The sequence below is a fragment of the Musca vetustissima genome, unplaced genomic scaffold, assembly GCF_032173495.1.
Source record: "Musca vetustissima isolate MV318-11 ecotype Yass unplaced genomic scaffold, APGP_CSIRO_Mvet_v1 utg3141, whole genome shotgun sequence".
Classification (NCBI taxonomy): domain Eukaryota; kingdom Metazoa; phylum Arthropoda; class Insecta; order Diptera; family Muscidae; genus Musca; species Musca vetustissima.
The window spans coordinates 29,597-173,775 of record NW_026886665.1 but is presented as its reverse complement, the minus strand read 5'-3'; the positions used below and the strand labels follow the sequence as shown (position 1 = coordinate 173,775).

Genomic DNA, 144,179 nt, shown 5'->3' with positions numbered 1-144,179 from the left:
CATCGTTTATAGTGTTATGAAGATAGTGTTATGTTTTACAACTTTGTTCTTAAGCACCTTCCCCCAAAATTATTTTTTCGCTAAATAAATTTAGTTTTACAACAGAAAACTTTTAATTCCATTAGAATTCTCCAAATTTCTAAAAAAAAGAATTCACAGCTTATGATCACATACCCCTAATTTTTTATAGAACTACGTTATTTGTCCTATTTTTGGACGAACTAATTGTAAATTTGAAAAGCAGATTTCAGGATAATGAAAAATAATTAAAACATTATCAAATGGCACTACATTTGAGTGCCATTATAAAATTGTTGTATTAAGATTTTAAAGAAAACATTCAATTTTATGAAAAAGATGTTCGAAATTGTAAACACGAAGTAGAAACTGCATCGGATCTTTGTATCACTATGTGGAAAGCGAAAGTACCACGACCAACTTCTTCGTTAGCTCGTATGTCAATGCATAAATCTGAAGTGAATACTAACAACATGATACACCTAATTCTGTTTTTACACGATAGAATGGTTCCCGAGAAATTCGTGTAAAAAAAATCGTGTAAAAAAAGATACTGGCCAAGTACAAAAATAAAAGATTTGTTCTAGATCTCAAAAAATAAGTTAAAATTAGACTAAATAATATACAAAAAAATATTGTTGTAGTTATTTTAAGAATTTATTTTCGTTTTAATTTATTAAATAAACTAAATTATAATAAAATAAATTAAAATTTAGATTTCATAAAAAAAAATAATACCAGAATTCATTGCCAAAAACTTAAATAGCATAAAGAAAAATTTAAATAGCATAAAAAAAAATTTAGAAAAATTTAAACATTAAACAATTTTATTTATTGTCACTGTCTGATAATAAACGTAAACGTTTGCGAAAGACTACAATATCACTGCCATCACTGGAATGATTTTGTTGATCATTATCATTTCTAGCCGACTGTGTTGGGACATCAGTAGATTTTTGAACGAAATCAGTTATCTTAGATTGAGTTTTATTTCGCGTTAACCCATTATTTCCCGTAAAACAGAAATTACGCATACATAGACATAACTCAGAACACACACCAGAATTATATAAAATGTTGCCATATCAGAAATTCATGCCATGCAGGGTTGTTACTCTAATTAAGGCAGGGATGTTTGAGCAAAAGCATTCCAGAATTTTCTTCAATAAATAAATAGTTCATGTAAAAAAAGTAATTTAGTTTTTTTTTTTTGTATTCGTGTTATTTCAAATTATGTCGTATTTACTCGTGTTATTTCAAATTCGTGTAAAAACAGAATTAGGTGTATACATATTTTTTCTAAAGATAGAAGACTTGATTTGTAATACAGATTATTTTTTTAACCCTTTCAGTGCTTTTGTCAAATATATTCGACATTTAAAAGTACTCTCTTTCTTTGCGATTTTTCGGTTATCCTATGTACCGTTACTATTGATGTTTTTGTCTTTGCTGAAAGACAGTCGAACCAGCCCGAGGGTTAAAATGAAAATTGCTATTTTTTGTTAAAAATGAAATGAGTGTTAAAATGAAAATTGCTATTTTTATAAACTCTGTGCTTTTATATGATTTTAAATACAAAATTTTAAATTTTTATTCCGACAAAATTTGTTTTGACACTGAAAGGGTTAGTATAAAATAAATTTAATATATACCCAATACATTACCCTTTCAGTGTCAAAAATTTTTTTGTTGGAATAAAAATCTAAAATTTTGTATTTAAAATCATATAAAGGGACATAGTTTAGAAAAAATAGCAATTGTCATTTTAACCCTCGGTCAGTTTCGTCTGTCTTTCAGCAAAAACAAATACATCAATAGTAACGGCATAGGATAACCGAAAAATCGCAAAGAAAGAGAGTACTTTTAAATGTCGAATATATTCGACAAAAACACTGAAAGGGTTAAAGGTAATGAATGTATAAATTTTGATTTTGATCCCAAATAATATGAAGTATTGTCTTCAGCTTAAATTGTTTTTTTACGATTAATATTGCCTTTCCATAGAAATATTATTTATATTTTCAAACAAACGTATACGAATTTAACATTTTTACAAACTATATTAAATAAAATTAAAATAAAACACTGTTTTATAACTTAATTAGTATATGATTATGTATATTATATTTAAGGAATGAAAAAATTTAAATTTTTCATTTCGAACCACCGGACCACCCCCGAAATTCGATACTGCGTACGTCCCTGATGCCAACATCTGAACAACAAACAATTACTGCGATTTTTGAACCTGTACTTTAGTGATTGACTGTACGTATGCATGTGTGACTGGATGTTGAGATATGCAAATCCAGTCTCAACATAATTTCTCCTATCGTATGTTATTAACATACACGCTTATATAAATAATGTGTTATATGTATGCAGATCAATTCGGTCACAGACAAATGAACAGAGCCCTATCATTTGCATTTGTAAACCTCGCAACCGTGCCCGCATTTTTATGTTGAAATGCAAAGCGTCGGGCCTATGGCTGACCCTGCGATGCAATTAATCACAGATGCGTCTGGCTACGAGTTAATATTCGTTGAGTAGTTGGCTGAAATGTTTTCTGCTACCTGACCTCAATCGGCGAAATGATTTATAATCAAATGACCACATTGAAGTCAACTGGGTTATCATACATTCAAACCGGTTTGTGGTCTGATTGAGAAATGTTTTCGAATGTTCAAATTAACACCACAAAAACAGCAGTATGCGTTGATAAGTTAAATAGTCTAAATGGTGTTAAGTCTAGATATACGGATGTTAAGTACGAGGGCAGTTCGGAAAGTTCTTAGCCTAGCACAAAAAGCGCGTATTGCAACTCTTTCGTATAGAAAGAGATGTTCAAAAATGACGCTTCCGCAATTTTTGTTGCAATGAAAGCACGCATTTCTTATTTTTCAATTGTAAAAATGGTGGATGGGTCCTTTTTGAACATCTGTTTCAATATGAAGGAGTTGCCAGATCGAAACAAAATTTAACATGTGTTCATATAAGAGATGGAAGTTTCCAAAACACTTAACTATTTTCTGTTTATACAGCGCTTTATGTGCTAGCCTAAGAACTTTCCGAACTGCCTTCGTATATACCTACTTTTACTAAAGCGTTTCAAACCAATTGAAATAAAATACCCATTATTAGAGAACCCATAACACATGTTTATACACATAAACTCTTTTTTATACTCGCAGTCTTAAGGAGTTACCGATGTTATCCAAACTTTGTCTGTAAATCTAGTATTGACTGACTGAACTCTCGAAGACTATGCCAAAACAAAGAAGAGTATTTAGTTGACGTTGCTACTTACCATCGGCTGAGGGATTCTCGCAGAGCCACATTTTACAACAGTGCCCCGGCACTTCCACTAGTCGCGGAGATCTGCATGATATGGTGTCCTCGGGAGCTGGAAGCTGTTCTTTCGGACACAACGATGAGCAGGCATGTCTACCGTTCTGCAAGATACGAAATACCGCAAAGAATAATAAGGCCTGTGTATTGGGATTTGTCAGAAATACGATCGACTTACCTCGCAAACGCATTGCGTTCTACAGTCCAATTTGAACGTTTCCCCATGAGCATAGGTCGTATTGGCCACAACACAATTTGCTGTTTTTTATGCCAGTCAAGTATATTTGAAAATGGAGAACGTGTATATGCATTATTATTTTTATTGCTTCTACGTATATTATGCGATAATTAACTAACAGAAGCTGTGGCTGAGAATTATAACCTAAGTCCATAAAGACATGTACATCGGTTAAAGAAACCTTGCATTCATGAAGCCATAAAAGTTTTAATATCGTAATTTGCTGTAGAACTAAAATACAATATGACTTAAAATTGACCTAGGTGTTATGAGGAAACCTCTAGGATTCCAGATAAGAGAACTCAATTTCGTAATGAAAACAAACTGGAAACATGTGACACTCTTGAAAATCCCGTATGACCAACTCTACTACATACTGTCGAGTATAGTTCGGGAATATGTGTCCATATAATGTACGTATTAGAAACTAAAAGTAAAATTTCTGAATAGTGGCTTCGACGACTGAAATATGTGTTTGTGTCTGAGCGATATAGAGAAAAGTGTACATTTTGTTTATAGTTCTATAACTTTATATTCTGAATGTGAAAAACAACATAATAGGTGGTCTTATTTTATCGACTATCGACTAGATGAGACAATTGAATGTATTATTATTTAGCATCTACCATTATCGGCTAATATTCCATTTCTATTTCTCAGTAATGGGTATGCTCACCTGGACTCGCAGATATCTGAAAGAAATTAAAGGAAATCAGACATGTCTGAACTATTTTAAAGTCTGCACCACCAGAACTTACCTTGGTAACCTTGAAGTCTAAGGAGAGATTTGCAACAGCTATGGGTACAGCTGTTGTGAGAACTATACCCACGAGAGGCACTAGATAAATATGCATTTTTCTATATACTAAAAATAAAGTAAGAAAGAATTACAATAATTATATATTTTTAATAACACTTAATTTGAAATGGATAGATACAGAGTGATCATTAATTATTATTTTCAAATTGGTGGTCTGCCCACACAGCCACCTTTTGTTCACAGAGTCGCCAAGTCGAAGAAGTAATTACGAAAAAATATATTTGTCACCGTCGAAATAATGCTGTCACCTCATTCCCAGCGTTCAGTCAGTTTTAATTACAAAAAACAAACTCTGACTATTTTGCAAATACAAATGGTATCCCAAATAAACCGCCAACACTATTGAAAAAAAAAAACAAAAACAAAAACAAAACAATAATACTTTTGAGGGTTCGCATTGCTGAAATGTTGGAATAAATAATAGCACAATTATTCCACTTGCCCCAATTTTAATTGTCAGCACCGAACGATTCGCTCTTCACCTGGTTGTGCTATTCCCTTCTAATGACAACCATTTCCTATTAAAGTTTCCAATTGAAAAGGCACCTCCGGAGAACACTGCTGTACAATATGGAGAAGAAATGATTAAAAATAAAATTACGTGCTGTAATAGGAGATGTAAATAAGTGTGTTTTGCATCTTTGTATTTTGCATTTGCACCGATTCGGTTGGGCGACAGTGACAGGAAACAGACATGGTATGCCAAAAATAAAAAATAAATGACAACCAGGCGACTTGAATATTTCAAAAGTCCGACAGACAGAACAAAACCAGAATGTCACAATAGTCCACAATTTGATTCAAACCAGTGTTTGGAAAAGACCGGTATGTTTCTGTAAAATTCGAAACGAAAGAATTCAATCGAATTCATTCATATTTCAATAAATCGCTAGGAGAGGTTTAGTTTTAGAGAAACGCTACGATTTTTGGTGTTCTGACAAGTGAAATACTTCGATTTTTAGTACTCATACCTCTGTGTATTGGTACAGTACGCCATCGTCGTGTACCCATCCGTTTATGGTACGGCACGGAACACTATGGTGCGGTACCATATTGCTTATTTTCGAGCACTGGTTAAAACCACAAAATATATCACATATATAATCAAACTAATTGTACAATGAACATGTTAATTGAGTTTCCATTGCCATATGACTCCCTAAGACAACAGTGTTTTTTTTTCTAAATTATTTAGTTGTTGTAATTCGCAAATATATCATATAGACGCGGGTTGGAACACAAATATTTTTTTGTGCTCCTCCAGTAGTTTGTGCTCCACTAATGGGATATTATAAAGATATAGTGGTTGGAATGCTCTGTCAGCCCAAAAGCTACATTTTACCAGTCCTGGCAAATTCAAATCGTTCGGGTTGAATGTAAAACTTATGTGGATTCTCCTTTCTTCATTTTCCCGACTTCCTCTTAGAATATAATTTTAACACTGAAAATATACCCAGGACAGACAATTCGTCAAGTTCTTCTTCTTTTTACGATAGAATAATTATAAATCAGAACTTTGATACATTCGCAACTATAACTAAGTATTCCCATGTACACGGATCATCTCTCTTGGAAACAACAATGCAACATAGTCGCTGGTGAGAACTTCAACTGTTTCACGACAAATCCAGCTCAACCAAGATGTCTCATTAAAATTCAAATTTCTTTGTTGCTGAAGCACGGTGAATGTTCGATCTGTTGGCGGATGTTATGGTACTAGATACCCTACCACCCATTGCAGGGGGAAAAGTTACATTTGCAGGTGTGATTGTGAGAGCGCAGTTTATTTTGCCACTGTTGTGGTGGAGGGCTGCTGCTCATTAAAATTAATGACTTTACAAAACATTGGTGACATGCTCTGCTCAGCTTCATGCTGTTTGTAAAGACTGTAACCGCCCGCAAAGTTGTATATTATGCATACATAAATGAGCCTGTCTTCAATACATGCTCGGTGGCAAATCTATTGTGTGCAAATTGTCTTCTACTTACTATTCATTGTTCACAGCCATTCTAATATACTTTCACCTGCCGTAAAATAGGCAGCAATACATGTGATTAAGATTTCAACAAAACAAAGTGCAATTTCGAATGCATGCGTCTTTTATTTTTCAGATTAGTTTTAACAGCAAAGAATTGCAAATATTTCTCATTTGTCAATCACACACCTGGAAATTAAATTAAATCCTGTATACGTTCCTGCCAAGGGCCAACTAGCAACCTACTGACAATGTCTCAAAGTTTAGTGGTTCCGATTAATTAAGGCAACGTTCCGCTGTCAGGACTTGTCGCTTAAGAAATACAGGATGTTTTACAATTTTAAATAATTATTATTTTTTGCACATAAATCCTTGTCTGAATCCTTAATTGCAAAATACTGAAACTTACTTTGTGTTCAGAATGGTGACTTTGTAAAGATGACGTTCTTCCATTGTCCGTTCTATTGTGACAAGACGAAGGTGTTATTGGAAACATGAAGTGGAGTTCAAATGATCAATACTATCTTTCGCAGCGTTTGCAAATATCTTACTCGATTCGTTAATGTTGTCTGCAAGACACATTCTACATTGAAATGGTATGATATTGTATGTATATATACATAAATTTTGAGTTCTTGTTTATACGCAATATGGACACAAGGGTAATGTTTTAAAAAATGTTTTAAAGTATCAGAAATAAATGGGGTTTTGACTATTCATGACTAAATAAGGTTTATTCCATTCAATTATTTGAAAATGTGAGGCAAAATCGATTTCATGTTTAAAATAATCGTATTTTTGTTTTACATTATAAAATTCATTTATTTTTATAAATAAATACAGCCAACGCTCTGCATAACGAACTTTTATTTGTTAAAAAAATGATACTTAAAATAATAACAACTTTGCGATATAACGAATATTTCGCTATAGCGAATGAGCATGGCAGTATGTCATTCGTTAAATCAGGGATTTGGCGTGTAATTTTGTTATACCCTAATATTGTTCAACACAAACTTATATTCCTTCTTCCCCTTGATTAAGAGTGTGGACGTCTATTTCTTCTTCCCATTGACAGGCCGAAACACTTTCTTCCTTAAATATTCTATAACTTTATGGTCTTCTCAATATTTTCAATATTTCCTCGGCGGGATCTTATATTTTTAATTTATATATTTATATAATTTTTTTAACTTTTCAAAATTTTTCAAATTGTCCCTTCGACTTCTTGGCAACAATTAAGAATAAGCAAACCACTCCCCCTCTATTACGATACCTCAGCGTTAGCATTATTCCTTTGTGTGTGAGCGACTTTCAGCAAAGCCTACACAAATAATCATATCTAAGTTTACTTTATCTTAATTCAAATGTGTGTCAGAGGCGACAATGACGCCACAGATGGTCCGTCAGAAGCAGTGACGTAAATGACATATATTTTCGACGTATAATACATACATTAGAAATGTATTAAACCCATGCAAAACCATTAGGTTTTTGTATATGATTTCATTTGATAATTTCAAATTTAATTATACCCATATCAGTCTTCAATTTTTTTCAATTAGTGCGAAACATGTTCAAATTTTAAATATTCTTGAAAATGACAGTACGTGGTGTAAATGTTGAAATAATGTTTTCTTACGTTTACAAATTTTTGACAGTTGAAACCCTACAAATTCGTCGCACATTGGCATGGATTGCGGAAAGCAGCAGGAAGCACTAATAAAAATCCACTCACAGAGGCAATAACAATTTCTGTCCCATCTTCTGTGTTCTGTGTGTGAGCTCACTACTAACCGTATCCTTACACATACGAACATGTTCACTTCGTGTAAAACAATTGTTAAGATAAACGCAACAAAGAAGATATTTGCGAATTTCGAAAGAAAGTCCTAAATTTAAATTAAGATTTTGTCTACCTTCTCGCACACACGCTTGCTAAGCATGAATTCGAATATACATAAGGGTGGTGTATGAGTGGAATTGCCACTATATGAATATGTGGCAATTCAGAAACCTATGTGCCCAATGACAGGTTTCTGAGGCAACACGAAAATTTTCCAACTTATATACAGTCGAGTACGCTTATAGCGAACTACAGATATAGCGAACTTTTTTAACAAACTATTTATTCGGTCCCATCTTTCAGTTTTCATTTATTGTATTTCGGTTATAACGAACATACTATAAATATACAAAATTCTTAAGGATGCCAAATTTGCGTACAAATTAATTTATAGCAAACGCTTGGCAAACTTCACAAAAAATCTCAGGTTCATTAAAGTAAAAGAGAAGCAGTTAAAGTATTGCCAAAAAGGACATAACAATTACACATTTTGAACTTAATATCCTTTTTCCTGCTATTCCTTGGTTTTGCCTTACCTTGGATATAACCAACTTCGTCTATAACGAACTAATTTGTTTGGTCCCTACTAGTTCGCTATAACCGTACTTTACCGTATTTGCATAAAAAAGTAACCGACTTATATTCATAACTCTTTGGACCACTTAAATGTCCAAAGAGTTATGTAGTTTGTATCGTCTTAAAAAAAATGAAGGTATCTGGATGGGATTTTTCAAATTTTAAATATTGGAAATCTAACTCAATACACGAACAGCGCATACAAATAATTGAATTTTATTATAAAAATGCGTGCTCTGTTCGCGCGCTTCTTCGTTTTTTTGACCAGTTTAATGAAGGCACTGAAGGTACGTAAATAAGCATTACAAAAGCTACCAATGCAACCAGAAAAGTCCCAATTTGGAGCGGCTTATGAGCTGGTGGCGTCATTGGGCCGTACTTCTTCATAGATGCTGCGAATGGTAATGTAACTTGGTGAGCGCTACCGTGGGACGATATACCCAAAATGCAATGGTTTGACTTGCATGACATGCGGATGCCACTGCCACATTGCACACATAACAGTGGACGTATAAAGAGGCGAGTTCGGTGAACATTTTATTTTTTATCACGTTCGGGCTGGTCACTTTACAGCTTTGATCGTGCGATTTAACACTTTAGGCTATTTTTTTGTGGGACTAAGTAAAACGTCATGTCTATACAAAAAAGTTAAAGCTCATGTCTATACAGAAAGGTTACTTTGACGAATTAGAATTCGAATGACAAAATCTATTTATTCTTGCCAATGAAACAATGTGATTGCGTGGGTTGTATGTCTCCATGCAATGCAACACCAATGTTTATTACTTTTTAAAGTATGACCTCGTGCTATCTAAATTAGCTATTTTGGTGTCCTCAATATCTTTAGGTGTACTTAAGAACGGCTGGATTGTACGGTTCTGTACAATGTTCGTTAACGGAATGAGTGGCTTCTTACAATTTTATCTCCCCTTTTATACACTCTATTGATCGGAACAAATCAGTATATGGTCATATTAGCAGTAGTATTATGTTTAGATCGTCTGACCCATTATTGGCTAATCAAAATGCATTGATCAATTAGTTGTCCCTATTTTCGGGACAACTAATTGATTTACAGTTGAAATATTCCTATATACATATGTAATGTAATTTGTTGCATGTGACTGAGGTATGCCTATAGTTCTATTTTTGACATTAATTGTGAAACGGCAAATTTTTAGGGATGATGTTATATCGTAAATGTCATAAACATTTGCAATTTTATATAATTCAAAGTTCTTCGAAGACGATTTTGTTATGGTCTCTTCTCAAACTGAGACCTTTGCCTAATTCCTAACTCAAGGATATGTTTGTCCGCCATGTCGATTGGAATGGTGGCATACCAAACCGCAATCAGAAAACAAGAATGACAACTGGAAACGATGATATTTCACAAATGTCGAAGCCATTTCGTTGCCCATTTCAAGTTGAGCCGATTCTGTAGCCAAGATGTTGGCAGTGATACTAAATGTAATTGTATCATGTACACATTAGTGAGCATCTATAGGCAGGAAGATATCATCTTTGCTTTGAAACGTTCATTTCATTTGTAAAGGGCAAAGTAGCCAACAACTGTTGCTACACGAATGGCATTGCGAATGGCCGGAGGGGAAGAAATAACACAAAAACCATCTCACGTAAAGTATACGAATGCAAATACGATGATAATTTAGAATCATGTATACCCTCGTACCACTCTTCCCTTGTGCTCTCATTCATCCTGAGAATACAGACGTATTGTAGATTGGGGTTGGGGTCATGGGTGGGTGGTGTATGTCAATAAATGCCACATGCTTGTTCATTTCTTTCCATTTTTTCATTTGGTTGTCATAGAAACTCGGTGGTAGTACGGTCCTCCGTGGTGTGCGCAAGGTCTTTATTTGGTTTAAGTTTTCAAAAGAAAATGAATGGAAGAGAAGTTCTGTGCCGATTTGCTTTTTACGACGTGATTTCTAGTCTCAATTGGGCATTGGGAGGGAGAAATGCCATTACCATGTGTTGACTTGTACCCTGTTTTACATGTTGTGATCTGTGGTGCGGGCTTTGACAGCGTGGCGAACTGCAGAAATGAAACATCAATAAACTTTATGCCAAATTTTACTTTATGTGACATCTACATGTAAAAATATGCATGCATGTGTGTTGGAAAGAGTACAGTAGACCACGGATATAAGAACGTCTTATATAAGAAAAACACGGACATAAGAAAATGTTTCACCCATATAAGAAAACAGATTATTATGTAAAATGCATTCATATAAGAAAAACAAAAAAAATCTTGATATTTTTTGGATGTTCTTATATCTGTGTTCCACTGCACTCCGCAAGCATTTAAAAAAATTTGGAAACAACTTTATGAAATATCTTAAGAGTAGTCATACATTTAACAGTATTACATTTGTTCGATAATAGGTTTATGTAAGTAAGTTTCTAGAAATAGGCTATTTAAACCTAACAAACCTCTCCAATCCAAAATATTTCCATTTATAAGCTTGTCTTTGGATTAATCAAGGAGTCGAGATTAAGAATGTGATGTAACTATGATACTAACGACTTAACAATTCCCTTCTCCACATTTGGCAATACCATTGTAAGGAGATTTCTGCCTGGTTTCCTGCCCGGTGATGGCCTGCTGGACTGCGAGTTCGCACTGATTGGACTTTGGTTGTGAATCTAAATCCCACCGCTTGCACTTATTGTTGTACAACACTGACTTTGCCCCGTTCAAACTTAACTCTACCTACCTCTACCGGCGTTTATATCAAAGACATAAAAGCATAAAGATAGAACAATCGATACGTTAACAATTTCCAATAGATGGCTTTTCCTCTGTTGTTATGATATCATAACAACAGAGAGAACAATATGAAACGTTTTATGCGCTATATCGAGCTTATAAAATAAAAATATATATTTTATGTGCAGACCTCTGATTTTATTTACATTTTATACAAACATTTTCGCCTATTGGCGTTTTTATTCTTAACATGCCTCTCTTATGCCTGATTTTTTATTCTTAACCTGCCTCTGTTATATATATGGGTGCTATATCTAAATCTGAATCGATTTTCACAAAACTTAGCACACATCATTCTAGACTTAATTAAGTAAGCTATACACACATCATTCTAGACTTAATTCAGTACGCTATACCAAATTTCATGGAAATCGAAAGATATATGGGGACTTTGGTGCATCGTTTACATTAAATCGGATGAATATATTTATGGGAGCTATATCTAAATCTGAACCGATTTTCCCAATTTCAATAGGGTTTGTCCTTGGACCAAATAAGTGACCCATGCCAAATTTCATCCAATTCGGAACAGAAACTTTTCCTTTGTTTACAATCGACAATCGACTTAGAAAGTGATTCTATACATATTCTCAAAAAGAATCCTTTACCACATTGTCGCAAAGGATATAAAAATGCATTATTGTTAATAAAAATAAAAAGAATTCAGGTACTTAAAAATACATCTTTTTTAATTTTTACCATAATAGTTTCGTACGACATTAATAAACTAAAGTTAGTATTGAGTGACATCACCGTCTCCCTTTTTTCGAATTACTTAATGTTTTGCAGTAGTTAAACTATTGTCGGGTATGTTTTTGTCCATGAGAACATGAAATTTTTTGAAAACATACCGAATAGTGGTGTTGTCGTTATGTGGGGCTATACCAAAACGGGAACCAATAGTGAGAACTTTTGTCACCCAAAGGAAATTCAAATATAAAAATACAGCAAATTTGTCCAAAAACTCTATGTACGGGGGCTACTTTTAAAAATTGGCAGACAGATTTGAGAGAAATCAACTACCCCGACAATGCTGAGGGCCGACAACATGTTTACCATGAATGATAAATTTGAAATTTAAAAAGGCCAATTCTTGTGACTTTTCTTTTACGCATTAACGGTAATCCAATTCTGTTAAATGGTTCTGTTCGTGCTCCTGTCACTGTTTTACCCTTGGGACATCATTAATGCCCCAATAAGAAGGAAAACGCACATACACACTGACTCCGTGGATTGTCACACGGTTCCTTTTGGTGTTGTTATTTCTTTATTTTATTTTCTCAGACATTATTTGTTTTTATTCTTGCGGACAGGCTGTCCCATTTAAATAAAAATATTTTTTGGCCACATTTACATAAATGGCACTGTAGCCTTATAAGCTGTCCCTTTTTCAGAAATTTACTACATATTACAGGGTTTCACTGCCTATTCCTATTTGTTTTTGAATAACTTCGTATTAGTGATTTATTTTATGGCCCAACCCACATGCACACGAACGCACAACAGACAAACTTAATTTCCGAATGAAAATAGTCTAAACAAATAGACGACATCCATTGTCGGTGGGGTTGGTTTGCAGGCACAGACAAACGTCTAGTCAATTCTGTTGAATAGGAGGGGCGAAATGTTGTTTATACAGGGAAGGACTTGAACTCAGCGGGACTTGTCGGGACTTATCTATTCACGGTTTTATATAGCATCCATAGATGTCATTATAAATCGATCGATCTTATTTTGCAGGCTTTAGCCACAACTTCTTCGAAGAAAACATTTACTATAAATTAATGTGTCGCCATAGGTTACATGTATTATGTGACCTACCTTGCCTAGGATTAAAAACAACCTGGTGGACAACTTACAAAGTGTTGACATAGTGATATAAGGGTTTCCAAACGAGTTTTGGCATTTATGGCACGAAGAATACATTTTTTTTTTCATTCGAAAGATGTTCGCCACTCTCGATAGTGGCTTTGGTTTGACCATAAGTCCGCACGACGCGTGCTTCAATTCAATTTCAATTTCAATTTTGAAAAAAGTTGTCCGATTTACAGCAAGCAATAAAGGAGCAATTGTTATCGTAGTAGAAATTGGTACATTATTGCATTGGTTTGGTTTGTCAATTTACCAATTTATGTATGAACTGAATGTCGGTCGCTTTTATAGACGCAGGCGATTAAAACAAGTGTATTATCCCAAATTCGAACGCAATTGGAACGTGATAATTAGAAAAGTCTTTCGATCAGCCGTTAATGAACAACGACATATTAACGGACAAGGAAAGTGACTAGCAATGTAGGGGTGCTTGGCCAAAAACCAATACATATTCATTCATTTTCCATTCGCAAAGGTGTGTGAGTATGTAAGTCTTTTTGTTTGTGTTTGCTAGTCGAATGTTTCAATTGGCTGTCTTCATTGGATCTGAACAGAATCTCGGAGACTTGAAAGTACCTCAGTGCGGGAAGGGAATCCTGATGAAAGCTTCATCTGTAGATTTGTCGCAAATCATTAACACAGTTTCTTCGAGGTGTGAACATTTTTATGGTGCGATCATCATGTGGTGTGTCATATTTGGTATATCACAAGCACACGCCAGTGTATTGAAGCATCAGCAAAATGTCATAAATTTATAATTCTGATACGGAGGTGTGTGTGTGTGCAATCCAATTGAAGGAGTACTGAAGAGGAATGTGCTATTTCAATTGTTTTGATGGCATCCCTAATGAATGCAGTTTACTTCTCGCATAGCGATCTAATGCAATCATATTTCACCTTAGTTATTTTGACCTTTGTTGTCCTTCCAAGGCGATTAAATTGCCTTCGTCTTGTCGCAGTTCCGCTGTTACGAAGACTCAACATACCTAATCTTGTTTATGGATGTCTAACTCATGTTGCAGCTCAGACTCCATTATTGTCTAGGCTTGCCACTCTGGGGAGGCGTACTGTGGTGGGTTCGTTTTGTCGGTTACTTGACTGCCAAGTTCATTAGAAGAATTATATAAACAGCAGGGCAGCATACGGCAAAGTGGCAGCAGCGTTACGCCACATAGCAACCCGTAGCTGTGCTACAATTGAACTGTGAACTTTGGTGTAAACTCTGCTGTGTTAGATAGGCGGCGCAGCGGGGAGCGGCTATGAACTTGTATTGAGGTTTTGATGGGCTCGCTTTTTTCATGAATTTTCAAAAAATGAATGGCGGCGGTTGCGGCTGTTGGGTTCGATGGTTGATTGGGTTCGTGTATATTATCCTCCGCACTCCATCCAGTTAATTCAGGCATTACCGCGTGGTGGGGACTCAGGACAATGGAGGAAGCAACTAAGTGCGACGAGGGGCAATCACATAAACAGCATATTAAACTGCGATAAACAAAAGTAACACGGATTATAGCCTCTATTATGTTTTTTTTTTTTAATGAATTTGTGTTTAACGTTTTCCACTCGAAGAGGGTATTGGCGGCGTTTGGTTCAGAGAACACCAAGTAAATATTAGCGAATTTAGAGCCTGTGTGCGACTGGTGCGACGTGGATGCTTTAATTTGCATGAAAGTCAAATATTTGGATGATTGATTGCACAACTGAATTGTAATTGAATTCCACAGCGTTGGCCGTGGTTCTGATTTTCTCGTTGGCATGCATGTTCAGATGGTTTGCAGCAATTGGCTGTTGCTAAAGCTGTTAGAGAAAGTGTATTGCGGTATCGTTGTGGCATTCAGACAAGCAGTGGCGGACGGATGGAATGGGCCATTGATTGGATTAGCATTGCAATGATTGTTCAAACCATTCCTTTTTCAGTAGCAGTAGTATTTCTTCTTCTTCACAAGAGCAGAATATATGTTCAACACTTGTTCGCATGATGAATGCTTATTTTCTTTTATGATTTTACGTAGACAATGTATATTCAGAAATCTGCGAAGTGCTCGCTTTGCAGCTCACGTCTGAACACTGAGTAGAAAATTAGCCTTTTCCATTCAGATTGCTGATGTATGCATGGAAATATCCTATCTCTCAGTTTGTCTCTCCTGCCTATTTTACTACGTACGTTGATATAAGTACTTCACAGTCGTCGGGACACAATATTTCCCGGGGAATTCTTATGCATCTGCCACCATATTTTCTCACCTTCAGTGGGAATACTTGTAGATGGCGCAAAAGGAACTACGTGAACGAAGGATCCGAATCTATACCAATCTACAGTGGGTCAAATTCATATATACCGAGGAAAAATTAATAACTTTAAAACGTATATATATATGGTGTATATGGGTATATAGACCATACTTAAATGCTAAATTTTCATGATTTTCAGTTCAATATAAATTTTAGAGAAATTAAAGTCTGGAATGATTGAAAAGAAAATCCACTGGTACTAATGCAAATGCTCTGTTTCAGAACCGCCAAAAATATTCTTAATCGTTTTAGATTTTCTCTTTATAATTTAATTTATAATAATATAATTTATTAAACTGTCCCGGGAATTCCCGTGTCCAAAAATAGGTAAATCCCGGAAATGATTGGAACAGGAATTTCCGACCCCGAACCCTAACTTCGAAGATTTTAACCAACCGCACGACCAGCACCTCCTCGTAAGTAAAATATTTTTCGTAGGCCAATTTGCTAGCAATCATTCGCAACCAAGCACCGCCACATTCAACGCCTTAACAGAAACAACCATTGTGGCATTTTCATTATTAACATTTTCATCTTCGTTGCCCAATATGAAATCAATCAGAATATTCCAAAGCCTTTATGAATTCCAATCACATTTCCTTTAACATATGAATACCAAATATTTGTATTTGTACAGGAACACTACGAATCGAAGGAGAATATATTGTCTTCCCAATATTTTTGTGTTCGTTTCTACTGCGAGATGCGAAATTTTAACAGCAAATATTGTCTTTGTGAGGTTGCAAAGTCAATTCATAAATACTCCCATATTGGTATTTACAATTCTCTCAGTGAAGATATGGCAGCTGGGTAAAGGAATTTGCCTTCGAGGGGCTGACTAAAAAAACAGATTCAATCTTAATGGTAACTGAATTCCATTATCTCGATTTTCAATTCATCCGCTCAGGCGATGTGTGCTCTTAGCTGCTATACAGTCGAACTGCCGGTAAATGCGCGTGTTTATATTAGCTGACATCATAGAGGATGTGGTTGCCATACCTAAATGCACTCTAATGTCGGGGTTTTTTAAAATGGCAAAACGTCGGCAGTCACACAGGCGTTGGAAATCTGGGTAATAATTTAAATTCTGTTAGCATTTCCCGGAATTGGCGGGCGATTGCTTCTTGTTCGGTGAATTTCCCCATGAATAATGTACTATGAACTATTTAATCTAAATGGGTGTCGCCCTTGCTTCATATTGCAGTGACGCCATTCATGGCATAATGAGGAGGAGCACAACGAAATGTGCTTTTGTTAAAAATCAGCGAAGCCTTCAAATGCTTAGCGAGCACAAACAAGAAAGGCAAATACCGAAATGAATTGATGCTCAGAAAGTATAAAAAACGACTAGCAGCTCTTTGGCCAGAAAAAAAAAAAAAAACATCTCTGAAAAAGTTCAAGAATGCCGACGGTGAGATAATGTCGGTATTGAAATTAAAAAAAAAATATTACAATATGTTAAATACAATATTATAATTATAAAATATTTAAAATTCATATGTGCAGCATTCTATTCGGCAGCTTTCTGTTCTATTCGGGTGACGGAGGATCAATTTATAAAGCGACGATTTATAATTTAGACGAGTAAGCTGATACAGATATACACAAGTTAAGATAATATTACAATTGTAAGCTTATTCTACAATTACAAGAATACGCGTTTAGTAATATTAGGGGAGAGGGGGCACCTTTGAACACTTTTTGCTTTCAATCCTTATACAATTTTTTATTATATAATTTTTGGTTTCTTATACATTTTAACTAATAGGTACACATGTAACCTTTAAAATGAATATACATATGACATACTTTAAGCTTGATAATTATATTTTATTACAGTTTTAATGGACGAAGTCAGAGTGTTCAAAACTGCCCCCCTGGGGGGGGTGCAGTTTTGGCATTTTTGAACGACATGGTTTTTTACAGTGTTTATGTTCAAATATGTACGTATTTTATTCATACATATCAGAAATGCATTTATTTGTTAAAAAATATATACAAAAAGTTTCGAAAATTAAAAAATTCAAATCAAAATTTATTAAAATATAAAATGATTTAAAAACAAAAATTAATATGGTGAAAAATATAGTCAATATCGTAATCTTATTAGTCCATTTGAAATTTTGAGAAATTGAAGCCAAAAGATAAAAACTCCGTTTTTTACTAGAGTTTATTGGGCATGTTCAAAGGTGCCCCACCTGTGGCATTTTACAGAAATTTATAATACATTTTATTGTAGGAAATATATGTATATGAAAGAAAACACATTAGTTATGTTTAAAATGATTGTTGGAATGCAAAAAAATTGTTTATCGAAAGCAAACGATCACCGAATTCTTCCTGCACCCTTACAATTAAAAGTTTACAATTGCACTGCGAAAACATGTTCACCCATGCACAATTTGTCGACAACTGAAAAAGATTGTCATATACAAAAATGTGGCTGCGGGTCGGAAAAATTGTATACCGAGATTTTAAAAGCGCTGTTCAAAGGTGCCCCACCTTCAAAGGTGCCCCCCTACACAAATAATGTTATCACGAGGGTTACGTTTGGATTGTTACGATAACCTTTTTCAATATTTTCGGGCGTCTTTTTCAAGCATAAGGCTTGTGTTGATAAGCTTAATATAATATTTTTCTCAATACTTTTGGTTTGTTGGGAGTTTATTGGTGTGAGAAAAAGTCATCCACTACTTCACCGGTTATATTAATGATCAGTGGTAATTTGTAAATTAGTGTCTCGAACCCTTAGATTTTAATAGTCTAATTACGTGATTACGTGAACTAAGTCATAAAATTTGATTTTTTAAATCTACTTTTAATATTTGTAACTTTTGTTTAGAAATAATACCACCTACATTAGAATTCAAATTAAAAAAACTGAATGACTGAACTGAATGCGGGCGAAGAGGTGTGTACACATCCAGTCGCAATACTTCGAAAATGAAAACACATATTGTAATATGAAACGTTTACATGGAACAGGATATAATTCAACATAAATGTTGTATTGTGTTTCCGACTGAACACAGCTCAAGGAATTGACGCGTGTTGTCTCCCAATTGTAGGTTTCCAACCTACAATTCCAAAAAAGAGCAACGGTAATAATTCGTGCAGGCGACTTGATTTTTTTTTCAGAAGATGAAGAGAAACACCCCTAGCAATTAGTTATGCATGCATATTTTCTTGTACGCTTCAACTTTGCTAACTGTTAATATTCTCCAGCCAGAATCCTTTGTGAGCACAACACATTTAAGTACGTTTTCCAATATCCGCCTACTACCGATAATTGCAATGTCTATAGCAAAATGCAGGCCATAAGTTATATGAATATATTTTGCTTCTATTATTTTTTCCATGTAAAAGTGAAACCTTTATCACTAAAAGCGCCGTATAAAATAATTCTTTTAGAGAAACTGAGATAAATTGGGTACTTCTCTCTTTTGGCTGAAGTTTCTAAAGTTCTGTTATTGCAAAAGTTCAAAATCCGTATCAGGTCATTTATTGAAGCTGAAATTTTCCAACAGAAAAGCGCAATTAAATTAGCGATATTTTCAAAAATATTTTTTTTTTCAAGTTTCTTGTTTATATGGCAGGTCAGTTCCCGCTGTTTCAGTGGATGGATTTTCACGAAGAAGATTTGATTTTACCCGCACCGTAAAAAGCTTACTGATCGCGTATACCCATATGAATCAAATGACAGATGCAAAAATAGAAAAAATAGGTTATTTTAGAAATTTAATCGCATACAATTTTTAACTTTGGATGGATATTACTGCGAAGCTGAGCATATTATTTACCCAAAGTATATCAAATTACTCAGTACAACAATCCTATAATTGATTTGTGGAAATTTCTGTTTGCGCATTAAAACTAGAAAACTTAAAAAAAGTAAGGATAGTCGGTCAGGGCCGACTATATAATACCCATCACCACGTTGGGTATATTCTACATATGTATCCTAACAGACGTCGCCTTTTCGAAGGAACATTGACATGGAATTTAATGAACTTAAATATGCGAATTTTATCTATAAGTGAACCGACTAGCATCAACCTATGCTACATTTTATTTCGTTCGGTCAGTCGTTTGCGTACAATGGGACAAATTTATATAAATCGATTTAAAGCAAAATGTATGCTGTATAAAATATGGAGCTATGTCTCACAAATTTCAACAAAACACAATAACGTCATTCACGTCTCTATTTAATACGTTGTGCAAAATTTCGTATCAATCGGACAAACATTAGGGCTTTGGTACACCATTTACATCAAATCGGACGAAACTATATATGGGAGCTATATGTAATTCTGAACCGATTTTCACGAAACATAGCACACAACATTCTAGACTCAATACAGTACGCTATGCCAAATTTCGTGAAAGTCGAAAGATATATAGGGACTTTGGTACACCACTTAAATTAAATCGGACGAAAATATATATGGGAGCTATATCTAAATCTGAACCGATTTTCACGAAAATTAACACGCATCATTCTATACTTGCCAAATTTCGTGTAAATCGAAAGATATATAGCTACTTTGGTGCACAATTTACATTAAATCGGACGAAAATATATATGGGAGCTATATATAAATCTGAACCGATTATTCCCAATTTCAATAGCGTTCGTCCTTGGGTCTAATAAATGAGCTGTGTCTAATTTCATTTCATTCGGATCATAAATGCGACCAGTACTTTGTTTACAATTTAACATCAACATGCGGACAGGCAGTATAAAGGGATGAACCGCATCTTCTGCTATGTTGAAAAATTGACAAGATATTCATAGGAATCTATGCTACATGATCATTCTAACAAGAACCCCCTAACCCTATCCTGGTCATTGACAAGTTTGAATAACGAAAATTGTTATTGTTGAAGACTAAGGAGAGACTTTCATGTGGATGTTCATAGATTTATAGGCACAGCAATTGACACTGGTCTGCTGATGGTTGCACGAGTCACAAGGACATGATTTTCTATCTTTACTCCCATCGTTGGTGTGGCATATATAATAGACAGCCATTCTTGTAGCAATACACCTCTTTATGTGACGTTGAGTGTTTCTATACGCTCCACTTGTGCCACACTCACTGGAGTGAAGCATTCATAATAACCACTCCAGTGCTATCATGAATAGCCTTTGCGCCAGATATGAGGGAGAGGCAGCCGGAGTTCAGAACAAGGTCGGGCGCAAAAGTCCTTATCTTTGATATTGAAAATGTTATGCAAATTAATGAGACCAGCCACATCCGCCAGCAATAGAATGTGCACCTGCTGAATGGGTGGTGTTTAGAACTGCAACGAGTCAGGGTCAGGCCTTTTGTTAGCGTGAACAACTCATCGCTCGAAGGTGCAGTAGACTATAGCCGCCGGGTCTGTTTTGTCATTGACGTGCCTAGGTATCTCATTTGTCACTTGCAAACAAACGTCCTCGTGCTGGGCATTTAAAACAATCATCGACTCTTAGCAATTCCGTTAGATACAAATGTTTGTAGTATAGAAATGACACACAGGGGTGAAATTTCATATTGCATTAGAAAAGCATTAAAAATATATTTTCAATATTATGTAATGTCTATAAGTGTAACCGTTTTACCAATTTCAAGGGCACGAATATTCTTGGTTATTTAATGACCACTCCATTATTTAAAATCGTCGAAATTTGTATGTTCATTCATGTTGGTCGCACCCATAAGCAGGGTTGCTAAAATTTTAGTGGTACGGTCCAAAATCCACTTGGAATAAATTGAAAGAACACATCAGTTTTGAATCTACAGTTGCTTAAGGCTTATTCTTTAATTAATAAAAAATATATTTTTAGATGTTGATCAGAAAAACAAAACACAGTTCTCTGAATGCCTGAATCGGTGTGTGAGTGAGCGAGTACACGACTCACATTATGAACGTACAAAAAAAAACGCAGAGCTAGATAAACACTGTTTGATGAGTTCAAATGTGTATGTGTACTCTGGAAACGAAGAGAAGTACAAACTCAGCCTGGTATCCTGCCAACCATAAAATGTTTATAATGCGACTACACGTTGGGCCCCCACACTGGCATTGGGAAAGGCGAACTAGCAGAGTCAGCAGTTAGGCGTACACGCACATCGGGCAATGTGAGTGTTGTATTTCCGTGGTCTGGCAGACAGGATGCTCGGAAAAATGTTCGGATGATGTAGCAAAAAAGGCTGTGAAAATTCACACTAATTAAGTCGCAGAAATTGTAGCAGTAGCTGGTAAAACATACAAATTTTCTAACACCTTAATTAACATTTCGCATTTAACAAAGTCAAGAAGGCATCAAAACAGAACGCCAGAGCTAAGCAGCTCCACAAACAGCACCACAATAGAACAATTCGGCAAATTGCTATTGTACTGCCGTCACATCTACCTTGCCACAGATCCACACGTTAGTTAGCTGTCGATGCCTAGGAACGGCGTGCTTTTTGGAAAACAATGCCTCTCGTGACTTTGCCTCAGGCGTTCTATGCTCATTTGTAATTAGCATAAAATGTCGAATTCTCAAGTACAGAGTGGTGTTGTTCTTGTACAAATGCCTTCAAAAGAAATCAGACAGACACACGTTGCCGTTGGGGCTGTGAAGTTGTCGTATATTCATCGCCATCGTATCCTAATCTGCAGTAGAGTAAGTTGAAAATAAATATGAACATAATATAGACTTTGCCTTGGAAACAACCACACACACACATTAACGCGTGTGAGTGTGTACTTTGAAAATGTTAATCCGTAGTCGGTATTTCGGTAATTACAATGAGGGGGTGGGGGGAAACAGGTACATTGCTCATATTTCTTATTTGACAATTTGTTTTCAATTTAAAGAAGAGCAACATAATGAGATTTTTCATCCGCATCTTGATCTATTGTTGGTGAAGATAATAAGTTGTGCACGGTTTGGTTCAAATCTGAAATTCTATTAGCATGAAATTGTATTTGTGACTATTGGAAATTTTGGCCATTTGTGGGGAAGGTACCTAAAGAAGTGGACCAAATCAGACATTCAGCTCAATTTTGACCATTGATGGGTGATATGCCAGAAGGAGTGGACCGAAATTCCCAATCTTCGAACTTAAACTAAGTTTGGAATAAAAATTACGATGCGCAAAGTTGGGACGAAATCGGTTGCTCCCTTCGAGAGTTATCGTGCGCACCAGCCGGCCCGACAGACGGATGGACATTTGTAATTCGACTACAAGTTGTCTGAAACGGATTTTGTCCAAAGAAAAATGGGGTCTAAAACCAATATTTCCATGAGGCACATTTTCCCCTTATCCAATTGTATATATCCTCATAAGCCTTAAGGCTGAGGGTATATAAACAGTCGTTAAAAATTGCCTTTAACAATTTTATAAAAAAATTAAATTGACTTTTACTAACATGACTTTACTAGGTTCCACATAAACGGACCCCCCATTATTTGGTAGTTTGGGGATTTTGAACACGTTTTTTTAACTAAATTGGCTATAATTCAAATTTGAATATATGCCATAGTTCTAAGACCATAACACATAAAAATACGATTCCATGCTATTCTGATATTAAATACTGCCAAGAAATTAACGTTTTAATTTCTAATGTTTCTAATGTTTGATCCGCCATTTGGGATTCACTTTATTTGATTTTCAAACTTTTACATTTGCAATTAGTGACCATAGGTGCACAAAACGTGTTAAAAATAATTAGACTAACTTAATTAAATTGATTCAATTTTTAAAAAATATGACCACAATTTTCGACCCACCCTATTGAATATGGCCAAAAACAGGGATCTTTGGCCCATAGTGGGATCTGGCCCAACCGCGAAAAAGTTGCACATTTTCGCGAAGTATCAGAATTATGAATTATTTGTTTTTGATTCAAAGAATAATATTATTTATTTCTTATTTTACTACTATGAAAAATGGAGCTAGTCTTCTTTTTTTAGCTGAATTTCACCAATTAAATTATCATTAATTAAATACATATATCGAAATAATGGTTTCCAGTGTACATATAATACACCTTGTGGAATATAAGCAAATAACAAACGCCTTTAGTTTAAACAGTCATTTCATTCAGAAAATTATTTTAAATTAATATTCATTTTTTTAATTACAGTGACAGCTCATAGAATTGGTACTTGTATTACCCTCAGCAAAACGATAGACACATGGCCCATATAAGGTCGGACAGAAAGCGTCACATTAACTTTTTAATGATATTGGTATTCTTACTCTTTACTGGCAATACCGATTCTGTGAAGATATATAGCTATACATAATTTTGTGTGATTAGAAGACACATTTCATCGGTTGATATTCTTCAATAGAACAACATCAAATCAGAAACTTATTTGAGGCCATGGGAAGAAGAGAAGTGTCGGAACGTATGTGACTCTAAAGAGATTCCAACAATGATAGTTTTCTACATTGTTTGCCAAATGGCTCTTAAGAGTTTAAAGCTCATTACAAATCCACCTGAGAGTATATCTTTTGAACACATTCGGAAAGGTTTGTGTTTGTCAGGGGCCGTTGATGTTGATGGTATTCAAAAAGTTCTCTTCAAGGCATATTACGAAGAACTCTTTCGCATCTGATGACAATGTACAATCTGTTCCATATAAGGTCGGACAGAAAGCGTCACATTAACTTTTTAATGATATTGGAGAACTCTTTCGCATCTGATGACAATGTACAATCTGTTGAGTTCGGACAGTGAGTACGGATGTGGCACGTCATCCACCCAATATGTAGCTACATTTATGTTCATTTATTTATTTACTAACGGTCAAGTGATAGACATTCATTCATGTTTTTCAATCTTATTTGAGGATTCGAAAAAGGATATTTTTAAAATAAATAACTTTTCTTTGTTTGTTTACAACAATAAACTTCTATATGGTTGTTGTAACGTTTTTTGTACAACAATACTTGCTGTTACCTTAAATCAGTGTTGGGCAAAATTAAATTGAGAGCAAGTGTGTGCGAGCGTAACTGAGAATTCATCATTAAAAACTACTGACGTAAAGAGAAAGAAAGAGAAAATGTATTTTGTTATGAGTATTTAAGCAGTAAATGCTGCTGAAGCATTAAAATTAAATGCAGCTGTGAAGAAATTCAAAGCGGTTCGTTGATTTTAAAAAGCCCAAACACGCTTCGGTACGTTAGCAAGTACTTCGTGTACACTGAAGGACAAATCATATCTTATTCATGTCTGTATTTGTGCATATGTTTGTAAAATGCAAAACTGAGCAGGATAAGTCGATATTTACATTTGAAAAACTGTACAGAACCACTTTCTTGTCCGTCAGTCTGTCTTACACATATTTTCGATTAAAGAAGAAAAGTATTGTGTGGCATTGCACTGATGACCTCATTTTTAGAGGGAATTTTCTCCCAATAATTTTCTTTCCGATCTTATCTTATTCATGTCTGCCACAGCATGACACTGCACAAATAGGATACTTTATTCGCTTCAGATTTATAAATGTTAAAAAAGTCCATTCTTAATGGGAGAGGTAAAGTTTGGATCACATCGTTGTCTCCCAAATGGACGCCTATTTCTAAATTGGCATTAAAGGGTCACGCGCAATCTCGCCATTTTAGGCATTTCCAGGCACATTTGCTCAGCCCAGTTGATTGCGGCAATAACAATGTCCACTTTGCAATGACCTCTTGCGCCCACTTTAATCATTACACTGTGGCTCGTACCATCCCCGTTTCCTCTTTTGCAGATATTTTCCCTAGACCAAAACATAATTTATAATAACGCTATAATTAGTTGACATATGTGCTGGTTGTTGATGGTGTTACTGTTGCCATTGCTCTTAAGCGGAAAGAAAACAATGCCAACTTGGGAAAGCAGAAACAAATACTATGTACACACATGGCCAAAATAATAGGTACAACTTAGTTTATGTTTGATGTTGTGCCTCACCATCAATTTTTTCTCAAGAAACGTGTAAACTGCGTTACATTTTGAAACTCCTATTTGTAATAATTCTCGTAACACAAAAAAGCCAAAAAAAAAAATCAAAAATTTGGCTGCCTAAAAAATAAGTACATTTGGGATTTTTTATTATGGAGTACGTGGTTTAAAGATTGGCAAGTAAAATAACTGAGTTAACATTATTAAACAATACAAATACTGATTTATGAGTCGAAATAAGCACGAAAGTAAGGAATGATGGGAAAGAAGCGACAGTTGCCAAATCCTTGGAAAGGGCCGTGGATTTTGTCCAAAACGCATTGAGACCCAGCAAAACAAATCTGAAGAAAACCACTGCCGGTTTAAAAAGATAACAAAAACAATCGATTGTCCCATTGTTGTCCTCGGTGAAGAGATCCATTAAATTCAAATCGGGTAATGTCTGTTGATATTGTGAATGTTAAATCCTCCCGAACTGACTGGAGGAACATATATCTACTTCTTCGGAATAATAAAGTTTTTGATGGTTGACTTCTTCAATAACAGCCATTTGGGTTGGTCCGGTATTCCACGTGCATAAAAAACAACCGTAATATCTTATGGAACAATGAAATAAAAATAAGTTTTATTTTTCAGTAACGACTGCCGCATAAGTTATATATATATAGCAGTGTCTATTTACTCGATATTTGGTAACGATTGTTAGTAAATATTACAGCATGTTTTCCGTTTATTCCAAAGACCAGTAATAGAGAGAACGAAAAGGGAGAACTAGTTCGACAGTTCTACAATGAGAATTTATGTTGCAGAAGATAAATTTAAACAGTTTCACAATGTAAGCATTTCTTGAATTGAACGAAACCCGTGCATACAAAAGTTTGTACTTATTATTTCGACCATGTGTGTATGTCGGAAACAATAATGTAGGTGTAGGTAAATCGGGGTTAGCGGGCAATGGGTAGAAAATCCTTGACATTTTAACATTAACAAATTATTTACCCCCTCCCTTAACTCGCACATACACACACGTCTAATAACTAACGTGTGGGTACGACCAAGGATGGCCCGTGTGACGTATTTTTAGGTTTTCGACTATCAAAAAGGTGTTAAAGTCGAAAACGTCATATACCTGTATAAAATGTAATAAATGTAGTAAATATCATTTATTTGACCCTTAACATCCTTAATCACTGTCAAAAAGGTGTAAAAGTCGAAAAAGGCATATATCTGTATAAAATGTAGTAAGTACTAATTATTTATATGAATACAATATAGAGTTTTTTTTATTTGAATACAATATAGAGTTTTTAAGAATATATTATTATTACATATGTATATCTGACCATTTCTTTCTAGAACTTATACAAATTCTAAACTTTTTTGAGAAGAAAATTTTGAAATGTGATATGGATTTGAGTAAGGCATACGCAATTTCCACATAGATTAATGCAGATAGCTATTTTGTCAAAAAAACTAATGGTTTTGCGTGGGTTTCCGACGTTTCGTCACTGTTTCTGGTGGAACATCTCTAGGTACGACAAAATATACCCAGCAAAGATAGCTTTTGCTGTTCTAGTACTCTTAGAAATTTCTGGTTTGGAAGATGTGAAAGTCAAATTTTATAGCTTTTTTCATATTACAATATTTCCCGGATATAAGCACGTACGCGGGGATTCGTTTATAAAATCCCGCTTATATTCACAATCGGTGCCAATAAAAACTGTACAGAACCACTTTCTTGTCCGTCAGTCTGTCTGTACACATATTTTCGATTAAAGAAGAAAAGTATTGTGTGGCATTGCACTGATGACCTCATTTTTAGACGGAATTTTCTCCCAATAATTTTCTTTCCGATCATTCTATTCAGAATCGTTTTCAACGATTTCATCTTCATTTATATTAGTATTAGTAGTTATATTAGTTATGCAGTTTTCAGTAAGGAAAAAAAGGTATTCAATGTAACAATATTTTCAATTTAACGATAATCGTTATATCTAGATTCTAATGTATTTGATATCATCGGTTTACTTTTTCTAAAATTACATTACATCTTTCTTTAATTTATTAAATATAATATAAACTTTACAAAATCTTAATTTTTCGTTAGGTACGCTTAATAAGTGAAACCTATGTCCACGTGAACTATTTTTTCTGTGTTATATGGGCATTTCACACGACACACAATGTGTACAAAGTGCCTGTAATATTCGCTGCTAAATGAAATTCTGAAATCTTTTTACGAAGAGTGTGTAACATTTACTATCATCAAACTATCAAACTTTAACCCAGATGGCGTTAAAGATCAATATTTGAAGCAGAAAATCCATATTAACGTTTTAGTTGACTTTTTCCAAAGCTCTTGAATACTTGGAAGACGTCAGGTAGCGAAACCTGTTTCTATGACCCAGCTTGATCTATTTCCTTAAGTAATCCCTGCTTTATTCCTAGTTTTCTTTTTCCTTTTGCAGAAACTACTAAATTGTCGATACATGACGTTACCTCATCACCTTTTGATCTGATGGCCAAAATTTCGATTAGGGTAAAATTGGTCATTAAAATTGTTCTGTTCCAGAACTGCAACTGTTATAGTAGTAAATATTTGTACATTCTTGTGGGTTCAGGAACAGGACAATATACTCCAATTGACGATACATGACGTTACCTCATCACCTTTTGATCTGATGGCCAAACTTTCGATTAGGGTATAATTGGTCATTAAAATTGTTCTGTTTCAGAACTGTAACTGTTATAGTAGTAAATATTTGTACATTCTTGTGGGTTCAGGAACAGGACAATATACTCCAATTCATGGCAGTTTTGTCATCACATCGATGAGATGTGTCCTTCCGTACGAACCTTCAACATGATTTAAGATTGACATTGACGATGCAGTGCAAAGTGTGAAACATTTTGTTGGGATGTCTTGTAGTATTGAATCGTTTTACTTTCATTCACCACATAGAGAAATATAGTGTATGGCACGAATGCTATCGGCTTAACAATATGTCTTCGTCTCATTCCTATATGCCATACTTCTAATGCACAACAACAAACAGGCAACGAAGGAGGAAGGACGAACGACATCATAAAATGTTTCCTCTTATATGGAACTAACAACTAATTCCGACACAAGCAAAGCCAATGCTTGTGTCTTTCTCCATTTTGACTTACAGGGCGATTCAAAGGACACGAAGAACGAGAACAATGTTGAGGGTAAAGCCATTATCCTTGTTGCATATGAAATTATTTGTTTGAGTTTGCGAAAAGATTGCAGTGCTATTAATGTTAGTTTGTGACACGATCCGAGGGCCTTTTAAACAACAAGGTTATCCTTGTTTGGTCCCATCTCATACCAAAGAAATGTAGGGGAGACTGGGGCACTTTCGGCACTTTTTGTTTAGAGCTCTATATCTCAGTACTTATTCAAAAGATATAAAAACTTTGTGGGTGATTATTATCCTCTGAAACCTTATTTTAAAAACTAGTACCAAAAACATATACTAAATTAGTATTAGTTAAACATTTTTATAGTTTTGTAAAAAAGTCCAATTCGCCGAATATGCCCCTACCCGTGTAACTTCGGCATTTGAAGGGGCACATTCGGCACCATAGTCATAGCCTGGTAATTATAACCGCTATCACTCTGGTTGAAATTCAGATTCTCTAAAGGTTCTATTTAGATTTAATATGCGACTCAAATTTTGATTTTTAAGGCTATATTTTCTAGAGACGAATGTTGTTGTCTCAAGGTCACCCACACTATCAGCATTTTCGCCAATACATAAAAGCACGTTTGGTCTTATATATGTAATTTCGAACCACATTAAATGATTGATTTTAAACACAAACTCAAAAACATTGTAAGGAAATATTATTACACTATCTGTATATGACCGAATGTGCCCCACTTCAAAATGCCGAATGTACCACAAAGGCACTTTTTATACTTTTTTTCATTTTTTCTGTTAATCTTCTTAATTAAAATTAACTACTTTTTAATAATACTGCCTTAAAATTTGAAAAGTTTTATACAACAAAAACATCTGTGAAAATACAAAAACCTGTGCATCTAAATAAGCTTATTAGCTAGAGATTTTAAACTTTGCGACAGATATTTCGCAATAGATGCTGAAGGTGCCCCAGTCTCCCTGTTTGAATTGTTGAAAATCGCAAATCGGTCTTTGTAATGCACTGTAATTGTCATATATGGGCACTTCCGTGGTCGCTTACACGACTTTCAGAGGCAAAATAAAACTTGAATGCAGAAAATAATTATAAAAATTCCACTTTAAAATCAGAGTCTTAAAATACACATAGTGTTTCTAACTTCAATGAATTTAAATGACCATCGAAGTTGTCCCAATCCTTCATTTATGGTTCTCAGCCAAAAGCTTAACATTGTGTCCGTCCTCCTGTTCATTATAATTTTTTAGAAATACAGGCCGCAGTTATGGGACAATTCTCACAAAATGTTGCATCTATGTAGGTCCGGTTCTGTCGAAGGACGCCACCAATTTTTTTCATCCGTTTTTCTTTCCGCCCTAGTTGTTAGAATTTTGATCCGAACAACAAGAAATTGTACGCGAATAATATAATTTAACCAACGAAAAATCATGGCTTTTTATGACAAAACATGATCTTGAAAAAGTTACAGTGTATGAAGAAGGATGGTTGACCCTAAATATGATATTAAATTTATTGGTGGGAATGACGGCGATGAAAGATCAAGTGACGATTTCTAAATATTCTAAAGTAGTGTAACATTACTATTACCTCACAAAGTATTGCAGATATCGCGAAATTTTGACACATTCCAGATTTAGTTCCGCAGAAAGTCATAGTTTAGTGGCATAGATAAAATGGATTTACAAAGATATTTTGGAAGTTATGGAATATACTAAAAAAGAATATTATAGGTACAAGCATCAAAAAGGTGGACAATCCAGTCGAGTCTCAAGCCCAATCCTACCTTGGTGTGGTAACATTTAAAATGTGTATATTTGTCCCATTTTTGAACATTATATATTTATTGTTGTAATACTCGGATAGACCTTTCGCGTGATATTAAATTAATTTTCAGCCACGGACGGACATTTGTAAGTTGACTCCAAATTGTGTGAAACGGATGCAGATGTTGTTAGTGAAATAAGTATTTTCGCCATTGTCGACGAAACAATTGGTCCATGCTTAAAATGCAAATGTAAATATTCTCTTTCTGAGCTTCCCTTCGTTTTCTGTGGAAAATGTATTTATTTGTATATGAGCAGAAACAGAAGCACATAGGGATAGGTAGAGGGCTATTGGTGTATCCCGGAATCGATTTTTTGATCCTTACCGAAAAGGATGGTATTTTCTTCGTATGGGAGTGAGCAATTAAGTTCAGGCACCACTGACTAAACGTCATACAGAAAGACGTACATGCAATTGCAACTGGAAAATTTGTCTCGCCCGTGGTTATAGAATACGACGAATAGACGCACACACCGATTTGTCAAAACGGAGGTTTTTTATTATTTATTTCAGGTTGCTATTTAGCATTCAAATTTGTTGGTCGATCCCAAACACATAATTCCGCCCATATATCGATGAGATACCCACATTTCCTTTGGCATGGTACAAACAAATGGGTTAATAAATAGAACTCGTTGCCCCAGTCTGTTGTAGAGCATAAATATGGTGTTGAGGGACATTTACGCGACTATTCAATGCGTGTTGTTACTATTCCTACTCGTCCAGTTACGATAGTTATTCGAAGTGTTCGCCTATTCCAATGTGAACAATCACTGTCATTTCTCTTCGTTTGACAACAATACACTGAGTACATTCATTCAACACCCCTCACATTCGTACGGAATGTCATTTCCCTGTTTTGGTATTCGTTTCTTTCATTTTCCGTTAATGGTCTGTGACATCATAAGTCGTCAATCCAGATAATCATACCGCAGCATATTCTTCACCAGAAAATATTTCAGATAAGATTTTGGTAAATTACGAGAATTTCTGCGGGGTAAGTGAATATAATATTTCCCGTTCTAGACTTGGGCTTCAAGTTAAGGCGGCAACATATCAATAAATAGTTTACCCGAAAAATGTTGATGCCCAACAGCTAATTTCTTTTGAGTGAGGTGGGCCGAAAGAGATTAGTCGTTGTCTAGTGCGTATTGTGTAGGCAGAAATATGCATTAACTTGGTGGCACACGTCAATGGACATTGTTCTTGTTTTTGTGGTAGTTATTGTTTAATCGGAACCAATCGGGAAGAATGCGCAAAAGATAATTAAATTTTGCATTGCCGTTCAATAAATTAAAGTCGGTAGATTGACTTCTGCGTATAAGTTTGTCTGTGACAAATATACAGCCCTAAATTCAAAGGGATTTATACGAAAAGGATATTTCCCAAAATCAAATTCTAAAAACACAATACCTTATTCTCAACTATGTTCGCCAGGTACCTTCACACGTGGACGTCGTTATACACCTACGGATCACAGAATGACTATAAATCCTGTTTCTCGGTAACACTATTATTCGCACATATTTAAATATGCATACATGCGTTCACATACAGTGAAACATTTGTTTCGGTGGGTACGAATACACCAACTATAGCGTATCCGTATCTATGCGAGAACAATTTGTTTGACTGTGTGAGCGTGTGTGTTAATAGGAAAGTTCCACGATGAATGGGTTTTCCATTGAATATGAATTTTTTATTGCATGACGTGGCGTGCCGTAGCGCTTTTGGCGATGTGCTCCAAATATCCTTGAAAAGCTTTAATTATTTATATTGATTTTCTTCTTCACTGGCTTTTAAAAGTTTTAGTAGTTCGCTTTGGCTGTGCCTGCGAAAGGTTTCGATGGTCTTTTGTCTAAATAGAAACCCGGTTCATTTGCTTTCTGTAATTCATGCCACTGTTTAACAACATTTCGTTGTAGGTTGTGAGTTTCTATTTTGAACATTTGCGTTATTAAAAATAAGCAACAGCACACACACACACATCATATATACACATTCATATTACAAGCAAACATTGACACGCTTCACACAGAGCAGACCACACTTTAATTATCCTTGGTGTGGCATAATGATCCGGACCATAGTGATGGCTATGTTGATGAGCAATTTCGTTGATGATTGCTGTTATGGAACAGAGGGACGGGAGTGCGAGGTTGTGTTGTCGGGTGGCGCATTACGGTTTTAAAGCATATGCTCTTCCTATTTTAATTCAAATGAGAATTGCCGCATGGGAAATTTAATTTATATTTGTCTAAAACTACAACATCAAAGGCGAATTTGACAGCGAATCGAGGCCATTATGATTTGGGTGTGTAATGAAGAGGACTAGAAATCGGCCGACGAAGGAACTAAAACCACAAGCAATGAAACATTTAAGTCCATCATTATTACAATCACTGATATGACGTACGGTACGAAGATACTTTTAGAGGGTGGTTGAACCCAACTAGAGTTAGAACATCGGTCAATAAACATGCAATAAAAGTGGGTCAAGGTGATCTTCAACACTGATTGAGAAAGAAATATTGCAATTGCCAAATTGTCGTAATGGCAAAATGTTTGCAAATACAAACATTGACGTGTGTCCAATGCTGACAAGCATTAATGATTCAGTTAATACACCAGATCTCAAACCGAGCTGTCTAATTCGAATGGAAGCACAAGCGATGAACGCAACTTTAATCCTTCTTCATTGGAGTACTAGTAACTGGCGGATTGGTTAATCTTTGTAAATCATTTAAAATTAAGCAGTTAAAGAGTGCAGGGAATATAGCCGAATCTTTCCAGCGATTTTTCTTGTACTTTATGGTGCTCCCATGAATGGAGAAGTATGTATCCGTGTGTGTATTTGTTTGTTTTTTTTTTTTTTTTTTTTGTAGCATCTTTTATACATTTCGATACTGAAGTAATGACAAAATACCGTTTGTTCTGAGCTGAGAGATAATCCTAAATAAATGTTGATTGGACGACTGAAACCTCTCCATTTTGCATGACTCACAAAATAAACAAGTCAGGATGATTTAATCAAAAGCAGGTGGTGTGTGTCTAGCATGTATGTACATACATGCGTGCATGTGTATTTATAAACCTCCGTTCGGATGGAAACATACTTCACAGAAATAATCCGTCTTGTTTATTGCCGGTGCAGTTGAAATTTAGCAAAACGACTTCCGCGGCCGACATCAATTTTCATACTTTCATCTTATGCTTTTTACTGTTGTTGTAACTGTGTGTGTGTATTTGTTATTGTATTGTTTAACTATTGTTAACCACTTAAATGCGCACTTAAAAACGTTCTTTGACTACCGGCTTTTGCAAAACTTAAGCAAATTCAGATTGTTTTATTTGGTGGAACACACACCAACACAAACGCTCTGGTCAGTACATGTGGAACTACGGAATTCGTTTATGTGTTCTACGCGACGGTGAAATGTAAACTGAACCGAAATACTTTCGGAATATTCTATATATTCGGGTAATTGCTTCAATGCAGCCGCTGTGCGCAAGTCCGGTCAACACGAGGCCAGTGTTTTTAAAATGAATGAAAACCGTCCTGCAATGGGAATAACTCCGAAATTAATGCCGGAGTTCGTCTCGCTCTCTATCCTTCAACCAACAAAAGTTCCTCTTAAATTCTCAGGCTCCATTCTCTTAACATCCTGTTGAATTGTCATTTGCGCGAGAAGACACCGAGTTCGGTTCTGTATTGGCTACATTTTTTTCATTTGGTGTCTTTGCTTTGGTGGCTTGCAGGAAGAACGTCCATTAATGTGTAGGAGTATACTCAGACAAGCGATTGTGTGTATTTTCTGGGGTTTATTGTTATTTTTGTTCTTCCTATCTATCTTCAGATCCTTTAATACAACGCATTCAGCATGTCCTTCAGTCGGTGTCTGTCATGCCGCTAACGTTTGTTCTCTGGTAGATGGTTTTGTCGCCATCAACATCAAACTTTGCTTGGTCAATTCTGTTTATATGTATATAGTTTTTTTTCGTGTCAAGCATTTGATTTTAATCAATTGTCAATTAACGTTAAAATTACCAGACAGTTTGTATACTCCGTATGAGAGTTCGTGCACACTGCGGGCGAGGAAAGGACTGAGAAGTGGAATGTGTGTGCGTGTTTTCTTTGTTTGTGTTAGAACTATGTCATCAATTAGATTTCCGTCAGTTAAATGGATTTTGTCATGAATATCAAATTTTTATGTGTTACTCCCCGTATTGGCTATATATTTTTTTACATTTTTAAAAATGTTAATGTTTGTGTAAATGTCTCATTTTTTGAATAGAAAGACGTAAAAAGTGTGCCTTAAATGCAATAATGTTGGTAGCTTCAGCCGATGCTTTCATTACTTTTTTCATGTCCTCACATAACATTGTTCAAAACAATATGTAATGTTGACAAAAAGGCCACATCGAACCAAATAGTCTTTTCGATCTCAAAGTCTTATTTTTGATTCCATGGTCTTCTCCATAGCCTACCGCAGTCCTGTTCTGGTTGGTATTTCGCAACTAAAATGTTGACAGCAAGAGAAGACTAAGCCATGAATTCGCCACCCGGCAGACATCATTTAATAGGCTCTGGAAATTGTTTAAAAAACAGCAACAAAAAATTGTTATGACATATCATGTTGATACGGTTACTTTCTTAATATACCTTGGGGCCAACTATGATACAATACTCAACTACGATTGAACTTAATTTTTCTGCTAAACTAATTCCCATGTCGTTGAAAATTTCCGCAAGATATACACATCGTGGTGTCATAATAATACTACTAAACAATGTCAAAATATTGCAAACTGAATAAATGTTCTGAAATAAACTTGCAGTGAAAGTTTTTTTAGAAATAAATAGGTAATTTATTCGATTTCAAAAATTTATAAACGCCAAATTGATGTTGTAATAAAAACTAATTTATGGAAAAGCAAGATTTTCCCAAATATAACGAAAAAATTAACTTTTTAACTCTTTTAATTTAACTTTTTAAGATTATTAAAGAAAAATGTAATAGAATAAAAAATATTGTTTCACTTTCAACATTTAAAATTAACGTCTGATTGCATTGAATTGTGTTGGATAAATCTTACAGAAGAAATTTGCCCAGCAAGTTCTCAGAACATAGAACTTTCAAACTAGCTCTCTCTTTTCGCTGTCTTTTGGATTTTGCATTTTTTCTAATGCGCTTGTTAAGGCTTGTTGAGGCAGACCATGCAGTAAACATAGTACGAGGGCAGTTCGGAGAATTTTGTCCCCTTTTTAGGTTACCTCCCGGCATAAACTCTCAATGCGCTTGTTAAGGCTTGTTGAGGCAGACCATGCAGTAAACATAGTACGAGGGCAGTTCGGAGAATTTTGTCCCCTTTTTAGGTTACCTCCCGGCATAAACTCTCAAAACGCCGATACACGCGTCTTCTTTTTAGCCCCTCTTTCTTGAATTTCCCAGTAATAATAAAAAACTGAAATTTGGCACGCAGTGTAAATGTTACCCGATTTTTTTTTTTGCCAAAAAGGACTTTTGCTTGTCCGTATTCGACTATATTTATTTTTAATTTGACAGATGTCAGCTCAAGTTATTTGTCTGCACTGTTCGTTGTATCCAACAAGCAAATTGGATCGATCGTTATTAGACCATGGACAAAACATCCGAATACAAATTTATTGGATTTCATGTTGTAAGCTATAAGAATTAATTTGATTAAATATGTTTTCCAAAATTATATTTTAGATTTAACATCTGCTAACACGACTGCCCAATCGAAAGAAAGTCTGGAAACTTAATCTTATGTTTTTCACTCCGTACGCGTTATTTAAATTGGTTGCAGCGAAAACACACAAACCTTAAGCTCAGCTACATCTGAGGCGAGCGACCACATTCGTTTCCAAAAGTGAAAAAGAAAAAATGCGGGTAATGAAAACATAAATCTTCGCAAATGTAGTGAAAAACTCAATTCACAATACGAATAGCAAGCAAATCATGAGGAGAAGAGCTTATTAATGCTACAGCAACAGTATTTTTCTTCATGAATTGCCGTACCTACGTCTGCCGCTCCTTTATATTTCGTACTGTGCGTTTCCCATGTTATTGTTGTATTTTACAGCGTCCATTCACACATATAGGAAGATTTGTCTTTTTACTGGTTCATTTCTTCTCATTCCTTTTCATTTACATTGCCCACGAGAAAATGCTTATTCAAATTGTAAATTGTAATTGAATTGTTATGGAACCACTAAAATTCTAGAGTTACATAGTCGGGCTTAATTAGCATACAGAGTCCAGCTAAATTAGGTTCAACATCTTTCTACAGACTATTTTTTGACATCGGAGATATATTTGTACCTAACACCGTCAAAAATAGGGTGTAAAAACACGTCCGCATGCTGAACTCAATGCAGAGCTGAGAACCACAGATAGTTCGCCGAGTATGTTCATTCAGATATTCCATAACATACCTATGTTCCATTTCACTGACACCTCTTTATGTTTAGCTTTTCGTATATCCCAATGCCCTCGAGAATGACTAAGTTAATTCACATAAAAGTAGACGTTTTTATTTGTGTCATTGTATTACCATAGGAAATTATAAATTCACTACTTTGCAATTAACTACAAATTAGATGAACAGATATTAACGAGGCAAAAAATTAAACAAATGTGAAAACAAAACTGCTGGTCATGAAGCAAATGGCAATAAATACGAACTATGTTTCGGAACTAATTCAATGTTACATGTTTGTGATACAGTGATATACTTATAAACAAATAAAATGAAAAGTGTATAGTAAAATGCACATGAAGCGAACATTTAAAGCATTCTTTGTGCCAACACTTTTGTTGCTGTAATAAGTTCGTTTCGTTTACTTTTTGCAATTTTCTCTCTTTTTCGTTTTTACTTTCAGTAAATTCTTACTGAGTAAATTGTACTGGAAAAGTAAACATACCTAATTTATATTCACAGTTCCATAGACCTCGATCACACGGTAGGATAGTTCAGAGAAGATTTGAAGTCATGGCCAGGCAGACAACCGTTTGTTACGCTCTTTTTCACACAAAATACTCTCAAACAGAGCACGCGTGCGGGGGTTAGCCGAATGCGGTTTTAAGTATATCATTTAAAAGTAATTGTTATAAGCTGGGGTGTATAATTACCTGTTCTGTTATCGATGGTCAGCATAGTTGTTAATTCACACTTCGCACATACCTTCACACGTTTATATTCATAGGACTAGCAGTGTTTACATTTTTAAATGATCCTTCAGACATGCCGCATGCCACCGATAATCGATGGAAGATAAACTACACGTACAAACGACCAACAACAAACATTGGGTCATGGATTTAGCCATGTCCGCCTGTCTGATTAAATAACGATACAGCTCACAATATTGAGCTTTGAAATTTTGCACGTACATTGCTACTCCTCCTAGGTGGTTTGGTACTGTGAATATCACATTCCATAAATTGGTCCATATAAAGAAACTCCCCAATATTCGATAGGTTATAACCACAGTTTCCCACTAAGGTAACTGTAATTTCACATTACGGGGTTTTTAAAAGCTTATTATATGCAGATATAAAAGTACATATTTTCGGCATTTTGAAGGATTTAACCGCATTCTATGGGTTCTCTTAGGGTAGAACATATTTAAGCGGATAATTTTCTACGAAGGCTTATGTTTGGATATATCCTCCATATAAAATTTCCGCCCTATTTGCATAAACTGCTAAATTTAAGGTTTTCAATGTATGAAGAGGAAATATGTACCATGAGGCCATGTTTTTATGACTTATAGGGAGTCATTATACTAAGAAAAAGATCAAATCAAATATTTTCTCAACGTCGTATACGGCACCACTATGCGTCTGTCAGTCTATCAGTCGTGTTATGGAGTAAAGACTTGTGCAGACATAAATTATGAGACGTAGGTGTCCCTCGAGTCTTCTTCAAATATTTTAAGGAATTTCAACACGTTTTCCATGAATCGCTGTCCTTACCAGGACAACGTTTATTTATTACTCCCCACTTGCATTGAAATGTATAACAAAAGATTACCAGCAAGATTCTTCATCATAAGAAACTCAAAATGGACAGCAGAAACAAACTACGTCATTGGGACTGTAGCAGACACCCGAAGACGTGCACATTAGAGCGGTCCGTCCTCGCAGATGATTGTACACATTCTCAGGTGTTAACTGAAACTTCTCCATTAGCCATTGTAACAAATCACTGGCAAACCCATCGTAAATAGGCACGTCCTGCAATTGTAATACGTTCATGTTATTGTGGAAAATTAATTTAACAAATTCTTAAATAAAAACCAGCACATATGTGTATACATATACACATATACACCACATAAAGCGTACACCTCCCCATAGGGAATTATAAATTCACTATTTTGCAATTAACTACAAATTGGATACACAGATATTAAGGAGACAACAAATAAAACAAATGTGAAAACAAAACTGCTTGTCATGAAGCAAATGACGATAAATACCAACTAAGTTTTAAAACGAATTAAATGTTGCAAGTTTGTGATTGAATGATATACATACATATAAATAAATAAAATAAAAAGTGTAGAGTAAGATGCACATGAAGCGACGATTTAAAGCAAAAAGAGAAATTAATAATTGTACAAACAGATGGAGGCAAAGAAAATGACGTACAATGTTATGAAAAAAAGTTAAAATTAAAGTATTTATTTTCTACAACAAGACTGCAGTTTTCATTTGTACATCTATTTTTAGCGAAATTAGGGAATTCCATTCACACTAAAAAATATACCACAGTGGAAGCATTAACTCAAGAAACAGGTGGTGACAGAAGCCTTGTCAGACAGACGAGACGTTGAAACGCCAAATGACGTACTAATTAATGAAAAACGAAAATGTATTGCATTCTTTCCCACATTTACAATCGGAATACAATCCATCTGTACAGAAGTGCAGATAGTGTCAAACCTTAGTATCTATTTAAAATTTGTGTTAATGGCGTTCTATGTTAATTTTGTGATTTTAAACAAATTATACGCAATAATAACATATTAACCTGTGCCTTTTTTATTTCAAAAAAATATTCTTTTATATAGAAAAACATGAATGCACCCGACTCTCACTATGAAAACTTAAGTGTAAAGAATTCACTTCAAACGGATGTAAAGTGTGTGTTAAAACAGCTCGACGTGTGTGTATTTGCCGTGGAAGTGAATGCCAGAGTATGCCCGTATAATTTATTTCAAATACGTTTTTATTTTAATCATTATTTATTGGTATCTACTAATTCTAGAAATTTCTGGTACATTCCGACCTTTATTTTCTATATTAAGGGCGATTTCCCAATGTTAGTTATGTGTACTGTACAAATTGATGGCAATTTTTTCTGTAAATCGTATCGGCACTTTATTTACTTAACTCTTTTTGGCAAGATGTTTTAGGACTTATATTTTATATGCAGCTAGTAGATATGTATTATTTGGATTTCATATGTCAAGACCTGATTATGGATGACACATATGAAAAGAAAAATATAAAAAATCAAAATTTTGGTAAAGTTATGAGCTTTTCGATATAGAGAAGAGGGTAAATTTGTGTACAGTACTAATTTGTGTATACAGTCCAAATTATTTAAATCGCTTCGTATTCAAATTGTACAAATTCTACCCTCAGAATTATTTTTGATTCTTGTAAAATTGAATATAGAGAATAATTTAAAATGATTTTTCTGACGATTTCGCATTTGGTTTTCTTGATATTGGACTTTAATTTTTCCGAAGGAATGTACTGTATCTCCCGAATGCAAGGATATATCGATGTCAAATTTTGTGCATATCCTGTTTAGGATAGTTGCATTAAATCTGTGAACAGAAATTTCTTCTAAGATTGCGGAAAAAAATTCGGGGCTCAAAGGGTTAATATACCAAATTGAAGTTGGTTTCTAAATATTTTTTTAAGCAAATTGTGATAACGTAAATAATCACACGATTTTTTAATTACGTGTCCACTTCAAAGTCGATGTTTTTTCTTAAAATTTTATGGAAAAATTGCAAGCAATAATTTTCTATCTTCGCACTAAATCTCTTAAGAGTACAGATCCATGGTCAAATTATTACAAGGTAGGGCACGGCTACCAATTGATTACAATTTTTTCTCAAGGTAGCTTGTTCCATCAAATCAAAAATATATATATTTTGTGTATATGTGTGAATTTTTTGAATACAATGTCAAATGAATTCAAAATAAATTGTAATATATATTCAAATTTAATTGAAATTATGTTGATGTTTTAACGAGTCCGTCTGGAAATAATTACTTTGTTGTGGATGAAACAAATATTTCATGGTATTCCCTACTGTATTTTGGAAATAAATCATAACATTTCATTTATATTTGACGTTTCTAGTTATGTGTTGAAAAAATGTAAAATAAACACAACCACTTGTTGCGTATATTTATTTTAAATTTGGCAGAAGAAGCCACCACCTACATAGTTGTTTTTTGTTATTCACCTCAAGTTGCCCTTATCTTGTACTATTGTATATCTAAGTGTTTTGAAATACAAACTGTTAAAAAATATTCAAACGCCACTTTATGCTAACACAATAAATCGGCTATATCTTCAAAAATTTTTGAGATTTTCACTTGAAGTTTTATAGGGACATTGTTCGAATTCAATCAAAATACAAACTTAAATTTTTTGAAACCGAGAATGGGGGGTCATCTTAAACGATAATTTATCGGCTATATAAAATCTGTTACAAAAATGAAGAACATGTTTCTTCTTGTTTAACTATACAAGGTTTCTCTTCGTTGTGATTTATAGCCTAATTATAGAAAACAAGTGCATCCATTTACTTCCATTCGTGTGCTTCTCCACCACCTATCACATATTTTGAATCGGTGACACTGGCGCCAGATGGACATGATATATAGGCGATGACAGCGACAACTAACAGACACTTAATTAAGACTACGAACTATTTGCCAAGTACCCACCCAACGAAACGGAGAGTAAAGATGATTGTGAATATGGATGAAGCAGAAAATGTACCTGCCAACAAATAGCTAGCTAGATCGGTATGTGCCGATAAAGATATTCTATACTTTAAAAATTGACACGAAATGCAAACAATGGAGAAATCCAACAAGTTCTTACCTTCAACGAAGCATGGCTTTGTTCAAAATAATCTATCAACTCGACCAACTGAAGCCACTGCACCTCTGTCGAACGTTGCGACATTCCGAGCAAGCCCAACGCTAATTGATACCGAATGAAATTCCCTCTATCTGAAAATGAAACAAACAAACAAATGATAGCAGTAAGTAGTGGTAATGTAATGCACAAATCGAAGAAAGTTGTTTTGCAGATAGGCTCGCGCCTGCAACCGCATTCATAACGTAATGTTATGTTATGTTCGGACACAGGCTTTTTAGGACTTTGCGCTCAACGACTTGAAAACGGACTCGAAGTTGTTGTGTGAATGCCATCTTGCAGAATAGAACCACACTCCGACAAAAGTGTGTACCAGTCATCAAAACGAATAAATTTCGTTATGAATTTTTCATTAGAACAGCAAGCGTTGCTTTTGTATTCCATTCCACAATGCTGGAGCTTACATCTATGCGGCGCAGGTTATTGCAACCTTTTCATCTGATGTTAAATTGAATAACAAATGGTGTACAAAATATTCAGACAAGTGAGTGAAACGAACCAAAAAACAACAACAGCCACGGAAGCGACACGAGGAAGCGACAAAACATAGTCTGTCCCACTGACTGCATCCTCTTAAGGACAATTTTATAGCTGTTGGATATATTGTGCGCCTTTTGTAGTCTTGTGAGATCGAAAGCATTGTTCATCCCACTCTACGACCAACCCAGAAAAACCCACACACATTCAGCATCACCGAAACTACATTATGGACACAGTGCAATTCTGAGTTCTTCTTTTTATGGTGTCATTGCCGTCCGTACTTTGAGCATTTGTCACGTGGCATCCATGTTTGTGTTTGCAAACGTCTTTGACTGTGCACGGCAGTGGAGCAGCCATGTCACACTGCAGGAATACACGTTTGGATTAAGTAAACACTTAAAACCACATTCACACCAATGCAGCCCTAGGGGCGAGGAGTGAAGGACACGCACTGATGCTAACATTTATGTTTGGTTTTATTTAGAAATCATTAAGCATGAAACGATGACATTGTGCAACGCACAGCACGGTGTCGCGATGCCTGCAAATAGTAGAATAAGTTCGGGCAATAGGGTATAGCTACATTTTGGAGACTTGATGTAAGTCTTCGCTTAAGTGATATTTCAAATAAACTTAAAAAAATCACATTCACATCATTAAAGAAATGGGCGGGTAATGTGGTATAGAATGGTAGCCTAATGTGGTAATACTATACAAGCTATTCTTTGTTAAAAAAAATAACATAAACTTTACAACTATTTTTTAGAATTAAATACACTCTCGTATTCTCAGTTCGGTTATGATACTTAACGTATGGGATTGGTATCATTATTGCCATGCTCTTCGATTGGGAAAAACACTGCTGTCATTGTCGAACGGCATTGATTTTTACAGTGATTATGTTCAAATATATATGGACAATACTCGGTGTGTCTGGCTACTTTTCCAGTAACATTTATTCAGTAAGTTCTAGTTCGGAGAGTAAGCCTTTCTTACTCTCTTTTGCGATAATACTGAAAAAAGTAAACAGACAACATTTAGTAGGAGTTAGCAAATAAACAGCTGATTCAAGAAAACGTTTGATTTGCGCCAAAATAAACAACAAAAAAAGGACGAACACAATTATTTGTATTGCATTTAATATTAAAAATAAAATGAATAATAAAAGAAAAATTGATCTGGTATGTTCCCCGGGAACATTTAAGCTCCCTGCATCAATACATTGCCCTCTATCTGGAACTTGCCTAAAAATATATAAGGAATTAGTTTATAATTTAATGAAACTTTGCATTACTTACGAATTTTCTTCCATTTTCTGTAATTAACTTCAAATTGATCTTTGCAAACTAAAAAAATGTTTTAAATAATTTTTGTGTTTGGTCGGAAAACAGCTGATCAGAAAATGGCTGAGTTGCAAAATCTTACTGAATAAAATTCTTTCAGTAAACTCCAGCAACTTTGTTGTTGTTCAACTGTCAAACTTGCTCTCTCACTTGACTCTCTTTTACTGGATTTTTGTGTAAACAGACAACATTTAGTAACATTTGGTAACAATTGTTACCAAATATCGAGTTAACAGGCAGAGCTATTGTCATTTTTTAAAAAAAGATTAAGCCGAGGTTCACTCATTGATAACTCGGGAATTCTTAAAGTATATGCAAAAATTTAATTGTTTAGGATTTATTGATCTGTTGTTGACAACTTTTCATGATATTGACCTCCAAAGTTTATTTTCTTCATCTACCTGTTAATGATGCAGACATTTTGAAAATCGATTTTAAGTGTTTTTTTTTTTTAATTCTTCTTCTAATGATTGCGCATTGACAATCAGAAATTTCCAAACATCAATTGCAGGATTACTGTACTCGCGAATCTTTGTAATTTAATATATACTTTGGGTATGTAATATGTACAAACACAACAAAAATACATTCATTATGTTTGAAATGATTGCCGGAATGCAAAACAATTTAAACCGATATTTTATTGGTACTGTTAAAATATTAACCTATCATTACCGAAAACAAAAGGGGTCGTCTTCGGACAGAACCAAATCTACATGCAAAATACAAATTGTATTGGACAGATAGACAGACAGACTCACGTGTCTAGATCGAGTCATCTAGTATCGGTATGCTAAAATGTGGGTCCAGGATGTATGTATACGTAAACAAATAACGGCTAACTGTCTAACATTTTGTACTTCGAAAGATGGTCAATCTGTCAACCCAATGGCAACGCAAAATGTCAAATTAGAGGCAATTCGGCTTAAAACCGTACCCGAAATTTAAATAAACTCCGTATATAGTTTGGCGGCTATAGCAAACGTGGACTTATATATCCCATTTGTGCGTTATTGTGGGATTTCAACCGAATAACGGACGTACATGCCTTAATCGACATATAACTTTAATCTGATCAGTAGTATATTTACTTTATGGGGTCTCCTTTGAATAATTAGACGTGTTACAAACAGAATGTTAAATATGTGTGAATTATTAGGTCTATAGCAATGAACTGACAGTTACTTACAAACACGAAATGGTAGTCAGGTTCGGATTTAGGATGTAACTCTAATTTGCTTTTTTGCATTTTGCAATCCAAGGCACCATATTAATCAGATCAACACTCAAGAGGCATTGTTAAAGGAGAATGGCGTCCAAAATAATGTTTGACTCTAATGTTCCTTTGTAAATTGACATTTCATGCAATGCATCCTGAATCCTCGTATGTGTTACGCCCTTAACGCATGCCGCAGATGAATGTCGATTACTTATAGCACATTTACATTGTACCGGATTTGTTAAATCCAGTAGATCTAAATTGTCAATTCCATTGCATATATGTCAAATAAATCATCATAGATAAGCTTACCTGGCAAACAGTTCTATGTAAATGCTGTTTACACATTTTCACAAACCATGATTTGGGGGATGAAAAGGTCAAAAATATTTTGTAGTTAAAGAACAGATTGCTTGCCTCACCCATAAGGTGGGGTGTATATTAATGTGTCATCCCGTTCGGAGCGCCTCGAAATAATCAACGGAGATCCCATAAAATATATATATTTGATTACAGTAAAATTCGGTTTACATTTTATTGTAGCCGCCTACAATTTCATGTTATTGTATTTTTTCAAAAATTATAAATATTCGTCCAATTATCCATTGTGAAAAACCTAATCTTCTGTGGTAAGAACACTTATTTCATATTTTATAAAGAACGGACGGACGGACGGAATTTTGAATGAACTTTGAATCTTGAACACTACTAGAAAGTCCGTTGTTATGACTTTTGAAATGTGGAATATAATTATACAACACACAATTTTAAATCTAAAGTGTAATAAATTTAAAAAAATTATTATTACATGAATTGCACTGAGGTATTGAAATTGTTGTACAGAGATCGCTATAAGTTTGATTTCGGAAATTCAGGTTATTATATAGAGAACAAAAGGGACTAACAAGTCTAAAGTCTTGAAATTTGTATTGGAAGTTGTTGCTAAAACATGTCCTCAAACTGCCCAAAGTAACGAAATTGGACCGAGTTTAGTACATTTTAGTACTTTTCGGATACTTATGGTTCGAATTCCCAAAAAACCCTTTGCTACATCTATTTTACACTCCATCGGTGATCCTCATTTCAAGGTGAAAAATGTGTCAGAGTGTAATTAATGCATTATCAGAAATATTCAAAATTGAAACAACAGTGAAGACTGACGAAGTTTTGCATTTTTAACCAATTCGCAGCAGTGTGAACTTTCACTGTCACATCCACGTGTGGATAATCGGCCGACTTTGTTTTCAGGTTAGTGGGTTATTTAAAATAAACAATAACACTTCCAACAAACCAACACACATAGTCGGCCACCAGTTGTGTAGATGCATCGTTATTCGCATTGAGGTACAAGAAAACGAAACGTTCCACGATGACGTGTGATCCGAGGGGGAGAGACTCTATTTTATTTTCGCCACATGTACTTTAGTGTACATATATAATTTTCGCTAATTGTACCGGTCACTTATTGTGACCAAGCCGTGTAGTACTATGGAGGAAGTTACTACAGATATATGTATTCCTTCTCTCTATGTTTAGATGTGATGCAATTTGTTATCCTGGAATACGCCTTACAGCTTTCATAATAGGACTACTATTAGGTTGGGGAAAAAGAAATGCATTATTTTATTCGGCAAATGACTGCACTGATAGATTTTTCGCAAAGTATCGATCAAACAATTTCAGATTTCTGCTCGTTGGAAGGGTAACATTTCACAGCAAAAAAAATATTTTGCTGTCTTTTTTGTTTGATGCATTAAGTTCTGAGTTACAGGGTGTTAAAAATGGAAGTGAACAAAGATAAAATTCGGTAAATTTTACAGTTTTTCTTTGACAGCGCGAAAATACAAGTGTTATAGTGTTATATCCTATTAAAACATAAAAGGGAAACACACAAGAGGCATTGTTCAATGTAAAATAAATTGACATTTCTTGCAACGCATCCTGAATCCTCGTATGTGTTACGCCCTTAACGCGTGTCGCCGATGAATGCCGGGGGCCCGGGCCCCAGAGACCCTCTCTGTCTACGTCGTTGTATGCACTTACCTGATGTTGGTACAGCTGAAATAACCATATGTCCAGATGCTAGTAATTTAGTTTCTCCTTCGGCCACCAACGACGAAGATAATAATGTTCGGTTGTGCTGTGGCATATACAAAGCACTGGCTTGATTTGTCAACAATAAAACAGAACATAGTGTTAGTTGCCACATTGCCGATCGGAGAATTCGTTGCAGGAACACGTACCTCAATAATTTCTCAACTACAAACATTTCAAGAATAGTAAACTGCAAATATATAATACATAAAAACAATTAGGAAAATAAATTAAAAATCAATCACCATATATCTAAAATGCAAGGGTATCGAAAGATTCTAATCAGAATATTTTTTCAAAATTTCTTGAAATGGGGAAATATAATAATAAGATGTTCATGATCACATCCTCTCAGTAGAAAAAGTCATGAAATAAGGCTACGTTTAGACTACTAAATCCATTCGATCTCAAACGTCAATTCCATTGTGTCTACGTCACGTTCATCCAGTTCACAAATCCAGTGGATTATATTGGACGTATACGCTATGGACATTTTGACATTTGAGATCAAGTGGATTTCGCAAATCTAAAAGTACCTTAAGTTTTAAAAAATCCAGTAGTTTTTCTTTTAATTGAACGAAATTTGGTTAACCCAGTGGGTTTAAGTTTTCAATTTCTTTGAATATATGCCAAATAAAACCTCATAAAGTAGGTTAACCCTGTAAAAAGTTCTAATGTAAATGCCGTATTAGAACTTTTTAGCGGGTTAACCTACTCTATGAGGATTTATTCGACATGTATACAATGGAATAGACAATTGAAACCCACTGGGCTATTAAGGATAAAGAATAAAAAAAATTATCATTGCACCGGCCCCACCATGTTTCACAGTCGGTATGAAGTTGTTCTTATCAACGTGCAACATGTCCATGATATCCAGGCCAGACGATCTTGTGAAACTGTTCTTTTACGCGTTCAGCAATTTGCGATGCTGAAAGAGTTGGATTTTGTCGCACTCTTTGCAAAACTTTGCACGTTTCACGACTTGTGAGTATTGGCCCGTCAGAACGTGGACGAGAAACAAAAACACCGGTCGAATGGAAATTTGTTACCACCAATTTCACGGAGTTTTCTTTTCATTGAAGAGCTTGACAATAATTTCACTTTCGGCTGGACTTATTTCTTTTCCCTTCGACGGCATCGTTGATTTTTTTGTTATAGAAAGCTAGGTTTTTTTGCCATGGTACAATTATAAAAGGTAACAGCAAAATGATTTGATTCCAACGTAACACTAGTGTCAATATGAATTTGACAAATATTGACAGAACGTAGTTTTGTTGTTCCTTTGTTGAAAATAAATATAAAAAACATTCAGAAATATGAAATTTCAAATAGGAACATAAAATGTTTGGATTAATTCAGTAAATTTTTAATTTTGTTTTGCGGTTTGTAGTATTCGCTTGGGTAATACGGCTGTACACAACATTTTGCAATAGTGGGGAAGCTGAATGTTTAGGTACGCTCCATCGGATAATAGGTAAAGTTGGATTTAATCGATGTGTGCACTGAGCGGCTGAAATGATTTTGCTTTTTTCGGATGATTTTCAATTAAGAGAAAACCGACAATACGTATTTGGGGTAACAAAAAATAAATATCAAACTATTTCAAATAAAAATTTAAGTAGGAAATTTTTGTTTTTGCAAATTAGTGTGTGCGTGTATGTAAATAAATACTGTCATGAAATGATCTCAAAGTCGGTGTAAACAGCCTTAATTTATTTTCAAGATATCATAAATCCACATCATATAAAGTGCGCAAGTGAATGCGCTATACAAAATGAATTTCAAACATTCTATGTGGAGTTACGTGTAATTTTGCAAAATCTTACTGGATGTTATCTGCTTACATTTCACAGTATTTTTGCAAAGATGAAAATATTTGCATTGCATTGACAACGCTAGTATCTTAAAAACGTATGAGTGCACTTACACACAGTTCACTTTGCTGATGTGTACGTTTGTGAAAAATTACACAAGATCTACATTTGTTCTTAATGTCAACTCGAACGCATTCGGGTATAGAAATATAGATGTCCAATCGCTTGGTTTTTTTTTTTTTTTTTTTTAATTCTCGAAAAATTTACGAACTTTAGTTTTGAGGCCTTTTGTTGTGACTGTTTTCCAATCGTTTGTCAAAACATTTTGAATGGCATCGTTATGGTCAACTTTCGTAAACTTTGAAATACAGGGTCTTAGTGCGGCATGGCAAAATCTTTGTTTCGGGGCCCGGAATGTAGTGTTGCGGAAAATAACAACTACAGGTACACACACTTATTTTCCTTCCGCATCACGAAAAAACATAAAATTTACGAAAACAAAAATCAACAGAGTAACTTCGGGTAATGTGGACTATGCGTCTAATGTGGACCACCCCCATATCTAAGAAAATACTTGAAATATGTCAATGCCGCCTTGATAAATGTTTCCTAATTAGTGAAACAAACATCGAACTTGGTTTTTAATAAATAATTGAAATTTTGAAAATGTAGTAGTAAAAAATGTAGCTCTGATTGTAAGAGTGTGATTTGAGCTTTTTTAGCACAATAGACGGTTAATGTGGACCACTATAAAAATTTGGACCTTTTCATGAGGAGGAGTTCGAAACATGGGCGCATTTAATATGCGAGGATGTATTCTATCCTCTGAAAACTCGATCTGCGAAATTTCAGGTGCTTCGGTTGGATAATGAAGCAAGGATCTTCAAAATACCGCAAATGGGGCGGTACCCAAAACATGAATCCATATATTTCAAATTTATCACAACCAATCCACAACCTACCTTTAACTTACTAATCCTCATCACCCACACATACTGGTCCACATTACCCGCCAAATCATTTTTATTCCCAGTTATGAGTTTTTTGAATATAATGCAATAACATTTTTATAGACAAATATATATAATGTTGTGTGAAAGCAATTTGTTTTTATTTTTTACCGTTGTTACGCCCACAATATCAAAAAAAGAAAATGGTGGTCCAAATTACCGGAAGTTACTCTATTCGAATTTTCTATGATAATGTTGAACTTTTCCAACATTTAAACGCAATACCAATGCTTATACAAGGTCGTGTAATGAGCCCATCTGACTATTAAGTTTGCGGTCAAAGTATATTTTGAAAACAATGAATACATACATGGCATAATTACACAATACATACATGGCATAATTACACAAGGCAGCAAATATCTTTCAATTGAAAATTGAAATTGCGATCTTTGGCGTTTTTGTATGAGTTGCCCAAACAATTTCGCGATTTGACGATAGAGCATTTGAATTACATTGTGTCCTTATATAACGATGGTACTCCAATAATGTGTATTCAATACAACGATCTCACACTAAAACAAAAAGGCCTAGATTTCCATTGCACTCTTAAGCGGGAAGCACATACGAGTATTCAGGCTTGGCCTGTTATGTTGGCTTTGAATCAAATGTCACTTTATAAAGAAATATCAGAATAATAAATTGCGGTTTCAGTCGCACAAAAGTAAAACTAGTTCCGTTCCAGAACCTAAAATAATCTAATAATTTTACAAGTTTTGCAACTTTTTACTCGAAAACCGTTCCTTAACTCACACAACTGGTAAAACATAGAACCAAATTTAAAAGAACACAAAACAAAATGGCGTTCTCTTTGTAAACTTTTTACTCGAAAAATTTGTCCGAGTAAAAAATGGTAAACAGGAATGCGAACTTCTGATTGGCTGTTATGTTGATTTTAAAGTATTACCATCTAATTTTGGCATATTTACTAGATTTGCGTTCCCAAACTTTTCAAATGATTTTGTACTCTGAGGGCGATTTTGAAATGTTTGCCTTTTACTAGATTAACTATTAAAAAAGTACTGAACAGACCAACTGTTATAACGGAAGACGGATATATTGAAGGCCTGCTTCTCAAGGGCCTATTGCCATATGTGTCAGTAAACAATGCCAGGGAACACCGGCATAAAAAATAGCTTGGGCGTCAACGAAATGAAGCTAACTGAAGTGCTTTCAGCAAGATAAGAACAGTGCTATTTATAACACTTGATAGAAAAATAGATATGAATAGGAACATATATATATATATGCATACATGACTGTAGACAGTCTGACAATCAGTGTGATATGTAAAACTAAACAAATATGACGTCTCAATTACTTGAATATTGTTTTGTCCGTACAGATAATCTTAAACTCAACACATACGTATGTATCTTCAGCACTAACCTAATGAACCAATGGTCAGCCCATGCGTCAGTAATAATTGAGCGCCTAAAGTTCCCAGAAATTGCGTTTAGCTGTTGTTGTCAATTTGTTGCATTATTTCTGCTTGGCGTGGAAGTCTACGAACCTCATTCCCTTAACCCGTTGTGCCCCGATTTTTTCCGTAATCATAGAACAATTTTCTGTTCACAGATTTAATTAAACTGTCCTACATAGGATATGAACAAAATTTGGCGTCGCTACATCCTTGCATTCGGGAGATACAGTACATTCTTTCTGAAAATTCTTTTTGAAAGCATGGTATAATAACAGAAGGTAACAGCAAGTGTTGTTAGGTGTGTCTGGTTACTTTTCCAGTAAGTTCTAGTTCAGAGAGTAAGCCTTTTTTTACTCTCTTTTGCGGTAATACTGAAAAAAGTAAACAGACAACATTTAGTACGATTTAGCAAATAAACAGCTGATTCAAGAAAACATTTGATTTGCGCCAAAATAAACAACAAACAAAGGACGAACACAATTATTTGTATTGCATTTAATATTACAAATAAAATGAATAATAAAAGAAAAATTGATCTGGTATGTTCCCCGGGAACATTTAAGCTCCCTGCATCAATACATTGCCCTCTATCTGGAACTTGCCTAAAAATATATAAGGAATTAGTTTCTAATTTAATGAAACTTTGCATTACTTAGAAATTTTCTTCCATTTTCTGTAATTTTTATGCAACTTAACTTCAAATTGAGCTTTGCAAATTAAAAAAATATTTTGAATATTTTTGTGCTTGATCATGAAACAGCTGATCCAATGATGGCTGAGTTTGCAAAATCTTACTGCATAAAATTCTTTCAGTAAACTCCAGTAAGTTTGTTGTTGTTCAACTGTCAAACTTGCTCTCTCACTTGACTCTCTTTTACTGGATTTTTGGGTAAACAGACAACATTTGGTAATAATTGTTACCAAATATCGAGTAAACAGTCAGAGCTGTTGTACAACAAACGATACAACAACCACATGAAAATTGTTTTTGTAAGTTATACTAGTGTCAAAGTCATTTGACAGAAAAATGTAAACAAACAAACAAATTATTTTTATTTTGAAAATGTAATATTTTCGAATAATCAAAATAAAATTTGAAAAACATGAATGAAAATCTATAAAATCCATATTTCTATCACTTCCACATCGTTCCTATAATTGAGCTATTGCAACTTATATGTGTAAAACATATGAAATTGCAGAGAATTGCGAGTTATTCCAGGAAGAAAGATTTGCTTCCTCAAACTTACCCAGAAGGCAGATTGAGTAAATTGAATACGGGAGCACATTTAATAAAGAAAAATTTCAAATGGTATGCGTTCCCAATTTTCCTGTTGGGTGATTTTTAAAAACATAATTTGTCAAATTTATATTGACACTAGTATTACGTTGGAATCAAATCAGCTGGGATTTGCTGTTACCTTTTATAATTGTACCATGTTTTGAAAGTATAAATAATATCCCAAGAAGTTCAAAAAATAAAATCATTAAAAAAAAATTCGGAAAAAAATTTCATTAATGTTTATTTTTGTTTTAACATCAAAAAATGTAAAGAGAACCCATCAATGCTGGTGTGCAAGTCTGCCCAACTATGGTTCATTGTATAAGACGTGCTCTCCCACACATACACTGCGGCGTGATTTGTGTCTTCTAAAGTTTTACTAACTGTAAATACAAGTATGTAATTCTCCATTTTAGCAACAATTATTTGGCGATGCGAAGGAAACAGATTTGGCGATGCGAAGGAAACAATATACATATATATTTTTGTTAATGAGTTTATAATGAATGTTTATCAAATGTCCAATTATTCAAGGTAGGTCATAGCACATGGTATAATAATAAAAGGTAACAGCAAGTGTTGTTGTACAAAAAACGATACAACAACCACATGGAAATTTGTTGTTGTAAGTTCTACTAGTGTCAACTCATTTGACAGAAAAATGTAAACAAACAAACAAATTATCATCAAATTATTTTTATTTTGAAAATGGAATATTTTCGAATCCTCAAAATAAAAATTGAAAAACATGAATGAAAATTTATCAAATTTATATTTCTATCGCTTCCACATCTTTCCTTTAATTGAGCCATTGCCATATATATGTGTAACACGTATGAAAATGCTGGGAATAGCGAGTTATTCCTTCAAGAAAGATTTGCTTCCTCAAACTTTCCCAGCAGGCAGATTGAGTAAATTGAATACGGAAGTACATTAATAAAGAACAATTTCAAATTATATGCGTTCCCAATTTTCCTGTTGGGTGATTTTTAAAAACATAATTTGTCAAATTCATATTGACACTAGTATTACGTTGGAATCAAATCAGCTGGGATTTGCTGTTACCTTTTATAATTGTACCATGGTCATAGCATCTTAAAAATTACATTTTTTCATATTGTGGCTTGTTATGCCAAATGTGTGGCTGCGTGTGTAATGTTTTGAAGAATATAATAATAAAAAATATATTCTAAAGTCCATTTGTTTATAGATGAATTTTACAACATTGGTAAGAAGAATTTTATGATTTGTGTATAAATCAGTTTCTTAATTCGATTTTCAAAAGGAAGCCTAGCATTCCGTACATTCGCGGTTTTAGTAAAATTTTACACATATGCCAAATGGACAGACCGACAAGTTGCATTTGTTTTTATTCATTCTGACATTATATCCCACAACGTAGAGGTGTATAATTGTTCCATGGTTGTTCTAATTCATGCATACACCTTTTTTAAAACACCTTGATAATTATAAATTTGATAGTTTTTCTTTCGTGTTTTTAAATGTTTATCTGAATATTTTAAAAAATTTGGATATTAAAAATAAATAAAACATTACAAATTCATCAAAACTGCAAATATTGAGCTGTTAAAGATATTCAATGGTCGTCGTCATTGGTCAATCACAATCAACACTTCATTGCAGTGCAATTTTGCCGCTTTGAACATTCCAGACCAAATATGGTACGTAAAACAAAACAAAAATTCAATTTGGGTTGATGATTAAGCATTTTAGTCCATTTTCATGCCAAAATTTAGGCGAATTCCGCTTGAAATCATAGTCACAGAAACCTGTGGCGTATATTTATTTTATATTTGACAGAAGAAGCCACTACCTACATAGTGTTTTTTATTTTAGTATTATTGTACAATGACATGGCCTACCTTATAACAATTATACAATTTTATGCATGGTATAATAATAAAAGGTAACAGCAAGTGTTGTTGTACAACAATCGAAACAACAACCACAAAGAAATTTTGTTTTTGTAAGTACTACTAGTGTCATCGACACATGAGTAGAAATTTAAACAAAAACAAATAAAAAATATTTATACCAAGGTGTATTAAATAAGGTGTAAGTGACAATCATATGGTTTTAAACTTTTTTCTCTACTGCTTGTAAAGTAAATTGTCAAAAACATGTTCAACAATTAATTACGATTTACAAAATTGAATTTAAATTTAGGATTTTGATAAAAAATATGTTCATTGATTTAGTTTTGGCGATTTACGTCCACCAAACTTTCATTAAGGAGATGAAATTTGAAGGCAATTCTTCGAAAAAAAATTTAATTTACAATATAACCAACATCACCAGGAACCAAGGGATACACGTTGGAAACATTTCAAAATAATTCGTGGCCGGGTCTTAAACTTAAAATTGCAAAAAAAATCCAAGAAAATACAAATTCCTTAATTATTCTTCAAACAATAGTTCTCGACAAAAATTAATAAACGTAAATTAATAATTGTTTTTGTTTATTTTTGTCAAAAACTAATTGTCAACATGGCAATTTAATTTCTATAACAGCAATGTTGTTTTTGTAAAATGTTAGTTGTAGCTGATGCATACACCTTATTAAATACACCTTGATACCATGAATTTTATGGAGTAAATTTCTCCCATTACTAAAGCACTGGTAATAAATCTGCCATACGCTTTACACGTCGTTTTGGTGAACAAACGTGTGGGTATGAAACACAGCTCGTTTAATGAAAACAGCTCTCACCGTTCAGAACAACAATTTGACACATTTCAACAATCGGTTTGACAATTACGAGTGACAGTTCGTGTTTTGCTGAACAATTTCTTTTCACAGAGAGAAATCCAGTAGCAAATATTTCTAAAGAATAATAAGAATACAGCAAATGCTTACTATCGACTTATTTTAAATGCAAATGAGGAGAAGTGCTTCGAGAAATCAGTTCTAAGCGAAGTTTTGCAGCTGCTAACGCCAGTACGAGTTCAGTGAATAGTGTTAATAATGAAGTGGGAAAAAGAATAAGAGACATAACAGAATTCTTGGGATCCATACAGACATAGCATATACGAAAACTTTAAAGGAAAAGTACGACGAAATAAAAACTACAACAATGCATACTTAAATTACTGGGACAGTGAAACGAGTCCATTCTATGAATGAAAATTAAGCACAAGGATCGGAGTTGTGTTCTCGGACTACTTTCGACAAGACTGAACGGAATGTTATGCATATTTGTCATATAAAATATATAAGATTTATCGTGTGTATGTGAAAGATCGGTCCAATGTGTGAGTGTTGTTTATATGTATGTGGGTATGTACATGCGATGAAGTGAAATGTGCAAGTTAAGGAATGTTGTTGTGTGTGCATAATAATACACACATCGTATCCGAGAAATGCAATTAGAAAAGGCAAGGAGAGCGCAGTAGCATACCAACAACAAATACTTTGATGCAGACGAACAATACGCCGTGAAATAGGAAAACAAAAATATAAAACGAACAAAACCCTACGAATCTTGAACCAAACAAACTCCTCATGCCGAAGCAAGTTGTTCCTGCATCATAATAAAAAAATCATCTGTAATATATAAAGAACAGTCCTGCAAGTTTCTGGGAACAAATCTGACAAAAAAAACTGGTTGGTGTACATCCCAAAGTTGCCACATTATTGCCAATAAATCCTGCGAAACAGGTGCTGCTGAATGAAGACGTAAACAGCGTACACGCTGAAAGAAACAAAAGATTGTCTCGCATAAATGAACCAAAATCGTTATTAATTATTCAAATCGATTCATATAGCGTTTCCCCAGCCCTCGCCGAACGGAGTCATACAAGTTTTTAAACAATCAAGCAAAGCCACTTGATTCAAGTCGAAGCTTAGTTCGTTTTTTAATTATTGTGTTTGTACTCTCGCTCTCTCTCTCTTTTTCTCTCTTGCCCGCGAACTCGTCCAAATCCCCTGACGTCTCCGCTCGCGTGCCGTAACTGGAATAGGAAAACAAAAACGAAAAACGACTTAAAGCCATATTATATAGTGGGACGTAACATACCAACAATCGTGCGTCCATCTATGCACACAGATAGAAGGAACGCTTCTCATTATTAAACTCACGGTATTTACTTTTTGTTATTGTTATTATTTTCGACTTTACTATTTCAATAACTTTTCTTTTGCGTTTCAACCCAACACTCACTTTACTGTCACAAACGACGACACACAAACTGCTCACTGTCATCGTTTTCGGTTTGTTCTTGCGCTTGACTGAAAAAAATAGCGCGAACTTTGTTTTTCCTGATTTTTTGTTTTAGCTCCCTTCAATTAATTATGCATAGACTGATACAGACGATTAATTTGAACAAAGCCGACTGTAAAGCGATGAACCTATAACTTCGTATAAGCCTCGAGATTCGCCGAATCACTGCATTGACGGCGTCATCAGCAGCATCCGCAACATTACGAAGAGAACAACTAGAGCAACTTTATACTAGTTGAATATCAGTAACCACTATCGTGGTCTTTTACCCGACCGTAAGTTTTAAATTAAATATTTTATTCATTTCGTACATTTGGATACATTTCATTGAGTAGAAAAGTCGTCTCAATGACTAATATATTCGGACGACTCTTACATTAAAATTTGCATCAATAATATTTAAGTCTAAGTTTTGAGAGTGAGCCACAACTATCTGCCGCAATTTAAAAAGTGGGAGAAATGTCCTCATATCGCTTGCAAGCAGCACACAGAACACAGTGAAAACAATCCTTTGTATCCATGGATCAATCTGTGATCCAACGTATTTCAATTGGATGTGGATTTTCAATTGATTTATTTGTTCATGAATGGGAACCTAGCCACAAGGCCAAGATCGGTTCACAAAATCACTATCCATCTACAACTCCAAAATCTTAAACCTAACCATAGATTTATCTTAATATGTAAATAAATAATTAATTTAAATTATAACATTAAATCACAGTATCATATGTGGATTTTACTCTTTTACAAATTTACAATTTTTACTTACTAATGCGTTTTCTCATTTATCCTTATTTTCTTCCACAAACATGCTCGTGTAACAAACTTTTTCCTCCTTTGAAATGTGCTCTAAAAATGGTTGTCTTAGACATAACAGGCAGGCACTGTGAATTCTCGTAACAAAGTGGCAGGGATACAAATCTAATAAAACCCCATTAGATAAATATGGCGAATCCACGAAAATTTAGTGAAAAAATTGCATTGCAAAAGCAGAAGCAGGCAGAAGGCACTGCCGAATTTGAAAAGATTATGAACGAAGTGAAGGCCACACGTGTTTTGGAGATATCGCCCAGCAATGCAGATGGTACCGAATCTACTACACTACATGGTAATACAACTGTAGTGGCCAGTGGAGGCAGTGGTACGAGTAGTGGCGCTAGTGGAGGCGGAGCTTCTCCAGATACGAATGTCGGTGGAGGAACGGTATCTGGAAGTTCGCCGACAGCTTATCGAGAATCTCGAGGTCGTAGTATGGGTGGAGGACCTATGAGAAGACCATCCGAGCGAAAACAGGATCGTTCACCTTATGGTAGTACTGCGGGTTTAATTTTAGGTGTTATGACAAATAATACCCAAAATACCTACTTGAGTCCACCCATGGATACCAGCTGGCGCAGATCAAACTCGGATTCGGCCTTGCATCAAACGCTAAACATGGCTGAGGGTAACTTTGGGACATCGCCACAGGCTAGTGTAATGGAAGACCTTAATTCCTTGCATAGCAATTTCCAACATAATCTGTCAAGTCATCAACAACAACACCAGCATCTTAGCAATCGATCTCATTCACCGAATATTGGCCGAAGTTACAGTCCGCAAGCTCAAAGAAGAAAGAACACAATCCAACAGAACCAACATCAACAACAATTGCATATGCAACGATTACAAATGCAACAGCAACAACAAGCGCAACAACATCAACATCTACAGCAACATATACACAGCCAACAAATGCAACAGCAACACATGCAGCAACAGCAACAACAGTGCAATGCAAAATTCAACAACGCTGGAATACCGGGTAATGTTATGAATTACGCCAATACCGGCTCGTTGCCTGACCTCACATCTGTCCACTTCGCTGCCGGCTCCAATATATCACAAATGATGCAACCACAACAACAGACACTATCACCCATGTTATCCCCAAACAATGGTAACGGTTGTCAAGAACGCGACCAGTCGTCAAGTCCTTTCAGTCCGCCCAATATAGGGAGAAGCGGTTGTGGTCCACCATCTCCGTACCACCAACAGGAAAGTTCTTCATCAGCTGTAAACACATCTACGTCGAATAACCCACAGTCATCACCGCATTTGTCCTTCACAAATTTGTCTGTACAGTCACCAGTAGGTGTTACCCAACAAAACAACGCACAAAATCCGAATGCATTCAGCACCCTTCCCACACTTGGTGCGGCTAGCTCTACCGGCAACCTCACGGACTATCGACAGCCTTTAAACCCTCCCAGCCCAGGTTCATCTCCAGGTCTTCTGACGTCGGGACCTTCCAATGACATTCACACAAGCGCGCCTGCCAGTCCCATTAGACATTGTCCAAGCAACCAGGGCAACAGTTCAACATCTGGTGGTGTAGCAGGGGGCAGTGGACGACAGAATGCGCAAATGCAGCAACCAACATTTGGAAACATTGACTCTTCTAGCCAGGGGTACAACACACTTCATCCCGCTTTTCACAATCACTTCGAGCAATTCAGCCTAGGAGATAATTGTCAATCACCACAAAACTATGATACGCTGGAAATCGAAGACTATGTTGCTTCTGCAACTTCAGGTACGCAGCAGGCAATGCAGCATAGTTTTAACAATAAGTTGTTTGATTTGGGTGATATTAATTCGTCATCGGCTAACGCAACTAGGTCACAGAGCACAAATAACACAACAAACTGCAACAACAACAATAACTTATCGGGGACATCTAACGATAGTATCGCACTCAGCAGCTCGCAGCATTTTCAACACACAAATAATAACTCGACGGTAAACACGACAAACAGTAACGGTCCCACGTCGTGCAGGACAGCACTTATAAATAACAACGATAGGCAAGACTTGCTGTCGGCTAACTCCTCACCGATACCTTCGCCGCTTTCCCATTGTTCACCTTCGCCTTCGTCGCCATTACCAATACCAATGTCTTCACATTCTCCTGCTCACCACCAACAGCTGTCACTATCGGTGCAAACATCGCCACACCACTCTCCGTTGCATTCGCCCCATCACGCACCATCGCCGCTGTCGGTGTCTTCACCAGGTCTCACAATGATGGGTGGAAATATATCACCAGTGACGTCGCCTTCTGCTCATATTTTAAATCACCACCAACATAATCACCACAGTAACCAGAATTCCCAGCAGCTGCATCATGGTCATACGACCCATAACAACTCCCAACATCAACAACAAAACGTGGTACAGAGCGCAAATACCACCACAAATATACCCCAAATCATATTCTCCGATTATTCTTCATCTCGCGACATTTTTGATAACCTCGACTTGGATTTGGCCCAGATCGATGAGTCGAGCCTTCAAATGTTATCTGACCAAAATCCAATAATGATTGCCGATCCTTCAATAGAGGACAGTTTTCGTAGAGATCTTAACTGATACTACGAGGAAGCTGTTGCAGCTATAGAGAGTGGTATACTTCTGGAAGACTCATTCGATCCCCTAGGGCCATTGGTCGATGTAAAAGAAGTGCTCGGCAGTCCTCCATCTTCAACAGCATCAGCACTAGTCATAAACAGTAGCGTGGTAGGTGGCGATGTTATCGATGATAAAGACGACGACAACGTCAATTTGCATAAGGAACCCCTTGAAGACGACATCCTAAGCGTCTTGAACGCAGAGCACGTTCACGCCGATGAAGACGACGAAGTGCGTAATTTCCTTTTCTAAAAATGAAGCGGCTGCCTCTCCACCAACGAAGGGGTTACGAAAAAACAGAAACAAGCTTTCATATATTCCTCTGATGCACAAACAAAACGACCCGTCCCACACTTCCCCATGAAGAGAAACTGCAAGCACGGATTATCTTCTACAAATCATTTCACAGTGGCCCAAATTTTCTTCGAATTCATTACGTATTTGGAGTTCTTTTTAAGCATCCTCGATTACAAGCTAGCTTATAATATTATTATTGATAGTATGTATTCTTGTATGTATGTAGATGGGTTTTACACATCAAAACAGATACTTCTTCTGATATAAAACGTAAGTTTATTAGGTACTTTACAAAATAAGTTTGTATGATTACAATTTTAGAACGTAGAAATAAATAATACCTATTTCATTCGGTACAAATGCGAAACTAGGCCTCATAGCAGAACCAACACCAAAATTTTGAATTTTGTCAATCGCCATCACACAGCAGATACACAAATAAATTAACATGAATGTCTAATTGTACAATTTTCCAAAGCAAACCTCCAAAAGTGTCTTAGACCAGTGACATAAGAGCTAAGTAGGTCGACTAGAAATCAGAAAATTCACACATCAAATAATATCTATTTTCACCAATGTACGTGATTATTAAGATGTGTGCATTTTTTCTTCTTTCTTATTACTCCATCCATTGATTGATGATCGACTTACATTCATACCTAGTTATACCTTGAGAGATATGAGTACAGTGTGACTAGCTGTATGGTCAGCGGCCAAAATAGAGGAAAGTCTATTTTGGCCGCAACTTACCAAAAGTGAGTGTTGAAGTGAGAGCGGTATTTTCCAATAAACCAAAAAGTTGTTCTTTCCAATCATGCGATTAAAATGTTCTGAAAAATACTGGAAATTATTATTTTTGACATTCCCTTGCACCAGAAGACAATTTTCTATACTATCAATAGAAATACACACGCTATCTACATTTGCCGGTCCTACACGAAACCAAGAACATTACAACCCGAATATATAAGGAAAATTACCGTTAAAACAAACAACTAAAGGAAATATTATTTATTCTTAAAATAGTCATATTTTAAGTGATTAAATTAACCACGATACTATCCTACTTTACCGAAACCCATCAAACTACATGTCATTGAAAGCGACCATCCCACAGATGATAATTCATTTTCAAATCAAGCCATTTTTAGACAGCAAATATAAAACCGTGTCTACATATACAATTAAATATTTATATACATATATTGTAATTTTGACCATTTACAAGACCTTCGCCAAAGTTGGAACTTGTGTAAATAACATAAAGAAATACAATTGCTTTCTAAAAATTTTATATTACAAAATAATATTTGTGTTTTTTGATTATTGTTAATTTTTCTTCTCAAAGAGTTAATAAATGTATTCATTTGTTATCCATATATACTTTAAAATATGAACATATGAGACACATGTTTAAATGAAAATATATAATAACATACTTATGTAAGCTATAATGTATAATTGTAATATATTTAATAATTTAAAATAATAAAAGTAGGGCGAAAATCCCTTTTGTGTATAGAATAATAACAAAGTTATTTGTTTGAACCTAAATAAATCTTTAAATATAAATATACAGCAGATGTGTTTATATATTTTCTGGAAGTTTATATTTTTTAACAAAAAGCCAGTTTATATTTTTAACAAAGAAAATCTCACCACTTTGGAAATTCCCTCCACAACTTTGCAAATATACAAGAGATGATCCTAAGATTCTTATTGTAAGGTACAGTAAAATATATGATTTTCAGATTAAATTAAACCTTCTCCAAACTAACTGAAACCTTTTTTTCAAATTAAACGAAACCTTTTTCTATAACTAAATGAAATCTTTTCCAAATTAAATAAAACATTTTCTAATTGGAATAAAACCTTTTACAAATGGCATAAAACATTTTCCAAATATATATAAAATAATAAAAGCAGGGCGAAAATCCCTTTTATGTATAGAATAATAACAAAGTTATTTGTTTGAACATAAATAAATCTTTAAATATAAATATACAGCAGATGTGTTTATATATTTTCTGGAAGTTTATATTTTTTAACAAAAAACCAGTAAGGAAATCTCACCATTTTGGAAATTCCCTCCACAACTTTGGAAATATACAAGAGATGATCCTAAGATTCTTATTGTAAGGTACAGTAATATATAGGATTTTCAGATTAAATTAAACCTTCTCCAAACTAACTGAAACCTTTTTTTCAAATTAAACGAAACCTTTTTCTATAACTAAATGAAATCTTTTCCAAATTAAATAAAACATTTTCTAATTGGAATAAAACCTTTTACAAATGGCATAAAACATTTTCCAAATATAATATTGCTAGTAGTTTTAAATTAAAATTGAAATAAAATAATATTACAAATGTAGTTATGTGGTCCTGTAATTGTTAATTTGTGTTTTTCAGATTGATATAAATATATTTTAATTCATTACCTAATTTTACTACCAAAAACTAAAAAAATAGTATAAACTGGGATAGTTCTAGACTTTTTGAAATATAGGGCAAAACTAGGGATAAATGCTTGTTCTATGAACATTTAAATTTGAAACCTTTTTCATTTATAAAATGTTTCTTTTGACATCTTTTTCATAGAACAAGAATTGCATTATAATACTAAATACATATTTGTTTTAATATAATTGTTCATTATAATGTAGTAGCCTAGACAAACGACAGCCTTAATTCTCGTCTGTCAGGGGTAAATATTAATTCAAATTAAGAACTATTTAATGCAAATTAAGGTCGTCTGTCTTTGGTGGATCATAAATGCAGAAACTCTCGTCTGTCAGGGGTAAATATTAATTCAAATTAAGAACTATTTAATGCAAATTAAGGTCATCTGTCTGTCTTTGGTATAACTTGCTTAACCTTGCAACATGTGGAATTTTTAAAACCATGCCCATCGTGTAGTTAGAGCTATCTTGCCGAGTAAGCTGTTGAAAACTTCGTGCTATCACAACAATGTTATGTTCCATTGAAACGTCACACAGCTTGCGCAGGAATATATTTTTGATATTTTGATGGATAATAAGGCGTTAGGAGTTTAAAATTGCACCTTTAGGATTCGATCATATTGTTAGGAACAATTGTTTTTTCCAAAGACCTTCTACAAATATTTAAATTTGTCTGCATTTACACTTGAATTTGATTTTTTTTTTTTTTTTGTAATTACTCCTGCAATTAGACTGTACCTGGGACACGAAAATACCTTTGGTTTTTCTGGGTCACTTCGAAAATTTGTTTTATAACGGTAAATGTGTATATATAAAAATATGTATAAGTCATCCATTTTTAAACCGATTTTTTTGCTTTTTATCATTTTCGAAAGCTAATTTAATTTTCTTCCCCGTAATATAATAAAACGTATACGGCTTGATATCAAAATTTCATCGTACAGTCCGAAGAAATATAAATTTTGTTTTTTTATGCGTATTTTTTCAAATTTAAACCGCTGTAACTCAGCCAATACTCAACCAATTTACCAAATATATATCTTGTTTGAAAAGAAAAATTCTACTTTTCGAAGTAAAAAAGAATAATATAAATCCGTTAGAAATAAAAGAAATTATTCGAGTTTCAAATTGAAAATCTATGAAATCGCGTTTTTTTCTACATTTACCGTTATTAAACTTATTTTCTAAGTGACCCAGAAAAACCAAAGGTATTTTCGTGGTCCAGGGACTCCAACTAAACAGAATTGCTACATTAGAACAACAATTATTGACACAATTAAATATTAAAATAAATATATAGTTCCTATTTGCGATCAGGTGTTTAATTCTTGTTCTATGAAATTAGATATTAAATAGAAGTATATTTATGTTGATCTCAAAGAAATTCAGTTACAATGTTACAAGTACAGAACTGCATAACTGCATTTGTGACTATTCTATTTAATGTTCAAATTTTCATTAAAAACTACTTGAAATATTACTTTGCCCGTGTCCGATATATATATATATATATATATATGTGAGTGTAACGAAATGCATCGAGCGTACGAAATTTAAAAGTTCAAAACATTTTGTCGTAGTGGGTAATTTGAATACATTGTACATTAAATATTTGTTTCAGAACTAAAAGAATCTACCCACTTGTCCTATTTGTTCATATTATAGACGAAAAGGGGGTCAAGAACATACATTATTATTTTTTTAATTATGGTATTACTTGTGTCTATGGTAAATTGTATTTGAAAATATGATTCACACTCTGTTCGTTTTTAAATAATCGTCATCGTGTTTCTCCTCGATTACACCAAACGAAGACTTTCCTCCAGGCACATTCACATTCTCTAAATGGGTTTCAAAAAACTCTTCAACGGTGTCAGTATTCCATTTTGTAATCGAAAGAGTCTCCTGGACCGTGCCACTGTGATCCAATAACTTTACAATGGGGTCTAAACCTCGAACATATTTTATTGTCAAATTTGGAAACTTTGCCGGACGACCACTTTTAATAAAAGCCTGAATTTGTGGGTAAGCCCGGAACTTGCACGTACAAACTTCCAAAATAGCCTTTGGGTATCGGCGATCTGCTGCTGGCAATTGATCTAAGGTACAACACTCCTTACAATGGGGTCTGCAAATATATATGTATTAATAATAACATTCAAAAGGGGATATTTTAAAATATGTATACTTGAGAGCCTCTAAAGCAAAATCATCCAATTTATCACAACTTGAACACATAAGCTGACCCTTTATAAAACCTAGTTCTCGACAGTCTTGGGCTGTGAATTCCGTTACAACCAACGGGAGAATTACCTAAAAAGAAACAAGCATCAGCAAAGGTTATTTGGTCACTGATGTACAACTTACGACACAAATTATATATTTTAACATTTTAGGCATAGGAAGGCGATCTAAAACACGTCAATAAAAATTCTTACTGCATAAAATTCTTTCAGTAAAATCCCGTAAGTTTGTTGTTGTTCAACTGTCAAACTTGCTCTCTCACTTGACTCTCTTTTACTGGATTTTTGGGTAAACAGCAGGGATGGAAAATTCAGTACAATAGTACTTTTTTCAGTACCTTTTTACCCAAAAAATTACCGTAGTACCCCCGTGACCATTTCAGTACCATTCCAATCCTCCAATAACCACGATATATATGTATATATTTGTTTTTGGATAAGAATTTGTTATGGATTTGACCGGCAAAAGTATTGCAGATAAAGATACTGATGTGATTGCATTTTTTCCTTAAAAAATGAATGGGTTTACGACTGAAAACTGTTCAGTTATGATTATAATTACAAACATTAAATTAATTTATCAGTTCCAATCTTTTTTAACCGGATTGTTTGTCAGATACTCAATTTGGCGTACTCTGTGCTATCTCATGATTGATGACATTCATAGCCGTCGTGATTACTTCAATAATTTCAAGAGCACTTTGGAACTGAAATTCGTGTTAGTTTGGGGTATATTGACTTTCGAGAAAGAGGTAGTAAAATTAAAATTAGTCAATAGCATACATATTCAAATGCAATCGAAAGAAGCAAGAATTCTCATATTATTTCTTGAAAAAGTACTCTTATTAAAAAAGTTCTCTTTTGCTACCTTTTCACATTTTTCAATTTAGTAACATTTGGTAACAATTTTTACCAAATATCGAGTAAACAGACAGACATAAAGCCAGTCGCCAAACCTGTAGGGTTGTGTCCAATAAGCTATATGAATCAGAGCAATGATTTTGGGCGATCAGCTGTCAAAAATGTTGTGATTTGAAACAAAATAATAAAAAACATAAAAATAAATGAAAATCACAATTTTTTTGGGTTTACAAGGAATATACTCCCAACGCACTTGAATTACCTTATAAAATGTTGTGTCGTTCCGAAACGAACTCATTTAAGGCCGATTGAAAAGGTCAACCCGAAAGCAATCGTTATCGACCATTGAAATCTGTTTGTTTACATTAATTCAAAATAGAAAGCATTTTGACAACACGTATGAAACTATACGATCTTAAAGGGCTAACCAGATTGCTCGCGTTGAGACATCCGTCGCGTTATATGTTATCGAAAATACAACAACCACAAGGAAACGATATGCGTTTGTGTTATCGTTTCCCTTTAAAGCGGTGTACACACTATCATTTTTGAGTGGCACTCTTGCCCAAATTTTGCTTGTTTGATAGTGTGGCTTCACATGTTTGTCATTCATCAGGCAACCACAAAAATATTTATGGTTGTTGGACAGTCAGTAATCGATAAAAAAGTTGACAGTCAAAAATGATAGTGTGTACACGCTTAAGAGCTAAACAGAATGCTCGCGTTGAGCCATCCGTTGCGTTATGTGTTATCGAAAATACAACAACCACAAGGAAACGATAACACAAACACTCGAAGTTGATGTGCGCTGCGCTTCGGAGTTAAATATATTTTAACTTTTTGCGTGCGTTAACGCGATAAAGGGCTAAGCAGAATGTTAGTGTTGAGCGTTTTTTGTTATCGCGTTAACGCACGCAAAAAGTTAAAATATATTTAACTCCGAATCGGTTGTTGTATTTTCGATAACATATAACACGACGGATGGCTCAACGCGAGCATTCAGCTTAGCCCTTAACTAAAAAACGCTCAACGCGAATATTCTGTTTAGCCCTTAAAGGCTAAGCAGAATGCTCGCGTTGAGCCATCCGTTGCGTTATGTGTTATTGAAAATACAACAACCACAAGGAAAAGATAACACAAACGCTCGAAGTGGTTGGAGTTAAATATATTTTAAATTTTTGCGTGCGTTAACGCGATAACAAAAAACACTCACGCGAACATTCTGTTTAGCCCTTTAAAGGCTAAGCAGAATGGTCGCTTTGGACGTTTTTTTTTTTTTTTGTTATCGCGTTAACGCACGCAAAAAGTTAAAATATATTTAAAGGGTGGAACACATACGAGGATTCAGGCCTGACCTGCTAAGTTGGTTTGTATGAAATTCAATATGCATTTCTTTCTCTTTATTTCTAATTAGCGTACAAAACAAGAAACAAATGTGGGATACACAGAAAATACTATTTTTTTTATATGTGACATATGAGTTGAGAAAATATAAAAATGTATTAAAAACAATAACATTTTCAGAAAAAAATGAAAACATGAATGGAAAGTAAATAGCTATATTCAGTAGAGAGGGAATAATATCAACACATCAACTTCGAGAAACAAATGTGGGATACACAAAAAATACAATTTTTTTATATGTGACATATGAGTTGAGAAAATATAAAAATGTATTAAAAGCAATAACATTTTCAGAAAAAAATGAAAACATGAATGGAAAGTAAATAGCTATATTCAGGAGAAAGGGAATAATTTCAACACAACAACTTCGAGCGTTTGTGTTATCGTTTCCTTGTGGTTATTGTATTTTCGATAACACATAAAGAGCTAAACAGAATGTTCGCGTTGTGCGTTTTTTGTTATCGCGTTAACGCACGCAAAAAGTTAAAATATATTTAACTTCGAAGCGCACCGCACAATAACTTCAAGCGTTAAGGGCTAAGCAGAATGCTCGCGTTGAGCCATCCGTTGCGTTACGTGTTATCGAAAATACAACAACCACAAGGAAACGATAACACAAACGCTCGAAGTTGATGTGCGCTGCGCTTCGGAGTTAAATATATTTTAACTTTTTGAGTGCGTTAACGCGATAACAAAAAACGCTCAACGCGAGCATTCTGCTTAGCCCTTTAGTGTTATCGTTTCCTTGTGGTTGTTGTATTTTCGATAACACATAACGCGACGGATGGCTCAACGCGAGCATTCAGCTTAGCCCTTAACTCCATGGATGGCTCAACGCGAACATTCTGCTTAGCCCTTTACTGTCGGACCATTTGGTTTGCTTTAATTTTAATTCTGCAGCGAACTGTTGGACCTTTAGCGTTGTACACACTAGCACTTTTGAATGACACACTTGCCCAAATTTTGCTATCAATTGGTCTGTTCCCGTAGTGCAAGAGTCTACCAGATTTTACTATTTTCGTCGATTTAATAAAGGAAAATTTGTTATCGCAGTAAAAAGTAGTAGATTCTTGCAGTACGGGAACAGACTAAATTTTTGTTTGTTTGATAGTGTGGCCTCTCAAAAATATTCATCAGTCGACCTCAAAAATATTCATGGTTGTTAGGCAGTCATGGTACAATTATAAAAGGTAACAGCAAATCCCAGCTGATTTGATTCCAACGTAATACTAGTGTCAATATGAATTTGACAAATTATGTTTTTAAAAATCACCCAACAGGAAAATTGGGAACGCATACAATTTGAAATTGTTCTTTATTAAATGTGCTCTTGTATTCAATTTACTCAATCTGCCTGCTGGGAAAGTTTGAGGAAGCAAATCATTCTTCAAGGAATAACTCGCTATTCCCAGCATTTTCATATGTGTTACACATATATATGGCAATGGCTCAATTATAGGAAAGATGTGGAATAGATAGATATATAAATTTGATAGATTTTCATTCATGTTTTTCAATTTTTATTTTGAGGATTCGAAAATATTTCATTTTCAAAATAAAAATAATTTGATGATAATTTGTTTGTTTGTTTACATTTTTCTGTCAAATGAGTTGACACTAGTAGAACTTACAACAACAAATTCCCATGTGGTTGTTGTATCGTTTTTTGTACAACAACACTTGCTGTTACCTTCTATTATTATACCATGTTAGGCAGTCAGTGATCGATAAAAAAAACTGCCACTCAAAATGCTACTGTGCACACCGCTTCAAAGACACCACCAGCTGCATATCTGCTGTAAAAATCCATTGTTGTTAATTGACTTCCATTATTAAAAACGTAAAGAAATTCCAAATTGTAGCTGACTTTCGCTTGCTGGGTGACCTTATCTTCCTTGCTGGGTGCATGTCTTCCTCTGGACATGCGTAAGCGAATGGTTTCAAAAGTGAAAATAAATTATAATGATAGGCCTGTTCCTTAACCTGCAAGAATGTACAACTTTTTACTGCGATAATTTTTTTTCCTTTTTGATATCGAAGAAAATAGTAAACATTTGTAGATTCTTGCAGTAGGGGAACAGACCAAATATTTATTATAAATTTAAAAAACTGAATTTTTATCAGATGCCATAAATTTGTTAGGCAACTATTTGGAATTGTAACGAATTTTGTAGCATACTTTAAGGAGATGTCATTATTTTTTGTTGAAAAGCGGGGATAAATTTGAAATAGGGTTTGGAGCAAATCGAGATATTGTGTGGATTTAATTTGTGAAAAGATGGAAATTTACATGCTCATACTAGTTTATTAGTCACGATCCTAATATATACCAAGATATATGACCAGATATATTCCAATATAGGAAATAAATAATGTATACCAGAGTAAAACACACAAACAAGAATGCAACAGTCCCATTTGAAATGTTCAACACACATATGTATATTTTTGTTTATTCAGCAAATTAGCACATTTTTTAATAACAAAACACGTTATTTATATATTACCGCTTTCATGGTGCCTAAAAGTATGAATGTTATTATATACATTAGCGTTAATTAATTTCTACAAAACGTTACCTGGCGAAAAGCTCAGAAACGGATACTGGTTTTGGTCTTATTACCGGATGAGTTGTCGTAGTTTCCCTTGTATGTCCTGTGTGTAATTCTGTGTGTGTTGTTTCTAATTTATTTGGGTCGTGTTCGTGGTTGTTGTTGCCACTTTGTAATTTAACAATTTCACTTTCCTCATTTGGGAGTTTCTCGTCACTGCCAGTAGTAGATATTTCGGGATGTTTGTGTTTCGCCACTAAAGGCACTGGTATATCTCGTTTGTGTTGGACAACGTTTCTGTAAATATCTTCACGTTTTGCTTTATGATGCGCCTGCTCGGGTGGTATTGTGGGATAAAAAGGTTTGTTAGTCTCCCGTTTAAATTTGCTCAATTCTGTAACATCAGAAATAGGAATTATTTTTTCATCAGGTTTTGCATCTTTTAAAACGCTGGGATTGATTGGTGTCGGGAAGTCAAAATAACTTCCAAAGACGTTTGAAAATGCTGAGCTGATTACTAAAGCGTAAAATGCCTGAAATTAATAATGGGAATATAATTCAAGACGTTTTTGTAATTGCTTTAATACTTACAATAATCTTCATGACGTTTATAGCTTGAAGCACCTCACTTGACTAAACCGAATCAACGATAAACACAGTATTTTATGGTTTGTGACATGTATAAAAACGGACACAAATACATATATGTGTAATATATTAACCAGATATAAGTGCTAATTAAAGATTTCATGTGAAATTTCATAACATGCAGGAATGTCACAGATTCCGATCGGAATGGGTTTAATTTCGTATTTCCATTTTAATCGACCATGGTTTACATTCTCCAGATTCCGAAAAAAAATGAATTAAGACTCGACAAAATGCATTTTGAAAAAATAGTTTATGAAATATGTAGAGGATATCAGGTATAACAGAGACATTTCAAGAATAAAAAAGCCAATACGCGATAATGCGTGTAAATGTAAATAAAATCAGAGGTATGGACTCAAACTATATGTTTTCAATTTATGAGCTTATAGCACTATGGTATGGTGGAGGGTATTCAAAGTTCGGTCCGGCCGAACTTAACGCTTCTCCACTTGTTAATTCCTTTAAATCAAGGCAGATTAAATTAAGTAGCCGCCAGGTACAATAATACAAGGTAGGGCAGCTTGAGGTGAAGAACAACAAGTTAAAAAGCGTTAAGTTCGGCCGGGCCGAACTTTGGATACCCTCCACCATAGATATACTAAAAGGTAGTTGAAATGAAAATGTAGGGAAAATACCAAAACCATAATGTGAACCATGTTCCAGAAAATGTTGATTTCATCCAACCTGTGCCTATCTTATTATTCTTCCAAACTTAGTTCAGGTTCGAAAATGTGGACTATCGGTCCGAAATGTGGACCTATACTCATAATTTTTTGTGGAGAAACTTGGTACCCAATAAGAACCCAACGTATCAAATTTCAGCGAATTCAGTTGAAAAACTCGGTCAAGAACCCCAAAATACCGAAAATTGGGGGGTACCCTTATATGGGAGCTATGCCTAAACGTGGACCGATATATCCTATCTTCGAACTTGACCTGCCTGCAGACAAAAGACAACCCTATGCAAAATTTCAGCACCCTATCTCAATTCCTTCAGAAGATAGCGTGATTACAACAGACGGACGGACATGGCTAGATCGTCTTAGAATTTTACCCTGATCAAGAATATATATACTATATAGGGTCGGAAATGAATATTTCGATGAGTTACAAACGGAATGACAAAATTAATATACCCTCCATACTATGGTGGAGGGTATAAAAAAGCAACTATGTACGTGATGACTTCTTCTGCCAAATATAGTCCTGATTTATATTAGGCGAGTTTACTCGCGGCAATTTTTATCGTTCTCTTTTGAACTTGATCCATGCGTCTATACAAGGCAATTCGGTTTCCAAAAAATTTTTTTATTTGTTGTTTTTTCACATTTAAATATATGTATGTATATAAAATGTCAACAAATACGAAATACACAAAACGAATTGCCAGAAAATTGTGTTTTTTTTTCATTTCTATACCCCTTGCCCCTCTCTCCTACAAACAAAGACTTGCCGCAAGTAAACTCGCCTAATCTAAATTGAGACATAAAATAAATATATGCAACAACTGGTTGTGTTTATTTGACATTTTTCCAACACAATACGAAAACTGAATGAAAGGTTATGATTTTTTTCCAAAATCCAGTAGACAATACCATGAAATATTTATTTCATCGATAACAAAGTAATTACTTCCAGACGAACGCGTTAAAACATCATTTCATTTCAATTGAACTTGAATATATTTCACTTTATTTTGATTTGATGGAACAAGTCACCTTGAGAAAAAATTGTAATCAGTTGGTAGTTGTGCCCTACTTTGTAATAATTAGACCATGCGTCGACGTACGAATTTTCAAAGTTGAAAAAATTCAACTATGACAGAACGTAGATTTGTTTTTCTTTGGTTGAAAAAAGAAACAAAACAAAAAGAAAATATATTTTTTCAAAATAATAATAATAATACGGCAGTACAAAACATTTTGCCATAGTGGGGAAGTTAAATATTTTTGTAAGCCTATAAATAAATCTGATCCCATTTTGACCAATATCAATAGGGCTAGTCTTTGTGCCAAATAAAGTTTCATCCCATTCGGATGGAATGTACCAAATTTCATCATCCATGATACCGATTTGTTGTATAAATACGACAGTGCACACCACTATGCCAACCATAATGGAAGGGAATATATTTATGTTTCTGAGTATCTGTATTGTTAACTGGATTATTTTTAATTATATTTAAATTGGCATTTGAGTTTATAAATTGTCTTCTATTGTACATTTAACATATTACTTTTTCCAAAAAAAAAAAATATGATATCAAATATAATGTATAACTAAGCTTACAGTGATTACATGGTTTAGTCGCATCATGACTGCTCCAGATTATTGTCAAAGTATATGCTAGTATTAAAAATTGAAATAGGCTGGTAATCATTGTTGGCAACTGATATTGTTGCAGTTTCTTCTGCATTTGTCGTTGGACCCGTCAGAGTCTTCGTCATCAATGGTTTCAATAGTAGACCTTTCAGACTGTATTCTGTTACATTAAGTTCAAGTTCTGTTAACTCGATCGTCTTTTCCATTTCATTTACATTATCGTCTACTATTTGGACGAATTTCTCTAAGTCATCAATTCGATTCTTTAGAATAATAAAATTTGGACCAAAAGCTAATACTCCACTCGCATACTGGTCGACGATTATATTTGATTCTGCCTTTACCTGCAAGAAAATATAGTTTGGTTAATATACCTACTGACATTAGTCTAGTTTAACTGAAACTCCAGGCATGACATCGGTGGATCTTGTTGTGGTGATATGATCACACACAGATCTATCAAATGTGTGCCTAGATATCATTTGTCATATAATTCAAAGTCGACGCATTTCGAATACTGATTGAAGCCATCCTGAACATTTAGAATGCAATATTACAAATAACAAAATATGTGATATCTTTCGATAATTTCAATTGATATTTTGAATAAGGAAGACTTCTGAAAATTATTCTAAACGTCGATATTTCTCTCCTACTTTACATTAGCCAAAAGTGATTCCAGCTCATCTAGCCGTGTTATCATGTCCTCAATGCTCATACATATCGGATCTACCTGAAAGTAAAGTAATAGTTAAATGTAGCATAGAACCTATCACAATTTTGAACCTCACTTACCTCCTTCTCCAGACTAACGCTTTGAAACACGTTGGAAAAATCTCGGGAGGCTTGATCCATTTTAAATGTTGTATCCCAATTCCAATGCAATCTATTCGAAATCCAATAAATTCCAACCAATTCGCAAATCTAGTAAATATGCCAAAATTAGATGGCAATACTTCAAAATCAACATAAAAAAAGTTTACAAAGAAAGCCATTTTGTTTTGTGCTCTCTTATGGTCTGTTCCCGTACTGCAAGAATCTACTCGATTTTACTATTTTCTTCGATATCATAAAGGAAAATTCGTTATCGTAGTTAAAAGTAGTAGATTCTTGCAGTACGGGAACAGACCATTAAATTTGATTCAATGCTTTACCAGTTTTATGGGTTCAGGAACGGTTTTCGAGTAAAAAGTTGCAAAACTTGTAAAATTAGTAGATTCTTTTAGGTTTTGGAACGGAGCTAAAATAAAAACGACGACTGAAAAAATTGAAAAACGTTCCACCTGCTAACGAATGGGAGGAGAAGACAAAATGGCCGATAAAGATGAACTCAAAATGGTATAACCGAAAGTTTACGAATGAGGTGGGATAGAGACTAAATGGAAACCGTGTTGTTTACGAATGAGGTTTAGGTATGATTAGGGATAAGTAAATCGACTTTCGATTAATCGACTTTTTGTATTGAAAAGTCTAATGCCATGTACAGACGAGCGTTGTTCCCTCTCTCATTCGTGGTTCGACTCTTAATTATGAAGTAATTACATAGTTCAAAGGAACTACATTAAGGAACTAGTTCCTTTTTAAAAAAGAAACGAGAATGATCGATCCGCTACGTGAACTAGATTGCCCAACTCTAAATAAATTCCAACCAATTCGTTTAGTGTTTTGTAGTTCGTGAACGACTTAGCGGGGTTTTACACTGTTGGTGATTGGGATTGGTGATGAGAGTTTTTCTCTCTCATTGGTAAATTGAGAGTAATTATAGTTGCGCTATTTTTAATTTTGTAACAAGCGTACTTTTTGTTAACAAAAGGTACGAATTTACATAAACGTACCAAAACAAAAAATAGATTTTTTTATTATTCGTGAATACATGTACGCTTAAATTATAATATATATTTTTTATGCAAATACCTGTTATTTTTCTCGATAATTATGATTTCTTATAATTTGAAGTAAAATTTTAGGTACCTTTTCGTACTTTTTTTGTTCCTACCTGTGGCAATGTTTTCCAACTCTATTCCCAATTTACCAATGAGATAGAGAAAAAACTCTCAACACTAATCCCTATCACCAACAGTGTAAAACCCCGCTTAGTAGACAATAGAAATAAGTAAATCGACTTTAGACTAATCGACTTTTGATTTTTGAGGAAATCGCAAAGTCGACTTTTAAAATCGATTTTCCATTTTTGAGGAAATCGCAAAGTCGACTTTTCAAAATCGATTTTCGATTTTCCTTATAAAGGGCTAAGCAGAATGCTCGCGTTGAGCCATCCGTCGCGTTATATGTTATCGAAAATACAACAACCACAAGGATACGATAACACAAACGCTTATCGTTTCCTTGTGGTTGTTGTGTTTTCGATAACATATAACGCGACGGATGGCTCAGCGCGAGCATTCTGCTTAGCCCTTAAATACTTGACGCCATGGTATAATAATTACAAGGTAGGGCACAGCTACCAACTGATTACAATTTTTTCTCAAGGTGGCTTGTTCCATCAAATCAAAATACATATTTTGTGTATGTATGTGTATTGTTTTGAATACTATGTCAAATAAATTCAAATTAAATTTAAATATATTCAAATTTAATTGAAATGAAAATAATGTTTTTAACACGTTCTTTAACACACGTCTGGAAGTAATTACTTTGTTATGGGTGAAACAAACATTTTACGGTATTCCCTACTAGATTTTGAGAAGAAATCATATAATTTCATTCATTTTTCGCGTTTTTAGTTTTGTGTTGAAAATATGTCAAATAAACACAAACACTTGTTGCGAATATATATTTTATTTTTGGCAGAAGAAGCCACACGTGTATAGTTGCTTTTTTGTTATTCACCTCAAGCTGCCCTACCTTGTATTATTGTACCAAGCTTGAAGCCATGATGCAATAATATGGTGATGGTTCAAAACCAAAACATTTGTTTTTGTCTCGATTATCTGTCAATTTTTTCCTTATAATATTGCAAATGGTTGGCAACACTGTTCATCGAATTCAAGTATAAATTACCCACTTTGACAGTTAATCGAGACATCAGCTGCGCTAAATGGCACAATGAATAGGTAGTCCAGTCGCTACTCAATATATGTTGATGCTAGACTGCTTTTTCAACCCGTCTTTCGCTATTCCGTCGTTTCTGTTTATAAACAACAAATACACGGTTCTGCGCGCTTTTTGTTATTGCTTAGAAAATTTTTCTTTTTTTTTGGAACTGGAAATAGTTCTTTTTCTTCGACGAATAAAATCTATTTGTAATTGATTTTGTTTTCACATTAAAATGGATGCGGATGGGGAACCGCCCCCACAACCACCTCAAAAGCCACTTTGGGATCCCAATAAAAGACGAGCCCATCTTATTGCTAATCAAAATAAAAAAATTATTAACAACGAAGGCCTTCCAATAAAAAATCAAAATGGCAATGACAGCTCAATTAGCAAGTCGGATGAGTCTGGAAATTCTGACGGCAAAGAAAATACAACAAATCCAACAATGTTATACCCAAGCAATCATCCTGGGCCCTTTTATGTCATTGTGACCACAAAAGAGCCAATTGCCACCAGAAGGAAAAATTGTGAACTGCGGTTGTATGTTCTCCTGCAAAAAATAAACATAAAAAATAATTATGTATGCAAGAACATTGGATATAACACCTTTCGACTTACCTTTAATAATTTTGCTGCAGCAAATGAGTTTGCCCAAAATCAAAAACTCCAAGATATTGGTTTAAATGCCATGATCCCTGATCGGTTCATTCAACGCTTCTTTGTAATTAGAAATGTTCCAAAAGAAATTGATACATCTACAATTAAGATATCCATTATGCAGAACAATCCCATGGAGGTCATTTCTGTTCAACGTTTTACAAGGAAAAACTTGGAAAATGAGATCGAAGAAACGGAAACCGCAAAAATTGGAATTATTTTTGATGGAATCCCGAAATTTATTTTTATGTGTGGAACAAGAGTTACACCCGAGCTTTATGTTCTTCCCACGCGCCAGTGTAAAAAATGTGGACGTTTAGGTCATATTGCGATTCGCTGTAAAACCAAAAAAAGATGCCTCGAGTGTGGAAAATTAATCGTTTGCCTAAATGATTGCGAAGAACAAAAGTGTGAAACATGTCTCAAAACAACAAAATGTGTGGACAATTGTGGTCCTCGTACATGCATTCTCTGTAACAATACTGATCATGTGTCAACAGATGAAAATAAGTGCCCGACATGAAAATTCGAAAAACATGTTAGATCAATTATGACTCTTACCAATTTGAGCAGAAGAGAAGTCTTAGAAACATATCCCGTGTCACAGAATTATTATAGCATTCTGGAAAACGATGGTTACAATAAAGAGTTTCCGACACTGAGTAAAAATACTACTGCAAAAATCAACGTCAATGACGAAATAAATCGCAGGGTCACAAAAGTGAAGTACAGCAAAGTTGCAGCCCCACCAATAATCATTAAACATCCAGTAGCGAGTCCATCCATAGTTATTCCTTCCAAACCTATGTTTGAGCAACCGTCCTTCTCCAAAGTTTCCGACATGGAAAAAGTTTTAGCAGCTTTCACAAAACAAATGTCTGATTTGCTCACATCTTTAAATTGTGACGAAGGTCTCAACATCCTTGATAGTTTCAAAAAATCATTGTCGAATTCAGCCACCACATCTAAAAATAAAGAAAATGAACAAGATAATTCTCAAACATCAAATAAAAAATCATAACAAATGCTTCAATTTTTAATTTTATTTCAATAAATTGCGTATTTTAAATTCATTGACTTTTTAATTTATCTAATAAAACGTTATGAACATTTTACAATATAATATCCAAAGCCTTAAAAAAAATAAGCACTTCCTTGAATTTTACTTAAACAAAATGAATATTGAAATTTGCATCCTAAGTGAAATCTTTAATATCGATGAAAATCAAAATGCTTCTCCTTTTATAAACTACAATATTATCTCGAAAAAAAGAAATGACAACTACGGTGGCGTTGCCATTCTATTGAAAAGAGACATTAAATTCAAAAGAAATAAATTTGAAACCAATTTGGACATAATTATATGCCAAACGACAAACCTATCGTCAAACTTCACAATCGTTTCAACATATTTTCCTCACTCAGTTAAGGCACATGAAATCAAAACAGAACTTGAAAAACTATTTTGTTTCCTCAACACAACGGCAAATGTATTGACTTGCGGAGATTTCAATGCGAGACATTGTTCATATGGCGACGTCTTTGTCTCTCATAGAGGCAACATAATAAAATCTTTATTCGACTCATCGGACTACTACTGTCTAAATAATGGACATTTCACATTTAAAAAGCGTGTCAATGATACAACTGGATCTGTACTTGATCTTTCATTTACCAATACCACCATGGATACCTCCTGGAAAGTTCTCAATATTTCAATCGGAGGAAGCCACCATTTGCCTATACTCATAACAATAGGCAATCTCAACAAGAAAAATCAGAAATTTCTGGCAAAGAAAAAGTTATTATCTAGTCTCAATCAAACAGATTTTCCTCCTTCTTTTGATGCGATTCAATCGACATTTAATAACCAAATTAAGAATTCAACATTTGTTTTAAAAGGAAAACATAAACCCAAGGCCTGGTGGGATCAAGTAGTGGAAAAAAATTTTAGATTGCTGTTAGCAGCGCAAAAGTCCTATGATCTATGTAGCAACAGCCTTACCGCCAATAAATTGATTGAGGCCACAAAAGCTTTTAGAAATGCTGTAAAATTTGCAAAAATAAAGTCTTTCAATTCAAAAGTTAATGAACTGAGTGAAGAACCGAACTCTAAATCTCTTTTTAAATTCGTTCGTGGTTGCAAAAACTCACTATCTCCGCAACAACAAACCAAATGGTGCTCTGAAAACGATAAAGAATTCTTAACACACCTTAAAAACCAGGTTCCAGACAACAATCCTCTTGATTTACCCTCAGCGACAGCGAACTCATCTACCGAATTCGCCCACGAAGAATTCACACTAATATTAAACAAGAAGAAAAAACCATCTGCTGCTGGAGTCGATGGCATTACATATGAAATGGTCAACAATCTGCCTCAATCTGCAAAAAAAATCTTCTTAGAGCCATTAACATTTCAGGGATGAGTGGAGGAAAATAAAAATTGTTCCGATCCCAAAAAGAGGAAAAGATTTAGAGGTATTTACAAATTACAGGCCAATTGCGCTAATTCCAGTTTTTGCAAAAAATATAAATTTGATGGTTAAAGAGAGGCTTCAAATTTTTCTCGACCAGCACAACATTTTACCACAGAGTACATATGCTTACAGGAAAAACTTATCCGCGTCAATGTGCATAAATGACCTGCTATATTCAATTAATTTTCACAAAGAAAAAGTTATATTATTGTCACTCGACATCAACAAAGCTTATGATTGTGTTAAAATCGAAATTTTATATAATATTTTAAACGAAATTCAATGTCCAAGAGAATTATCCACTTGGATGATAAATTTTCTCAAGCACAGAATTTTAGTATTGGGTAATGAAAGCCTTCCAATTTACAACGGTCTCCCACAAGGCAGCTGCCTTAGTCCCACACTATTCAACATCTACACTCTTGGCCTGCATGGTATTTGCGATCAATATACAAAAACGTTTCAATTTGCCGATGATTTCATCATTCTAACCGCACACAAAGAGTTTGAATCTGCCAACAACTTACTTCAAAACAAGGTAAATCAGTTTTGCAATCTAATGAAATCCTTAAATCTTTCCCATAACTCGGAAAAAACTGTCGTTATGTATGTGGCAAAGGGAGCCAGGAAAGTTCCTAAAATCTTAATACAGAGTACTACAGTCAACAAGATCAAGTTTCTGGGAAGGCATATAAAAAACAGCCTTTCCATAAGCAATCACTATGAAGAGGTAATTTACTCATGCGGCACAACTTTAAATGCTCTTAAAATGATAAACTCGCATAAACATGGTTTGAATCCTAAGATATCTTTAAACTTAGCCAAATCACTACTTTTTTCTAAAATCGAATACTCCATATCATCAATGGCTCATATGCCCAACTACATCAACAAAAAAATAACCACGTTCCAAAACCAGATTCTTCGGAAAAGTCTAGGTATAACTCCATCCACGCCAGTTCATATCCTTTACGCCTTAGCAGTCATTTTGCCTCCTGAAAAACGAGCACAGTATTTAGCAGCCAAAGAACTATTGAAATTTAAAATATATCACAACAACACGTATAACCAGTTTACAATAAACCCATCCATCAGAACAAATTTTTGTCTGGTGTACAATAAATTTCAAAATATCTTTGACAATACAATAATCAGTGTTTTTGAAACTCCAGGAACCAAAATCACTTTTCTATTAAGCATCTTTAATGTTGTGAAAAACTCACAACCCAAAGAATTTTTCAAATCCACTGTACTTCAAAAACTGCATGAGTTTAAATCAATCGGTGCATCAATATGGGCTACAGACGCATCGATAAGCGCAGATTCCACAGGATGTGGTGTCTGCAACATATCGTCCAATGAAAACTTCGTTTTCAAAATTGAGGCTAAACTGTCCTCTCTTATGGGAGAACTAAACGCAATAAACAAAGCAATTGATCTAATCATTGAAGATGGTATGGAAAAGGCTGCCATTATCACTGACAGCAGGAATGCCTGCCTTTTAATTCAAAACAACACTTCTCTTAACTATCTAGCCAATGAAATAAACAGGAAAATAAATAATTCCAAAATAAGTTCACTTACCTTTATATGGGTACCATCACATATTGGCATATCCGCCAACGAGCAAGCTGATTATTTCGCCAAACAAGCTGCAATCACTGGATGTATCATACCAAACCACCTGTCTGTGAAAGATGCCCACTCCATGATATACGACGTCCTGTGGAAAGAATGGACCGATCAATACAAAACTACATATACACGTAAAGGAACATACTTCACCAATTTCTTTTCAACACCTCCAAAAAATTATTGGTTCTCCGGGACACCTCTGTCTCCTGGTGAAATTAAACTTGTCAACAGACTACTGTCCGGCCACACATATGCGAAGACGTACCTACACCAAATCAACATAGAAAGTAGTAACCTCGGCGACTTGTGCAACATCCCCGAAACGGAAGATCATCTGATTTTTTATTGTCCGAAATATTTAGCAATTAGAAGGAATTTTGAGTTTTTTAATCACTACACCAATTTATGTGACCTCCTAAAACAACGTCCCAATGCTTCTCTTAAGGAATTATGCAAATTTACTTTATAAGGGCAAAAAACGCGTCACTCAACACACAATCAATGAATGGAAATCTTCACTTACAGCCTGTTTTTGTAATTTGTTCCGGCAGTCACACGTATCGTTCGTATTAAAACGTATACTCTTAAGGAATTATGCAAATTTATCTCCACCGCCAACATCAAGTTATAAGGGCAAAAAACGCGTCACTCAACACACAATCAATGAATGGAAATCTTCACTTAAACTACTACATAACACTTAAAAAATAGTCTACATGATAATACTCAGCAGTGGTTATGAGTACTCGGGTACTCGTCCAACAAACAACACAAAGCCCAAAAAAAAAAGAATAGGTAGTCATTCATTGTGCCATGCTTGAAGCCTTATTCTGGATGTCAATTCCACGTGATTTTACTCGCTCTTCCCCTTTGACTTATTCTGAACAACATTTCACAGTGAATTTTTTCGCGTTCTCGTTTTCGCCATATTCTGAATGAAGTTCGAAAGCGAAAACATCTGCTTCGGTGAAAAATTAGTTATTCTGGATTACAGGGAGTGGGAGAATGAGATGACATTTGGGCGAAATGTTTCGCTAATAAATTTAAAGGGAGCTGCTTACAAACACATAAGTAATAAATATTTTCATGAAAAATATCAACACAATACTTATTCTATGACGAATATAAAGATAAATGATTGTATGCAATTTTAACTCGAAAACAACAAATAAACTGCCATTGGAATATTGATAACGATGTCGATTCCTGCAGTACAGGAAAATAGCACATGTGTTTAGTGGCAAAAATTGCTAAATAATTTATATTTATAAATTTAACACTAAAGCGGTGTACACACTAGCACTTTTGAGTGGCACTCTTGCCCAAATTTTGCTTGTTTGATAGTGGCCTCTCATGTTTGTCATTCATCGGTCAACCACAAAAATATTCATGGTTGTTGGACAGTCAGTAATCGAAAAAAAAGCTGTCACTCAAAAGTGCTAGTGTGTACACCGCTTAAGCTTATCATTTCCTTGTGGTTGTTATATTTTCGATGTATTCAACATATGGTCTGTTCCCGTACTGCAAGAATCAACTAGTTTTACTACGATAACGAATTTTCCTTTATGATATCGAAGAAAATAGTAAAATCGAGTAGATTCTTGCAGTACGGAAACAGACCAATCTATAGCTAGAATTTGCAATTTTTTATGGAATACATGTTGGGAAGTGGTGTTGATATATGGAAGTGGTTTTAGAAATTCGTACTTATGTGTATGATTAGTATTAAATGATTCTATTTGCATTTAGTTGAGCATATAGAGAGATGGAAACCTGAAATCCTTATGTGTACGAAAAGTGCTAAATGGTACTCAATTTGGTACAAGTTGGACAAGATAGAGCTTGAGTCTTGAAAATGGGAATTAAAATGACAGCTTGAAAAGAAAATAAATATTTTATTTAATATTTTACTGAAATTTTTCAACTTAGTGGGCATAAAAATTGCATTAGCATGCATAGATGATGAATGCATCTTTCCTAGATATGGATTTTGAAGTGGCGGAAGTGGTAGCTAATGGTCTGTTCCCGTACTGCAAGAATCTACTACTTTTTACTACGATAACGAACTTTCCTTTAGGATATCGAAGAAAATAGTGAAATTTAGTAGATTCTTGCAGACCGAATATAAGCCAACAACGAAAATCAGCAATGCAAAGGGACACAAGAGGATGCCCAAATGAACACAAGATATTGCAATTTCACCATTAAACATCAACATTTCTGAGCTAAAAGAAAACCCAACGAAACATGATTATCACGATAATAACAGGTTTGGAATTCTCAGCATTCTAGTTGATGTTAGTATTCAATGTCCAACTGCTACCGGTAGACCTATGCAAAATCGACTAAAAATAAAAAATAAAAGTAGTATAATAAACCAAGTCGAAAGTCCACTTCGCGATTTCCTTAAAGATCGAAAGTCTACTTCGACTGTTTGACTTTTCAATACAAAAACTCGATTTACTTATCCCTACAACACTGCTGGCTGTGAGTGTATGTGTGGTAAACAATACGGTTCTCATTTAGTTCATTTAGTCTCCATCCCACCTCATTCGTAATATTTCGGTTATACCACTTTGAGTTCATCTTTATCGGCCATTTCGTCTTCTCGTCCCATTCGTTGACAGGTGGAACGTTTTTCAATATTGCAGCAGTCCAGTCGGTGAAAAAGGAGCGAGAAAGCATTCACTCGGCATCTTCGCAATATTCGCAAAATCAATTTTAATTTAATTGAATTTAGTTTAGATAAACAGATATATTGATATATTTAGTTTTTGAAGTATCATGAGTGGGTATCGTGGGATTGGAGGCGGCGGGTTTCCTTACAAGCAGCCTTCTTCATCAAGTCGAACGGCAATGAATGCCGTTCCGCCTCCTTCGTCGCTGAATAATCGTGGTTACCAGAAATTTTCCGCTAGTACTGCAAACAAAGCGGGGACTTCCAAACATGGATATTCTACGCTAGAATCCATAAGTCAGTTTACCAACTCACAAAATTACATTGGGAAGCGAAGGGGATGTAGTACAGAAGATGACTACTTCGATGACGACGATGAACAGTCTACACCATCACGGCCGTACATACCGGCTCCAGGGTCGCCAGGTTCACAACAATCAAACCAGAATGGCAGCGATTCAGAGGAGGATCCATTAGACCAATTTATGGCTGGGTTGGAGAAGCAAGTAGAAAAGGAAAAGGTGTTCAAGGAAGGTAATCAGTCTGCAGTCGCAGCTGCAACAAAAGGTACACGTGGCGACATTGATGAGGAGGACAATGAAGAAAGCTATTACCGGTACATGGAAGAAAATCCCCAGGCTGGATTGAGAGATGATAATTCTGACGTGGAAATTGAGTACGATGAGGATGGCAATCCCATAGCTCCTCCCAAAAAGAAAGATATCGATCCCTTACCCCCTATATACCACTCTCAAATAGATTACGAGCCGTTTGAAAAGAACTTCTACACACCACATGAAGATATATCCAATCTAAGCGAGGATCAAGTGCGAGACTTGCGGAAAACACTTGGTGTAAAGGTCTCCGGACCGGAACCACCAAACCCAGTCACTTCATTTGCTCACTTCGGATTCGACGAAACCCTTATGAAGGCAATACGTAAAGCCGAATACACACAGCCAACTCCCATACAAGCGCAGTCAATACCTGCCGCTTTAGGTGGTCGGGATATTATTGGTATAGCCAAAACAGGATCTGGCAAAACAGCTGCTTTCATATGGCCTATGCTCGTTCACATAATGGATCAACGTGAACTGAGGGCTGGCGAAGGACCGATAGGTCTGATATTAGCACCCACACGAGAATTGTCTTTACAAATTTATAACGAAACAAAAAAGTTCGGCAAAGTGTACAATGTTAATGTTGTATGTTGTTATGGCGGCGGTTCCAAATGGGAACAAAGTAAAGCTTTGGAACAGGGTGCAGAAATTGTAGTGGCCACGCCGGGTCGAATGATCGATATGGTTAAAATGAAAGCTACTAATTTACGTAGAGTTACCTTTTTGGTTCTTGACGAGGCCGACAGAATGTTTCACATGGGATTTGAGCCTCAGGTATGATTACCTTCTAAATAATGCATTATTCTAATTGTTATTCTTCCTATTTACATACACCGGTATTATTCCGATTTGTAGGTTCGATCAATATGTAATCATGTACGGCCCGACCGCCAAACATTACTTTTCTCCGCAACTTTCAAAAAGCGCATAGAGCGTTTGGCTCGAGACGTTCTTACTGACCCTGTCCGGATTGTTCAGGGCGACCTCAACGAAGCTAATCAAGATATTACTCAATATGTGTTTGTGTTTCCTAACCCACTACAAAAATGGAACTGGCTTCTTCTAAATTTGGTACGGTTCTTGTCGGAAGGAAGTGTATTGGTGTTTGTGACAAAAAAGGCCGACGCAGAAACCGTGGCAAGTAATTTGCTTACTAAAGAATACAACTGTCTTTTACTACACGGCGACATGGATCAAGCGGAGCGTAACAAAGTGATTACACAATTTAAAAGGAAGGAATGTGATATACTCGTAGCTACAGATGTAGCAGCACGGGGCTTAGACATTCCACATATAAAGAATGTTATTAATTATGACATTGCACGTGACATCGATACACATACGCATCGCATTGGGCGCACAGGAAGAGCTGGAGAAAAGGGTACGGCGTACACATTAGTCACCGAAAAGGACAAGGAATTTGCAGGGCATTTGGTGCGGAATCTGGAAGGTGCAGACCAAGAAGTCCCGCAGGACTTAATGGATCTTGCAATGAAAAGTTCTTGGTTCCGAAGTTCCCGTTTTAAGCAGGGAAAGGGCAAGAAGCCTGCAGGCAACTATGCAGGTTTGGGTTATAGAGAACGTACAACGCAAGCACAAAGCGAATCAAGTAGTAGCTATTCTAACACCAGCAAATCGTTGTCTTCCGCTGGCCCTGCTACCGACCGATATGCTGCTATGCGGGAAGCTTTTCGTGCTCAATATATGTCACAATTCAAACCATCTACTGACCGTACATGGGAGGAAACATTACCGGAAACAGGTGTTTTTACAGCCCCAGCTCCTCCACCACCGCCTCCATCAGCATCAATTCCGCCTAAACACCCAATCAATGAATCTGCCGAAAATAAGCGTAAGGCCAAGAAAAGTCGATGGAATTAGAACAACTAAAAGCACGATAGCAACGCAAAAAATGTATATTTTTAAATTATAACTATTTCGCAAAAATCCATATGAACTAACTAATAAAGAAGTCACTATATAATTGTTTGGAACACCCACAAATAAACGTCAAATGTGTTAAACCAGCAATATATCGTTACCGAAAAAGCAAACGGACGTAATCATAAATTTGATTATTTTACAGAAGAAGCGCGAAATGTCATATGCCATGTACAGACGAGCGTCGTTCGCTCTCTCATTCGTTGTTCGACCCCTAATTATGAAGTAATTACTTAGTTCCCTATACAACATTTTCTGAGCGAACACCGACTTTTGTACGTTGTTCAATTCGTATCACTCTCTGAAAAATCAAGAATTTTGTCCCATCCCTAACATTTGAGAGTATCGAAAATAAATTAATTTTGACAGTAATCTACATAATGCAATATGGATTTCTTTCCCTTTTGTTCTAATTAGCGTACAGAACGAAACAAAACAAGAAACAAAAAGTGTGAAATAAAAAAAAACTCTAATGACATGAATTAAGAATAGTGTTGTATGAACGGGTTAATTCATGTACGTAATTCTGAGAGCGAACTACGTTGTTCGAATGCCCGTCAGAACATGGCAATACAATCTATAAATAAAAAGTGTTTAAATTTTTTTTTTTAGTTACAGTATTTATGTTTTGAATAAATTTATTATTTATTATTATGTATTTAAGGACTATCTTAGTTGCATTTTTCATTAATATGTACATCCCGTTGTAGAACGTCCGTTTGAATTTCTTTAATTCGCCGTTTTTGGCGGTAGATGTCCAAAAATTTGTGTGAACAAGTAGTATGGAAGGTAGCCCCATTTGAGAAATTGTTAATGACAACCCCTTTAAATTTGTAACCCATCTATCAATTACAAATAATATGAGAAATAAATTCAATACAATTGTATGCATGTCGATTGGCATATTTTTTAACAAATTAAAAATGTATATTTTCTAACGCTTTTATGTATTTTATGATTGAAAACTCTATAAAAACCCTTGCATATAAATATGCATGGTATGTATGTGGTCAATAAAAGTCAGTATAGTATCTTAATTTTTTGATAGTATCTTAAATTTTTGATAAAACGGACAATAATTGGTCCGTGTCCGTACTGCAAGAATGTACTACTCAAGGCCTATATAAGGTCGGCCAGTAAGCGAATTCATAGAGAAAACTTATGTTTAACGTCAATTTTTTTGCCGAGGCGAGAACTAATTGTTTCGCCTTTAAATAAAAACACAATTTATAATTATATAAGATAATTTACTTGAACATGTTCTTTAAAATCTGAATAATATTTTCGTTTTTTATTTTTATTCGATTCCTTTGTAATTTAAGCCAATTTACAATTCTAACATAATTTTCTATGTATATATTGGTTTCAAAATATGATTTGACAGCAAACTTAATACTCAGCTGTCCTTACTGTCCGACCTTACATAGGCCAGGATTGACAAACTGCAGGCTTTTAGTTCCGTAACATGTACCAGGTTTGATATTCGGAACAACATTATTGGGCTCATATCAGGAAATAGATTTCAAAAAAATTGGTAGTCCTTAAAGAAAAATTGACGATATAAAATTACACTAAGACTGTTTATTTAATATTTAAAGAAATGTTAAAAAAACGGTGATGGTTCCCATTTTCATCGATAATCTTACCTCGGTTCAATGTTTATTGAAATAGCCGCATGAAACAAAAATATTAAAACATCCACAATTGTATATTAAAAAAAAAACATTTTTTAGGAAGCTGTCAGTCTTTTGAAGACTGATTTTGTTAAAAATATTTTTTCGGACTTTAGATAAAAATATGTTTTTTAAAGAAATATTTTTTCGAGTAACACATAAAGTCGTGGGGTTTTAAACATGTTTGTTTTGGGTGCCAGATATGGGCGTGGATTCATTAAAAAATATCAGTGACCACAAATGTAAGTGGGTCTCAGGGCTGTCTTTCCTGACCTGTATGGTATCATGATGAAGTAAAAAATTGGTTATTGGTGGGGAAACAAATTTTATTTATTTAATAAAAGAGTAAGGAATAGCCGCTTAAGTGGGTCGATTATACAGCCATAACATTGGAAGAACCATTTTAACAGAGCACGCATTTTTATAAAAAAAAAATCAATGATTTGAAAGAGTTGTTTGTTTGTATGACTATTCATCGTTAAATTATAGGCCAGTGTTTCCAAAAAGATAATAGCTAAAAGATCGCCCTTTATAATTGTAAAAATATGGAATGACAGTGTGTAATAAAACTTCAATTTCCTCTCTCCATATCAGGAAACTTTACAAAAATCGGTTTAGTAGTTGCCGAGATATTTGTATTTCAATTCAACGATGGTCGAAATACATCTTCTGCTCGATTCTGGTCGCCTATTACCTAAAAATGAAAAACCACACAAAAATCGAGGTGCAATTTCTTGTTGCTTGATATGTATGTGTGATTGTATGTGATTTATGCACATATACAATGTAAAATATATTTACTTACACATACATATACAAACTGTAGCTGTATGAAGATCGCAAGATCGATTTTTGTGGTGTTTTTAATTTTTTGGTAATAGGCGCCCAGCATCGAACAGAAAGTATATTTCGGAGCATGGTAGAATTGAAATTCGAATAACTCCGGATATACTTAACCGATTGTTATGAATTTTGCAGCAATGGTTAGAGGGATTTCTGCAGTTTTATTACACAATGACAATATATATTTATTACACCCATAAAGGTGATTTTTTAGCTCTTATCTTTTTGCAATAATGTTTTCAACAGTTTATACACATCTCGTGTTTGGTTTTTCTGTCATACGTCTTCAGTTTCGTCCATAATTTAACGTTGAATCGTCATACAAACGATCAATGCTTTCAAATCATTGAATTTCATAACTAAAATGAGTGCTTTGTTTAGAAAGTTCGTTGCGCGTTTCTTTAATTTTATGGCTGTATAATCGATCCATTGAAGCGGCTATTTTCATTCCATTTCAAATCAAGTTCCCCATCTTCGAACTTGATTTAAGTAAGGAAGAAATATTACAGTATGTAATTAGTCAATCACTTCGAGAGCTATCTCGCACACCAGTCAGACAGACGGACATTTGTAAAGCCTAAAAAGTCTCAAATGAATATTTCGATGAGGCAGTGTATATACCCTCATATATATATATTATTTTTAAAATAAAATTTGTCGATTCTTTAACAGTGACCAATACTTAGCCATTAATATGATACCTTGGATATGACTATATAGTACCTTGGTAAAAAATACAGGATGTAGAAAATAATTGTAAAGAAAAAAATATGTTGCTGTCCCTCAAAATATATAGTGCGGATGTAGATGTCGCTGCTCATGATCGGACAATACCCTACAGGAAAGCCCTCTTTTGGTCGGAATGAATTTAATTTATAGCTTCATACATACCTTCCCGCAATCAACCACAAAAATAAAATAAAAAACCATTTTTTATATTTTCATAGTTTAATTTTTTATATCTTCATCGGTTCACTCACAATTCAAATTGTACCAAATTTAGTACACAGTAGTACGAATTTCCAAAACGTCCTACTTAATCAACTACAAAAATAAAATAAAAACCCATTTTTTACATTTTCATAGTTTAATTTTTTTATATTTTCATCGATTCACTCACAATTCAAATTGTACCAAATTTAGTACACAGTAGTACGAATTTCCAAAACGTCCTACTTAATCCAAACTTTCACCTTCACAGTGATCCTAAATCCAAGTTTCAAGTTGTTTCCACTCTATCAATTCACCCAAATTGTACCAATTATAGTACGGTTTAGTACTTTTCGTACACATCAGTAAATCTCCACATCTAGCTGCACCCGTTCGCCAAATACATATGGTATTACATTTCGTACTTTTCGTACCGGTCTAGTGCGAATTTCCAAAAACCCAGCCTTATCTGTCACCTTTGCACCAAGAGTGACCCTCACTCAAAATTTCAAGATTCTAATTTTTAAACAAATTGAAAATTTTATCAATGCCTTTAACAAAGCTAACTATGATTATTTTTTGAATTCTATGTATCTACCTTGAATGTATTTTCACAAAAAATGTATATATCAGCTGACCTTACTGGGTACCTAATATATATCGTCTTTTTTAATAGTAATGCTAGTAAAAGGGAAACATTTCAAAATCGCTCTCAGAGTACAAAATATTAAATTATAATGGAAAAGTTAGAGATTGAAGTCGGAAATTTCGTATGTAGCATAACTATTATAAATAGAGCGATATGCATAAATATTTTTGGAAAATTGTACTAAATATTTTGTGGACAAAAATGTCTAACTTTTAGTACAAATAAGAGGCTTGGTTTAGGTATATTTGCTATAATAAATTAAAAAATATATATTTTTTTAAATTTGTAGCAAAAAGTACTAAACAGGAAAGGTTAAAGACATAGATCCGCATTTTAGCATTTATCTTTGACCATGGCAAATAAAATGTTTTATGGAAATATTGTTCGAACATTTTTAATAAAAATTACTGACAGTTATATGATATATAGTTTCCAATCCCACATGTATATATATTACAGCGAATTATTATGTGAATTTTTGTTGAAACTTTCTGCTATTTTAATGGAAATCTTCTCCATAAAGGCAGGTCTCTGCATAATAAATTATCCGCTGTGCTAAATATTAGGTTGGGGAAAGTAAATCCATTTTGTTTTTGTGTAAATGGTGTAAAACAGTTGTATGGTCGATTTTTAGCTCCTGTTACGACTGCTAACATGCCGGTCAACTTCGATCATTTCTCCGATTTTATAGACATTTTCGACGACCGGACAAGCTGTGCGAGGTGCATCTTTAACACCAAAAATTCCTGAACGGAATCTACGAAACGAAAATTGTACATAATTATCTGTTACAGTATCGGAACCATAAACACCATTCACAATTTTAGGCGCTTGGCTTGCATTTTCGCCTTTTTCGAAGGAAAACTGTAAAATGTACCGAAATTTTGTTCACTTCCATTTTTAACACTCACAACTGAATGCACCGAACAAAAAACTGCAAAAGAATTGTTTTACTGCGAAATGTCAACCTTCCAACGAGCATAAATCTGAAATTGTTTGATCGATACTTTACGAGAAACAAACATCAAACTTACTTGGTTTTGAATAAATAGTTGCAATGTTGAAAATGCAGTTAAGCTCTGATTGTAAATGTGTGATTTGAACATTTTTTAGCACAATAGTCGAACACTTTGTTTTTCTCGAATATAAAGAAGTTTTAGGGGTTTCTTGTTTTCTTTTACAAAAATATGCGTTTATCTTTAATTACAGTCGGGGAGTTTTATTCTTTATTCATTTTTGATGCCGATAATTATTATTAAATAAAAATATTCAATGTCGGGAAATTTCTCACAAACAATCCACATCCTAACTAAATGCTTCGGTCCTTCGATGTAATATTTTTTGAGTGGTTTAAGTGTTGATATTTTTTAATTATTTTTATGTATTTTTTATTATTTAAGTTTATGGTAGGTGTAGGAGGAGCTTAAATAATTGTTGTATTGCGTAACAATGGCCTTTTAGTTTTTGTTGCAAAAAAGCGAAATAAATTAAAAAAAAATAAAAAAATCACCAATATATGGTGTACTGGTGTACTAGGTTGCAAAAAGTCATATATGCTAGGGTTCTGACTTTCTTGCTTAAGATGTAGACAGGATTTAGTTTCCATTCTACAAGAATGACAAAATTTCAAAATGTTGAAATATTATAATTTCTTAGAAAACGAATTATAAGCAAATATACGATCTGAAATAAAACAAGTTAAAATAATTTAAGAAGGTTTTTATTAATTCGATTTAGGTTTTTATTTCACTTTAGTTTTTATTTCACTTTATCCGCAGTTTTATATCGTCTATGCAGTATAACACGTAAAAGCGCTCCTATATATTTATATAAATATGTATATCGGGAGTTTTAGTTAAATGTGACATTTTATTTAATAAAATCACATTTATGCACTCTTGCATTTTTGTTTACATAAGCGAAACAAATAAAATCATTGTAGGTTTGTAACATTAGGCATTTAATTTATATATTCATTTTCTATTTATTCCTTACTTTTATATAATAATGAAACCACTACTTTCCTTCGCTCCATGTTCAGAACTTCTAGAATACGATAAAAAAAAAAAACAAAATAATAATAAAATTGCTTCGCAAACCTCACATGGAGCTTCGCAAGGCCAACATGCACTATTAAAATATTAATATTTAATAGGTGAAGACCATAAAATCAGAAAATTTCATACAATATTTTGGCGACATTATTATTTTTATTCCATAACTAGACTGTTCTATGGTAGTAATATCCGTTCAAAATTGAACACACAACAATTTAATAATCCAAAATATTATTTTTGAAAAAAAAAACTGTTCGTGCTAAAATGCGATATTCCGTTAACTACATTTAAGTGTGTATTAGTTGTAATAGGATGATTTACTAAAATAATAATCAGGTTGTGAGTTCGCATTGTCCTGACTTGATTGCGCTTTAGAGATTGAAAAATGAAAATTATTTTTTTTTGGGAAGAAGATTGGTCCATTTAGATACCATGTTATTAGTTGAATTGCAAAATATAGTTGCGGTGTACCCACAACAACGAAGAATAGCATTTGTGATAACAGTGGTGTAATAAGTTTCAGAATTATTGTTATTTTATTTCATTGTTCGAGGCATGCGTATTTGTATGTCTTCGGATTAAATTTACTGCAATGACAATTGGCATTTATTTACATCTTATATGCTACGGATCTTACATACTCGTTAATACTCTAAATATCCATGTATGTATTGTAATTAAGTTTAGAACATAAAAATATGAAATAATACTTTGTACATAGTTTTAACATTTAAGAAACAGCATCAGTAATATTAGCAGCGCCCAAGAGCGTAGGATGTTGCATTTGTTGTCTATTGTGCTGGCAACTGCTCCATGTCACCCAAAAAATTGCCACCGATCTAGTGTTTCTTAAACTAAAAATTTAATTTAAAGGAGACTTTAATTTAAAGCATAATACGTTGACCACTGTAAATATATATATATATATATATAATTAATGTTTATTTTAAATCACATTTGAATGTTTTAGAAGTAATAGGCCTATGCACTGGATTCTCATATGAAATTTACCATTTCTTTAGCTATTATGCATTTCCAATGTGGATTAATAATACTATTTAAGAATTAATAATACTATTTATATCAGTCGATAACAATCTAGATGTTCAACGACAGAAGGTGTTTAATCAAATAACGATGCCAAAATATCGTCATTATTGTTGGTGTTGCTGGATCCACTGGATGGCGGAGTGTTTAAATCGGGCTGCGGTTCCAAATACGACAATATTTCCAGTGGGTCTACATCAGATAAGAGCTGCAATTAGAAGAAAAAGAAAGATGTACATAATTACTTGGCAGACAAAAATGAATATATTTGCCCTAAGACACGAAAACCAGAAAAAAATAGTATGGCTTCGGTTTTTAATTCTCTGTCATTTGAAGCTCCACGAATGCACCTTTTTTGCGTTTTGCGGTACTGCTGCTGGGCATTCCCATAATGACCTCTCTATTTTGAAGAATAGTTGTCAGGGTAGAAGTAGAGATGTGGTGGCGATTCGTAACCATTGCGAAAGCGCCAAGTAAATTCACTGAGCTGCAGAAAAATCTGAATAGCGCGATCGATCAACGTAAGAACTATGAGAGTTAGAATGACACACACAAAAACAAATGTAGTTTACCGTTGATTTCGTTCGATGAACACATCAAAATCCACGAAAGTAGTGAAAAAGATAAGCATAACATTTTTAAGGGACGGGAATTTTGTACGAGTAAGCGGGGTTGGGATTTAAATTTTTTATTCATCAAAAAACGGCGACGACAAAAATCAGAGTCAATTCATCCATTGTCTTACAGAATACCAAACTATAGTTGTCGATAAATGTCAATATTGACAATGAGAATGCGGATTAAAAATGTACGAAGATATCGGCAAAAATCTATACCAACCCAAAAATTATTATCAAAAAAAAGTATTTTGCTTTTTATTATTATTTTTGAAAAAAATCATTACATACCACACGCTTTGTCTTTTTATAGTTACCATTGCGGGTATCCACATACTATAAGCAATTTGGCGACGATTCCAATAAACCGCATTTGTTCGCGAAGCAATATCTCATTAAATATTTGGTAATTTCTCGTCCTAATCTCAAAATGAGAGTATTAAATATAGTCGTCGCGGCTTCAAAACATCCAAAATATGTTTAGAATAATAAAAAGGAGGTTTTGCAAAATATATTGCGAGGACAGGACTTTAGAAACTATTAAAACCAAAATCCGACAGACAAATTATTTAAAAAAATATTGCGAAAACCCATTTTTCTGACTTCGAAAACATTATGGTCCATTAATATTGATCTAGGAAACAATATATGTGATGAAAATAGAAATAAAGAGGTCAAATTCAAAGATATGAACGGTTTTATGGCAATAGAAATAAATCTTATTTCGAAAATAAAGAGATCGACCAGTTTATTCACTGCTGCATTTTGTTCGCAACTGATGGTGTTAAACGAATGCAAAATATTGAATGCTTATTCGTCACCACCTACCACAGTTTTTTTTAAAAGGCACTAGTATTTGACGGAGAATGATGTTTTCACCCAACTTCATGTAATGTTTTGTAGTTTCTATTGTTTTAGAACTGTTCATATCTTCGAATCTGCTATTGCTATTTGTATCGCATATATTGTTTCCTACATAAATATTAATGGACCATAATGTTTTCGAAGTCAGAAAAATGTGGTTTCGCGATATTTTTTAAATAACTTGTTTGTCGGATTTCGGTTTTAATAGTTATTAAGGTCCTGTGCTCTCGATATTTTTTGCAAAATCTCCTTTTATTTTATTTTAAACATATTTGGGATGTTTTGAAACCGCGACGACTATATTTAATACTCTCATTTTGAGATTAGGACGAGAAATTACCAAATATTAAATGAAATATTGCTGGAGAATGTATTGAACGTAAATGTAAGAAAATATTCGCGAAAAAATGCCGTGGTTTATTGGAATCGTCGTCAAATCGCTTATAGTATGTGGATACCGGCAATGGTAACTATAAAAAAAGACAAAGCGTGTGGTATGTAATGATATTTTCAAAAATAATAATAAAAAGCAAAATACTTTTTTTGATAATCATTTTTGGGTTGGTATAGATTTTGGTCGACATCTTCGAGACCAATACGTCTTTCGCAGTGATTCTTGCAGAAATAAGATCTAAATATGTCCACAAACATATCCCATCATACATAAGTCATTTTACATCTTTAGTATGCTGCCTTTAGGTGTATATATTGGAATTTTGTCAAATTTGTATAGAGGCAAAATACTTATTACACTCACTGTATGTAAATATTACAATTAAATTTATGTAAAGCCTCAGCGCCCACATGCACTATAGGGCCGTATTTATTTTTTGAAAAATTTTTTGTTTGGTTTTTAAAGGTTTTATGTCAATTACGTCCTTTTGACATGATATTTTCAGAAACAAAAAACGTAAATACATCACAATTATAGTACAACAAAGTGACTAATAATTATCCGATTGAGGCTAAAATTTGTACAGCGTACCAAATTAAGTCTAGATATAGCTCCCATACACATTTTCGACCGATTTTATGTAAATGCTGCACTAAAGACATAAAATATTTCTCCGATAGCGATAGAACTTTTCTAAAATGCCGAGTATTGAGAAATACATAATTATAACTGATTAGTTAAAAAATGAAGATAAACATTAAAATACAGAATTTTGGGGTACCGCTATATGGGGGCTACCGTAAAAAATTGGCCGAAATATCTCATTTTCAATACCAAACATCCCAGAAGTAACTTTAATATATGTTTAGAATTTCTATCTTCAATATTGCGAGCTTTAGTTTTTTACAGGTGTGTAGTTACGTCTTTTTGCATTAATAAAAACATGCTATTCTATTTACGTCTAAATTTTTGTGTGAACATGTAGTTTTATTAAACGAACAATAATCAAACAAAAAGTCAATTTCGAATTTTTCTGTAGTTACGTCCGTTTGCATTTATGACGACGATATATACATTGTATATGGGAAATTACAAAAATCTTTTAAATTCCTTGAAGCTGAGGTTTGCAAGGTTATAACTCGCGAAATATGAACATATTGCATATAATTTAAATTCTTGTCAAAATCTTAAAATATTGGTAATAAATAATAAGTTTGGTGGAAGCTGTGATGGTGGTGATGAACATATTGCATATAATTTAAGTTCTTGTCAAAATCTTAAAATATTGGTAATAAATAATAAGTTTGGTGGAAGCTGTGATGGTGGTAATGTAAAAAAATGGGTGAAAATGCGTTGAAACCAACGAGTTTTTTGTGTTCCTTCTTGATTTGTGGCTAAACTACACAACGCACGCATATCTGATCAGTGACTAAGTTGCTGAATACCCCAGGGACAACATGGTTCTAATGTATCCTCCCGAAATGGATGCTGACATTTTGAAGACGGATTTTCGGTGTTTTTTGATTTTTTCTTATAATTGGGATGCGCATCCAGATAACGGACTAAACTAATTATAGGATTGTAGAACTCGTGATTTTGCTTCGTTTAGTGTATATCTCATGGATGTGCTCACCATAGCTTCTTTGCAATTGGGCTCCAAAGACGAAAATTTAGTGCGTAAATTTTTATAAAAAACATATTTTTTGAGTCCAAAATTAAGAAACTCCATTCAAATTCCGTGGAACCCCGCGTGATTTTAGTTTTTTTACGTGCCTGACATAATGAGCCCATCATTGTTTAATTCCGCAAAATAAAACGGCGGATATAGGTACCTTGAATGTGGGAAAACTGCAAAAACTTATTTTGACAAATTAGCGTATATAATCGCGTTTTTCTTCGAATTGATTTCGCATACATTCATTCTTGTGTTATCATATTCGCGAATCTGTGTGAAAATAGGTCAAAAATATATCGATACGCGAATAATATGCGTATTTTATCCAAAATCGATTGTGGAGGCACATCCGCGGTTCTTAACCGATCCTTTTAAAATAGGTGTCCTTTTGTGTATTTTCATAGGAGATTACTGAAATCGGATCCGCATAAAAATCGTATGCACTGTGCGTCATTTTTAGCAATTTTTAAGGTTTTTGCATAGTAAAGTGCATCGAGCGGCACACTTTAGCCGCAAAATGAAACATCGAAAAATTCATAATTATTGGAAGAGATTGATTCGGTTTATACGAAAACCGCATGCGCAACAACTGATTTCCGCGAATACGCGAATTGCATGCTATTTAATATTGACCATTCTCGGGGTCAAAATTTTTGTTGACTTAATTCCAATCTACACTAATTCAAGAATGTCCCTGCAAAATTTCAAGTAAAAATCTCAAGAGCTCTTGAAGATTTATTGTGTCAGCATCAAGTGACGGCTGAAGGGCTTCTCAAACTTTAAACGCGTTTTTCTCTAAACATTTTTTTGCGAATGGCGGGCACGATAACTCAAAAACTAATAACCCAATCGATTTCAAATTTTTACACGTTTCTCTGTGAGTGTATAGCTATCGTATGAACTAGGATAAAGCCAATCGGTGAAGATCTTCCTTATTTTTTAACTTGGTTTTTGGTAAAAAATCGGCGATTTTTCAAAAATATTTTTTCAAAGTTCCGCCATTTTGTTAATATTAGAGCGAAGTCAATAATCCTAGTTCATACGAGAGCCAGACATGTACTCTTTCTAACACCGTTGGAATTTTCGGATTCCGATGTTCCAGTGAGGAGTTATCATGCCCGCCATCAAAAATATGGACTTTTCTTTGATCACAAAAAACAACAACAAAAATTTTTTGTAAATTATTTTTCTTCTTTTTTAAATCTTCAAATATATATGTGCGAAGTTACAAACCTTAACAAGCATTGGTATTCATTTACCAGCCCATTTAAAATCTTAAAAAATAAAATCGTTTTGTTTTAAATAAAAAATTAATTTATTTTATTTTCAGTTGTCTTCATTTTGTTATTTGTCTTTCGCGACTATTAAACCATATTTCAATGCGATTTGAGAAGTATACAAAGAAAACAAATGTTTTTATGCGTTTGTGAAGAAATTCGCGATGTACAACAAACAGGAATTCATTTAATTTATATATAGGAATTCATTAATTTTATATTATAATTTATATTTAATTTACAAGGTTTAGACCCGCTATAACTTTTGTGCGCAGCATCCGAATTTGTGAAAGCGAACAGATTTCGAATCAGCATATTTGTCTTAACCTATGTACCAAAAATCATAAATGTGCTCGCAAAAAAATTTTTTTAATGGATTTTTAAAAGAATTTTGTAATTTCCCATATTTACATCAGAAATGTTTCTTTCATATTGCATAATTATTTTTGGAAGTTTATTTATTTATTATACAAAATAAAGCTTGAAAGACAATTAAAGCTTTATTTTGTATACATTGTAAAGACTTCAAGGATTCATTGGTTTTGTTATACGCATATGCTACTGCTATATAATTCTAGTGAGATTGAATTAGTGACTCAAAAATCATTAGTTTGTCTCTTAAATTTAGTTTATTTTGCATTTTCTAAAGAATTCGCATTGCAGAAGCTATTTTGGTTTTAGATTATTGGATACACATATTCCCATGAAAGATTCTTTTGAAGTACTACTCCTAAAAGTTTAACGCTCGGTACCTCCTTTACGATATTACCATTTACATACATGCACTATTTACTAAGCCATTACTGAAGACATATGATGCGTCGTTGATTTGCACATATTGCATCCTATTTGATAAATAACCTTTAAATAAAAATTACCTTGAATTTCATAGTATCCCATTTTCTCAATTAAAATATCATGATCTACAAGATCAAAGAATATACCAGCAACACCACTGAAACCATTTTCAAGTCCGCTGCAAATTGTGTGTGTTATGTTTAAAATAGCATCTGCCGCAGATCTTTCTAAAACCAAACTGTAGACTGTACATTCGATTATTATTCTCAAAATATGTTTGTAGTTTATCAAACAGAAAATTTTCAATGACTTTGTCGATTGAGGGCAGGGATGGAAAATGAAAAATGTGAAAAAGTACCAAAAGAGTACTTTTTTTTAATAAAAGATTACTTTTTTCAAGAAAATAAAAAAAAAATATTCAGTTTTATAAAGATCGATTTTCAAGATATCATCACTTAGTCTATCTTTTGATGGTAATAATATGAGAATTCTTGCTTCTTTCGATTGCTTTTGAATATGTATGCTATTGACTAATTTTAAATATAAAAATGTGAAAAAGTACCAAAAGAGTACTTTTTTTTATGAAAAGAGTACTTTTTTCAAGAAAAGAGTACTTTTTTCAAGAAATAAAAAAAAATATTAAGTTTTATAAAGATCGATTTTCAAGATATCATCACTTAGTCTAACTTTCTGATGGTAATAATATGAGAATTCTTGCTTCTTTCGATTGCATTTGAACCAAAAGAGTACTTTTTTCAAGAAATAAAAAAAAAATATTAAGTTTTATAAAGATCGATTTTCAAGATATCATCACTTAGTCTAACTTTCTGATGGTAATAATATGAGAATTCTTGCTCCTTTCGATTGCATTTGAATATGTATGCTATTGACTAATTTTAATTTCACTACCTCTTTCTCGAAAGTCAATATACCCAAAACTAACATGAATTTCAGTTCCACAGTGCTCTTGAATCACGACGACTATGAATGTCATCAATTTGCCTACCTCAGGAGATAGCACAGAGTACGCCAAATTGAGTAGCTGACAAACATATCCGGTTAAAAAAGATTGGAACTGATAAATTAATTTAATGTTTGTAATTATAATCATAACTGAACAGTTATCAGTCGTAAACCCATTAATTTTTTAAGAAAAAAATTGCAATCACATCAATATCTTTATCTGCAATACTTTTGCCGGTCAAATCCATAACAAATTCTAATCCAAAAAATGTATATATATCATGGTTTAATGGAGGATTGGAATGGTACTGAAATGGTCACGGGGGTACTACGGTACTTTTTGGGTAAAAAGGTACTATTGTACTGAATTTTCCATCCCTGATTGAGGGTAAAACACCGACTGGCCTATACTTGACCAATGATGCTACTTTTGCTTCTTTTGGAATTTCTAAAACATCAGGCAAGCCTATATCATTAATAATGAACCTTTTATTGGCCCTTGATAACATGCGAAGAGAATTAACTGTGTCATCGGAGTGTGCTACAATTTGAGACATTCAATCAGATGCAATTGTTAAGAAATAAGCATATTGATGTGTTATTTATCCACGGAAAAATCTGAAACAGCAATTGGGTGTTACATACTTTTTTCCTCAACTGTCGAACATTTTATAGGAGTGTGCATACAAGATAATAGCTCTTCTGTCAAATCAGAACTATCAAAACCATTAAAGCTCCGAGGTAAAATAGTCTGCAAAATTGTTTTAGCCTTTTGGTAGTCCTTGATATTTCCACATTGTCTGCAACAAAGTACATTATGATCCGAAAGATCGCATTCCATCGAATCAATAAATAAATCAACAGACATATTACTAAACACGTCATCAATATCGTCATAAAAAGTTATCAAAAGTATCAATAAAATCTGATACCGGACATTTCTAAGATCGATGAAAGGAAATAATTTTCATAATTTTTTTTTAATTTTGAAATTATTCAAAGTAACCATAATAAAATCTAAAAGGTTAGAACTTCTGAAAATGTCAACAGTAAATTGAAAATTATTACTGATGTATATATACAGTGAGTGTAATAAGTATTTTGCCTCAATACAAATTTGAAAAAATCCAATATATACGCCTAAAGCCAGCATACTAAAGATGAAAAATGAATTATGAATGATGGAGTACGTTTGTGGACATATTTAGATCGTATTTCTGCAAGAATCACAGCGAAAGACCTATTGGTCTCGAAGATATCGGCCGAAATATATAACAACCCAAAAATGTTTATCACTAAAAAGTATTTTGCTTTTTATTATTATTTCAGAAAACAATTTTACATAGAACACGTTTGGTCTTTTTATAGTAACCATTGCGGGTAACCACATACTATAAGTGATTTGGCAACGATTCCATAAACCACGGCATTTGTTCGCGACTATTTTCTCACATTTACGTTCAATACATTCTCTAGCAATATTTTATTTAATATTTGGTAATTTCTCGTCCTAATCTCAAAATGAGAGTATTAAATATAGTCGTCGCTGCTTCAAAACATCCCAAATACGTTAAGAATAACAAAAAGAACGTTTTACAAAATATATCGCGAGGACAGGGCCTTTAAAACTATTAAAACCAAAATCCGACAAACAAATTATTTAAAAAATAACGCGAAACTCAATTTTTCTGGCTTCGAAATTTTTATGGTCCAGTAATATTGATCTAGGAACCAATATATGCGATAGAGATGCCAATAAGGGGGTCAGATTCAAAGGTATGAACAGTTCTAAAGCAATAGAAATAAAAAAGAATACATGAAGTTGGGAGAAAACTTCATTATTCGTCAAGTCCTATTGTCTTTTGAAAAACTGTGGTAGCTGGTGACGAATACGCATTCAATATTTTATCTCCGATTAACACCATCAGTTGCGAATAAAATGCAGTAGGGAATAAACGGCTCGATCTATTTATTTTCGAAATAAGATGTATTTCTATTGCCAGAAAACCGTTCATATCTTTGAATCTGACCTCCTTATTGCTATTTTCATCGCATATATTGGTTCCTAGATCAGTAATAATGAACCATAAAGTTTTCGAAGTTAGAAAAATGGGGTTTCGCGATAATTTTTTAAATAATTTGTTTGTCGGATTTTGTTTTTAAAAGTTTTAAAGGCCCTGTCCTCGCGATATATTTTGTAAAACTTTCTTTTTGTTATTCTTAACATATTTGGGATGTTTTTAAGCCGCGACGACTATATTTAATACTCTCATTTTGAGATTAGGACGAGAAATTACCAAATATTAAATGAAATATTGCTAGAGAATGTATTGAACGTAAATATGAGAAAATAGTCGCGAAAAAATGCCGTGGTTTATTGGAATCGTTGCCAAATCACTTATAGTATGTGGTTACCCGCAATGGTTACTATAAAAAGACCAAACGTGTTCTATGTAAAAATTTTTTCTGAAATAATAATAAAAAGCAAAATACTTTTTTGTGATAAACATTTTTGGATTGTTATATATTTCGGCCGATATCTTCAAGACCAATAGGTCTTTCGCTGTGATTCTTGCAGAAATACGATCTAAATATGTCCACAAACGTACTCCATCATTCATAATTCATTTTTCATCTTTAGTATGCTGGCTTTAGGCGTATATATTGGATTTTTTTCAAATTTGTAGAGCAAAATACTTATTACACTCACTGTATATATATCCAGGAATTGAGTATAGCTGTGTTATATTTCTTTGAAACTAGGTTTCCTGAATTTTTATAGCATCTGGTAATTTTGTAAAATTTGATACCAACCCTTTAGGGTCGTACCTAAATTCATGCGTATGCGTACGATTTATTCACCTCAAAAGTTAAATACATATATTTCAATGAATGTTACCCAAATACGCATTGCATATTTTTTTGTTTTTTGAAAATAGAATTTCAGTCATTGAAAAAATTGTGTTTCTATAAAAGTAAACATTTTTCGATCAATTAAAAAAAAAAATGTTTTCGTCAATTTTCGACATCTATCACACCCTAAAGAGGTGAGAAGGTGAGTATTTTTGTACGGAGCGCAATAAATCAGGTACGACCCTTAAATTTATTGAACTTATCAATGGAAGAAACACTTCTAATGTTAACACCACTTCAATAAAATAATTTAAATGTTGACTCAGATAACTACCTCAACAACGATGGAACGAATATTTTAATATCACCTGCTACTGTCAATATTAATAAGATATTCAACTATATACGTCATCATAAAATTACTATTTAATAAAATTATTACGAATTGTCAACAGATTTAGCTGATGGTCATTGTAGCCAATGCTAGATACTTTTATTATTAGTATTGTATTTACTACAATGTTAATACTATAATAAATTAAATAATTAATTAAAATCAGTGTTGTGCCAAAATTTTGTTTTGCGCATTCAAAAGGTGCAAAATAAGTCGAAATTTTTTCAAAGCTTTTTTCGCCACAACAACAATTTTTGGCAGAAAATGCAGATACAGGGTCAAGGCCTATATAAGTTCGGACAGTAAACACAGCTGAGTTTGTTTGCTGTCAAATGATATTTTAAAACCTATACATACAAAATTATGTTAGACGTCAAAACGAAAATATTAATATTTTGTCAACATTCAATTCAATTTTAATTTATATTGTCTTTGTGTAGCACATTAGGACTTCAAATAAATTATCCTACAAATTATGGGTGTGAAGATAAATTGGACAATTTAAATTGAATATTTAACAGAGTGGAAGTTAACAGAACTCTGTTAACTCATTATTATTTATTTTATTATTTTGTTTTGCATTTATAGCACATACATGATAATAAAATAAAAAAATAATAATTATTCGTCCAATTTAGCTTTCTGAAGCGGTTTTGGAATATAACTGGTATATGGTCTTAAAGTACTCCTCGAGACCTTTCATTTAAGCCCAGTTTCATCCGCTCATCTTTAATTATTTTCGCACAGTGGTCTTAACAGGAAAACAGGATATTTTCAGAAAGTCGTCCAATTTAGCTTTCTGAAACGGTTTTGGAAAATAACAAGTGAAAACCTCAAGAACTCTTAAAGATATAGCCGATTTATTGTGTAAGCATCAAGTGACGGCTAAAGGGCTTCTCAAACTTTAAACGCGTTTTTCTCTTTTGCGAATGGCGGGCACGATAACTCAAAAACTAATAACCCAATCGATTCCAAATTTTTACACGTTTCTCTGTGAGTGTATAGCTCTCGTATGAACTAGGATAAAGCCTCGGTGAAGATCTTCCTTATTTTTTAACTTGGTTTTTGGTCAAAAATCGGCGATTTTCCAAAAATATTTTTTCAAAGGTCCGCTATTTTGTTAATTTTAGAGCGAAGTCAATAATCCTAGTTCATACGAGACATGTACTCTTTCTAACACCGTTGGAATTTTCGGATTCCGATGTTCCAGTGAGGAGTTATCATGCCCGCCATCAAAAATAAGGACCTTTCTTTAATTACAAAAAACAACAACAAATCAATAACAAAATTTTTTTGTAAATTATTTTTCTTCTCTTTTAAATCTTCAAATATATATGTGCAAAGTTCAAATATATATGTGCAAAAGTACAAGCATTGGTATTGATTTACCAGCCCATTGAAAATCTTTTGGTCAAAAATCGGCGATTTTCCAAAAATATTTTTTCAAAGGTCCGCTATTTTGTTAATTTTAGAGCGAAGTCAATAATCCTAGTTCATACGAGACATGTACTCTTTCTAACACCGTTGGAATTTTCGGATTCCGATGTTCCAGTGAGGAGTTATCATGCCCGCCATCAAAAATAAGGACCTTTCTTTAATTACAAAAAACAACAACAAATCAATAACAAAATTTTTTTGTAAATTATTTTTCTTCTCTTTTAAATCTTCAAATATATATGTGCAAAGTTCAAATATATATGTGCAAAAGTACAAGCATTGGTATTGATTTACCAGCCCATTGAAAATCTTGAAAAATTAAAATCGAGAATGGGTGGGGTTCCCTTAACACTAGAACGCCGAAGGCGGTCATTTTGACCGCTTTCCAATTTCAAGTACAAAAGCAACTGTGCATTTAATGACACTTTTTTTTAAAATTTGGTGAATTTTTTATAATAAACGTAATTCTATGAGGTACAAAAAGTCACCATATTTTTAAAAAAAAAGTGTCATTAAATGCACAGTTGCTCTTGTACTTGAAACTGGAAAGCGGTCAAAATGACTGCCTTCGGCGTTCTAGTGTTAAGTAAGTCTCTGATTTTTGTTTAAATGGAGTTGAGATCTTATAGGAAGGTTTTTTTTATTATCATATATGTGCTATAAATACAAAACAAAATAATAAAATCTGAAAAATCCAACTTATCTTCGCACTCATCACTATGTAACTTCTTAATATAGCACTGTTAATGAGTTAACAGACTTGTGTTAACTTCCACTCTGTTAAATATCCAATTTAAATTGTCCAATTTATCTTCACATTAATATTTTGTCAACATTCAATTAAATTTCAATTTATATCGCCTTTGTGAAGCACAATTGACTATTTCAAGAGTTTAAAGAAGATTTTTGGCTGTGTTTTTTATTTAAAGGCGAAACAATTAGTTTTCGTCTCGGCAAAACAAATTGACGTTAAACTTAAGTTTTCTCTATGAATTCGCTTACTGGCCGACCTTATATAGGCCTTGTTTCAAATCTTGGAAAAAACTATTTGAATTGTTTACGAAAATATTGTGTGGTGACCAATTTGTGTTGTTCGGGTTTAAAAATGTGGAAAATAAAAAATAATACGAGTTTCGCTCCAAGTACAACTTTTGACAATAGATGTAGGTGCAGCGTTGTACTTTTGAACGAATTAAGTAGGTTATATTACGTTTACATTTAACCGGATTACGTTAAACCAGTGGGTTTCAATTGTCAATTCATTTACATATATGTCAAATAAATCCTCATAAAGTAGGCTAACCCCGTAAAAAGTTTTAATGTATATGCCGTTTTAACATGGTAAAAAGTTCTAATGTCGTTTTAATTTTCAAACCATAAATTTGACAGTCAATGAAGACTGTCCTTACTGTCCGACCTCGATTTGGTTTACAAAACATTTACCCATAGCGGGGAAGATGAATATTTTTGTGCGCCTCGTTGGAATTTTGGTAATGTTGTTATATATATATATACCTTTTGTAAATCTAGGATATTAGCTCTGTCTGTTGACAGTTCAACAACAACAAAAAACAATTTTATGCAGTAAGATTTTGCAAACACAGCCATTTTGGATCAGCTGTTTTACGATCAAACACAAAAATTATTCAAATTGGAAACTAATTCTTTATATTTTTGTCAAGTTGCAGAAAGAGGGCAATGTATTGATGCAGGAAGCTTATATGTTCCCGGGGAACATACCAAATCAAATTTTCTCTTATTGTTCATTTTATTTTTAATATAAAATGAAATACAAATAATTGTGTTCGTCCTTTGTTTGTTGTTTATTTTGGCTAGCCTGAAATTGTATTTTGTTACATTTGTACCGTAAATAACATTCCAGAATTAACAAAATTGTTTCGATGTGCGTTTAAGAAGAAAGAGCGCCACATAGGATTCGTACTTACATTTAAATCGTTTGCGGCATCTGAATTTCCAATGTTTGATGGATCAAACGAATGATCGTTAAGGCTAACTAAATCTGATGATGATTGCGGCCCGATTAAAGAATTAATTATCTGCTCTCGCTGTTGAGAATCGGACTGTTTCTGACTGTTGTTATTGCTGTTGGGACGATTATTCGGAGTACCTGGAGTTTGAGGAGAATTAAGACTGCTCGAATTATTTCCATTCGATGTGCCGTTACTGTTGGGTTCATTGTGGACAGAGCTCACTGATGGTGGGCCGCCAGGTGTCATGGGGTGGCTTGAACTACCAGGAGTATGTGGTGTGTGCGGTAACTGTAAAAACGTGTTCAATTAATGACTGCATATAGAAAAAGTGCAATGTAACGAATTTGTCACTGAAATGTGTACATTTGTAGTTGTTGTTGTATCCGAATAGTTACCTGTTCTGTAATTGATTTTTCCATTACATTCAGTTGATCCAGAGGTTCACCCAATTGACCCGCTAAATTATTTTGATGCGAGGAATCATGCGACTGCATTTCAGTTGGTGTCTGGGAGCTACTGAAGCTATCAATGTTACTTCGGCCGCTGCAATTTGAATTCGAAATGATATGCTTTGTTTTGAGTGACGCTTTTAATTGCTTACCCATTGCTACCACTTTGGTGGGAATTGTTTAAATTATCACCTGCGTTTGATATCATGTTGCCATTGGCAATTGAGTTCATATCATGGCTGTTGAATGGGCTCATCGCTTGCGAATTATCCCATGAGGGTGTTGGCAATTGCGTTGAACCTGGCGACATTACTTTGGTGGTTTCGTCGGAGTAGTTTTCCTGTTTAATCTGTGGAATTGGGATGGCACTCGAAGTCCCAGGACCGTTTGTTGATCCTCCCGTTCCCGACAAGGAATTCGCTGTTGTATTAGGACAACCACTGGGAGTATTACTGTTTAAACTGTTAGGCAGTGCCTTCCAATTCGCCGAAGAGTCTATAACAACATCTTCAACCTCGGTAGTATTCAACGTGTTTAAAATAGCCCAATAATACTGATCGATTTCTAAACTTTCTGTGAGGGCGGGTTTACTGCATTCTGGACAACGCCACGTACCACGCTCACTATTCACCATTAGGTAACCCTCCAAGTCGAAGCACTGAATATGTTTGCACTCTAATCCTCGAGCAGGTAAACGTATCCGAGATTTTAAGATTGGACACTTTAGAGAGATCTTAACGCACTTATTGGAGTCATGCATATTGCTAGCAGTGCTTTCAGAGTTTTGTGTGCCACCAACAATTCCAACTGCAAAATATCGCTTAATTTTCGCCACACTATGTTCCAATGGCAATAAATTGCGCTTGTGAAGACTTTGCATAACCTGTCGCACAGATGGTCGATGGACTAGTTGCAAAACAAAAAGATGAGACTAAAAAACAAAATAAGTGACATGACTCCGAACGTAGGAATTTTTAGAAACTTACGCAACAACAGGAACTAGCTGTCAATTGAAGTGTGTTTCGACCAGGTTGGCAGACTGTTTTCAGATACAGCGGCCTTAGCGCTTGGCCTGTCTTTTCCGAACGTTCAATATTCAATGGAGTGGCATTGGCCGATACCGTAACTGTATGAGGCCAGTTGGTATTCATTTGCCTGTCATCTTGGTGGAAGCATTTCAGCTGCAACTCCAGGTCCGACCTAAAGGAAAGTAATTTGGATTAGTCGCTCTGAAAATGCCAATATTTTCTTAGCTAGACTCACCTACACATCAGCGTGTTGTACACATTTTGCTTGAGGTGGAATACATGATTGCTCACCGATAAATTGTGCAACAAACGGAACGGGGGAAGTATAATACCATCTCGAACGGGAAACGTTAATCTCATTTCTTCGCCTTTATGGACCAGAAATTTTTTATGAATCAGATTAGAAAAATAAAATTGAAAAAAAATACTTGGGTATTTGTAGAATCAGATTAGACAAATAAAATTGAAATATCATTTATTCGCCTTTATGGACAAGATATTTGTTGAATCAGATTAGACAAATAAAATTGAAAAAATAACTTGAATATTTGTTGAATCAGATTAGACAAATAAAATTGAATAATATCTTGGCTGCACCGGCATTTAGTCTGTCAGCGCACGTGTTTTTTGTTTTGTAAACAATGTTACCAACAGCATGTTTATATATTTCGAAGGAAAATCAATTCTAAAAAAGGCTGCTTCATTCGAAAAGGTGTCATGTATTTCGGAAGATATCGTTCGATTGCCGTTACGACTGTCAGGGTCGTAACTAAATTCATGCGCATGCGTATGATTTTATTCACCTCAAAAGTTAAATACATGTATTTCAATGAATGTTACCCAAATACGCATTGCGTATAAAAATATGAAGTTGAAAATTTTCAACATTGACAATGCGTATTTTGAATTTTTAGTTTTTTGAAAATAGAATTTCAGTCATTGAAAAAATTGTGTTTCTATAAAAGTAAAAATTTTTCGATCAATTAAAAAAATGTTTCCACCCATTTTCGCCGTTGTCAATTGGCACATATGCCAATAAAGGCGTATTTGGGTAATACGGACGTCTATCAAACCCAAAAAAGATGAGTATTTTTGTACGGAGCGCAATAAATTAGGTACGACCCTTATGCACAAAATTAACACATTGAATATATGTATATTTTTTTTGACATATCGATCAATTTATTTTTAGCCCAAGGCGTATAGATTTTTTTCATATCAGTGATAAAACTGAAACATTTTTTTTAATTTTCTGATCTAATATATATTTATTGTTTGTATCTTATTTAGAAACTATAATTTAGTTCAGTGTTCCCTACAAATAAACCTTGATTTTGTCCATGGTACAATTATAGAAGGTAACTGCAATACTCAGCTGATTTGATTCCAACGTAATACTCGTGTCAACTTGAATATGAAAAATTATGTTTTTTAAAGAGACCTAGCAGGAAAATTTGGTACTCATTTATTTGGATATTATTCTTTATTAATGTAATTTCGTACTCAATTTACTAAATTTTCCTACTGGGAAGGTTTCATGTATTAAATCAGTTTTCATAAAATAATTTTCGATTTATAGCATGTTCGTAAGTTTTGCACATACAATGAAATTTTATCAGGGTTTTTTATTTCAAACTTTTTGTTTCTTGTTTTACACCAAAATTGTAACATATTTGCGTGAATCACATGTGGATCTAAATAGAAAAAATAATTCTCTTTCTCCTGACTATAATATAAACCCCTATCTTTTTACTTTTAATTCATGTTTTCCATTTTTCCTGAAAATATTGTTGTTTTCAATACATTTTTATATATTGTCACCTCAAATGTCACATTTAAAAAAATGGAGACTTTTTGTTTGGGTTTCCCCACTTTTGTCTCTCGTTTTGTACGCTAATTAGAACAACGGGGAAAGAAATGCATATTGCATCATTTACATCCTTCTGCATATATAAAAACTAGAATTTTGTTTACTTTTCATTCACCATTTTTAATTTTACTGAAAAAGTTTGAAAATTTTAAAAATTTTTTCATGCTGTCAAAATTAATTTATTGTCGATAAATTCTCTCAATTGTTAGAGATGGGACAAAATTCTTGGTGATTTAGAGAGTGGTTCGAATTGAACAACGTACAAAAGTAGGTGTTCGCTTAGACAATTTTGTATGGGGAACTAAGTAATTACTTCATAATTAAGGGTCGAACAATGAATGAGAGAGCGAACAACGCTCGTCTGTACATGGCATTAATTGATATATCGTATATTTTGTTTACATTTTTCAATATATAGAACTGACACTAGTGTTACATACAATAACAATTTTCTATATGGTTGTTGTTGAATTGTATTTGTTGTAGTTTTGTTGTTACCTCCCGCTAGCTTGACAAAACATCAATTGACGGGTTTTCTATAGTAATTTCGTCACTAGTATAATACGAATGATACTATTCATAGCATACACCATTAATGATTTTGATTTAAGGGTATGTACTTATTTCAGTATCCCAAAGTAAATGAACGGTTCGTCGATTGTATCAACTGCGCCTTACCATGGGATACTTAAGTAAGTTCACATATTCTTTTGTTTCTCTTTGTTCGATTCCGTTATTTTCTGAAATTTGCGTGATGCAAAAAAATATTGGTGGTTGAAAAATTTCATTATTTGTCTGACAAATGAAAAGTTATAAATTGTGTGTGTTCCTAGTGAAATTTAAGTATTTTGTGTGTTTAAAGGTAAGGTAATTACCTTAAAAAAAATAAATAAATAAAACACGTGACTTAAACGCCATATTTTGATAGTAAGTATTTCTTTAAATTTGTATTTAATGAATTATTTCTAATTATAAGTGATTCTAATTTCAGACATACCTATTTCAAACTCTAGCATGAGTGAATATGCTCTAATTTTTATTTGTGTAATAATAAATAATTTTATATTTAATAAATTAAATGAAACACTTACTTCGGGCATTATTAATCATTAGTGAAATAGTTCATTACTAATTATAAACGAATCATGACTGCAATTGTCATTACAGATTTCGTCAATGGAAGGTAAACGAGGTGGTGACGATTACATACCTCCAATGACATCCCTATGTTAAATTCGTCACTCAAACGCATGGCTAGTGTATTGGCGAGTAGGTACTGGTACTTTTTTTTGGAACAATGGTATAAGTACTTATGTAGTGCTTACCCGAACAAGCGGGCTTGAATAATTGTACCATGATTTTGCCTTATATTTTTTGTAATTTTTTGTTTGAAGAAGAAAAATGATCTATCTTACTCCCACAGAAGAAATTACTGAGTAATTTACTAGAAATGTACGCGGAAATCTTTGGTGTAATGACAACATTTTAGTATCGCCGAAATACATTTTTTCATACAAAAAATGTGTTTGCAATGAAAATTTTCATTTTGAACCAATCGGTTCCCCGTAATGAAATCCTGTGTACGTTGGTGTATCTTGGAGTTATTGCTTACTTACAATTATCTAGTTGCGGTTTCATATCCGGATTCGGACTAACATAGGGTACGCTGCAGGCAGGTGTTAGGGGCGGTGTTGGATTTCCAGGAACTGGGCTGTGCTGGTAATTCTGTTGAAAACTGTAAAATAGAGAAACGATTATTATTATTTGTTTTGCATAATTACTTCTAGATAACATACCTTTGATTTTGATAGGGACTGCCGCTGCTTGGAACAGAACCGGGGCCGATCGGACACATTGGATTAGAAACGATGTTGTTATTCATATTCATGTTTGCTTGGGAACCAGTATAAAACTGATTATGTTGAGGATGATGTGAATTTGCGCCATAACTGCTACCAAAACGTTGCACTGAGCTAATGCATCCTGCAGGTCCCATATTGCCCGGTATTCCACTAGGAACCATGCCCACCGGCCCCATATTATTATTTGTCATATTCGTGGAACTCATGCAACCAGGGCCCATATTATTGGAACCTATTCCACTAGAAGTCATCACGGGTCTTCCACTGTAGCTCATTGTGCCAACCTTACCGCCATAGCCAGTTTGTATTGGTAGCGGCACGCCGTTTCCCATTTGGTGCTGCATCTGGCTGGATGAACTATAACCCATTGATCCTCCTCCATTTCCTTGAGGGACGGCTGTGTTGTTTATTGGGTAGGATCCTGCCCTCTTTTGCGCCGCATGTATTTGAGGATTTGGATATGGAGACATGCGTCGTTGATTGTAGCCACTGCTGCCCATTCCTTGCATTTTAGACATTGTATTCGTGACATTCATTTGTTGCTGCTGTTGATGTAAGGGCATACCGCTTGGAGAACTGCCCCCATATCCCATTCCACTGTTATTAACCATTCCTCCCATGCTCATACTTTGCATTTGATTCATAGATGACATCTGCAAGGCAAGTATTCATTAACATATATGTATGTATCAAGGCCTATGTGTTTCATATTTAAAAATATATATTACATAAAATGGTACTACTGTTGTTTCACTTAGTCCTGATTTAGATTTGGCGAGTTTACTTGCGGCAAGTCTTTGTTTGTAGGTCCCAATTTATATTAGGCCAGTTTAATTGCGGCAAGTCTTTGTTTGTAGGAGAGAGTGGCAAGGGGAATAGACATTGAAAAAAATTGCTCGTACCGGCAATTTGCTGGCAATTCGTTTTGTGAATTTTGTTTGTAATGTCAGTAATTTGAAATACCAATCCACAACATTGTAAAAAAAAAAATATTTTTGAAATCGAATTGCCTTGTATAGACGAATGAAGCAAGTTCAAAAGAGAACGATAAAAATTGCCGCAAGTAAACTCGCCTAATATAAATCAGGATTGGAGAGAGGGGCAAGGGGAAAAAAATGAAAAAAAGTGCTCGTACCGATAATTTTCTGGCAATTCGTTTAAATGTGAAAAAAAAACAAATAGAAACATATTTTGGAAACCGAATTGCCTTGTATATACCCATGAAGCAAGTTGAAAAGAGAACGACAAGAATTGCCGCAAGTAAACTCGCCTAAGCTAAATAAAGACTTAACATTCTCAAAACATACAGGCTGTTTATTAGGTAAGTATCTATGTCATAATCATACAAGGTAGTCTCATGCGGATATATGACTCCAGTTTTTTCATAATTTGCGTTCAAAAAGTGCATAAAACCTAAATTTTTTCAAAGATATTTTCGCCTCAACAACAATTTTTGACAGAAAATGTAGATGCAGGATGTGTACAAATTATTGGGTTATCTAATATAACATAAACATAAAAATTCTTACTAGTAAATATCATGGTGCAATAATACAAGGTAGGGCAGCTTGAGTTGAATAACAAAAAATAAACTATGTAGATGGTGACTTCTTCGGCAAATATAAAATCAATTACAACGCAAAAAAATGAATGGGGATACCAAAGTAATTACTTACCATAACAAAGTAATTACTTCCAAACGGGCGCGTTAAAAACATCATTTTCATTTCAAAAATTTTAAATATATTTTAATTTATCTGACAAAACAATACCCACATGCACAAAATATGTATTTTCATTTGATGGAACAAGCCAATCAGTTGGTAGCTGTGCCCTACCTTGTAATAATTATACCATGGTAAATATTGGAATTGCCTGTTTACTCGATATTTGTCTGTTTACTAGGTAACAGACTCCACTAAAAGGGAGCGGAAATAGAGATCTAGTTTGACAGTTCAACGCTGAGAACTTACTGAATGTTACTGGGTAAATTTCTTCCAGTAAGATTTACTCCGGACAAATTTTGGGGTATTTCAATCTGCCGTTATTTTAAATTTTGAACAAAGTCAAACAACATTTCTAATTTTCTGCACTTTATTCATTAGTAATTAACAAAATAGAAAAAAAACTTTGTTTTATGTTGTTTTTGCGCAAATTGTTCAAAAATAAAACGAAAAGGTACCTAAAATTTTACTTCAAATGATAATAAATCATAATTATGCAGAAATATTGGCCAATATTTATATTTATCCGATATTTAATTTAGAAAATGTTATTTATTTTATAAAATGCGAACGGCAAAAGTATATTACCACATTGATTTTATTGGTAGCAATTCATCTTTTTTCAAAATATTTCATATAAATTTCTTGTTTTTGTAAACAAAACAATTAAAATATAAAAATTATTTTTCTACTTCCAATAGCCAACTATGATTTTCGATTTAAAATTAAAGATTTGTACATAAAATGTAGATACCAGCTGGCCTTACTGGATGACCATGAAGCAAAGTCATGCTGCAGTATTCCTATAATAATATACCTGCACAATATTATGATAACGTTTTTGTGAAAGATATTTTGAGTTTTTAACCTGTTCTGGTTGGTACTTCGCGATTAAAAAGTTGACAGAAAGAGAAGACTAAGGCATGAATTCGCCACCCGGTAGACCTTATATATAGACCTTATGTTTATACATACATAATTGTTAGAAGAATAAATTCCTATAATCAAGGTTTTTTTTTAATAATGACTGTCAAAAATTATTGTTAGAAGAATAAACAAAAATATTTTTATTCGAACCATATTTTATTCGAACTTCGCGATTAAAAAGTTGACAGAAAGAGAAGACTAAGGCATGAATTCGCCACCCGGTAGACCTTATATATAGACCTTATGTTTATACATACATAGATTCATTTATATATACCTGATAATGTCTGCCTGAACCAACATTTGGAGCGCCATTGTTATATCCTGGCATACCGATCATTTGTCCACCTCCATTTGATGATGGTCCTAAGGCTGCCAAGTGGATATTGGCATTCATATTGCTTCCTGACACTGGCCCTATGTGCGCTGGATTCATGCCGCTACTGCTATTCATATAATGTTGCTGCGACTGGCTAGATGTTCCCAATCCAGGTTGCATACCACTAATCTATCCGAAAAAAGGCAAACAAATATAAATATGCTTCTAGCTCAAACTAATGTCAACAGGATAATGGACAGACATGATTCCGATTATCTAGCCTTTTATATTGGCAAACCAACGTAAATCACTTCATGCCAATTGATTATTGAAGTTAAATGAAAAAATTACCTGATTATAACCACTCATGGCGTCCATATTGGTTTGCTGAGCACCAGTGGCCGTTACCATATTATTATAATTGGTTTGCAATGGAGTCCCCGAATTTGACGATGCGGGTGACAGTAAAGCTGGACTCGCAACACTGGTGGCGCCAATTTCACTGTTATCACTTTCCTTGTGGATGGGGTAATGTAGCCGATCTACGTTAGAGGAAGAGCTGTTGTCGGTATTGCTGGCAGATGTAGCGGTGAATTCGGAGTTGGGGCCGAATGAACTATTCAACGAACGTAGGCTATCAGAGTCACCATGGTACGGCACACTGCTTGAGTAGCCATTATTAGAATGACTTATGAAATGCTGCTGGTGTGTCGCATACTGATGAAAATGTTGCTGCTGCTGTTGTTGATAAAACTGTTGCTGCTGTTGAAACAGTTGTTGCTGCTGAAGTTGATTATGTGCATGGTTATCTGTCGTTGCCGATAGATAGTTACCCAGTGGTGATATTTGGCCCCCTAAGGCTGGAGCCCTTGAGGAGCCTGCTGGAGTATTCATTTCCTCATTTTTTCTATAATTGAAAAATAAAATTCAAATTATTTGAATGAAAGTTGGTCACACTCAATTGTCAGCAAATGTATCATGGTACAAAACATGCGGTATGAGATATGATACAACCCAAGGGCAATTGGTGTGCCTTTTCTATCGAAACTGTCCAGCTAACATTTTTTGTGGGCTCTGATATGAGATTTTGTTCCGAGATTCTCTAACGTTTTTCCGATTATTGGGCACATTCTGAGAGGGAAATGTATTTGCGTGTTTTACAAAAAAAAGTAGAGAGCAAGGCCCAAAGTAGATGTATTATGTAGTCGCATCGACCCAGTTGATTGTAACCATGGCCCAAATAACAGGTCATCCAGAAGGCGAATTTCAGGAAATATGCAACCCTGTATTTACATTTTCTGTAAGTCCTGATTTAGATTAGGCGTGTTTACTTGCGGTAATTTTTATCGTTCTCTTTTGAACTTGCTTCATGCGTCTATATAAGTCCTGATTTATACTAGGCGAGTTTACTTGTGGCAATTATTATCGTTCCCTTTTGAATTTGCTTCATGCGTCTATACAAGGCAATTCGATTCCGAAAATATTTCTTTTTTCTGATGATGTCAATATTTTTTTCACATTTAAATAAATATAAAATGTCAACAAATACGAAATACACAAAAAACGAATTGCCAGAAAATTGTCGGTACGAGCAATTTTTTTCCATTTCTAATCCCCTTGCCCCTCTCGCCTACAGTCAAAGACTTGCCGCAAGTAAACTCGCCTAATCTAAATTGGGACTAAGACAATTCAGTTTCAAAATTATTTTTTTTGACATTTTGTGAATTTTTTTTTGTTTTAAAATGTTTTGCACAAGGTAGATATACAAGGTAGCCGCATCGGCGAATTTCTACAACAAACATCGGTTGTTGTATATTGATATGTCAAAAATATTTTACCAAAACAAACATATTGACAAGATTTTTTTACAGAATGTGTTTTTTTTTTCTTTTGTTGAAAATAAAGACAAGACATTCAGATAATATGAAATTTCGAATGGGAATATAAAATATTTGGATTAATTAATTTAATGCATTTTCAATTTTGTTTTGCGGTTTGTATTATTCACTTGAATATATGGATTCGACGTATTTGGGTAATACGGCCGTACACAACATTTTGCCATAGCGGGGGAAGTTAAATATTTTTGTACGCTCCGTCGGATTATAGGTACATATCAGCTGCCCTTACTGGATGGCCTTAATATATAGACCTTGATTGTAACCAAGGTTTATTCCTTGTTAACCTTATGCATAAATCTTGATTGTAACATTGAATGTGGAATCAAATTGTTGTGTTTAATTCGCCTTAAAAAATAAATTAATTTTTGTAAATAAAATTGAAGTTTCGAGATTTTTTATTTCAATTTTACTTCGAGAATATCAAAATACCTACAAATGTGCAGGCATTTTATATGAGGGCTACATCAAAACTGGAAAGATTTCCTTGAAAGGTGTTTTTAACACTCCAAGAGCCCATTATGTCATTTTACAGCCCAAGTTACAAAAAATTTGATTCATCATCATTTGTGACATATTTAAACTTTATGCGGTCCCGATATTGGAAAGTGCGATAATATTAATATTAGATAATTTCAAAATATGTAGTGCCTGTAAATAATTAATTATAAATACCTCGTCTGTGTGCATATATTAATATAATTGCAGTCTTTAAAAAATCAAACACCTTATGTTCTAGTTTTTTTCGTATCTTCCGCAGATAAAATGATTACAACAGTCTTAGAACCAAACCCAAACACGGAACAAATCATATAACTATTTTAATATAAAAATGGGGTTATAGGGGACGACCCCAAAAAGGGGGCGAATATTAAAAATTTTTGGTAGGGAGTTACCATATACGACTACAAAATACCAAATTTCAACGCATTCGGTAGAAAAATGCGCTCAAGAACTCCAAAATACCGAAAATTGGGGGTACCCTTATATGGGGGCTATCCGAAAAAATTGACCTATATTTATAATTTTTTGTGGAAAGATTTGGTACCTAATAAGAAATCAAAATACTAAATTACAGCCAATTCGGTGGAAAAGTACTATCAAAACCCCCAAAATATATGGGAGCTATGCCTAAAGGTGGACCGATATATCCCATCTTCAAACTTGACCTGCCTGCAGACAAAAGAAAAAACTCTGCAAAATTTCAGCTCCATATCTCAATTCCTTAAGAAGATAGCGTGATTACAACAGACGGACGGACATGGTTAGATCGTCATAGAATTTTACCCTGATCAAAAATATATTTACTTTATAGGGTCGGAAATGAATATTTCGATGAGTTACAAATGGAATGACAAAATTAATATACCCTCCATACTATGGTGGAGGGTATAAAAATTGGTATATTTGAGGCAATCGTTTAATCAACGATTTTCATGAAAACAGCCATATTTATTCGTAGGCCAGATCCCCGTCTTCGCAATTTCCTCGGTTTTGGGTCATAATTGGGGCTCTAAATATAAACCGGTCACTACCAAAATCAATAGAAGCCTATTGCCGACACATACTGAATCGTTTATTCAATAGTACTAATGTTGTGTTTTCAGAAGATAATTTTGTTACAGCCCAAGTTACAAGAACAATTAGTTTTCGCCTCGGCAAAAAACCTATACATACAAAACTATGTTAGTCGTCAAAACGAAAATATTAATATTGTATGCCGTAGCATGATAGGTGTTTTACCGTATGTGCGAATGGAATATATCCTAAATTCGTACAGTCCCGAACTAACAATAGCAATACACAAATTCGGCAGCTGTTATGCCCTTCAATTTATGCGTTGATATTTTAATACTGAAATTATGGTACAAGCGAACGACACCTGACATTTAGGAGGTGATGCCCATCATATGGTGCAGGCGCTCTGCAAGGAGCAACATCTCCTCTGGACTCTACAAACACCAAGAGATAAAAACAAGTTTTTGTAAGACGTACATTTATGATTGTGTTACGTTCATAGTTTGAATGTAGGGTGTAAAAATGAGTTTCCTGCTTTCGTGATACAGAATGTGGCTTGTTCAATGTCTACTAATTCGGTTATGCAATGCTAGTATCAAGGCTAGACCTTGTGCCGAATTCTAAGGGTTTCAACTGCCACAAAGTGGCTCGTACCTTCTTCCAATTGGGTGTAAAATACTCCATTAATAGATCAATAATTTCCAGGTCAATTAACACGTGTTTGCAGACTATACTAAAATCTCCAGTTCATATTGGGAAATGTCACGAAAAACATCGCAATGAGAAGACAATATGCATCTCTAGTCAAATTGCTTTTAATATTTTTTCTGTTCTGTTCCAATTAGGGGGTGCTTTAGTTTTGTCCGCTTGCATTTCCGATTAAAAATATTTTTTGAATAAAAAAAAGTTTTTAATATGAATTCGTAAGTGTTTTTGTTTGTCAGTAATAAATATGTAAACAAAAAATAATAAGAAAAATAAAAACAAATTGTATAAATTTGTTTTTATTAAAATATCAATAATCTGTAACAGCGTTATCTATATCCGACGGAGCGTATAAAAATATTAAACTTCCCCAATATGGCAAAATGTTGTGTACGGCCCATGGTGCAATAATACAAGGTAGGGCAGTTTGAGGTGAATAACAAAAAAACAACTATGCACGTGTGTCCTCTTCTGCCAAAAATAAAATAAATATACGCAACAAGTGTTTGTGTTTATTTCACATTTTTTCAACACAAAACTAAAATCGCGAAAAATGAATGAAAGGTTATGATTTGTTCCCAAAATTCAGTAGGGAATACCATCAAATGTTTGTTTCATCCATAACAAAGTAATTACTAGACCTTTTTTTGCATATTTTGCATATTTTTTGCATATTTTGCATATTTTTTGCATATTTTGCATATTTTTTGCATATTTTTTGCATATTTTTGACATGACCCCAAATATCGATCAATTGCAGCATGAAACGCCTAAATACAAAATGTGAGTCCAATCGGATAAAGCATAAAAAATATGCAAAATATGCAAAAATATGCAAAATAAGCAAAAAATATACAAAATATGCATTGTCGATATGCCAAATATGCAAAAAATATGCAAAATATGCAAAAATATGCAAATTATGCAAAAAATATGCACGGTATGCTAGGTCGCAATATTAAAGATAGAACTTTGAAATTTTGCACATATATTATTATTACTCCTAGGATGTTTGGTATTGGAAATGGGATATATCGGTCCACGTTTTAGTATATCGCCATATAACGGTTATATATGTTTGCATGTTTTATACATATATTTAGCAAATTTTTCATAATGCCCCAAAAATCTAACAGTTGAACCATGAAACGCATACATACACAATTAGATTTCTATAGGCTAAAAATAAAGAAAGCACACAAATTCGAAAACTACCATGAAAAATCTTTTTTTTTTATTAAAATGATTGCATATGTGAAATATGTTGCTCATATTTGCACATATTTTGCATATTTTTGCCTATATTTTTTATTTTTTTTGCATATTTATCGCATATCGACCTAGCATACCGTGCATATTTTTTTTTGCATATTATTGCATATTTTAGCATATATTTTGCATATTTTGCCTATATTTTGCATATTTATTGCATATCGACCTAGCATATTTTTCATATTTTTTGCATATTTTGCATATTTTTTGCATATCTCGTGCATATGCAAAATATGCAAAAAATTAAAAAATATGAACCCTTCAAATAATTCTAAATCCTTTGAAACGAATTTGTGTCCAATCAGAATTTCGATATCTTCATTATTAAAAAATATGCAAATATGCAAAATCCGAGGTCTAGTAATTACTTCCAGACGAACATGTTAAAAACATAATTTTCATTTGAATTAAATTTGAAAATATTTCTATTTATTTTGAATTTATTTGACATAGTATTCAAAACATTACACACACATGCACAAAATATGTATTTTGATTTGATGGAACAAGCCATCTTGAGAAAAAATTGTAATCAGTTGGTAGCTGTGCCCTACCTTGTAATAATTATACCATGATACGGCCGTATTACCCAAATACGTCGAATCCATATCTTCACAGGCCTACCTAAAATTCGACTGGCTTGTTCGAGGTTATTCACCGCAAAAGTAGAACACATGTATTTATATGAATTGGTCTGTTCCCTTACTGCAAGAATCTACTAGATCTTATTATTTTCTTCGATATCATAAAGGAAAATTCGTTATCGTAGTAAAAAATTGTAGATTCTTGCAGTACGGGAAAAGACCAAATGTTACCGAAATACGTCGACGTACGAATTTTCAAAGTTGAAAAAATTCAACTATGAAAGAACGTAGTTTTCTTGTTTTCCCTTTGTTGGAAATAGAAACAAAACATAATTTTTTCAATAAGAATAGGAAATATTTTAACATCATTTAGAATATTTTAGTTTTGTTTCGCGATTTTGATTATCTTGCTAAGAGATATGCATTGGACGTATTTGGGTAATACGGCCGTACAAAACATTTTGCCATAGTGGGGAAGTTGAATATTTTTGTACGCCTCGTTGGAATTTAGGTAACGTTGTCAAGCGAATAATACAAACCCCAAAACAAAATTGAAAATTTATTAAATTAGTCCAAATCCAAGGTAGATATATAAGGTAGCATCGGCGAATTGGGAACATGATATGTCAAAATTGTTAACAAGGCGAATACAAATAATTTCGCCATGACATACAAAACTCAAAACAAATTAAATTCAACCAATCAGAATTTTCAAATATGAAATAGAAAAAAATTGTTTACTTTTTGAATATTTTGAAAATTGTAAATATTTGTGGAAATCTGTGATTTGTGAATAAAAAGCAACACCAAAGGAGCGAAGTTGGAGTCATCGGATGTACGGAGAGATAGCAATGTGAAAAACAAATAAATAAAACATAACTGAAGGCATAAAAAAGTGTTTTGGTGTCCACATTGAACCGCTCCAAGAACCGCAAGTGTCACAACACAGACAAACTATTCTGGTTGAACGGTCTATTTTTTGCAAAAAGTCTCTTTTATCTTTTTATAAAATACCGAAATGACATAAAGAAGTTATAAAGAATACCAGGCAATCTTCTTTTAGAATACAAAAAGATCCAATCGAACCTAGATGTTCTTTTCGATCTTAAAATCGTGTGTTCGACTCCATGGTATTCTCCTCTCGATGGCCTACCGATATTCCTCTTTAATCCCTTTCCGTTCGATATTTTCAAATGTATTTCAGTTTTTATTTGGAAATGATTTTGAAAAAACAACAACAAATTATTATGACATATAATGTTAGCATCAGCTGGTTCGATACGGTTACCTTATAAATATATACCTTGAAAATAACCATAGTTAGCTTTGACAAAGGCATCGATATAATTATACCCTTCACCACTCTGTGGTACAGGGTATTATGTCTTTGTGCATATGTTTGTAACAGGCAAAAGGAAACGAGATAGACACATGGTTCCTTTTGAGAATATCCATAGAATCACTTTCTGAGTCGATTTATGCATGTCCGTCCGTCTGTCCGTCTGTAGATGTTAAATTGTAAACAAAGTACAGGTCGCATTTATGATCCGAATGGGATGAAATTTGGCATAGGTCACTTATTCGGCCCAAGGACGAACCCTATTCAAATTGGAAAAAATCGGTTCAGATTTAGATATAGCTCCCATATATATATTTAACCGATTTAATGTAAATGGCCCCTATATATCTTTCGATTTGCATGAAATTTGGTACAGCCTAATCATTTAGGTCTAGAATGATGTCTGCCAAGTTTCGTGAAAATCGGTTCAGATTTAGATATAGCTCCCATATATAGTTTCGTTCGATTTCATGTAAATGGTGCCCCAAAGTCCCTATATATCTTTCGATTTGCACGAAATTTGGCATAACGTACTGAATTAAGCCTAGAGTGATGTCAGCCAAGTTTCGAGAAAATCGGTCCAGATTTAGATATAGCTCCCATATATAGTTTCGTCCGATTTCATGTAAATGGTGCCCCAAAGTCCCTATATATCTTTCGATTTGCACAAAATTTGGCATAACGTACTGAATTGAGCCTAGAATGATGTCTGCCAAGTTTCGAGAAAATCGGTCCAGATTTAGATATAGCTCCCATATATAGTTTCGTCCGATTTCATGTAAATGGTGCCCCAAAGTCCCTATATATCTTTCGATTTGCACAAAATTTGGCATAACGTACTGAATTGAGCCTAGAATGATGTCTGCCAAGTTTCGAGAAAATCGGTCCAGATTTAGATATAGCTCCCATATATAGTTTCGTCCGATTTCATGTAATGGTGCCCCAAAGTCCCTATATATCTTTTGATTTGCACGAAATTTGGCATAACGTACTGAATTAAGCCTAGAGTGATGTCTGCCAAGTTTCGAGAAAATCGGTCCAGATTTAGATATAGCTCCCATATATAGTTTCGTCCGATTTCATGTAAATGGTACACCAAAGTCCCTATATATCTTTCGATTTGCACGAAATTTGGCATAACGTACTGAATTAAGCCTAGAATAATGTCTGCCCAGTTTCGAGAAAATCGGTCCAGATTTAGATATAGCTCCCATATATAGTTTCGTCCGATTTAATGTAATGGTGCCCCAAAGTCCCTATATATCTTTTGATTTGCACGAAATTTGGCATAACGTACTGAATTAAGCCTAGAGTGATGTCTGCCCAGTTTCGAGAAAATCGGTCCAGATTTAGGTATAGCTCCCATATATAGTTTTGTCCGATTTCATGTAAATAGTGCACCAAAGTCCCTATAGATATAGCTCCCATATATATATATATATATATATATATATATATTAACCGATTTAATGTAAACGGCCCCTATATATCTTTCGATTTGCACGAAATTTGGTACAGCCTAATCATTTAGGTCTAGAATGATGTCTGCCAAAATTCGTGAAAATCGGTCCAGATTTAGATATAGCTCCCATATATAGTTTCGTCCGATTTCATGTAAATGGTGCCCAAAGTCCCTATATATCTTTTGATTTGCACGAAATTTGGCATAACGTACTGAATTAAGCCTAGAGTGATGTCTGCCAAGTTTCGAGAAAATCGGTCCAGATTTAGATAGAGCTCCCATATATAGTTTCGTCCGATTTCATGTACATGGTGCACCAAAGTCGCTATATATCTTTCGATTTGCACGAAATTTGGCATAACGTACTGAATTGAGCCTAGAAAGATGTCTGCCAAGTTTCGAGAAAATCGGTTCAGATTTAGATATAGCTCCCATATACAGTTTCGTCCGATTTAATGTAATGGTGCCCCAAAGTCCCTATATATCTTTTGATTTGCACGAAATTTGGCATAATGTACTGAATTAAGCCTAGAGTAATGTCTGCCCAGTTTCGAGAAAATCGGTCCAGATTTAGATATAGCTTCCATATATAGTTTCGTCCGATTTAATGTAATGGTGCCCCAAAGTCCCTATATATCTTTTGATTTGCACGAAATCTGGCATAACGTACTGAATTGGGCCTAGAGTGATGTCTGCCAAGTTTCGAGAAAATTGGTCCAGATTTCTATATAGCTCGCACATATATAGCTCACATATTTTAAGCAATTTACGCACCAAGGAACCAATAGGAACAAAACGTTCTGAAATTAGTATAACCTAACCTGTGACAAGTTTGCTTGAAATCGCTTAATATTTGGATGGAGCTTCCATATATATTTTCGCATCAAACTCCTCATGTTAGTCAGATTCACATCTAGGTAGATTCACATTTAGATAAATATCACATATATTATTTCATCGAATTTCATGTTAATAGTCCTGTTTAATATACCCATAGTGGTGAAGGGTATCATATAGTCGGCCCCGTCCGACTTTACTACTTTCCTTACTGGTTTTCAATTTGTTTTAGATTTATCCTGAAATCCACCAAATGTTTATCAAATGTGGTGAAAAAGCAGTTATTTATTAAAATAAAGTCAATGCTGTGTTAAAAATTTGTTGTGCTTGTTAAAAAAATGCAAAATAAATCGTAATTTTTTCAAAGATATTTTCACCACAACCAAAATTTCTGACAGGGTTGCATATTTCCTGAAATTCGCCTTCTGGATGACCTGTTATATGGGCCATGGTCGTGCGTATGCGTACGATTTTTTCATCTCAAAAGTTAAATACATGTATTTCAATGAATGCTACCAAAATACGCGTTGCGTATAAAAATATAAAGTTGAAAAATTTCAACATTGACAATGCGTATTTCGAATTTTTGTTTTTTGAAAAGAGAATTCCAGTCATTGAATATTTAGTTTTTATATAAATGTAAACATTTTTCTGTCAATTCAGAAAATGTTTTCTTCCATTTTCGCCGTTTTCAATATTCACACAAGTAAATAAGGTACTTGCGTATTTTGGTAATACGGACCCTCAACAAACCCTATCATGGCATAATTACAGAAGGTAGTCTCAATTCGAGAATTTTATGATGACAACACTTTTTAATTTGGAACTAATCTATCAATTGTAAATAATTGGTCTGTTCCCGAAGAAAATAGTAAGTAAAATCGAGTAGATTCTTACAGTACGGAAACAAATTTTATGTATGTCGATTGGCATATTTTCAATAAATTAAACAGAATATATTTTCTAAAGCTGAACATTGCTCTCAAGATTTAACACTAGAACGCCGAAGGCGGTCATTTTGACCGCTTTCCAATTTGAAGTACAAAAGCAACTGTGCATTTAATGACACCTTTTTTTAAATATGGTGACTTTTTGTACCTCATATAATTACGTTTATTATAAAAAATTCACCAAATTTTAAAAAAAGGTGTCATGAAATGCACAGTTGCTTTTGTACTTGAAATTGGAAAGCGGTCAAAATGACCGCCTTCGGCGTTCTAGTGTTAATCATGGTTGTTACATCTTATATTTATAATTTTTAGAGGCAGGGAACTTCAAAATATTTATAAATATAAATTATTTTATAACACATGATATGCGTACATTTCGAAGGAACATATTTTCATTTAAATTTTAAAAGCTGAATTCTGTCAATGGCAAATTTATGAAAAAATTAGAAAGATATGACTGCAAGAGACTACCTTGTATAATTATGCGATGAAACCCTATAAAGGTGAGAAGGTGGGTATTTTAGTACGCAACGCACTGAATTTATGTAGGGGCCTGATAAACATTTTAAATCAAGATTTATTTAACCCATTAACGCTCAAAAGAAAACTGTCGGTCAAAAATTGCTTTAATCGATTTTTATTAAGTCATTACCGACTAAATAAAAGGGATAAAGGTGTGCCCTTTTGAGAAAAAGGTGTGCCCCACATGGGGACCTTACTTTTTAGTCAAATTTTTCACTTTTTGTTTATTTCAAATATAACACGCTTCTCTACACTTAATCGACAGTCGACTCCGCTTAACTGAAAAATATCGGATAAGCTTCTCTAGACTTAATCGAGCTTTTATACACAAGAATAACTAACTTTAAATCAATTGGTATAATTAATAACAGTAAAACTTGTTTACCAAACACATCTGAACCGACATTACAAACTGAGCCGAGATTACAAAACACTAAAAATAACACTTGTTTGGCTGTGGTTGTTTATAAATCACACGTAGCCTATAGCAGTCATATGTGTATTTACGATGAGAAAGTTAACGGTATTACTTATAGTTGTCTCACTTTAAACAGGTGTCCTCATATCGGGACAGAGGGCGGTAATGGGTCATTGATGAATAATTAATGAATTTGTATATTCTTGGATTTTTGGCAATTTTAGGTTAGCGAGTAAAGTTTAAGACCCGGTCACGAATTATTTTGAAAAGTTTCCAACGTGTAGCACTTGGTTCCTGGTGATGTTGCTTATATTGTAAATTACAATTTATTTTTTCGAAGAATTGCCTTCAAATTTCGCCTCCTTAATGAACGTTTGGTGGACATAAATCCCCGCCAAAGACTAAATCAAGGATATTGTGTTGCCCTTGTGCAATCTGTCTATAGAAGTATATCAAAGACTTTCACCTTTTATAATTGTACCATGTGGATAGATTTTATGGAGATACCAATATAGGATACTTATGTGTAGCTAGGATTTATGAACTCGGGATACAAAACATAAACTATTTCGATCAAATCAGCGAACGGCTTTAAAACTGATTTAAGCCTAGGTTTTCTTTTCGTCCGTCCCTATGAACATATTTTTTATTAAAATTCTAAATTTAAAGACAATTTTGTAAATCGTACTCATGACAAACTACTCAAGGTGGCAATTACTATGTACAATAAAATAAGTAGAATTATAAATGTAAATTAATGTAAAAAATATTAAAAATTCCATTTTGACAAATTAATATTGCTCAAAAAGGGGTTTAAAATTACGTTTACATTGTACCGGATTTAGTTAACCCCGTAGGTTTCAATTGTCAATTCCATTGCCTACTTCTCAAATAAATCGTCATAAAGCAGGTTAACCTTGCAAAAAGTTCTAATGTAAATGCCATTTAAAACTGCTCAAACAATATTATAATATAAATATATAAAATAATATATATATATATATATATATATATATTATTTAAAAGGGAGCAATTGAAACTACTCAAACTTCTTAAATATTAACATTAATTGGGCAATACAAATTTAATGTGAGGGGTTGGAACTACTTAGCTCTCTTAACATATTTATAGTTTGTATACATGTTATTGTTGAATAAAAATTAAATTAATTGGAAATATTAACAATTTAGGGATCGGAACTACTCAAAATTGGGCAATACAAATTTAATGTGGGGGGTCGGAACTACTTAGCTCTCTTAACATATTTATAGTTCGTATACATGTTATTGTTGAATAGAAATTAAATTAATTGGAAATATTAAAAATTTAGGGATCGGAACTACTCAAATTGTTCAAATGTTTAAAATTATAGTAAAATTTCTTTGAATGAAATGCCATATCTACGGCATTCAAGTGACCCGAATCTCTCAACTATTTTTGCATGTTTGCATTAGGGTTATGACTTTTTACAACCTCGTTTCCCTGTATCATATGTCGATGAGATTTTACTTAAGCTTAGATGAAATCATGGTATAATAATAGAAGGTAACAGCAAGTGTTGTTGTACAAAAAACGATACAACAACCACATGGAAATTTGTTGTTGTAAGTTATCATCAAATTATTTTTATTTTGAAAATGAAATATTTTCGAATCCTCAAAATAAAAATTGAAAAACATGAATGAAAATCTATCAAATTTATATTTCTATCGCTTCCACATCTTTCCTATAATTGAGCCATTGCCATATATATGTTAACACATATGAAAATGCTGGGAATAGCGAGTTATTCCTTGAAGAAAGATTTGCTTCCACAAACTTTCCCAGCAGGCATATTGAGTAAATTGAATACAGGAGCACATTTAATAAAGAACAATTTCAAAATGTATGCGTTCCCAATTTTCCTGTTGGGTGATTTTTAAAAACATAATTTGTCAAATTTATATTGACACTAGTATTACGTTGGAATCAAATCAGCTGGGATTTGCTGTTACCTTTTATAATTGTACCATGAGATGAAATCTTAATTTATTTATTTTTATTATTCAGGGTTTACACATGCAACTTTTGTAAGCACAGCAACTCTGCTTCTTAGAAGAAAATGGGGATGAAATTCAAAAAAGAATCGTAGACAGCAGCAGCAGAGTTGCTTAAAAAACTTGCATGTATAAACCCAGACTTATAAACATTTATAAGAAATTTTTAAAATTTGTTTTAGAGTCATAAGAATGACAACCGTTTATATCCTACGACATGTCTTTAATTGCGAAAATCATAAATGGTTTCAGCATTCCTTGTAAATAATAGCACTCCATTCAAAGTAATATACATACACTGAATTGTAAATAAATACGTAAAATGTTAATCGACTTCAATGACCTACTATGAGAAACCATTTTATTAAAAAAAGGCGTAACCCTAGTGTGCATGTGTACAACGTTTTGTACTGAATCATTGCTATTAGAAAGTATACATAACGGCTTGTTTATCTTATCGCTTTGTGGATGTTTTATTTTTAATAAGTGGCGAAACAAAGTTTTCGGCTGGTCGTATCTGTCGCCATCACGAATAGATCGCCTATAGTACGCACCAAATCAACAGAAGTATGTTCATCGTGCCCCATACATACCGAATACACCCATACATCTGAAGCTATAACGTGTTCAGACGGAACTCAAGATAACACATTCACAGTAACATCTCCCACGATGGAAATGTTAAATAGAATGTCTTAAATGGAATTGCCTTATTTTATGTTCTTCATGTATTCTACACGGGATGGTCCGTGTAGCGAATTATTAGGTTTTTGACTGTCAAAAAGGTGTAAACACCAGCATAACATGTAATAAATGTAGTAAACGTCATTAATTTTAATATTATCACCATATACAATTATTTTCAATAATATATATTATTTTTATATATGTGTATCTGACTATTCCTTTCTAGAACTGATAAAATATTCTAACTTTTTTGAGAGGAAAATTTTGAAATTTGACATGGATTTGAGTAAAGCATATGTAATTTCTAAATTGATTATTGGAAATAGATGTTTCGTCAAAAACCCAATGGTTTTGGTTTGCTTTCCGACGTTTATGAAGTATGTACCTCGGAAATGTATGATGTGTACCTTATATTATTGTAATGCGACCCACGGTGCATTATGAGGATACCGCACTTTTTTCTCATAGTGACACTCTTTTATCTCTTTTTATAGCTCTACCATGGTACACTTCAAGCTAGAATAAATAAACAATTTGTTCTGTTCATTTGACATATTTTAACATATGGATTTTAGAATTTATAATTTGAAAAGCTTTCGATTTTATCCCAAAGCAAAATTTTTAGATCTAATAAAGAGGTAAAACATTGCTGAGAAAAATGCAATACAGCCAGCGGCTGGTGTAGCGAATGCACGGTTTAACGAATTCGTGACATAACAAACAATTTTGCATTTTTACACTGACTAACGAACGTTTAAAATAAATTTGTATAATGTCTGGAGAAATAATTGTAAACACTTTTTGTTTATTATTGTAGTAGTTACAATTTTTTGCGTGGCATAATTATATAATTATAAATTATTTTAAAATTTATTAAATCTTGAGAGCAATGTTCAGCTTTAGAAACTATATATTTTGTTTAATTTATTGAAAATATGCCAATCGACATACCTACAAATTTATGGAATTTATTTGAAATTGATATATGAATCCCAGGTATAATAATAGAAGGTAACAGGAAGTGTTGTTGTACAACAAACGATACAACAACCACATGGAAATTTGTTGTTATAAGTTATACTAGTATCAACGTCATTTGACAGAAAAATGTAACCAAACAAACAAATTATCAACAAATTATATTTATTTTGGAAATGTAATATTTTTTGAATCCTCAAAATAACATTTGAAAAACATGAATGAAAATCTATCAAATTTATATTTCTATCGCTTCCACATCTTTCCTATAATTGAGCCATTGCCACTTATATGTGTAACACATATGAAAATGTGCGTTCCCAATTTTCCTATATGGTGAATTTCAAAAACATAATTTGTCAAATTCATATTGACACTAGTATTAAGTTGGAATCAAATCAGCTGGGATTTGCTGTTACCATTAACAATTGTACCATGTATGAATCCCATATTAAAAGGGTTGCCGTTATCATTTTCTCAAATGAGACTACCTTCCATAATTATGCCATGTTTCTTTTTAGAAATGCATTGAAACATGAATTAAATTAAACTTGAGAAGGAGAAAAAAATTGTTAAGCAGTAAATCAAGAAGTAATTTCAAAATGAAAAATAAAAAAGAGTAAATATGTATAATAAATTACGCATATTTCTTGCCGAAAAGCTTAATTATTTCGAGTGTGTGATTAGATTTAGCGGTTAAAGAAAGAAACATTCAGACGCGAAATCTAATAAATTGGAACGGGCAATGCCACATTTTACTTTGAGAGATAAAATGACGTTAAAATCGATATTCTAGCAGCAACATTAAGGATATTTTTCATGTATCTGTTACAAAACGTACTATTTCTCGGTATTTAAATACAAAAGTCCACGCCACGTTTTACGAAAGTTCACAAGTAAAAATAGAGGAATTAGATAAATGCATATGGCTTGGACACATAGGTCGTAAATTATTAAATTTGCTGACGAGAATAGGTTGTATTTGGATGGATCAGTTTTTTATCGTTGTAACTTACATGATAAATGTAAAAAAGAAGTGGAAAATTCCATGTCACAATTATAGAAGGTAACAGCAAAGTCCAGTAGATTTGATTCCAACGTAATACAAATATGACAAATTATGTTTTTAAAAATGCCCAACAGGAAAATTTGGTACGCCTAAAATTCGTAATTGTTCTTTATTAGCTGTCCTCTCGTACTCAATTTACTCAATCTGCCTGCTGGAAAATTTTGAACCAATAAAACTTTCTTCAATAGAGTAACTCGCTATATCCATCATTTTCATAGGTGTTCTACATATAACTGGCAATGCTTAATTAGAGCAAAAGCGATAGAAATATAAATTTTATAGATTTTTATTTGTGTTTTTCAATTTTATATTGAGGATTCCAGAAAATAATAAATTTTTTGAATAAATAAATTTGGTTTATAATTTGTATGTTTTGTTTACATTTTTCGATTAGATTACGTTGACACTAGTTTTACTTACAACAATTTTCCATGTGGTTGTTGCATCGTTTGTTGTACAAAAACACTTGTTTTTACCTTATATTACTATACCCTGGGTAAGATCCATGCCGAATTTCTGGGAGGAAGTCCTATGGTATGAAGTATGGATTTATTCTTCGAAGATTCGAAGGTTTTGAATTAGAATTGTGAAATTAGATTTTTTATTAGGTGTAGCAGTTACATATCGCTTGCTTGAGTACACCCCACACCTGCCCCAGTACCTTCAGACCATTAATCTGGACATTGTCAAAGTGTATGATCACATACATTTAGTAGTTGATAAGTTAAATGCTATACGACAAAATAGTGATGCGGAGTTCCACAAAATATGCATGGAAACAAAAATGATTGCCGCGACATTTGGGGTAGACGTTTCGTTGCCAAGAAGTGTTGGTACACAAAAGTACAGGTCAAGTGTAATGGGTTACAACTCTGAATTTTTTTATAGCACTATGTTATTTATCCCATGTTTGGACCAACTATTTGTAAATATGACAAGCAAATTTCTAGAAAATAAATATGATCAGATGTATTGCCATCAAGAATTATAAAATTTTCATATAAAGATTTTAATAAAATCATACAAGTTAATGAAAAAGATTTTTGAGTTTGAAGTGCATCCTTGGAACCAGTAGGTGGAAAGCAAAAGATCCCCGACAATCTAATCCACATGATGCGATTGAAGTGTGTGGCGAAAATCTATTTCCAATTAGAAATATATTGCTACAAATCTTAATGACGATTCCGGTAACAACAGCATCAACTGAAAGTAGTGTTTCTTCCCTACGTCGAGTAAAACGCGTTTGAGAAGTCAAATGCAAAGCATACGCCTCTTATGTCTGCATAAATCATGCGGTTTTCGCATAAACCGTATCAACCTCTTCCAATAATTATGAATATTTCGATGTTTAATTAAGGGCCAAAGTGTGCGCTGGATGTAAAAACCAAAAAAATGGTTAGACAATGCGCAATGTGGATATGATTTTTTGCGCATTCAATTTCAGTAATCTCCTGTGAAAAATACGTCATTCAAACCCAGTTTTAAAACGGCTCCATTAGAACAGCGGCTGTGCCACAATAATTTATTTTGGATGAAATTCGCATATTACCCATTTTTTCGTGGATTCACTATTATGTTTATTCCGGCGATTTATGTTTAAAACGCGATTGCATAGGTGAAATTGTCAAAATACGGATTTGAACATTAGATTAGACACGTACAAAAACTAAATGAGACACGTGTTATAGTACGTTTGCATTTAACCGGATTTCGTTAACCCAGTGGGTTTCAATTGTCAATTCCTTTGCATATACGTCAAATAAATCTTCATAAAGTAGGTTAACCCGGTAAAAAGTTCTAATGTATATGCCGTTTTAGGCCCAAAAAAGTGTTTTTATACAATTTTACTCACCAAATTTAGTCTCCAATTACGAAGCAAAAACAAACAAAATGCAATTGGAAACCCCAATGCAGTTTGGAGGAGAAATACAGACATTTTTGGTGAGAATCTGTCGCTCAAGAGAAAAATATTAAAAATATCGAAAACCCAAATTTGCCTGAAGAGCTTAACAGTGAATAACTCAAATTAAAATTATGATATAACAATAATAAAACTCCATTTTTTTTTTCAAAATTATCATGGACATGATTTGAAGGAAGAAATAAAGGAGTAGGAGCAAATCTTGAGAATTTGGGGAGAAAAAATATCGAAATTAAGTAAAAAAGGAACACTATTATGTAGTGAAATAATAAACTGTTAATTTAATTTAATCTTCCCATTATTCGTTGTATCTTTGAAATCGTTCAATCCATTTTTTGCTATCATAAAAAATGTTATTTTAATCTTTTGTAGTTGTTGCACCACATTGCATCAAAACAATAAACAGCTGTTTCACATATTTTCAAACTTTAATTTATATAAAAGTAAAATTATAATAAAAAGTGAAAATTTTTTAATAAAAAAAAAAATAATAAATAAAATTTTTACAAACATTACAAAATGGAATTACAATGGGGCAACACACATTGCACATCCGCATGTACACTATACGAAGAAAACATCACGAGTTCTACAATCCTATAACCATTTTAGCCCATTGACTGGTTGCGCGTCCCGATTATGAGAAATATTCTTAAACACCGAAAATCCGTCTTCAAAATGTCAGCATCGGTTTTTTGTATATGCAGTGTTTATAACTAAAAATCATACATTGGAACCATATTGCCTATGCCTATAAGTTATACCGATCGGAAGGAGAGAACCTCGTACTTGTTACCCCTTAGTAGTATCTTCATTGTCACAATTCGAAGTTTCCAATGCGATAATGTATGCAGTAACAACAGAGTGCGTTTTTCATTTCAATGACAATCCTTTCACTTTTTAAAATTGCGAAATTACCTAAAACGGCATATACATTCGAACTTTTTACCGGGTTAACCTAATTTATGAGGATTTATTTGACATAATGGCTTAATTAAATCCGGTTAAATGTAAACGTACTATAAGAAAGTTTTTCATCCCATGGAAAAAATACAAGAAGACAATTTTCAGGTGAAAATTAACTGTCCTATTTCTATCTTCTTTGGTGTCACTAAATAGTTACTGGAGAAGTTTAAAAGTTAACATCAATAAATTTGTTATTGTAAAATTACAAAGTATCACCCTTTTACAAAAAATCCATTTCGAAATAGATAAATATATGAAGTTGAAATGGAAAACTCACCTCTAAATGCTTGTAGGTTTTTTTTCTTAAACTATATTCGCTAAACTAATGTTCTTTTAAAATTTAAGGACAAAACTAATTTTGTATTCAATGCAGATATGGTTGCTGATAATATATTTGCCCATACTACGGATAATATATCTGGACTTGTGCCGAAACAATTTTTGCTAAAAATGGTATTTATTACCAATATTTTAAGAGTTTTAGAAGAACACTTTATTTTATAGAAATGAATTTGAATTATATGCAATATGGGTAATAAGATTTCCATTGGATTGTATGGAATACTAAATTCGATACAATTTGAATTTAGGTAAACAAATCGCATGTGGGAAGTTTTAGAAATTCATACTTATGATTGTTAAAGTAGGTAGTTATGGAATTTTATATTAATGTGTACTAACTGATACAAAATTTGTATGTGGATGAACCCCTGGTACAATAATACAAGGTGGGCAGCTTGAGGTGAATAACAAAAAAGCATCTATGCACGTGTGGCTTCTTCTGTCAAATTAAAATAAATATTCGCAACAAGTGTTTGTGTTTATTTGACATTTTTTCAACACAAAACTAAAAACGCGAAAAATGAATGAGAGGTTATTATTTCTTCCCAAAATCCAGTAGGGAATACCATCAAATGTTTGTTTCATCCATAACAAAGTAATTATTTCCAGACGAACATGTTAAAAACATAATTTTCATTTGAATTAAATTTGAAAATATTTCAATTTATTTTGAATTTATTTGACATAGTATTCAAAACATTACACACACATGCACAAAATATGTATTTTGCCACCTTGAGAAAAAATAGTAATCAGTTGGCAGCTGTGCCCTACCTTGTAATAATTATACCATGGATGAACCTATATTTGAAATTTGGAAATATGTATTACAAGAGTATAAAGGGTAGTAAATGATACGAAGTATAAAGCTAGATTTCTGTTGTGGCAAGAATGGGTGAGTATTGTTGAGGTCGGTATTGGTTTTAAAATAATTCACACAATCGCTAACGGATTAGCGGGCACATGCTATGTTACAATTTTATAATACCTTATTCCATTTAGTTTAGTATGCTTAAAGACATGGATTCGACGAATCTATCTTCAGGTTGATATCATATCGCATGACATTTTAAATTATTCAATAGATGTAATAGCCATTCATTCTAGTTAGTTCGACCTGGTCAGTCATGATAAATGGATGAAATTGTTAGGGTCTTAGCCGTTGCACAAATGAATTCTGCCCACCAAAAAAAAAAAAAAAAAAAAAAACATGTTTCGTAGGGAATTTGCACTACTCCCACAAAAAATATCAAAAAGAGGCAAGATGCCGCATTTCACCCAATAAGTGGCTTTACTCCCTTGTACTATTGCTTTGTTTTCGTAGAGAATAAGCATGATTTTCGGGATTGCGCTAATAAGTGAGGCTTGTATTGTGTTTTGATACCAAGTGTCTCGTATTGCAGAATGCGTAGTTGGTGGTTGTGGTGATTGTGACCAAACGAAATTAAATATTTCTCTCAACTGCGAACTGAATGAACTGAAGCATGCTACCCAACATAATTCCGCGCTGTCCAGTAAACCACACAATCGGCGTATAAATAAAGACACGAACAATAACATTCTCAGGAAGCGATAACATTAGAAGAGTACAAATTCTTTACTCTGATTTCTACTTATTTAACACACGAGCTGATCACACCATAAACCATGCCTGTTTATACTAGTCTAATTTGCACAAGCCTTTGTAAATAAAGTAACGAAAACGATCTACTGGATATAACCGTCTTCAAGTGAAATGCTTGTGTTGGCCATTATAGTGCAATATTATTCTTAATGCATTTTGTGTGTTGGGTATTTTACTTATCCACGAAGCACTTTGCTGCGACGCATACGTAGATTTTTGAGTAACTCTGAACACACAATGACAACAAGCAGAGAGATATGCCCAGTGCGACAACGAAGAGCGCTGAATGCAATGAACTACAAAACAACGAACTAATTATTAAGCGTCATCGCCGAATGAAGGTTAACAACATTAGCGATTCGAGAATATTATAAATGTTCCATACACGCAGAAATACATCCCAACGAAAATAAAGAACAGGGTTGCCAAAATCAAACACTGGCAAAATACATGGTCTTCGATATTTATGCCATGGTGTTGATATTATAACACATACAATTTACGCCCTACTCTAGGATTTGTTTGGAACTAAGTGTGAAATGGGATTTACCATTTAATGGGTCTACACAAAACGGGGACATACATTGTCAGCTGCCCCATGAATTTGAAATACAGTAGGCCACGGACATAAGAACATTTTACATGAGAAAAACTCGGACTTTAGAAACTTTTTCCAAAATACCAAGCCTTTAATTTTCCTTTTATGCAATTAAATAATATATATATATATATATATATATTATGCTTTAACGGATATTTTTACTAAATCAGAAACATATTTTTTTTAATAAATGTTGGTAGCAACTTTGCTGAGTGAATACTCATCCCTTGATACTCATTATAAAAATCGGAAATGTGGACGAGGTCATTTTGTTATAATTGGTAAAATTCTGAAAAGGATACTCATTCAGTGGCACATAGACTGTACTATTCAGACGTACAGGCTGTAAATGTCAACCTAAACTGCCTTAAATGCGTCATATCTTGCTGTTAAGCTTGATTTGAAAATGGTTTGCTGTATGTTATTTAGTTTTGTGTTCCCGTGTGTTCTCATCTTTTGGGACCGGCATTGTTTTCGAATTTCTTGAATACATTCCAATGACTGTGAGAGGGTGACGAACGTCTACACTGGTAAATGGGGTGAATATGGTGATATGTATTAAGTGCGAATGGTGGTGGTTTTGCTAAATTTTAAAATTCACAACAATTAATGAGTCTGAATTACTTGGAATAGTTTCATCCAAAATACCAACAAGATCCATTGAGGCTCAGTGATGTATCACAATGAGCTTTCCACATCCATTGATAACAGAGAGCACAGTTTGTTTGAGGATAAAATGGCCAGAAATACATATTTCAATAGTTGAAAAAATACCTTAGAAAAAATGAGAAATTATTCCATGCTTTGTTACTGTTAATACAATGAAGTAAAAACCTCGTTAAGTTTGTAATACCGTATTCGTTCGGAACTTATATATACGGCGGGTAAAATATTTCTAGGAAGACCCAGGTACACAAAAAATAGGACCCCTTGGTAGTTTTTGGCAGAACCAAGATATGCCGAATTAGAGCCAAACATTTGACAGGACCTTTATATTGCAGCTATGTCAAATAAATTGTGATTTTCTGTGAAGATATATGTCAGCCTCTAAAACACCGCAATGTACTTCCAGTACAAAACATTAGGTACGCGAGTTAGGCATTAAAAGTTGTGGTATTCCGGCAATTATACAATTAATGATAATGTAACGTTTTTTTTTTTCGAACACTGATCGGTCTGATATTTATATTTTGGTTTGTAAGATACGAGGACCAGTGTAGTTGCGTTTCGGAACAATAAAACAAGTATTGTCAGGGTATTATCGGTACCTAATCTGTGGTACGGTCCAAACACTGATCGGCCTGATATTAATATTTCGGTTTCTATGATACAACGGCCAGTGTGGATAGCATTAGAATACAATAACTTTTCCCCAGATCATAATTCTCACGTGAATTGATTTGTATGTGTAATAAACTATGTAGTTCTGAGGCTACATATATGTACATTAACAACAACAAAAAAACAACACATAAATAGCCACAAACAATAATAAAAACTTTCAAAATACAACAACGAAATATTGCAAATAAAATATCTAATTAGTGTTTGTCAGAGGCAGATTTTGTCTTCGTTGCTAAGAAAATAAATGTATCGAAGAACAAGGAGGAATTTGGAGAACAAATTGTTTCTTTTGTTTTTACACAGAAATTAGATATTTTACCTCAATTTAACATGTTTGTTAACAGCCACTGTTTCGGGTCGCTGTTGTGCCTGCAGCCGACTGACTGACTGACTGTGGGGTTATAATAATCCACAACTGATATAAGAGAGCCGAGTACGACAAGAGCACAGTTGCAAGGGTGATGCCTACGGAGGCGCACTGCAGACGTCGGCGAATATTTTCCGTAGCTGGCCTTTCTGTTGACAGACTGGTTTGTACGTACTACGCTGTGGTTCAATGAACACACGGTGGCGTGCCACAGATTAGCGTTGTTTTGCCTGGGATCAGATTTGAATTTACAGCCATCAAACGAATTGATGTTTTGTCATTGGACAATTCGGCCAGATATACAAAGTACGAAAATGGAAATATTCACACTTCAACACTCAACGATTTTGCAACGGAGCAGGTTGTCGGTTGATTCGTTCGTTTCCATCGCTTTGCTGCCTGCATTTTAGTGCAATGGAAGAACGTGAGCTAAATGCACTTGCACGGTCTGTCGAACACACATATACGCGGACACGGCTCGAATTGTCAGATTTATTCGGTTCTCAAAGGTCAATTTTTGTCGTCGTTTTGCGACTTTTGCACCAGTCGATCAAATTGCTTGGTGTTGTCGTTCTTGTGCCCAATGTACTTACTTTTTGGAATTGCGTTTGGTGCTCTGTTTCGACAACATGGGAATTTTGTCGACAATTAATTGCATTTCTCGAAATCGGTAGGGAATATTTGGACGCGCGGACGAAAACTATAGTTTTTCCGCCGAAAAAAATAAAAATTATCCAAGTCAAGAGTAAATATTCAAGGTGAGGCGACGAAACGTTTGTAATCCATTTCGCTGGTAATCCAATATGTTGTTGTTTCCTGAAAGTGAGCGCTGGGTTGCAGCTGCAGCGATTTCGGCGATTATAATCCACCAGACGGAGTTATTTTGAGTTTTGTTGGTTCGCGTAACGCGTTTGGCAAGCAACAGGAACTTCTTTTCGAGTGCGTGTGTGAGTTAGGTTTTGTATTGAAGGTTTTCGGTTTTGTTTGTTTGTTTCATTCGAATGCTGTAGTTTGCTTGATTTGGATTCAAAACACAGTTTTTGTGCGTACATTCGCGTCTGTTTTGACTTTTTTAATTGAAAGCGTTAACACTTATTCTCTCTTAAACATCAATTGCCACTCACTTCACTTGTCGTAAACGCGCTCGAAATTTGTTTAACCGGTTTTTTGCCATTACATTTTTATTGTTTTTCGAATTTTAACAAGCCACTTTTATATTTCTGAATTTTGTCGAGCTCTCAATTGATATGACATGTATTTTTTATAGTCGTACACTTCGTGTTCAGCGAAAGCAATTTTTGCGATTTTCGATCTACGTTTGATTCCAATTATTTTATCACTTGTAACAATTTGTGTAAACACATATCAACCGACTTCACAAATATCGACTCACAACGCCCGACGACGACATTCGACAACAGTCAGAAAGGAACTGAGCACAATTCCAAAAATCTACTACGGCCACAGCGACCGAACTCGATTCAAACGTATGGAACGGCAACCAACGGACAGGCACTCGGAACTTGCCAGCGATACAGTATACAAAAACAACCACACTTATTAATACTCAGATACGATACGAAAACTTCGAACACCGACATGTAAACGGCACGAATAAGGCAACCGCAACATACATATATATGTTTGTACATGTTCGAAGTAGCGCTGTGCATACATGTTTGACTGATGCTTGTTTCTTTTTCTGTGTTTTAGGCTAAAACCTGTTTGACAAAACACAATCATCGAACAAACAAATTAAAATATTCGTTTTTGTTTTGTTTTCGTTCTTTTTTTTGCAACTTAATAATTGTTTTGGTATCTGGGAGGGGGAGAAGGGCCGGTTGTCGCTGTGTCCGTGTGCCAAGCGAATAGATAACTGCCATTTGACACAACATGCCAGTTATGGTCGGTTCGGTGTTGACTAATGTTTGACACAATTTGCTTCCAACATGTGGGTTATGTGAGTCGCACAGTAGTTACAATTCAAGAGAGCCAATACCGCATTAATATGCAGTAGGCAAATTTAATGGTAGGGAATATATAAAATTTGTCATTCTCACTAAAGTATATATCGCTGGCTTAACTTCAATATTAGTAAAAACAAGTAAAAGAGTCGTTAAGTAAAGTTTTGAGCTTTTTAATATAGAGAAGAGGGTAAATTTGTGTGCAGTACTATAGGAGGTGATGCAAATGTGGTATACCCATTTGTTTTTAGATTGCCAAATTTTTATTTTTTATCCGATTAAATTGAAAATTTACACTTAACATGCTACATGTGTTGTCTTCCCATGTATCAATTAGAAAATAATATTATTCTAACAATTTAAGAGATATTTGAGAAAATATTTGAAATCCCATATGTTGAAATCCCATACCACATGATGTTAATGTGGTATAGTATAATTTTCACTTCCAATTGATATCTTATATAATTTATCGTTTTTAATGAATGCGAATTAGCTCGAAATTTATGTCTGTTAAGATTTTTAACGGATACGTTGAGTGCAACTTTAATTTTTATTATATAATAATGTCTACACATGGCAATATTTAATTTTTGTATGGAGAAGTTGTTAAAGCTCATAGCCTTTGTTTTTCATCCCTGTGACTCATGGTAGACTCTCGTAGAGTACAAATGTTTCACATAGTAATGAGATGTTGTATAGTGCTGGCCTTTTTTCATGCAGAATCAAGGTATACCACATTACCTACACTTGTGTTTACTGAAGAAATGTCTAGTTTTTTTCCAAATTGGTGATTATGTGGTGCAATCGCGCATATTATTTGATTTTTAGTTCATACTGATTATTTTAATGCTTTAGTAATAAGGATTAAAGTACATCCGTAAAACAAAAAATTATTTTTAAACTTCAACCGAAAAAAAGTCAATTTCATGAAAAATTTTATTTTTGGTACTGATTCTCAACGTGATTTAAATAAATTAAACAGGTCATTGCTATCTTATTTTTTTTTTTTTTGAGAACAGCAAAATATAGAAAATGTTTCAGTTATTCTAAAATTTTCAGTTTACAAAAAAAGTGACTATACCACATTACCAACCTATACCACATTTGCATCACTTCCACTAATTTGTGTATACAGTCCAAATTATTTAAAGTAATTATATAAATTCAAATTGTACGAATTGTGTCATGAGAATTATTTTTGATTCTCTTAAAAATGAACATAGAGAATAATTTAAAATTAATTTTCTGTCGATTTCGCATTTGGTTTTCTTTATATTGGACTTTAATTTTTCCGAATGAATGTACTGTATCTCCCGAATGCAAAGATGTAGCGATGTCCAATTTTGTGCATGTCCTATTTAGGATAGTTGCACTAAATCTGTGAACAGAAGTTTGTTCTAAGATTGCACAAAAAAATCGGTGCTCAAAGGGTGAAAATCCTCAAAATAAAAAGTGGAATTAGAACCTTTACATGACGCTAAGCCACTCATCAATACAAAATAACATTATAAAATAACATAACATTGACTTATTACACATAACTGTATCAAAACCTCTATTTCTAGAAAAATGGACTTGTGTCCTTTACAAGTAAAGCCAGCGATATATATGTATAGTGGTGATCACATAATTCGATTAGAGTTGTTCTTAAAAATCTTTCTTTCAGACCCTTTATTATGTTTCCCTGAATTCCGTTTTGCGAAATAGAGTCCGGATTACAGAATATATGTATGGTAACAGAAATTTAACATTGTCCCGTTTTTATGTGATTTCACTTAAATACATCTTGTGGCAGTGTTTCTCTGCATCTTGTGGCAGAGAAAGTACCAAAACAAAATGTAAATTTTATTAATAATCGTGTATACATTTACGCTTAATTTATAACAAATATTTTTTTATGCAAATAGCTGGTATGTATTGGCCAATATTTCTCGATAATTATGATTTATTATAATGTGAAGTAAAATGTAAGGTATCCATTCGTACTTTTTGTTCCTTACCTGTTTTCCAACTCTTCCCTCAACTTACCAATGAGAGAGAGAGAGAGATAAAAACTCTCATGACGAATAGTGTAAAGTACGACAAACTAAAAAGTCGACTTTTCGATTTTGTCAAACCTGTTCAAAATAGATTTTCGATTTTTACCGGCTAATGCAAAACCGTCTAAATGTTTGATTTTTTTCTCTGTAGTTATGATATCATAACAACAGTGGAAAAGCCATCTATTGGAAAATGTCGACGGATAATTGCCACAACCAATTTTTCAAATGGGGATAGAATAAAATTGCAATAAATATACATTTATTACAGCATTGGTCCGGTACTTGGAAGTAAACCACTACGTTATATTATTTGTTAACGTTTCTGTATCATATGTTGGAAAAATATATGAATAACCATTTGATTTGAATTTTTAAAGTTCAAGTCGTGTTTACAAATGAAGTGTTGTGGGATCTTATCCGAAATTTCAAAGGACGCCGAATAATAATACGATCATTTTTAAAACGATACCATTGTAGTGACATATATAAATACATATATATCATTCGTAGTACCGGACATTGACTGTAATGAGATTACTGCACTATGGTGGGAGGAACCACTGTGCAACGCACAGTGGGAAAAAATGCAGATCTAGCGCGCAGAAAATAAAAGTAGATGTTTTACTGTATGTTTGTCGATGTTTTGGATAAGAATAGATTAAGATGGACAATTTTAATTATTTTATGAAAAAAATTTTTAGGTGAAAATTACTATTTTGAAGCATTTGAAACATTTTATAATAAGCAACATTTTTCGTTATAACTAATAGTACTCCTAAAATGGGAGCTTCTTTTAAAAATTCCGAAACATTTGGAGGGTAAAAAGTGGGTTAGGGGCAAACACTATTTTTATTATATATATCTTTATTATTGTTAATATTACATATCTAAACCATTAAACTATATATATTTTACAAAATTTAGGCGTTACTTATTAAATACTAATCACATTCAGAATCCGAGTTTTGATCTGAATTAGTTGGTAGCATTGGATCCTCCAGTAGTTTAAGGACTTCTTCAGATAGTGGCTCACTATATCGATGGTTACGAGATGTACTACGAGACAAACTTGATATTTTTGGATCAAAAAAAAAAAAAAGCAACCTATTGAAAAGATCCCTCATTGTTTCCTCACGACTAATTTTTCTGGTGTAAAGTTCCCTGTAGTTCCGAAAGTCCTTATTTCTGGATTCCATGGTTTCTTCAGACAACATTTCTATGGGCAAAGCTGCACATTTAATTATATCAGCTCCATGCACTAATATTTTGTGTATGCTTGAAGGCATATACACCAAGAATATAATTCCACGAAAAGAATAAATGTTTCCTCAGTAAGTTTTTTAAAAGACTCTCCGTTAATAGCATATCCACAGACCATGGTTGAAAGGATGATACTAAAATTTTTAATTAATTTTTCATCAACACCAGTTATCGACGATGCCAAGCCATTTTGGCTAAAAAACGCCTACCAGTACTGTCATCGTTTGTTGTTCCGGATACTGACTTAGGTGTGTCAACAATAATGTGAATTTCTTCTTTCAAATCATTAATGATACGTGCCTTCCTTTCTTCGAAAAGTGGCCGATCGGAGATATTAATTTTCCACTTTTTCAAAACCAGTCGGTATGAAATGTGCAATATACATTCTAAACATCGAATCCTTGCATCTAAGGTGGGCAGGCCGTATTCGTATAACTTGATGTTTGGTGTTAGTGACGAAATTTTGTTGTCATCATTCATTACTTTTGGTGTTATGTGCTTATAGCGAAAACCATAAATGTAGGTAAAACCGTGTATATATGAATGTTACACCAATGATATTTTTTAGGGTTCATAAAGTGAACCCTTTACCTGGGGTATTTTAGAAGACTCTTACAACCGGTTTCCTTGTAATTTCAATTTTTATTTAGAAAGAC

General features: G+C 33.9%; 5 protein-coding genes across 5 annotated transcripts in view; 2 read left to right on the top strand and 3 right to left on the bottom strand.

The window, feature by feature from the left end:
• LOC133334140 (CCN family member 2) overlaps positions 1-4,461 on the bottom strand; it is a 7,999-nt gene extending 3,538 nt beyond the window's left edge. The window contains exons 1-3 of the mRNA XM_061542437.1: positions 4,356-4,461; positions 3,548-3,627; positions 3,329-3,473 (exon numbers count right to left, since the gene is read on the bottom strand). Coding sequence (XP_061398421.1) covers positions 3,329-3,473; positions 3,548-3,627; positions 4,356-4,461 — 331 coding nt within the window. The remainder of the gene's footprint in view (positions 1-3,328; positions 3,474-3,547; positions 3,628-4,355) is intronic.
• A 20,023-nt stretch (positions 4,462-24,484) lies between these two features.
• Positions 24,485-86,113, top strand: LOC133334139 (ATP-dependent RNA helicase DDX42). The gene is made up of 4 exons (XM_061542436.1): positions 24,485-24,509; positions 38,534-38,622; positions 83,915-85,006; positions 85,088-86,113. Exons 1-4 carry the CDS (start codon positions 24,485-24,487, stop codon positions 86,111-86,113), a joined length of 2,232 nt encoding a protein of 743 aa, XP_061398420.1.
• Positions 57,801-60,566, top strand: LOC133334133 (myb-like protein I). Its single transcript, XM_061542429.1, is given in 1 exon segment — positions 57,801-60,566. A coding segment is annotated over 1 exon segment (2,754 nt). The 5' UTR covers positions 57,801-57,812.
• LOC133334166 (uncharacterized) lies at positions 64,826-70,736 on the bottom strand. The gene is made up of 4 exons (XM_061542463.1): positions 70,725-70,736; positions 70,205-70,666; positions 65,262-65,386; positions 64,826-65,201 (listed from the first exon to the last, which is right to left on the bottom strand). The coding sequence occupies exons 1-4, from the start codon at positions 70,734-70,736 to the stop codon at positions 64,826-64,828; spliced, it is 975 nt and encodes a 324-aa protein (XP_061398447.1).
• Positions 86,114-93,448: 7,335 nt separating the features above from the next.
• LOC133334138 (zinc finger MIZ domain-containing protein 2) lies at positions 93,449-138,919 on the bottom strand. The gene is made up of 11 exons (XM_061542435.1): positions 138,848-138,919; positions 115,166-115,721; positions 114,773-115,003; positions 111,779-112,497; positions 111,599-111,717; positions 108,348-108,480; positions 108,071-108,284; positions 107,237-108,015; positions 107,031-107,178; positions 106,591-106,923; positions 93,449-93,580 (listed from the first exon to the last, which is right to left on the bottom strand). The coding sequence occupies exons 1-11, from the start codon at positions 138,910-138,912 to the stop codon at positions 93,449-93,451; spliced, it is 3,429 nt and encodes a 1,142-aa protein (XP_061398419.1). The 5' UTR covers positions 138,913-138,919.
• Between the last annotated feature and the right edge of the window lie 5,260 nt (positions 138,920-144,179).

What these genes read in the sequence shown, in the direction of transcription:
- LOC133334166 (XM_061542463.1), bottom strand. An exon ending in AAACTACGACAACTCATCCG is followed by an intron (nt 65,387 to 70,204) that starts GTAATAAGACCA and finishes GTTTCTTTTTAG; the next exon opens with GTAATTCTCCCGTTGGTTGT. An exon ending in TTTGCTTTAGAGGCTCTCAA is followed by an intron (nt 65,202 to 65,261) that starts GTATACATATTT and finishes ATATATTTGCAG; the next exon opens with ACCCCATTGTAAGGAGTGTT.
- LOC133334138 (XM_061542435.1), bottom strand. Translation starts at nt 138,912, where the DNA reads ATGCAATTAATTGTCGACAAAATTCCCATGTTGTCGAAACAGAGCACC. An exon ending in AGTCCCTATCAAAATCAAAG is followed by an intron (nt 111,718 to 111,778) that starts GTATGTTATCTA and finishes TCTATTTTACAG; the next exon opens with TTTTCAACAGAATTACCAGC. An exon ending in GAAACCGCAACTAGATAATT is followed by an intron (nt 108,481 to 111,598) that starts GTAAGTAAGCAA and finishes TGGTCCATAAAG; the next exon opens with GCGAAGAAATGAGATTAACG.
- LOC133334139 (XM_061542436.1), top strand. Translation starts at nt 24,485, where the DNA reads ATGTACAATCTGTTGAGTTCGGACA. An exon ending in CAATCTGTTGAGTTCGGACA is followed by an intron (nt 24,510 to 38,533) that starts GTGAGTACGGAT and finishes TATGACTTATAG; the next exon opens with GGAGTCATTATACTAAGAAA. An exon ending in TCTGTCAGTCTATCAGTCGT is followed by an intron (nt 38,623 to 83,914) that starts GTTATGGAGTAA and finishes TCCATAAGTCAG; the next exon opens with TTTACCAACTCACAAAATTA.